This window comes from Chelonia mydas, chromosome 6 (genome assembly GCF_015237465.2).
Source record: "Chelonia mydas isolate rCheMyd1 chromosome 6, rCheMyd1.pri.v2, whole genome shotgun sequence".
Lineage (NCBI taxonomy): Eukaryota > Metazoa > Chordata > Testudines > Cheloniidae > Chelonia > Chelonia mydas.
The window spans coordinates 67,092,492-67,196,287 of NC_051246.2; the positions used below are offsets into that span (position 1 = coordinate 67,092,492).

The window sequence follows — 103,796 nt, forward strand, 5'->3', positions numbered from 1 at the left end:
GGATTCTCACATAACAGCGTGATTCCCAGAGCTAGGGCTTTAAGAAAAACACTATGCATCACAACACTTGGGATAAAATGGCGAGAACTGGCAACACTGTAATGGCCAGTGCAGGCTGGTATCTGTCGCTTTTGTGGGCCACATTTCCATGCTAAAGATGAAGGTGGCTACAGATACATTGTAAGTTCCTTTGGGCCATAAACAGGGTAGCCACCTGTACTTCAAGAAGATAAAATATGACAGCATGAAAAAGGAAAGACAAAGCTAGTTCTCAAGGGAGAGCTGTTGCTGCCTAGCCAGTTAGTCCCCATTCGGTATGTGTGGAAGTGATTGTTCATTCCTAATTGCAGTACTTTGCATTTGTCCTTAGTGAATTTCATCTTACTGATTTGAAGACCAATTCTGCAATTTATGAAGATGATTTTGAATTCTAATCCTGTCCTCCAAATGCTTGCAACCCCTCTCAGCATGAAGTTGTCAGCAAATTTTATAAGTGTATGCTCCATCATCCAGATCATTAATGAAAATATTGAATAATACTGGACCCAGGACAAACCCCTGTGGGTCCTCCCAGTTTGACAGCGAACCATCAACAAACTAGGGAAATAAAACCTACATGGAACTACGATACAGTGGCTGCATAACTGGTGTAAAAACCATTCCCAGAGAGTAGTTATCACTTATCAGTGGTTCACAGTCAAGCTGGAAGGCCATAATGAGTGGAATCCCCCAGGGATCAGTTCTGGGTCTGGTTCTGGTTCTATTCAACATCTTCATCACTTATTTAGATAATGACATAGAGAGTACACTTAAAAATTGTGGATGATACCATGCTGGGAGGGGTTGCAAGTGTTTTGGAGGATAGGATTAAAATTCAAAAGGATCTGGACAAACTGGAGAAATGGTCTGAAGTAAATAGGATGAAATTCAATAAGGACAAATGCAAAGTACTCCACTTAGGAAGGAACAATCAGTTACACACATAAAAAAATGGGAAATGACTGCCTAGGGAGAAGTACTGTGGAAACAGGTCTGGAGATCATCCTGGATCGCAAGCTAAATATGAGTCAACAATGTAACACTGTTGCAAAAAAACCCAAACATCATTCTGGGATGTATTAGCAGGAGTGATGTAAACAAGACGTGAGAAGTAATTCTTCCGCTCTACTCCGCACTGATTAGGCCTCAAACAGAGTATTGTGTCCGGTTCTGGGTGCCACATTTCAGGAAAAATGTGGACTAATTGGAGAAAGTCCAGAGAAGAGCAACAAAAATGATTCAAAGGTCTAGAAAACCTAGAGAGAAGATTGAAAAAATTGGGTTTGTTTAGTCTGGAGAAGAGAAGACTGAGAGGGGACATAACAACAGTTTTCAAGTACATAAAAGTTTGTTACAAGGAGGACAGAAAAAAATTGTTCTCCTAAACCTCTGAGGATAGGACAAGAAGCAATGGGCTTAAATTGCAGCAAGGGCGATTTAGGTTGGACATTAGGAAAAACTTCTTGTCAGGGTAGTTAAGCAGTGTATCAAATTGCCTAGGGAGGTTGTGGAATCTCCATAATTGGAGATATTTAAAAGGAGGTTAGACAAAGACCTGTCAGGGATGGTCTAGATAATACTTAGTCGTGCCATTAGTGCAGGGGACTGGACTAGATGACTTCTCGAGGTCCCTTCCAGTCCTTCAATTGTAAGACTGATAACTGCTCTTTGAGTACAGTCTTTCAACCAGATGTGCACCTATATTATAGTAATTTAATCTAGATCATATTTCTATAGACAACCAGGCCATAGGCAGTCAGGCCTAATGGTTGAAATGAGAGTTCAACCTACAGGTTAGAGCTGGGTCCAGGGTGGTTAGAGTCCAGAAATGAGCTGAGGGTCAGTACCACAGGGACAGAAGCTGAATGTCAGACACGTAGGGTAAACCAGAGTCATAAGCCAGAGGTGGAGCGGAGGATCAAACCCAGAAGTCAGAAGCCTGTGCGGGTGGCAGGTGGAGCAGGAGAAGGTTCAAGAACAAGGCAGGAGGAAGACAGGAACCAGGCAGGACCAAGGACTGGAAGTAGGCTAGAGCAAGGGCTGAAAGCAAGAGCTGGGCAAGCACAGCTGTGGGTGTGGTTCACATTCAGCAGTCATTGATCTCCTGTGGATGCCAGACTGTAAGCAGGGCTGCTAAACAAACAGCCAATGAGGTGCTGAGGCTTCTCGGTCAATTCCAAGGCAGTGCAGTGGGGCTCTTTATAGAGATGTTATTCAAGAAGTAGGCCAGCAGCTGATCCTAGCTGGTCTGGCCCTGACAGCACCCCTCTCCTTTCGGGGTTGCTCTTCAGGAGCACTTGGGCTTGGTTTCTTGGGGTAGGCCCAGTGGAAGGCAAGCAGGAGGTTCTCTAGACATGAGCGTATTTCACATGTTCCCATGGCCGCTCCTCCAGGCCATAGCCATCCCAGTCAATCAGATATTGGAGTCTTCCCTGGACTCGGCAGGAGTCCAGAATCTGCTGGATCATGTATTCCTCTTGGTCCTGCATGGTTATTGGCAGGGAAGGAGTAGAGCAATGTGGGAAGGGATTTCAACAAAAGATTTTGAGAGAGATGTGGAACACAGGGTGGCTCTTAAGGGATTCTGGCAGCTGCAATCAAAATATTACTGAGTTATGTCGTTCTGTGATTGCAAATGGCCTTAGTACTTGTGGTCCAGCTTCACGGATGCACAAGCCAAACCTTATCATTTACCATGAAGTTAGGGGTCATCTGATGATGAGTGTCAGCATGGCGTTTGTATGTTGTCTTAGCCTCTTCTAACTGGTGTTTGAGTCCTTGATGCACTTGCATAGGTGTTGGAACTAGGCGTGCAGCTGCACCCCCTGGCTTGAAGTGGTTTCCATTATATACAGAGTTTACAGTTTGAGTCAATGGCTCTCAGCACCCTCGCTGTAAAAATTGTTCCAGCAGCTCTGTGCACTTGGTGAATGTTGAGGAAGATTTTGAGGTGATACCAAGAGTGGAGCCCATAATTCATGAAGAAAAGCATCTGTTGATTCAGGGCATGTGTGTAGTTGTAGGCAAATTCGGTGTGGGGAATGTGTGCCAGCCAATCATCCTGGTAGTTTAGTAAGCAGCGTAGGTCCTGCTTCAGGAATTGATTGACTCACTCAACAGTTGAGGTACAAGGTTTGATGCCCAAAAGATGCAGAAATTCCCACAAAAAGCAAGAAATAAACAGGGACTCCCAGTTGTATACTATGCTTGTGGACAACCCATGAAGGTGAAAGATGTTGTCTTCGAATAGACTGGCTATTTCCTGGGCGGTGGGGAGGCCACGACATGGTATAAAATGTGCCATCTTCATCAGGAGATCAACTACCACTAGAATTCTGGTGTACTCTTGGAAGGGCATTAGCTCCATGATGAGCAAGCCCTGATTACCCAGAATAATAAAAAGACAGACATCTTTTTGTATTTTTTTAAATCTAAATAAATAACTAGATAAAAACTGGCACTCTTCATGGTGCTGTTATTTGCATGTTATTTAATTATTTTTGTTCCTGGTAGAATTATTATTGTTTTTTTCTATTATGGTAGTTCCTAGCAATCCCAGCCGGGAATCAGGCATCATTGTGCTAGGCACTGTTCATATATATAATAAAAAAGACAGTGTCTGCTCTAAACAGCTCAGTATATAAAAGATATAGGTTTGATAGCCCTGGAGACTGAAGTCCTCTACCCACAGAATAGGTACAGCATGAGCAGTGGCAGTGCAAGCCTCACCTTAGCTGTTTAGCAAATGTACCTAAACTCTGACTTGAAAGGACCACCCCTAGGAACAAAAGGGAACTTTGGCTTTGTGGCCCATGTAGATCCTTGGGCAGTCTACTGAGACTCACAGCAAGGAAGCCAATTAATGTCAGACAGGTGGTAGTTTTTTGTGTATACACCTGCCATTAAGCACTAGACAACTCTCAACTCATTTCAGAGGCTGCTGAAAAGCTATCAGATCATAACAACCTTTTGGACGCTACCACTAGGTGCTGTATTTGAACTGGCACCCAAATAGCGAGAAGCTCCATCTCCCATTACCAGTCCCCCACAAGCACAATTCTAAAGTATATGCACAGAGAGTACACTCCCTACACGAATGCAGAATTGCAAGGCTTGAATTACTTATGAAATATGAATGGGTTGCTACTAGGTTTACAATAAATGGTGCTAGGAGAATTCCTTGAAATTCTTCTTGCTTTAGAACAATATGAAACCACAGAACAAAGTACACACTGAAGTAACACCAAGTAACTCTGAAAAAATTCTGGGCAATGCAGGCTAAAGATTCAAAAGCACATAGTTGAAAAAAAGACAGATAGAAGGGCCTGACTTACAGACACAGTGTCTGCTTTCACACTGGCCTTTGTGAATTTGTCAGACGTAGCATTAAAACAAGATGATAGTTTTGCTGCTTGAATGTTCTTATTGTTTAACCATAATTTATTTTAAATGCAGAATATTTTCATGATATAGGACAATGGTGTGACATTACACTCTATATGTTTGTGGAAATATGCTTCTGGGTGTGACTATAATGTAACTAGAATATGCTTTATGCAAAAGGTCTCTTGTAAGGTATCATTACAAAGCTTATAATCCACTGAGTGTGTTCATCCTATTTGTATGAATGTATCATTCTTGTATCTGAAGCTAGAAATATGAAGTTAACTCTGAGGTCCTATTGTAATTATGCAAAGTGTGGTTTAGAATCTTGATGACACCCATTCACTAGGACAATTGGCTGTAAATGGCTCTGTTTACCTGCAAGCCTTCCTGTGTACCTGAAGTGGCTAATGAAGTCTCACAGGACATGTCATATGATACTGGAATACATTTTAAACCTGGTGCTTTTCCATTTAGAAGGAGGGGTGGGAACCCAGAGAGAGACAAAGGATTCCTGCCTTGGGCCAAAGCTATAAAAGGGGGTGGAGCAGAACAAGGGGGGCTGCCAGTCATGAGAAATCCTCGAGTTACCACCTGAGCTGGAACTAACAAGAACTGTACCAGGGGAAAGGATTGGGCCCAGACTAAAAAGGAGTCTAGTCTGTGAAAGAAGCTTATTGGAACATCTCTGAGGGTGAGATTTACCTGTATTCAGTTTCTAAATGTATTAGGCTTAGACTTGCATGTTTTGTTTTATTTTACTTTACTTGATGACTTACTTTGTTCTGTCTGTTATTACTTGGAACCACTTAAATCCTACTTTTTATTCTTAATAAGATCACTTTTATTTATTATTGAACCCAGAGTAAGTGATTAATACCTGCGGGAGGAAACAGCTGTGCATATCTCTCTATCTGTGTTATAGAGGATGGACAATTTAGGAGTTTACCCTGTATAAGATTTATACAGAGTAAAACAGATTTATTTGGGGTTTGGATCCCATTGGGAGCTGGGCGTCTCGGTGCTGGAGACAGGATTACCTGCTGAGTGGTTTTCAGTTAAAGCCTGCAACTTTGGGAATGTAGTTCAGACCCTGGGTCTGTGTTGCAGCAGGCTTGCATGTCTGGCTCAACAAAACAGGGTTCTGGAGTCCCAAGCTGACAGGGAAAATGGGCTCAGCACGTCAGGTGACAGCCCGAACCCATCACACCAGCTCCCCAGCATCTAACATGCAGAATGCTAATGTCGATCTTCTCATACTTTTCGTCGCTGTCAATGGATTTGAACCAGTGAGCTCAGTGAAAAGCTCTGTGTTTACCATTGGAAATCCCCGAAAGTCATCTTCCCCCACAAAGACACTGGGGGCCTTAATGGGATAATGTCTGTAAAGCATGTTGAGATCCTTAGATGAAAGCTGCTACAGAAGTGCACATTGTATTTGTGCACTGTGTCTATACCAGGCCACAAATACCATATGTCTTTTGAGTTCTGAACCTCACATCTATTTAATTTGCCAAATATTCATCCCTTTTCCAAATAATTACTGTAGCCATTTAACCTGATGCTAGCTGTGGTGCATATTCCAATAATTATATTGATATAGACTCATACAATTTAAGGTCAGAAGGGACCATCATGATCATCTAGTCTGACCTGCTGCACATTGCAGGCCTCAGAACCTCACCCACCCATTCCTGTAATAGACCCCTTACCTCTGGCTGAGTTACCGAAGTCCCCAAATTATGATTCAAAGGCTTCAAATTACAGACAGTCTACCATTTACATACACTACGTATGCTGTATATATAAACATGGGTTGTGCAGGGGATTTTGTGCTCATAAACTGTGTCATGAAAATGGAGCTGGAGGGTTATTTTCTTTAAAAATCTTAAACTGTGAACAGGCTTATATCTTCCTTAGAGCATTACCTTCCATTACAGGTCTTATTAATTTCCCCTTTTCCTTACTGCATCTGCATGTATTTTTCCCTTTCTTAGGCTGTTGTCCCATGCATATAGTTTTCATAACTATAGCTAAAGATATGCATTGACTACAGAAAAAATGACCTGGCTTGTGTCATTCTTTTCTTACTAGATCAGAGAAGATCTAATTGATATGGTAATTACAGTGATGACTGCAGCTGATACCCTGTGCAGACTAAAGTTCCCAACATTGCTAACAATATTGGAGTACAAACTGCAAAAACTTGAGTGGGGAAAAGCCTTTGGGCATTCCAGGGCTCCTTGCTTGGCATTGTTAGAGTATCATCACACCCTCACAATGCTTTATTAGAGTCATCAGTTCAAGAATTCATGGGAAGAAGGACAAAATCTTGCCAACATCTAACAAGCTTCCTGAAAAAAGGCTTGCAATATAGTTCTATACCAGAAAGATAGAACAGAAGAATTATCATAAGAATGCCAAACAGGTACCTCCATAGCACGCGAGAGAGAACGTTGGCTTCTAAACAGAAAGTAATAGCTATTCCATCTGCCCCAAGGTCATACATTATAACCACACTTGTAGTTCAGTCCCAAAGGAGGAACAGCAGATAAACAAAAGCAGGGAGGACACTAGCTGTATGCTTCTTGAGAACATCCGTAATGCTATTGACAGGGCTGCAGCATTGGTAGAAGAAACACAAAAGCCCACCCAGTTATTAACAAAGAAAAACATACACAGGCTCCAGCTGGTGGCTCCATCTCAGTGACACAGAAGGAACTGTTCAGAGAACAAGAAATGACCATGTGATCAGAAAGCCATGGAGATTCAGAGATAGTAGTGACTGACAGATGCCCAATAAGAAGCAGAATAATCCTCTCCTCTGTTAGAGGGTGGGGAAGGGGGGTCATTGACTGTGATCTCTGCCCTACTTGGCTCCCTCTGTGGTTTATCAATTGGCTGGATTAGTTTGTGGGCTTTGGTTTTGATTGATATTATGTTTTATTTGCATTTGATTTTCAAAAAGAAAAAAGATCACCAGTAGCCACTGGTCTCAGTGGAGCCAGATTCCTGTCCTATGGCAGGAAGCAGTAACCTTTTGTAACTGTGACCCCATATCAGGTGACTGGGACCAGGGAAATAAAAAGCAGTCTTTTACCAGTGCTTATGTGTGTAACCCTTCTGCCGATCAGAGTTGGCAGCAACAAGGGCCGGGTTCAGTATCTAGGGGTTCCATTCCAATAACACAATGCAAAACTGGCTCGAGCCCCCACCCAGTGACCTGGGACAAATATATACCACCCCCGTAGGGTGCCTCTAAGAGGCAATACTTCCCCTCTCGCAAGCACAGAGTCTGAGTGTAGCAAAAGCCTTTTAATAACAGAGAGAAACAATGTGGCATTATGTTGGGGAAACCCACCAACAGGATTCATAACACAACCCATGAGCCAAAACCCACCCCGAGCAAATTGAGCCGTGTCCTTTCCCTTTGGTTTACAGCAACCCAAAAGTCACCCAAAGTCCCAAAAGTCCAACAACCCAAAAGTCTCTGTCCCTGGTCAGTGCAGCCCCAGAGTTCGAAAGTTTATCTGCAGAGTTTTACCTCCCAACCTGGGTGGAAATGGGGTGGTGGTGGGGGTTAAGGGGCACCTTACGTGGTCTGAAGCTGACTGCCCAACCTCTCCGTGGCGCTCCGCTCTGCCCCACGAATTGTTCTGCTCTGCCAGCCGCTCCGCCAGCCGTCCCGTGAGCCACTCCAGCCGTCCCGTGAGCCACTCCAGCCGTCCTGTAAACTGCTCTGCTCTGCTCCGCCAGCCGCTCCGCTCTGCCAGCCATCCCACGAACCACTCCGCAATATATCTTCAGGCCCCCCCACTACTTAACATAACGCTCAGTGATTTCAGCTCTTAGTAATTTTAGCTCTTTAGCAATTTCAGCTTGTAGTAGGGGAGCCTCAGGGCTGGTACACCATGGGCCCAAAGTGAATTCAGCTCAGCAGCCTGTAACTAGACTGCTAATGGAACCAAAATTAGCTCTGATATTTCACAGTGGGGAGAGGAGGAAGTGCAATTAGCATGTAAGGCCCTCACCAGGGGGGGCCCATACCACCAGGTATTAATCCTAATCCCAATCCCACACCCCTGGGTAGGTGTGCCTATGCAAATGAGATCAGCCCCCGAAGTTCTTTTCCATAACCCACCACGACTCGCCACCAGAGCTCATCCTGACTCTGCTTATAGGTGTATTGCACACTTATTGCAGTTGCCACCCTAAAAAAAATAGAGATGATAAAAGTATCTACAGACTCACTAAAAATCGAGCCATTTACAGGATAGGGTCAAGTAGGTCCCCATTTTAATTTCTGAGCAAAGCTTTAGAAAACCTAACAGGATCAAATTGTGAAGTCCTGGGGTTTTATGCTGTTCTTACTCAGGCAAAACTCTCACTGATTGGAATGAGTGTTTTGACTGAATAAGAACTTCACAATTTTGAGAAATAGAAACAGATTTTTTCATTTTTTAAATTTCAGTGAAAATAGCATTTTTGTTTGGTTTCAAGCCTTCCTCAACAGCACGGAACTGATAACCTAATTCAACTGGCATGCACAAAACCCAGCAAGCTGGGCTGGATGCAGAAAGTGAAAATGAAAAGCCTAGTTTCATTGTTCAAGATGAATGAAAGTGCAAAATTAAACAAACAGCAGCAGTGGTGGAAAGCAAATGAACGATTTATGTTTCTTTCCATTTGAATAATCAAAGGTATTATTAATGGCTAAGGTAAGAGATTTTCTTTTAATACATAATTTTCATCTCAGCTGTGCCCCTTTGTTCTTCAGCACCTTCTACATATTTAAAACAGATTTCTTAACCTTCTATGGAATGTTACTATGTCCATTTCATCGCTTTCTCAGGCCCCTAATTACCCAGGCAGCCAACTGATTGGAGGGCTTCCTCTCCACTGTCCTTTCATGTTATTCTTTACCAGTGCTTGTTGCCTGGTAATCCTAAATCCCCTTCTTTCCCTCCCGCTAATTTTACATGATTTTTTCCCCTACTAAAAGCCAACATTCATATTCTCAGTGATGTCTTTCTTGTCCGTCTGTGACTCCCTAGCACCACCTCTTGAAGGTTGTCAAGTGACCAAAATGTTGATCAGAGCCTGTTTTTTGGTCACTCAGCAAGATTAGAATCACTTGTAATGACCTTTTCTGTTTAAATGAACAACCATTTGCACAGCTGGATAAGCAGAGACTTCACCCTCCTACCCCTTTCATTATGAGCCCCGGGCAAGGCCAATCATTCTCTCCCTTGTGCCAACACGGAAGGCACCTGTATGAAGCTCTCTGTGGGGTCAGGAATCCATGGCTTGGGAGGGGTTGGTGAGGGCAGAGTGCTCAGCATCCCTACGTCACAGAGGGAATCTGGCGGCAAGTCACCCTTCCCACCACTGTGTTCCCTGTGAGTCCCCTTCATTCCCATGCTCCCCAATCCTCTGAAATTGTCCAGCACCCTCATACTCCTCCTGATCTCCCAGTCCTCCACCTCCTATGCTCCCCAATGTAGCATTCACCCTTATGCTTCTTCAGCCCCAACTGCTTCCTTACATTTGCAAACCTATCACATCCCCCAGCCTTGCCTGTTCCCCACAGCCCTGCATGTCCCACTCTGATTCCTCCTGCTCCCCACACCCTTCTCCTGTCCCATTTTACTCTCCTGCCACCACATATTCCCTTTCCTGCTCCAACACACACACACACACACCCTCGAAGTGAAGTCCCTTTCATTAAAACAGCAACTGTTCACATCCACATTGGTACTAACATCCACATTGGTACTTCAGAACAAATACAATGTATGTATTCAGTTCTCCAGCAGTGTAATGTTAAAGAGGCTGGTTATGCTTGTAAAGTATAATATTATCTTGACAGTAAAATAGAACGCTAAAGAGTCCACTTGCATGGAAGTTGGATTGGCTCATAAACCACTACCAAATCTGAGGACGGAGTTAAGGTTGTTTGGATCCTGATCATTCGGATGTTTTCTGTTTAATAGTCTATGTGCTTGGTAGTAAGGCTGGTGTCAGAAATGTTCCTATAACATTAGTTAGTGATTGCCAAATGTTTAGGGTGGAGATCTCAGGAGTGTCAAAGGTGACTCTAAAACACCTTAATGCCCTCCTCAGACCTTGGGCCAGCCAGAGATGAACAAACAACGAGCACAAGTTAGAGCAGCATGTCCTAACCTACACCAATGGCTCCCGAGAGACCAGTCCAGTGGTTGGAAGTTGGCAAAAAGCATCATGCTCCAGCCTTCACTCTTCATCCAGAACATCCCCACCCCATAATGGCCCTGCACGGTCTGCAAGGAAGGGGTGTGATCAGGAGGAGCCAGTATAAAGCCCATCACACCAGCTTCACACCATTTTGGGATTCATTTGGGGCTGGTGAGGGTCCCTATATGCTGCTCCGCAGGGCAAAGTCATCTTAGAAGGGGTTGGGGTTCTCATCCTAATGTTCAGGTTTTTAAAATGTGTTTTAGTACTATTGATGCTATATCAGTTATTGAATTCCATCAACAATCTCAGTTGTAACTTAATTCTTTTTTTGTTATTTAATAGATATTGATAATGTTTCCAGAATAGAGTTGGTGAGAAAGTTAACTTGTACAGATTAAAATTATTTGACATATTATTTGGCATAACCTTTTTCCACTGATACCAACAGAGAATGAAGTTTACTCCAATAATGTTGATGGAGAATGTACTTTATGCTACTGAATCAAATACCTTAACCTGTTATGATGACCTCCTGATTCCAATGCGAGACCGAGTGGCAGCTCCAGCTCTCCACCTCTAGCCACCCAGGAGCCTCCTCTTCAGGGCCTGTAGAAAAGGAATGAATTAGTAGTTGAAGATTAGTTAAGCCCTAGAGCATGGGGCTGGGGAATTTGCTGATCCTGTGTAACAGTCATATGTGCTATATTAACACCACATATACTGTCAAGGAAACCAGCAACATCAAAACTTTATTTGCCAGGTGATTAAAATTTGTGATGCAACACATATGACTACTGAATCATACTGGGGGAATAAATGTAAGTGAATAGAAGGAAATAGAGGGCAGAATTTTCAGAGGCTTGCGCAGGAAAACTAGCAATTTAGGCAGCTATAGGGAATTTTTTGCCTCCTTTGTCCACACAAGGCATTTTCTAGAAAGAGGATTTGGTTGGCCACAAAGGGCCTTGTGCACATGGGTGGGAAGGTTGTGGCCTTATCCTCCTTTTCACCCAGAAGCTGCTGCACAGGGCTGGAGTTCCATGAATAGAGAAGAGGCTAGGCCAGGAGCTGCACATAATTTCCTCATAAAACCCACAGAAAATCCTCACAAAGTTTAATAATACAGACTCTTATATGGACCTGCTCCATGCTGTAGAACTCCTCTGTGCAGGGAGGCGAGCATCAGTGGAGCCAGAGGGTTGGGACTGGAGCCAACGTAGAGGCCCAAGGACTCTGTTCAGATAGCTCTGGCCTGCAGCTCCTGGGGGATCCTCACTTTTGGGGGTATGTGCTTCCTCTTTTTTTCTAAAAGAGGAACAAACTACCCCTGACAGATAATTGTCTAGGAAATCTCACAAGAGGAACCTTGTGGAATTTCCAGTCTCCTACGTGGGTTTTTGCCAGATAGGATAGCCTGGGCTTTTGTGAATACCACATCACTCTACCAAGTGTCATGTGATCAAGGCAGACACTTCCCCCTCTCCTGTCTGCTATGTAAGGATGCAATATTACTCTTGCGGTGTGAGGCTATGGCTACACTACAGCTAAAGTCGACTTCAGTTATGTCGCTCAGGGGTGTGAATTAGCCAGCCCCTGAGTGACATATGCCAACTTAAGTGCTGGTGTGTATAGCGCTATGTCGGGGCACAGCTTTTCCCGCTGACATAGCTACTGCTGCTTGCAGGGGCTGGAGTAAATAAGTTAATGGGAGAGCTCTCTCCCATTGGCTTAGAGCAGCTACACTAGAGAGTTTACAGCAGAGGAGCTGCACCAGTGCAGCTATGCCGCTGTAAGCTCTGCAGTGTAGCCATAGCCTCAGCCTATAAATCCTGGAGAGACTGCAGATGTAAACCTACCCTCACCGTATGCAATGCTGGTAACAGTCCAGCTCAAGAGGTAAAGAAGCCGCCACTGGGATGCAGACGAGTGCTTTCCAATACATTTCACACACCAGCAAAGCTCCATTTGGTGGCATTCTTTCCGCTAGCCCAGATGGGGCCGGTTGCTTAGCATTTTACAGCAGGAGCTTAGGAGCAGGGAAAAAAGTTTAATTAATTAGGCTTCCAACACAGAGAAGTGTGATATCTTCCAAGTAAATAACTAACCTGCGCTTACGCAAAGAGCCTCATCTTTATCATTAAAAGCTACATAGAAGCTCTCTGCTTTGCACAGCACATTGAAGTCAGTTGGTATGCAGCTACTTTATAGTGTATGCTATGATAGCTGCACATCCGGCAGAAATCAGTCCCATTACTCTATAGATGCAATGGGACATGTAGCAAGGAACACTTAGTGTCTTATTCAATCGAACAAACAAAATGTTTCTTATGTGCATCTGGACTTTCTCTTCTGTTTTAAATATTTTCATTCATTAAGGGGAAAAATAACAAGTTCCACACTATCTACTGGAGTTAGATGCACTGCTAAGCTTTGGGGTGGCGGGGGCAAGGGGTTGGTTCAGGCCCAGCTCTGTTGTATGCACATCAAACCTTGTAGGGTACGACTACACTGCAGCTGGAAGGTGTAATTCCCAGATCGGGAAGTCATATACACACTAGCTGTGCTCACGCTAATGTTCAAAATATCGGTGTGGCCATGATGGCACAGGTGCCAGCTCAGCCTAGCTGCGTGAGTATAACTCCATCTGAGATCCTAGGTACATAGTCAGGTGGCTAGTCTGAAACTGCTGCTTGTGCCTCCATGGTCCCACTGTCATTTTAGCACACTAGCTCAAGCAGAGCAAGTGCGGGTATGTCTACCCAAGTTGGGAATGATATCTTTCAGCTGCAGTATAGATATAGTCTTAAGAATCAGTTGCAACAAGAGATCTGTCTTTTGTTTGTACAGTACCTAGCACAATTCGGCCCTATTTGGGACTTTTAGGTGCTATCATAATCCAAATAATAAATAATGCTAATAGAAGAATTCAGAAAGGAATATAGACAAGCTACACATTCTACAATGCTATTCCCAAATAAACTCCACCCATACATAATAAAGACACATTAATAACCTTGATGCCATACTGTAGAGGTGCAAAGTGTTGTGGGTATAAGCACAAGGTACAAAGTGACAAGCAGGGCGATCAGCACAGTGCAATTTGATCCTGCATGAATGAGAGCACTGCTGAAGGACTGTCAGGTTATTCCTGCCCAAAAATGGAATAAGGCCTAATACAGAAATACATAGCTAAGTGTGTGTCATTTGCATGCTATGTATGGCATGACCTAATTGATAAGCAGAATATTCCCTTACATACTAGACCCACAGTTTGTAATGAGAAAGACAGTGTCAGAAACTGAGAAGTGGATGGTCAGGCCCAGTGCTTGGAGCAGCAGCAGTGAGGCCTAGTGGTCAGGCCAGGGACTGGAGCCAGGGGTCAGAGCAGGACCCAAGAACAGGGTAGAAACAGGGCTGGGGCAGGAAGTCTGTCAGAACCACCAAATGGCAGGGGATACTTCCAGCGAGGTAGCAACATGAGCAGACAGGAGTTGCTGCTCTCTTTGGGAGCTTATATCCCTGGCCTTGAGGTGACCTGGTTAGACTTGCTGAGCCCTGGTTGATAACCTGGGGGCTGCTTGTCACTCAGGCTCATGGGTGACTCATCAGGCTCAGTGATGACTCATTACAGAGAACTTCAAGGAACCTCACAAGGTTATACAATCTAATTTACCATTCCCAAAAATACACTGCTGGCACTTGTTTCATCTCCATAGCGGCAGCCAAGGTATTCACTCATGCTTCAAAACTTCAAAAACAGACTCCAAGGAGAGACTGCTGAATTGGAATTAATTTGCAAACTGGATACAATTAATTTAGGCTTGAATAAAGACTGGGAGTGGATGGGTCATTACACAAAGTAAAACTATTTCCCCTTGTTTATTTCCCCTCCTACTGTTCTTGTAAAGTGCTAGAAATGGCCCACCTTGATTATCACTACAAAAGGTTTCTCTCTCTTCCCCCCCCGCCCCACCTGCTCTCCTGCTGGTAATAGCTCACCTTTCCTGATCACTCTCAGAATCATAGAATATCAGGGTTGGAAGGGACCTGAGGAGGTCATCTAGTCCATCCCCCTGCTCAAAGCAGGACCAATCCCCAACTAAATCATCCCAGCTAGGGCTTTGTCAAGCCTGACCTTAAAAACTTCTAAGGAAGGAGATTCCACCACCTCCCTAGGTAACGCATTCCAGTGTTTCACCACCCTCCTAGTGTAAAAGTTTTTCCTAATATCCAACCTAAACCTCCCCCACTGCAACTTCAGACCATTACTCCTCATTCTGTCATCTGCTACCACTGAGAACAGTCTAGATCCATCCTCTTTGGAACCCCCTTTCAGGTAGTTGAAAGCTGCTATCAAATCCCCACTCATTCTTCTCTTCTGCAGTCTAAACAATCCCAGTTCCCTCAGCCTCTCCTCAAACGTCATGTGTTCCAGCCCCCTAATCATTTTTGTTACCCTCTGCTGGACGTTTTCCAATTTTTCCACATCCTTCTTGTAGTGTGGGGCCCAAAACTGGACACAGTACTCCAGATGAGGCCTCACCAATGTCGAGTAGAGGGGAACGATCACGTCCCTTGATCTGCTGGCAATGCCCCTACTTATACATCCCAAAATGCCATTGGCCTTCTTGGCAACAACAGCACACTGTTGACTCATATCCAGCTTCTCATCTACTGTAACCCCTAGGTCCTTTTCTGCAGAACTGCTGCCGAGCCATTCGGTCCCTAGTCTGTAGTGGCGCATGGGATTCTTCCGTCCTAAGTGCAGGACTCTGCACTTGTCCTTGTTGAACCTCATCAGATTTCTTTTGCCCCAATCCTCTAATTTGTCTAGGTCCCTCTGTATCCTATCCCTACCCTCCAGCGTATCTACCTCTCCTCCCAGTTTAGTGTCATCTGCAAACTTGCTGAGGGTGCAATCCACACCATCCTCCAGATCATTTATGAAGATATTGAACAAAACCGGCCCCAGGACCGACCCTTGGGGCACTCCACTTGACATCGGCTGCCAACTAGACATGGAGCCATTGATCACTACCCGTTGAGCCCAACAATCTAGCCAACTTTCTGTCCACCTAATAGTCCATTCATCCAGCCCATACTTCTTTAACTTGCTGGCAAGAATACTGTGGGATACCGTGTCAAAAGCTTTGCTAAAGTCAAGGAACAACACGTCCACTGCTTTCCCCTCATCCACAGAGCCAGTTACCTCGTCATAGAAGGCAATTAGGTTAGTTAGGCATGACTTGCCCTTGGTGAATCCATGCTGACTGTTCCTGATCATTTTCCTCTCCTCTAAGTGCTTCAGACTTGATTCCTTGAGGACCTGCTCCATGATTTTTCCAGGGATTGAGGTGAGCAGTCTGTATGGTAACACCCATTGTTTCATGTTCTCTGTGTATATAAAATCTCCCCACTATATTTTCAACTGTATGCATCCGATGAAGTGAGCTGTAGCTCACGAAAGCTTATGCTGTAATAAATTTGTTAGTCTCTAAGATGCCACAAGTCCTCCTTTTCTTTTTACGGATACAGACTAACACGGCTGCTACTCTGAAACCTGTCACTCATGCTGAATGGCCTTTCCTAATCCAAGGAATAGAAAGATATAGATTTAAGGAAAACTTTACTGCTAAATGGGTTTGATTTCTCTATGTCAATCCATTTATAGGAGCTGTGGTCAGCTAGGCACCCTCTCAGACTTTTCACCTCAGTCACGGGCCAAGGCTGGAATGCCTGCTTTCACCTTTCCCTCCCAAGCTAGCTACAGCTGCAGCAAATTGCTCAATATGGGCATCATGAAAGGTAGGAGAGGAACATTATGAACATGTGGCTTACTAGCCTTTGTGACTAACCCTACCACATCTCTACCAGCTCTGATGAAAAGAAATGACCATTTCAAATCATGTTTCAGGGTAGCATAAGTTACATTGAGGGTACGCCTGCACTGCAGCTGGGAGGGCGCTTCCTCTTGTCGCAGGTAGACAGTCACATGCTAAAGCAGTGTCACTGGGGGGTAGTGTTAGCCGATGGCCAAGGATGTTTGGTGAGGTGCCAGCTATGCCCGTTTTATACCATCCGTGACTTTAACTGCTAGGACGCACTGTCCCTTCGCGGCGGGCAGCCCGGGCTAGGCTGACGGATGCCCCAAGGTCCTAAACACCCGTGACTTTAACTGCTAGAGCTCAGAGCTCCTTCGCAGTGGGCAGTCAACACTGACTGACAGGTGCCCCAATGGCAGCACTAAGAGCCCCTCCACACCCGTGACTTTAACTACTAGAGCTCAGAGCTCCTTCGCAGCGGGCAGTCAGGATTGACTGACAGGCGCCCCAAGAGTTTGCCCCGTGGAGGCGGCACAACTCAACGCTAGGCTCTTAGTACTCTCACCTAATGGCCAGGCTTTATAGCCAAAACGGCTGAGGTTCTTTAATTGTGTTGGCTGCTTTACAGTAAACCAGAGAAACAAGTCAGGCTTATGCACAAATGGTTACCAAAATTTATTAAACTAGATTCTAATCATGTGGTTACAAAATTGCTAGTGCCTACTTATTTAAATGTAGAGATGTTACACACACAAACAAGTTACAAAACTGAAGCCACAATCCCAAAGAAAGAAAACAAAGTATAGAGCTCTATTTCAAAATATGTGTACACTAAAGATAGGAGATCAGGTGTGGGTGCTTCTTACCCTCCTTGCATCTCTCGATTCCAGCGGTGCCAAGCCAGGATCGGTCACTCAATTCCGCGGAAAGACGAATAAGGGACAAGGCTTAGGGACCCTCTTAGCTGCAGAAGCCTTGGGAGGCTGTCACTTATCTGACCAGCAGATAGATAGTGAAAAGCACTCAAAAATCATGGTGCTGTAGGTCCCATACTTATACCTCTGTACTCCTTTATTCTCTTTCTCCTTTCTTATGCCAAATTGGGGCTGGTCTGTCTGGGCGACGCCAGCTCTCACAAGAGTAGTTTACACTTGCAAGGGAGAGAAACAATAAGTTTCGACTACTGGACATTCCTTTTATTAGGGTAAATATTTTCCCACCTAGGATGTTGGGGTGTGTGTATCACGCTATTTAGTAGGGGCTAAGAGCCATGTCTGTCACAGCTTCTCTGTCTGCTGTGAGCCTAGTCGTTGTATATGTTCCCAGAAGCACATTGTAGCAGCACACCTGTGCTTCTCACAGCTTCAAAGGCTGTGCTGGAATTTATGTTAAGTGCCCTGTTGTTTTGGCTCCCCAGCAATGCTGGTCTGAGGGGGGGGGGCTGGCTGTCTGGCTACAGGTAGCAAGCCGCCCAACCTCATACCCCCAGGGGGTTCGGGCAGGTTTGTACTTAGGCAGCTAGCCCAAGCTGCTGACCTTGCTACCCCCAGCTACACAGCTATTTTTAACAAGCTAGCATGAGCAGAACTAGTGCACATTTGTTTGCTTGTGCTAGGAAGCACGCTTCCCGCTGCAGTGTATGTACCCTCGATCTGAAGTTATGGCTTGTGGTTTTGTTTGCTCTGGGTCTCTCTCCTTCCAAATGGCCCTTACATCAGAACAAATAACCTGGTGTAATGGTCTCCTCAGATTTACCTACGGATTTCAAATTGAATACTGTCCCAATTTGGACAACTATAAAGGTGGCCATGGAAAGATGGACTCATTTACCTTTCTCCCTTTTTGGCTATGTACCATTTGATAAAATGAATATCCTCCCCACCCCCATCTTTTATACCCATTTAGTCTAAAATCTAATTTTTTCAGTCCATCTGTTGGAAAAAAACATGAATTTATTAGTTTCCCTGAGGCCTTGCTTTTCACCTAAAAGGTTTCAGACACCCAGGTCAAAGGAAGGCATTAAGTTTCCAAATTGTAAATATTTTTGTTCAGCCCAGTTGGGTTTCATACCTGATTGAGTAGAGGAGACTGCATGTGGCATGTGATGTCATTGATACTAACTGCTGGCTCGCTCTCCCTTAATATTCTTCTGTATAACAACTTCCGCGGTCCACTACCCGGTGCCTGTTTGGAGCCATCTTCCTTCTTAGGTAACCCTGAGTTCTCAGGCAGGTGACTAGATAGTTTATAAACATTGGATTTATAGGGAGCTAAGGCTATGTCCAGATTTCATCTCTCAAAACAGGAGTAAACCCATTCACAGAGCTACAAAGAGGTCATGGGCTACCCAGTCATAATGCCAACAGTATACATAAGTCAGCTGCTATATGAAATGGTTCTTGTGGTGTGAAAGGGCACTGCTCTCTTTCAGCCTGAAGAAGAACATATATTACACAGCTTTCTTAGGGGAAGAGGGTATTTCTATTATAATCAATTAGTGGTGTGTTTCCATCAACTCCTGTGCCCTGATGGAGCTCTGCTGGTTTGTTTCAACACAGTTTTACCCACAATTTAAATGTCCCCTCCTTTGTGTGGTAAATGCTTAGAAGAAGGGATATCAACCCATTCAGGTCTGATCATTCCCCTCCCCTTCCTTCCCCATTACATTTTTAATACGTAATATGAATTTGCCATATGCCCTTATGTTTTACAATGAAATTAAACCTGTCCCGACTCCCCACCCTTCTGTAATAGCAGTGGCTAAATGTCAAGCCTACCCCTGTTCCACTAGATGGTTCTAGTTGATGTGTACCAGGGACCTGGGTCTGTTGGTGGGGGTGGTATTTATAATAAGGTTGCAATACATGCCAGTGTTGGTAAGAGATTGAACTTTAATCCTGGGCTCCAGTCACTTGACCTGTGTCTGAATTACAAAGGTTAATACCCCAGTCATATAACAGGGTCAGTATCCATTAACAGTAGTGGCTACTGTTACAGAATTGATCATGTTGTGGGGTCACTGGCAACAGGGTTTTGAGTAATCAACTAGTGGGGTTTGTTTGGTTTTTTCACAGTGCCTTCAGCTGTCATCAGCATATGTGCGCAATGTGTATCACCCTGTTTCTAAGAATGATTTCACTAAAGAGAGTGTAGTTTATGCAGCACCTTAAGCATTTCATAAATTAGGATACATATGAACTCCTGTCGAAAAAAACACGAAGGGCAAAGAAAAAAGTATGATCAATAAAGCAAACAAAACATTAAACAGATTAGCAAGCAAACAATAAGAAGGCAGTCCCCACATATCCCACAACTCCCAGCAGGTTGGCCTAATTCCCTGTGTCCCAGAGCATAACCCAAGTGTTCTTGCTAATAAGTGCAAGCATAGCTAACAGTTCTTACAAATCTACATATTTCAGCACTAGAGTTTTCAGAGTAACATAACCAGATGTGTGGTCGATGCAAGAGCAATAATCTTAAATGAACAATAGCAGAATGTCAAAGCACAATGTGAGATGCTTAAAAACCTGAAAATATTCTGTAACAGAAAACGAGATTGAAATTTGCATATATGTGCATAATTAAGGTGCAAGCCATCACAAGCAGGTGCCTTCCCATTTTACAGTTATGCTATAACAAAACCCAAATATGGGGAGGTACCTGCAATTGTGGCGATCCTAGAGTTTGATAGATTTCACACACACACACACACACACAGAGAAAGAGAGAGAGAAATGAATGTAAACGTCCAAATTTTAAAATGCATTGTGGAGGTATGCTTGTATTACTCCAATGCTTCACTTAGTTAACCTACAAAGTGTTAGAGAGAGGCATAAGTATTTAATAAATATTTCTGTTCTGTATTCAGAAAGAAGCAGGATGATGTAGTCATATCTTACAGTGATAATGAGATACTTTCTATTCCATCAGTAACTAGGGAAGATGTTAAACAGCAACTATTAATGTTAAACAAACATATTTACTCAGTAGGACTGGATAACTTGCATCCAAGAGTATTACAATAATTGGCTGAAGACCTCTCTGAACCAGTAATGTTGATTTGTAAGAAATCTTATTACACTGGGAGAGTTCCAGAAGACTGGGAAATACCTAATGTTGTGCCAATATGTAAAAAAGGTAAACAGGGTGACCTGGGAAACTATAGTCCAGTTAGCCTGGCGTTGATCCCAGGTAAATCATGGGATGCAATCAGTAAAGAATTAAAAGTTGGTAGCATACTCAATGCCAATCAACATGGGTTTATGGAATGAAGGTCTTGTCAAACAAACTTCATATCATTTTCTGATGAGGTTACAAGTTTGGTTGAGAAAGGTAACTGTGCTGACATAATATACTTAGACTTATGTAAGGAATTTGACTTTGTCCTTCATGACATTCTGATAAAAAATAGAACTATACAAATTCAATGCAGCCTATAGAAAATGGATTAAAAACTGGTTAACTGACTAATAACAAAAAATAACTGTAAATGGGGAATAATCCTTCAATGGTGTTGTTTCTAGTAGGGTTTCACAAAGATCTGTCATTGGTCCAATGCTACTTTGTATCTTTATCAATGAACTGGAAGAAAATATAAAGTCATTGCTGGTAACATTTGTAGATGACACAAGAATTGATTGAGTGGTAAATAAGGATGAGGAAACAGGTCAATTATAGAGAGCAATCTGAAGTGCTGGATCATTTGAAAAACAGGCATTTTAATACAGCTAAATGCAAGGTCCTACAGTTAGGAACAAAGGATGTACGTCACACTTACAAGATGGGGGACTGGATCTTGGAAAGCAGTGACTCTGAAAAGGACTTTAGGGTCACAGCAGATAACCCAGTTCAACATGGGCTTCCAGTGCAATGCTGTAGCCAAGGGTATGTCTACACCACAGTTGGGAGTGCACTTCCTAGCACAGGCAGACAGACATGCATTAATTTCCTTGAGCGAGCACACTAAAAATAGCAGCATGGCCAGGGCAGCATAGACAGTGGCTCAGGTAGCCATCTGCGTACCTACCCAGGAGGTCGGGTGGTTTTGTTTTCAGGTGGCTAACCTGAGCCGCTGCCTGTGCCCCTGCAGCCACTCTGCTATTTTTTGTGTGCTAGCTCAAGCAGAGTTAGCGTGCGTCTGTCTGCCCATGCCAGGGAGCATGTTCCCAGCTGCTGTGCAGCAACACCCTACAAGGGTGAACGTAATCCTTGGACGTATCAGTAGGGGTAGGGAGGTGTATTTCCTCTATATATAGCATTAGCGACACATTACTGGAATACTCTGCCCACGGATGGATGCCCACTGATGCAATGTCCCCATTGCAAAAAGGGTGTTGACAAATTAGAGGCAGTTCAGGAAAGAGCTAAAAAATTGATTTGAGGTCTGGAAAACATGCCTTATGGTGAGAGACTAAAGAAGCTCAGTCTATTTAATTTATCCAAGACTATGTTAAAGAGGTGACCTGCTTGTGATCTACAAGTACCTACAAGAAGAGGAGATTTCTGATAGTATGTGGCTATTTTAGTCTAACAGAAGGAGGTAGAATCAGATCCAATGATAGGAAGCTGAAGCTAGATATATTCAGACCAGAAATCAGACACAATTTTAACAGTGAGGATAATTAAGCACTGGAACAAGTTACCTAGGGATGTAGTGGATTTTCCAACACTTGAAGTCTATAAATCAAGCCTGGATGACTTTCTAAAAGATAAGCGATAGCTCAAAAAGAAATTATAGGCTTGATGCAGAAATTAGTGGGTGAGGTTCTATGTTATATAGGAGGTCAGACTAGATGATCAGGATGGTCCCTTCTGGCTTTAAAATCTATGAATAGGAAATATAGAATGTCAAGCAGTTCTCAACAGCATTGTACTTGTGTTCAAAGCCAAAATAGTAATAATAGATTATGGTTGTACAAGGGAAAGGGAGGAATCCAAAAGATCCATTCCATTTTTGTTTTATTTTTACAAAAGCTTTTCTCTCTGACCTCAGGGAATCTGAATAGTGAGGTCTAGGCCCAAAAAATTCTGATAGCATCTTTCAAACTTGAAGGGGATTAAATGACAAGTCTGAAAAATGTGGCTATTTAATAAAAGGGGGGAGGGGGAGAATATTTGTTTAGATTTCTCTGTGTGATCGTCCAGAGAATCTAGATTTGGTTAATCTAAATTATGAGAAAAGTGAAGGGAACAGATGACTTGGATGCACGTTACTGACAGGGCTATTTCCTAGATCACTCTCTGATTTCAAATGAATTCCCCACACATAAAATGCCTGAGCCTGGCATGGGAAAAACCAGCAGATTGCTTCAATTTCCCTGCAGACATGTAGGAAAGCCCAAAGATCTGTTATCTACAAAAAAACCCAATTTACAGCAGATTTACAGGTGGTTCTGTTGCATTATTTTAGATGGAATATAGGCTAACGGTGTTAACATTACTCAATTACTGTCCATCATTAAACAGTGTTAAACTAAGTTTGGGGTTTGGTGCATAGAGACCTTAGCCTGCTTAGTACCATGGCAAACACACTATTAAAGATCCTTTTAACCTTCTATTAAAGATAAAGAAAATAACTTTTACATACTTTTAAGACTTGCGCTCACAATTACAGAAAATTTGTAGGCCCAATTATTACACCATACTCCCTCTCTTTTATGAATTATTACAACAGTTCCCACAAAGTAAGGCCAGTGAGCTTGCACACATCAGAGATTTGCATACACATTCACCCATCAAGCATTTTGCATGCAGAGCTTTTAAAAATGGGTGCCTTGTTAGCTTCAGGGGGAGCAGTATCTTGCCCTTAGTCATCTGTCTAAATGGTTTTTCATCCTGTAGGTGTGATTAGGTGCAGATATGGTAGAACCAGAGGACTGTTATTACAATTCATTTCTCTTTTTATTTTTCTAGAACAAAGCCACATAAAAAGATTAACTTTCCATCGTTTCACCATGATACTCATTCATGCATGATAGACTTTCCCATAAAAGCAGACTAGGACCTGCCCAGTCCCCATAGTCCTTTGTCCCAATTTAGGAAACAAATGCTCTCCTCAAACGCCTCTTCTTCACTGTGACCTCCTCAGCATATCTGATTATTCACGATGATGTAACATCTATATTAATTATTTGAATGGACCCAAGGCCTCTGAGTACAGTCTTGGTTGAGAGATCCTCCTTTTCCCTAGGTCTCATCCTTTCCCAATCTAGGAAATTATGATTGCATGCATTGAAAGTGGTGAGAGGGAGTACAGATCTGTCAGGGGAAGGCCACAAATTAAAGCTGAGACTGCTGTTCCTATCACAGGGATAGTTAGAAGATGGTGTGTCACTTTTCTTGCTATAGGATTCGTTTGGCCTTTCCAGAGAAAGCCCCTCTGGATAACAAAAATTGTAGGCGTATTCCCAGTTGAGAGTAAGAGATTCCTGCACCTTTTGCTTGCATATGCTTGAACTTCCCTGCTGCTGAAATTCTCCTCCATGTCTTCATCTCCTCTTGCCTTGACACTGGAGCTCCATGGCCTTTTCTTATACCTCCTCCAGACACCAACATGTGCAGAAGATTTCAGTCCACCATCCCCTCACACCTTCAAAGAAGCATGGTTACTTTGCCCCCCATTTCAAACAACTTCACTGATTCCCCATTCATTTTATGATGCAATTCAAAATTACCATCTTGGTTTTAAAATTCTCCATGGACTTGCTCCAGCCCACCTCCAGCACCTTGTTCCTTTTGCCTCACTTCATACTTACTCCTCTTCATCTTTGTTTCTTCATACCATCTCACCATTGTTGGTGTGAGAGGCTTCTCTGTGTCTCGTGCCATCTGGAATATGGTTCCTCTAGTTCTCACCATGACTGACTCTCTACATCTTTTCAAACCTCCGCAGAAAATGTCTCTCTCTTGTCCTTGGCTACTATTTAGTATTTAAAGGAAAAATGGAATGGAACAGAAAATCATTTACAATCTCCTGATTCAATGTAAAACATAACTAGACCAAAACCATTTATTTTAAATGCTCTGTATATTAATAGTTTTAAATATGAAATAATGAAGTAGGAAGCAGCTAAATTGCTGGTTTAATTGCATGTATCAAGACAGGAAGATCAGAGTTGCAGTAAATGACATAGAAACCTGTAGCATTAAATGCATGTAATAGTAGGTTTCCAAAACTCTTTTGAGATATGTTCTGTATTTTTTTTGTTTTTCCTACTTCAGTCTCCTAGGGCTCAAGCGGCCACATCACTGCAGCTTCCCAGCATTCTGGGTTTTCAGATATTTGCAAATACCGCATTATAAACTTCCTTGCTTACCTGGTATATTCAGGGCCAGCCACACTGGCTGCTGCTCGGGCACCCCGGGCAGCTGGCCCAGGGGACCGCCCGAGCAGTGGCCACTGCAGCTGGCCCCGGGAATGGCCTGAGAAGTGGTCCTGGGGGCAGCGGGAGCAGACACAGCTTGGCAGACCATGGGTGCTGCTGGCCTCGGGCTCCCCCGAGAGCAACAGCCCCCCAAGGGCACCCCAGAACAGTTGCCCCCCCAGGTGTCCCCCAGAGCAGCAGCCCCCCAGCTAAGATTTACTCAGAGGTATATTTAGTACAAGTCATGGACAGGTCATGGGCTGTGATTTTTTGTTTATTGCCCATGACCTGTCCATACTTCTATCAAAAATACCCATGACTAAACCGTTGCCTTACTTATTACCAATGATAACTAATGGAAATCCCCATTAAGTACCAGTGGTAGAAACCCGCACTTTAGGAACTGAAGTTCTTGTGTTCTATCCCCGATGCTGCACATGTGTGGTCTAGCTGATGACTATAATGTCTGTATATATGCAGCACTTACACTGGTTACTTTGATCAGAGACTTTGCAAGCAGAATGAAGATTTTGATGGATCATCCACTTATCTGGACTGCACTGTCTTTGGGCGTGTTATTTCCATGCCACTACGTAAGAACGGACATACTGGGTCAGACCAAAGGTCCATCCAGCCCAGTATCCTGTCTTCCAACAGTGGCCAATGCCAGGTGCTGCAGAGGGAATGAACAGAACAGGTAATCATCAAGTGGTCCATCCCCTGTTGCCCATTCCCAGCTTCTGGCAGAAAAACGAGCACTTCAGTGTCCTCCCAAAATGACGAGTGATGCATAGAAGAGGTCAGTAGAGCATCAGTGAGTATCTAATGGCACAGGAGAGTTAGAGAGCATTGGAGAAGGGTCAGAAGTGAATGCAATTTGCAAGAGGGACTTTGGGGAGCATAACATTCACTGAAGGATGGCACAGGGGAATATTGAAACAGGCCAGCAGAAAGTCATGAATGTTATAGGAGCATCAAGGAAGGCTGGGGAGCTCTGGCTGGCTGAGGAAATCATGGAAAAAAATCCTGAGGCAGCAGCAGGGAGAAATAGAGAGGCCTCAGATAAGGCTCAAATGCCAGAACTGTAATCAAAGGCTTCCAGTTGACAGGAAATCTTCCTTTCCTGAGCTGTGAAGTTCTAGGACCCAGGGCTCAGAAATTAATTCCTTCCTTCCCAGGACTCAGAAATTCTCTTGGCAGTTCTAACGATGGATTCTCCAGCACTTCCAGCTTTATGCTGCACTCAGAGAACTAAAGCTATGATAGCTGTTATTCACATTTTCCTCAGGGCATTGCTGTAATATAGGCCATGCTTAACAGTGTACAGAGAAAGAAATACATTTTAAAAACAAAATTGTAGTGCAGTGTGTTATTTGGATCATTGAACAAAACTAATTTTCCATAATACAATCTACAGAATGGCTTGGTTAGATATCAGTAATAATCCACAGTTTGCACTCCACTTACGTACAGCATCCCACTATCAACATTAGGACCTTCAAATGTAGGTAGGCTTTTACAAACCAAGGGCAAGTGCATTAGAATTTCTTTTCTCTCTGCAGAATGCAGCAATGTTGTTTCTTTACCTAAGGTTCACTCAGCCTCCTGGCATACATAACATTATATTCTTATCAGGCTGGGTTGGCCAACATACATCACTGCAGTGCCCTGGTAGGGGAGGCCTGAGCTGAAAAGCTGCTCAAATTGGGAACAGAACCAATTTTGCAACAAAAGAACAAAGCTGAGAGTGTTGTTTGTGCATTCCAGGGCTTTTGCTATAAGGATAATGCTCAGATGGCAAGCTTGCAATCACACCACCTTGAGCAGGGAGCTCACCAGACCTCATAAGGTTGGGTCTGGTCAAACCTTGGATTGGAGGGCCTCAGGAAACCAAGTGTGGTGCAGGAAGAGGTGTGTTGGCAATACAGTAGGCAGTGTTCTTCCTTCTGAGCTGGTACTGTTTCCAGGGCTCACTGTCCCTATTATTTTTTCTCTTATCAACAAAAAATTTGCATTTAGAATTCTCCTAATACCTATGCATGATCATAAAGATCTTAAATTTATACCACACCTTTCATCAAATGGATTTCAAAGCTTTGGATTTACATTTTCATCAAATGGATTTACAAACTTTACTGTTTGTTCAAGCTACCTATAGGAATTACTTCACTCTACATGGAGCCATCTCTAGGGTGTAATATGGCATCTGTTTAGCGGTGTACTGTATTTTAGGATGATAAGTGAGGATAAATACCATATCCGACTGGAAATGCAAGGGGACTATACCTAAATTCAAATATGACCAGGACACTGGAGCTTACACCTCTAATATTGCAAAACGATGGCATGGGTTCCTTAATGGTCAGAACTGTTAACAAAGTGAGGCCATGTTACACTACCACTTATGTTGGCAACACTTATGTCGCTCAGGGGTGTGAAAAAACACCCCCCCCGAGGGACACAAGTTTCACCAGCATACGTGGCAATATGCACAGTTCTAAGTCAGTAGCAGAACTTCTCCTGCTGACATAGCTACCACCACTCATTAGGGGTGGTTTAATTATGTTGATGGGAGAGCTGCCTCCCATTGGCGTAGAGTGGCTACACAAGAGACCTTATAGTGGTACAGCTACAGTGGTACAGGTCTGTCGCTGTAAGGTCTCTAGTGTAGACATAGTCTCAGTCTGATCTCTCTTCCAAGAGATGGCACCTCTAGCTGCACAGCCTCCCTCTCATCCTGCTGAAGCGTTGGTTTAGTACTGGCTTTAAGGAAAGAGTGCCATATCCTGAATCACCAGCAATACTTCCTGAAATAGCTTGTCTTTTCCCAGGAGGTCTCTCATCCAATCCCTAACCCATTTGCAGTAGCTTGTGAGATCTACAAAATCACAATAGAGGCCTGCCTCTTGACATCAGCCCACCAAGATATGGCTGTTGCATTAGTAACCCTCTGTTAGTCCTGTATTGTGGTATCAGCCAAGCATGCTAAAGTTAGTGCTAAACTAGTGATTTTACAGAGACCTGCCCCTTGACATCAGCCTAGCAAGACAGATGTCATGAGCTAAAAAACTCACATAACTCTTGGCCATCATATGAGGCCAGCAAGCTAGAGGTGATGAACCAGTAACTTCACAGAGGCTTTTGCCTTGCCTCAGAGATCTTCATTGGCAGGTATGATTTTCTCTGTAAAAATCAGTGCTCCTAGTCTGCAGCTGCAGATCAACTGTGTGTTCACATCTGAATAGCTGTGCCTTTCACTACCTGACTGTGGCCCAAATCAAGTAGTTAGAAGCACAAGCTCTCAAATTTGTTCCCACATTTCATTTTTCATTTCATAAACAGAGATAGGGCTGAGCAACAAAACTTTCCCCGAGTTCACAGCTGTTTGGATTACTTGGGCCCACCCACACCAATAACCAAGATTACAGCTGAATAAAAAGATCTGAGGTCAGTACTACTGAGAAAAAAATAGATTTGGTACTTGTTCCTGGGGATAATGGTACTTACCTACCTATTCCACAGTGGAGTTATGAGGATTAATTGGTTATAATGCTGTGAAGATGTAAATCACAAGGTAAGTGCCACGGGGTACTACTAGTGTATACAAATTGATTTCACATACCTCACTGGCATTAGTTTTGTACTGACTGTCAACAATGCAAGACCTGTGGTTACTGATAAAGATTGATCAATCTTGGGATCATTTTAATTTTGTCCACTAATTCAGGTTCCCGACCATTTACACAGAGATGATGGTGATAACAACAACATAGGGTCTGAAAGAAACAAAAGTGCCGATTTTGCAAGTCTTGAATGTGTCTGGTAGGAAGGGTGATTTTCTTAACTTACTCTTTTCACACACTGCAGAGCAATTATCACAGTCCCCTCTTCATGCTCAGTCTGGATAAAGTGCAAGATCCTACCCAGAATACAGAGTTGGTTAGACAGATAGTCCATCTGCAGGCTGCAGGGACAGTGTCAACAACAGGTCTTAAAGAAGAGATTACAAGCAATTGTCAAACTTCATCTGTCAGCACTCCATTCCTCCTCCGGTTTGACTGACTCTTTCTGCTGAAGCAAGCACTGATTTTAATTAAAAGTGCCAAAGAGAAAAACTGTAAGCTTAATCAACTTTCTCTGTGTCAGCCTGTTGTTGCTCCATTAGTCTTCACAGCTAAGTACAGTGTTTAGCACTTTGCCATCATTTTTGAGAAAGAAAGAAAGAAATTGACCAAATATTGTAAAACCAGTATTTGGGAGCATTCATTTGAATTCTGAACAGCTGTTTTGTTTGTCCATGCATCTCTTATTACTCTTGATCGACAAACATTTCTGTGAATAAGATTTTGGTCACACAAATGTTTGTGGAATGGTTGTCATACAAATACATGACCTAATAACCAACCATAAACACAAACAATGAATGTTCAAAGTGAACAATTTGCAAGCACATCATAGGCTGAAGTTTGTTTGCTCATTGGTCCGCAGTCAAATAAATCTTGCATGTTATCAGAAACCACCCGTTGAAAAAAATTATCTTGAAAAATAAAATGATTTTGTATTAAACGTGGTAATGCTTTCCTGCTTCTGATTTCACCTTTGTTCCCTCTCCTTCCCTAATTACAACCACACACAAGTAAGGTGCAGACCAGGGATTTCAGAGAGGCTTCTCTGCTTTTAGTTCCTCAAGCCTGTCTCGTGCCTTGATCACAAATTCCACCTCTTCCTTTTCCTTTTTGTGGGGAGAGGGGAAGGTAATGTGAGGTGCAGATCTAGATGAAAGATTCGGAAATAAGTAATGGATGATTTACTAGACTGGTGACAGATTGTAGCTGCAGCAGCAGCTGAGTATGCTGGAATTCAGATGCAACTTGGGGATCTTCTATCCTTATGCGTAAGCTGGGCAGGGATGCCATTCTCCCAGTTCAGAGGGCTTGGCATCACTTCAATTACAATCACTCTTGGCCCACTTGGAGAGAGGCACGACTTCTGGTTTGCTGCTATGATTATTCATAAAGTGCGTAGTCATACGCTTCCACACGCACCAAAAACTCCCCTCGAAATCAATGAATTTTGAGTATCAGGGGGTAGCCGTGTTAGTCTGTATCCACAAAAACAACAAGGAGTCCAGTGGCACCTTAAAGACTAACAGATTTATTTGGGCATAAGCTTTTGTGGGTAAAACCCACTTCTTCAGATGCATGGAGTGAAAATTAAAAATGCAGGCATTATTATACTGACACATGAAGAGAAGGGAGTTATCTCACAAGTGGAGAATCAGTGTTGACAAGGCCAATACAATCAGGGTGGATGTAGTTCACTCCCAATAACTAATGAGGAGGTGTCAATTCCGGGAGAGGCAAATTTGCTTTTGTAGTGAGCCAGCCACACCCAGTCCCTGTTCAAGCCCAAATTAATGGTGTTAAATTTGCAAATGAATTTTAGTTCTGCAGTTTCTCTTTGAAGTCTGTTTCTGAAGTTTTTTTGTTCAAGTATGGCTACTTCTAAATCTGTTATAGAATGTCCAGGAAGATTGAGGTGTTCTCCTACTGGCTTTTGTATCTTACCATTCCTGATGTCCGATTTGTGTCCATTTATTCTTTTACATACAGACTGTCCAGTTTGGCCAATGTACATGGCAGAGCGGCATTGCTGGCACATGATGGCATATATCATATTAGCAGATGTGCAGGTAAATGAGTCCCTGATGGTGTGGCTGATGTGTTTGGGTCCTCTGATGGTGTCCCTGGAGTAGATATGGGGACAGAGTAGGCAACGAGGTTTGTTACAGGGATTGGTTCCTGGGTTAGTGTTTCTGTGGTGTGATGTGTAGTTGCTGGTGAGTATTTGCTTCAGGTTTAGGGGGCTATCTGTAAGCGAGGACTGGCCTGCCTCCCAAGGTCTGTGAAAGTGAGGGATCGTTTTCCAGGATAGGTGTAGATCATTGATGATGTGCTGGAGAGGTTTTAGCTGGGGGCTGTATGTGATGGCCAGTGGTGTTCTGTTATTTAACTTGTTGGGCCTGTCCTGTAGTAGGTGACTTCTGGATACCCATCTCACTCTGTCAATCTGTTTCCTCACTTCTCCAGGGAGTACTGTAGTTTTAAGAATGCTTGATAAAGATCTTGTATGTGTTTGTCTGTGTCTCACGGATTGGAGCAAATTCGATTGTATCTTAGGGCTTGACTGTAGACAATGGATCGTGTGATGTGTCCTGGATGTAAGCTGGAGGCATGTAAGTAAGTATAGCGGTCAGTAGCTTTCCGGTATAGGGTGGTGTTTATGTGACCATCACTTATTTGCACTGTAGTGTCCAGGAAGTGGATCTCTTGTGTGAACTGGTCCAGGCTGAGGTTGATGGTGGGGTGGAAACTGTTGAAATCCAGGTGGAATTCTTCAAGGGCCTCCTTCCCATGGGTCCATATGATGAAGATGTCATCAATGTAGCGCAAGTAGAGGAGGAGCGCTGGGGTCGAGAGCTGAGGAAGCGTTGTTCTAAGTCAGCCATAAAGATGTTGGCATATTGCGGGGCCATGCGGGTACCCATAGCAGTACCGATGACTTGAAGGTATAAGTTGTCCCCAAATCTGAAATGGTTGTGGGTGAGGACAAAGTTTTACCCACAAAAGCTTATGCCCAAATAAATCTGTTAGTCTTTACGGTGCCACCGGACTCCTTGTTGTTTTAATGAATTCTGAGTGCACCACAAATGCAGGATTGAGAACACAGGATATATGCTGCATTCATAAAAATTTCCATTTTAAAAAATGTACATACACTCAAAAAAATCCACCTCCAGCTGGAAATCACAGCACCAAACCCATTCAAAGGCCCATATCCGCAACCCTCCTCAGAAGCCCTTTCAAATACTTTTGAAGCATGTTCTGAAATTTAACATCTATGCTATTTCTGACTATATTAATAATCATACAGTCTAGAGAGAGAGAGAGATACAATCATAGACAGAAGGATGACTGAAGATACATCACTAATATTTCTTCAATATCTTTCAAATTATTTCAAGAGTTTTACCCAGCAGCATACTTCCCAACTGCCAACAGTTCAAAACATTATGACTCTTTGTTAAAAAGAAGTTAAGTTGTTCAGGTAAATTGTGAGAGTAGAACATTAAGATACAATAAAAGGAGATCCCAAAATAACATTACCGTGCATGTGATCCAGAGCTCCACATACATAGCTTAGTAAGTGTGCAATGCAAATGTACACTTTTTGTCATGTGCTAAGGAAAATTCAATCTGAAGGAGGAAAGACAGGCACACCCGGGGCAACCAGACAAGCAGGAAGGCACACCTAGGCTGATACAGAGACAGATAGAAAAATTACTCACAAATGAAGAGACAGACTCAACAGCCAACATTAGACTGCACCAGGGCACTGTGGTGGCATTAAAGATAGGAATTAATGTTAATTGATGTGAATGGTACTTTGTTTCTTAGCTCAGAGTATCAGCCCAATATCTTGGTGATGCTTTTGACTTCTGTCAGGTTTTGAAATAAACTGGATAAAATCACAGTTGTGGCTAGTCTTATAAACTTGTGAGAAATCTAATTTTGATCCCTGGAATTTCTGCTGGACCCTCATACAGCTGAAACACCTACAGATCTGGATACCAAGTCAGCACCCATAAATAAATCTTTTCTGATTTGAGAAGGTGACAGGCTCTCACATTTTTCAATAGAAGCCATATACACTCTCTTTAACATTAATGTTCTGCCATAGTGTTTCTACAGCCAACATTTCCCAAGACCCTTTGTCTTCAGTTTTTATTTTATTTCCAGTTTCCTGGGAACTTATCAGTGTTTATTGCAAAAATTTGAAAACAGGTGAAAATCTATGCAAAAAATTAACTTCGCAGTTTTCTGGGTAAATATCAGGGTTAATACTGGGGGGTGGGAGGACAGAAAAAAGCAACAAATAGAGAAATGTAAGAGTATTGAAATTAAAAACAGTTTACTGCTGTGGTTTATCTAACGAACTGTACCTTAATGGTAAGTACACATATGCAGGTGGATGCATGTGTGTGTATCATTCCACTACATTGCTTTACTTTAACAAACTGCCTCTTATTAACATTTAAACTAATTAATATAATGTATTGGATTTTCTTAACATAATCAGTATTTTCAAGTATTGACTTGTCCAAAATTCAGGTGCAAATCAGTGAAAAACAAAATATAGATTTTTTAAAACTAAGGAATTTTTCAGTAAAAATCCATAAAAACTGAAAACAAAGAGCCTTATCCATTTCACATGTTTTATCTTCCCTAAATATTTTACTAAAAATCAACAGAATATTTAGCTCATTTCTAGAGGGAGAGAGTCAAGAGCCAAATTGTCCTTTGCTAAATTGTCCTATACATATCTAATAGCAGATTTAGTGTCTCTAGCCCAGAGGCATATTAGGAAGCTTTCACATTGGGGCATACGGTATTGCACTCCATATCCAGCTTAAGGTGCCCATAGAATGGAAAATCATTCAGACACTTCTCTTGCCATATATAGTGACTCCATATTGTACTGATCAGCAATTAATGATATTAGGAGAATTTGGACCAATCTGGTAGAACTCAAAAATGTAAATCTCTATTGCATGCTGAGGCAATACTCTAAGATAACCCATATTTTCTTGTAGGGGTCATGGCTGTGGAAGAGACATCCTTCAGATCTTTTACAGATCTTAGTATATCAATAATTTGCAGAAGCCCTGGTTTTGGCAATATCTGTGGCCATGCTACTAGCTTCTTTTGGACCAGCCTTGACAGCAGCCACCTCTCTATTAACATTTCTTAAGGAAACGGGGTCCTTTATGAGACAAACCTCAGACATCTATACCTTTCTTCAGTCCTCCATGAGGCTAAGTTAGAATCATTTAGGGCCATTCATTAGGCACAGGTTTCAAAGTAAAAATATCCTCTAATATCCTCTGGTCAGTGGTATTGAATCTGCCTTAAAAGATCCTCATTAGTACAGCTGGTCAAAAATCCTGAAACCAAATCAATTAAAAAAATGGACACTTGGAAGTGGTTTCCTTTTTATGGGTTTCAGATTTTCCATTTTTCATGAAATTTTCCACGATATTTTCCACTAAAATTTTTATCAAAATGGTTTTCACAATCACCATTGAAATTATTTACTGGTTTTCAATAAATGATTATTTAAATTTAAGATATCAATTTAAATGCTGTGGGTTTTTTTGCAAAAGTTGGAAAAATGTCAAAATAAAAGTTGACAGTTTTTCATGAAAAGTTTTGTTTTCAAACAAAGGTAATTTTTGACAATAACATTTTTTGTGCCAGAAATTTCTACCAGTTCTACTCATTAGAAATTTGCCACTGACTCATCTTATTTAGAAATTACATTAACACCCAAAGGCCCCAATAGAAATTGAGACACCATTGTGCTAGATGCTGTACAACCACATAGAAAGACAATGTCTCTGCCTCTGCACAAGGTTGGGATTAAAAATATTGATTCTTGTCAAAGATGTCAGACCCTGTTTTCTTTGGTATGTGATCTGGGGATGCATCTGTTTACTAATGGGTTCTGGGAGGACACACATGCTAATTACTTTTCAAGTGACTATTCCATTTTCAACTATTTCTCTTTTATCAGGAGAAACACCTAAATCATTCAGATTCACAGGATTAGCAAAGAGCTGATGCCTAAAGGCTACTTTAATGTCAAGAAACATGGTATCACAATTCTGGAAAGCATTAATAGCTCTATGGACAGAGCAGTAGTATGTCCAAGCTAGTGCCTCTGGGGAGAGTGGCTTATAAAAGACCCAACAAACTGGGGGGCTTAGAGGATGTATGGTCATTATTTTGGTTGTGATACAGAATAACTGTTGAGCATAATTGATCTATCCTCCTGGGATACAAACATTGATAATGTTATGAATGCTGACATGCTAGTGTCTTGAACTGATATATTTTAAATGTTTCTAGGGTCTTCCCTTCCACTTTATCCTCCTTTCCTGGCTTTACTGGCAAATTGGTTGAAACTATAGTAGAGAACAAAATTGTCAGACACATAGATGAGCATAATTTGTTGAGGAAGAGTCAACATGTTTCTTGTAAAGGGAAATCATGCCTCACCAATCTACTAGAATTCTTTGAGGGGGTCAACAAGCATTTGGACAAGGGGGATCCAGTGGATATAGTGTACTTAGATTTTCAGAAAGCCTTTGACAAGGTCCCTCACCAAAGGCTCTTAAGCAAAGTAAGCTGTCATTGGATAAGAGGGAGGGTCCTGTCATGGATTGGTAACTGATTAAAAGATAGGAAACAAAGGGAAGAAATAAATGGTCAATTTTCATAATAGAGAGGGGTAAATAATGGTGTCCCCCTGGGTCTGTACTGGGAACAGTCCTATTCAACATATTCATAAATGATCTGGAAAAAGCAGTAAACAGTGAGGTGGCAAAATCTGCAGATGATTCAGAACTTCTCAAGATAGTTAAGTCCCAGGTGGACTGTGAAGAGCTGCAAAAGGCTCTCTCAAAACTGGGTGACTGGGCAACAAAACGGGAGATGAAATTCAATGTTGATAAATCAAAGTAATGCACACTGGAAAACATAACCCCAAATATACATATAAAATGATGGGGTCTAAATTAGCTGTTACCACTCAAGAAAGAGAGCTTGGAGTCATTGTGGATGGTTCTCTGAAAACATCCACTCAGTGTGCAGCAGCAGTCAAAAAAGCAAACAGAATGTTGGGAATCATTAAGAAAGGGATAGATAATAAGACAGAAAATACCATATTGCCCCTATATAAATCCATATCTTGAATACAGTGTGCAGATGTGGTTGCCCCATCTCAAAAAAGATATATTGGAATTGGAAAAGGTTCAGAAAAGGGCAACAAAAATGATTAGGGGTATGGAATGGCTTCCATATTAGAGATTAATAAGACTGGGACTTTCCAGCTTGGAAAAGAGATGACTAAGGAGTGATATGATTGAGGTTTATAAAATCATGACTGGTGTGGAGAAAGTAAAGAAGGAAGTGTTATTTACTCCTTCTCATAACACAAGAACTAGGGGTCACCCAATGAAATTAATAGGCAGCAGGTTTAAAACAAACAAAAGGAAGTATTTTTTCACACGACGCACAGTCAGTCTGTGGAACTCTTTGCCAGAGGATGTTGTGAAGACTATAACAGGGTTCAAAAAAGAACTACCAGTAGATAAGTTCATGGAGGATAGGTCCATCAATGGCTATTAGCCAGGATGGGCAGGGATGGTGTCTCTAGCTCTGTTTGCCAGAAGCTGGGAATGGGTGAGAGAGGATGGGTCTCTTGATAATTGCCTGTTCTATTCATTCCCTCTGGTGCACCTGGCACTGGCCACTGTTGAAAGACAGGATACTGGTCTAGATGGACCTTTGGTCTGACCCAGTATGGCCACTCTTATGTTCTTTTCCATCTAGCTTTTCCTATACTAGTAAATCCTGCTGTGTTTGACAAAGTGTGTCATACATAGCCTTTCTTCCCTCGAGCATTGTTGGAAATGGCTGTCTTGCTGGTGCGGACTGTGTCCGAGGTGTTCAACGCCTATTGCAAAGTGTGGTTGACATGCTAGGACTATCTTCTCCTTTCCCCAGGCAAAGTAAATATTCTAAATTCAGTGGCATACACTGGATTGTGTTAAATCAAACTACAATCAAATGTATCTAAAAGGAGATTGCTCGAGTAATTTGAATTGACATTGGACAGTATTGCCACTGGATGGCTAAATGTGACCCAATAGGAATTTTCCATCCTTAATTTGTGTTTTTCACACACACATTTCACCTCTAACTTCTTTGATTAAGACACACACTGTCCATCTCCAGTTTCCAAATTACATAAAAAACAGGCCCTCCACCTCTGATTTCTAAAAATCATAGAGTATTTTTCAAATCAATTATGGAATGCCTAATCTGAGACAACAGAAAGTGCTCAACACCTGCCTCTGCAAGTCAGGCCTCTTGAAGATGTTTCAAGGGGAGTACTGTGATTTTTGGATGCTTAGGGTTAGCAATACATTCACACACACACCCAGTCTCATTTCTACCTGATACATCATGCAAATATCATATCTGACTGAGCAAAAGAAGGTCTAACACTCAGCGCAATGGCATTTCTCTATTTATCTAATGCAATAATTTTGACATGCCACATGCAATCAATTCCAAAATGTCCTGAAATGGTCTAAGCATAATGGGAGACAGTGGACTTGGTGATGGGGCAAAGCAGACTGAGACTTGGAGTGGGGGGAGCGGGTGTGTGCAGGGCAAAGCAAGAAATCACAGGAGAATGGGGGGGGGGGAAGCAGGAACGCAGTGAGGGGGAGTGGAGATGGGGAGGGAAAAACGGGGTCTCTGGGGACGGCGAGGAGAAAGTGTAAATGGGGAGGGGAAATAGGAAGGGCGCGGAGGGGGCACACAAGCAGCTTTGGAGGGGAGAGAAATGGCGGAATACCAGGAGGACCTAGTGGGTGCCGTGCACTTGGCCTGGAGAAGCTACCAAGGTTCCTTCCCTTGTCTCCTCATTGGTCATTTTGGTCAGGGGCTACAGAGGTTATCCTAGCTTCTTAACCCTTTACAGGTGAAAGGGTTTTTCCTCTGGCCAGGAGGGATTTTAAAGGTGTTTACTCTTCCCTTTGTATTTATGACAGACCCTCCAGTAAAAGTAGCGATCCCCCCCCCCGGCTCTCCTCTCACTGGCACCCAGGGCCAGGGAATTGGAGCTTGCGGCTGCAGAAAGCAACAAGGTGGCTTTCTGTCTGATTTTTTTAAAAATGGGGAGCGGCGCTGTAGCCTCCCGCAGGCTGCTCCGGACCCCCATCCCCATCCCCATCCTTCTTGGCCGGGCTCCTGCCTGGCTCGGCGGTGCGGGCTCCTTCCGGGTTAGCCGGGGCTCGCTCTCCCCGTGCGCGGGGGAGGCGGCAGCAGCAGCCGGGCCGCAGGACGCGGGCGGGGGAGCAGCGCCCGGCAGCGGGAGGATGGGAGCGGGAGGCGGCGCGGCGCAGCGCGGCGCTGGGGCGTTCGGCTGCTCGGAGGCTTGAAGCCCATTTCCCGCCCGGCGGCGGCGGAGCGCGGGGGCGGCGGGGATGGAGCGGCGGAGCCCCGCTGCAGAGCGCTGCGCCGCGGGAGCCCAGGCTGGTGCGGAGCCCGGCGAGCTGCTCCAGCGAGCCCTGGAGTTCAAGAGCCAAGGGGCGCAGTGCTACAAGGACAAGAAATTCCGCGAGGCCATCGGCAAGTACCACCGGGCGCTGCTGGAGCTGAAGGGGCTGCCGCCGCCGGAGCCCGGCTCCTCCGCCGGCTGCGCCGCCAGCCCGGGCGCCGCGCTCACCGCGGAGCAGAGCCAGAGCGCGGAGAGCATCGAGATTGATTGTTACACCAGCCTGGCAGGTCAGCGGGGGCGGGGCGCGCTGCCAGGGGCTTGGGTTCCCCCTCTGCTCTGTGTCCGGGGGCTGGCCCCGGGGATCCTCGCACCCTGGCCCCCAGCCCAGAAATAACTTTGTGCGGGGGGCGGCTGATCGTGCCCCTGCTGCGGCTTCAGCCTGACTTTCCAGCGCCGCTTGCAAAGCAAGGGCGCAATGACAAGATTTCTATCTTCTCCCCCTCCCACCCCCCAGGTCTTTCATGCCCCTCACAGCAGGAGCACTACAACAGAGCAGCAGTATTCACTCAGGGGGTCAGGGAGCTCTAAGGCCCTCCTTCCTGGGCAGGTTTTGCCCATTTTTGCTGAAAAATTCTCGGGGTTTACAAATGCTGTTGTTCGGGTTTTACCCATTGTACCCGAATTTTGGATCCCTCCAGTAAGTGAAAATACTGATTCTGTTAAGAAAATCCAAGACTTTACATCAGGAAGAGTGTTTCTGTTAATAAATGAGTCTAAATGTATATTGGAGGCTGTTTAAAGTAAGGCAGTGTTGTAGAAGATGCCCACACATGCCTGTGCCTGTATATTGTGTAGGTGCTGTTAATGTACTTTGCATGCACTATTTTACATTAAATACTCTTACTTTTCTTTAGTTGGTGCTTTTTTTTCTGCCCTCCCATCTCCCATATTAACCCCTATATTTACCCAGAAAAGAGTACAGTTAATTTTTTTGTAGTGATTTTCACCCATTTTAAAATTTTTGTAATAAACACTGAAGTGTCCAGGAAATACTAAACAGAATAAAAACCAAAAACAAAGGGTCTTGGGTATTTCTTAGGGGGAACTATGGGTCTGCTTTATAGTCTTGTCCCTTCTCCCTCCCTTCCTCACCATTTCTTATTATTAACCAGGAATCACACAGCCCCTATATATTATACCCTCAGTGATTCCTTTTGTGTGTATGAAATATTATTTTCATATGTTTGAGAGAAGTATTTCTACTGCTCTATTTGGGAGTGGTGCAGCATTCTGCTAGTCCTTCCTTGCCAAATATAGAGAACACATATCAAAATCATCTCTTTTTAGGGTTCATCTGCATTCTTACTACTACTAAACACATGTGCACACAAGCACTTTAATGTTTGTACAGCTGTTTAAAAATAGAGAGGTAACAGAATTATGTTTGTATCGAGTGCTCAGATACATAAAAAGTAAAATTCATGAATTCTCTAAGATTATACAGCATTCTCTTCTTCAGCCTGAGATTGCCTTCAATCCTTTTAGATAGCTTGCCTGTAATTTACAATATTAGAGGGGGGGAGGGTTGTCCTACAACCTCTGGTGTAAGAAAGGAAACATCTGGAAATCATTTTGATAACCACGAATGATACTAGATATATACAAAAATCTACATTTTCTTTTAACTTTTATAGCTAATAGAGTTCTAGCTAGTTGCTAGATACTAGTTGCCACACTAGGCAGTAGATGCTTGATCATCAATGCATTTGACTTGGCTTCCTCCCATCTGCTTTGAATGAATACTCTTATGGAGGGGTTACACTGCTTTATAGTTTGATCCTGCAGTCCTTACTCAGACAGAACTTGTGTTGACTTCACCAGGAGCTTTGCCTGGGTAAGGACTGCAAGATCGGAAGCTATTTTAATATCAAAAATTGTATTTTTTTTATACTTACTAGGAACTTCCAAAGCCAAAAAATCTTGTTTGTGTATACATGGGAGAAAATAAATAAAAAACAATTTTAGATTCTCCCCTCTTTCCCCCTAAATTCCACTCTTTTCCAAAATGATGTTTCCTCCTTACTTTGGCAAAAATTTGGCCACAGCCAGTACATTAGCATGTCAGCTATTACCTTCACTTTGCACTTGACTTGTCGAGGCACAGCTGGTTAGCTTTGCTTCTTGTTGTGTTGTGCAGTGCTGAAAAAAATGGGGAATAAAGTAGATCAATTTTCTACTCTCACTTACACCCCTGCACATACACTGAAATCAATGGGGTTGTTTGAATGTAACTGACGGCAGAATTTAGGCCCATTTTAGAACACATTTTCTAATTGGATATATTATGGTTTCTTCAATTATTATTTAAATGGCATATGGGGAGAGAAAAGGTGTCACTATAATACTGTAATTACCTAAGTGTAATTTTGTCTCTAAAAAAGAAAAGGAAAAAATCTGTGTTCATGCATGTTTGTTCAAATCAAACATCCTACTCTATGTTTGTAAGGCTTGTTTAGATTGACAGTGTTATATAAAGAACCCATAATACCATTAATAGCTTAATACAGTTTAATGTGTTCCTAGTCTTAAAACATTTCTAACAAGAAATATCTTCTCTCTCAGTCCTGAGATATAAATTAGGCATGTATCTAGAAGGTAAATAGGTTTGGAGGGGATGGATGTTGTTAGCTTTTTGTTAATATTTCTGCTGAGTATACAAATTGCTCTTGGTGGAAATGTTTACAATCCCTTTTCTGCTGACATAATAATAGTCCCACTTCATTTATTTATTGTTTCTGGTTTGGGTTGGGTTTTTTTTTTTTTTTGTTTTTAAACCATTGCTGATTGTATTAAATCTCATAAACAGTGGCAAATAGACAATGGAAGAACGTGTGCTTACGGTTTAACCTAGATTTAAACAAATTTTACTTAGCTTTAAATTGTTTAAACACGTGAGAAGAGCATAATTAACCCTAGAATCATCTGCATTGTTTTCCTTGTGAAGACACCGAAGCAGGACAAATTCTACTCTTACACTTGGGACAATTTTTATACTCGTGTTTTCAGTGGGATTGCACATATGTAACAGAGAGTAGAATTTGGCTCCAAAGTGTATGATTTCATGTTTGCCCAATGTAATGTCTTAAAATGTAAACATTGGAAAAAATATGCAACATATTAAAGTGGAGAGTCTCCTCTCAGAAAACTGCAGTGTCGCAGCTACAAGTCGAGTTCTAGAAGTCAAATTCTAGCAGGATTCTCTTTGAACTGGTGTCCGAAAGGAAAAGGAGTGAGGTAAAGGGGAACTGGTCCGGAACTGCCATAATGATTAGGATGTGTTACTAAAATAATCTCTGTTGAGAACAGCAAGAGGTGTAGCAGTAGGACTTAATCATGTAAACTGAGGTTCAACAGAAGCCACTGAATTATTTACCCAGAGGGCTTTAGCAAGGAGACATCAACATAGCACATACCATTAGGGCAGAAATCAGTATATTTGTGGGGGAAGCAAGGAGGTGGTACAGGATATTCTGCTTCTGAGCACTAGAATTATATTTTTTTAAAAAAACTTAGAATAAATAAATATCTGCATAGTGTTTGGGCTTTGCTAGCAGTATGCACTTAAGAGGAGTATGCACCAATTCTGAGTGAGACAGTTTTGTTGGTATAATCCAGGATTATCATCTGAGTGTCCTTATTATCAGGTTTTTTTAGTGCTTCCAATCTCTCCACTAAGCTTAGCATTTTGCAAGTCCTTCTTTGCTTTTGCAATGTCATTTTTTATGTGCCCACTACATTCTCCCATTTCAGGGATGCATTGCATTGTATATCGTACTTTTTGGGAGACTGTACCAGTCCGGGAAGCACATAGGCTAGGGCAAGTATTCACCGTAATACAGTATTGCCAACTCTTTCAGTTTTATTGTGAGTCTTATGGTATTTGGAGGTTTTCTTAAGTCCAAGCACCTGGAGTCATGCAATCCAATTTTTTTTTAAAAGTCTCTAAGTCTCATTGTTTCGGGGGCTGGGGGGAGAGAAGCTGGAAAACATTCATCTTAAAGGCTCAAAAACCAGATGACAAATATAAAAATAATAAATTTGGAGTTTTAAAAACCAAAGATTTTTAGGGCAATCTCATGATTTGGGGCGGGGGAAACCTCATGATTTTTGAATGTGTGGAGTTGGCAATACTGCTAATATCTCTTGCACTAAGCTACTAGCAATACTATGGTCTTTAAGATACAACAGTATGATGGCCTTAAAAGGACTCATCACATTCGTGAAGTCTAGTGTTGCAAAGTTTTATAGAGGCCTGCCAAAAACCCTCCTTTTACCCTGAATATTGCTGATCAATTTCACCAAAAACAAGAGCGGCAGCATAGTTTAAGTTCCTTGAAATTGCTAGGGTAAAAAAAAAAAAAAAATCTAACAACAACATAAAGCCCTGTAGAATAAACATATGATTACAAGGCAAACATAGCTTTAAGAAAACATTTCATTATAACTCATTGAATGTCTGCGACCTTGAGCAAGTCACTTGACCTCTTTTTTGCCTCAATCAGCCCAAATGAAAATAGAGTAAAGAACAGAAACCTCAGGGAAATCCTGATGCTGCACTAGAGGTGAGCTTTCCTGAGTAAAAGGTTATTTTATAAAATAAAATAAATGTACGAGGAATGCATGCAGCAAATTTGAACTCACCAAACGTCATTAATACATTACTAACTGTCCCTTCCATTTATACTACACCTTTCATCTAGAAGGCTCTTAAGTACTTTATGAACCACATACAAACAGGGATCACACACACACCATAAATTGAACCACCTCTGAGATAGAATGCAATAGCCATTCTGTGCCAGCAACACTGTATAACAGTTTTCAATTGTGGAAAGGGCTATTTCTGCTCGGAATGGGTGAACAGGTCTTAGTCCTTGTTATAACCATACAGCTAAGGGTAGCCTAGAATTCCTCCTTATCTGTAAGGGGTTAAGAAGCTCAAATAACCTGGTTGGCACCTGACCAAAAGGACCAATGGGGAAAGAAGATACTTTCAAATCTTGGGGGAGGGAAGGCTTTGTTTTGAGTGGGTTCTCTTGGGAAGCAGAGAAACAGCAGGTCAGAAAACTCCTTCTCCTATAAACCAATCCTGAACCAGTCTCTAATATTACAAAAATAGTAAGTAAAGCCAGGCAAGGCGTGTTAGATTATCTTTTGTTTTAGCTTGTGAATTTTCCCTTTGCAAGAGAGAGGTTTATTCCTGTTTTTTGTAACTTTGAACTAAGCCTAGAGGGAGTTCCTCTGTGTTTGTGAATCTTTTGTTACCCTGTAAGTTTATTTTCCATCCTGATTTTACAGAAGTGATTCTTTTACCTTTTTTTCTTTTTTTTTTTAAATGAAATCCTTCTTTTAAGAACCTGATTTATGTCTCTATTGTCCTAAGACCCAAGGGTTTGGGTCGGTGATCACTTTGTAACCAATTGGTTAGGATATTATTCTCAAGCCTCCCCAGGACAGGGCATGTAAGGGCTTGGGGGGATATTTTGGGGGAATAGGAACTCCAAGTGGTCCTTTCCCTGATTCTTGATTAAATCACTTGGTGGTGGCAGCGTACCCTCCAAGGGCAAAGAATTTGTGCTTTGGGGAAGTTTTAACCTAAGCTGGTAGAAATAAGCTTAGGGGATCTTTCATGTGGGTCCCCACATCTGTACCCTAGAGTTCAGAGTGGGGAGGGAACCCTGACAGTCCTTCTGAACACAGCAAAATGCTAAGAGTAGCATAATTTTAGTGTTTGTTAGGAGTGAGTGTGAAACAGTGACAGGGAAACTGACAAGTGTTTGCTTAAGGTAGCAGACACCCTAGACCAGGAGTTCTCACAAGAAGTTTTTTGGTGGCCTTGCCAGTGGCCGCTCTGACAATTTTTCTGAAAATATTTAATTAACTTTAGGAAAAAAACAAACAAGTGTGCACATACACATGTCCAAATCATTGTAATTTATTTATGTAGGTTTTTTTGCAGACTCAATAATAAAAATGTACAGTTTTCTCTATTCTTTACTGGACCTAAACAGAATAGAAACAAAATAAGGTGCTTTGCACATTCTTGTATTTTTTGTTGTTTCTTTTGCTTTTTTGGCAGATTTTTTTTTTTTTAGACTTGCTAGTTAGTAAGGCAGCTGCTGTGAAAACTATTATTTGTATGTATCACTTTTCACAGCAGACTTACTAGCTAACTCGGAGGCAGTGAAAAGTGATATTCACAAACATACAAATATCACTTTTCACAGCAGACTTACACTGCCCTGGCAAGCCAGAATTAAGCTGTAGATGGAGAGGTGGGTAGGGAGGCAGTGGGGGCCAGGGGTGATGTGGGGGATGAGCCTGGGGCAGAAGCCCAACCTGAAGCCCTGTGGCCAGAGTCTCGCGCCCGTCACCCCAGGGCTGAAGCCAGAAGCCTGAGCCCCGCCACCCCTGGGAAGGTGGGGAACTCACACCAGCTGCCTGCTCCTCTGGCATTTGTGGCTCAAGAGGAGGGCTGGGCCCAACCCCTGCTGGCAGCCCTGGGGAAGGAGCCACTGCTTCCCGCCCCCTCCCCCCATCACTGTCCAGGAGTCTGTGGCCGCAAGAAAAGCCTCCGGTGGCCTCATGCGGCTGAGGTGGCCACATTTGAGAAACACTGCGATCCAGCCATGGCAGGGAGAAGAGAACTTCTCCAGTTGAGATGAGTGATAGCCATGTAGATTAGGCATGGTACTGGGAGTCGGGAGATCTGGAGTTTATGTCTGGCTCTGATACTAGCTGGCTGTTTCATCTTTAACAAGTCACTTCACTTCCTTGAACCTCAGTTTCCCATCTGTAAAATGAAGATAGTACTACTTGCCATCTCTGAGATATTGGGAGGCTTAATTAATTACATGAATGAAATTATAAGGGTTTATATCTTAATTAAAATGTTGGTAAAGCACTTTAGGATCCTCAACTGGAAGGCACTATATAACTGCAAAGTATTACAGAATGTAATGATCCAAGATACAATTTAGCCAGTAGCATCCCTACTCTTGCAAAAAGTGCCATGTAGTCTTTTATAACTGTGAATGCGTCCGATCCTCCCTTTTCATCCCATCCAAAAGATGCCACCTCTGGCAGTATAGCAACCCCCTAGCACTACGCGGGGGTATTGGCTCGTTGACGACCTAGCACTGGATTCCGCCACCTGTATTCATCATGAGTAGTGCGTTGCTCTGGAAGGAGTCCCACTGAAATAAATAGAACTAATCACAGAGGAAGTTACTATTCAGCACGAATAGGGGTGGCAGAATTTGGCTGTTGGATTGCAATGAGCTAGTAGCTCAAACACCACTATCACTTCCTGGGTTTTCCTTGGAAGGAGTCCCTTCTGAATGGTGAGCAGACCCAACCCTGTTTTGATTATAACTGTGGTCTGTAGATCACCAATGTCCTAGCTGATGATCAAAGTAGACTTGGCTAGTTGTCTGATGTTAACTCTTTTGGTTCACGTGATAAGAGAATCTGAGAACCTCTGATTTATAGGGCATGATATGATCACAGCCCAAGGTAGTGCAGGTGCAGACAGGCAGGGATTGGATGCTGCTTGTGTGAGTGTTGGACGTATTTAGATGATGGTCTCAAACACTGTAATATCAATCTCAGGAGAGGCAATATGAACTACTACTGTAAAATACTTCTGCCATTTTGTTTGGGGGGCTGGTGGGGGAGACCCCTGTTCAGGCAGATGGAGTTACATATGCATGAAAAGGATGGGATGAAAGTTCCTCCAAATCTGGGTAGAGGTAAGCTGCTCTGTGGCCCCTTGCTAACTTTCTAATAGAGTACCTGTCACTGATAGCGTAGGAAGGGAGAAGGCACCTGTGCATAGTAGAGCGTGTGTATTCCTTTTCAAATGGATTCAAAAAATCCATTTGAAAATTGAGATTCTTTTACAAGCAGAAGTGACACCCCCATCCCCAGTTGTCTTTATATTTGAGAGAAGCCTATTAATGCTGATGTGTCACCTATTCACTGTACAGCAGCCCGACTGCCTGCAATGTGCTGCATTTTCTCTGCATGCACAGGACATCCTGTCCGATTCCTCTCTGGAGGAGTTAACCCAGCTAGCTGGTGACTGCGGAATGAGCAGGCAGATTAAGTGGTAAGGCAGCAGCATGACGCTTTCAAAATAAAGTCAAGCAGGGGATGGCAAGAATCAGAAGGTCCAACCAAAACCACGGGGCAGTGATCAACTTTTCTGCTCAAGATGTATTGATTGCTCACCTGCTTTGAGATGTGCATTGATATATTTAATGAAAGGGATTCACAATAGCTTTTCCTGTCAATGTCACCATCTCCTCCTCTGAAATTCTGTTCAGGAATTTCCTCCAGCAATTGTTCCCTAGTGAGTCACAACAAATACTCTTACACTTCCTCGTATCCTAATAAATAGCCTATGTAGGGTGGGTCCAGGGGTTGGAATCACACCAGACTGGACTGTGTTAAGATTCTACACCCAAGTCCAATAAGCCCTGCACTTAAAATGCAGCCCTAATGAGGGAGAACAATAGGAGGAGAGGAAGAGCAAAGGATGCGTGAGATGAGGTATAATTAAAAGGGAGAAGTCAAATTTTGCCACCCTACCAGTTTCTTCTTCTATGTGCAACTGAATAATAATGTGGAAAGGAGGTAGCAGCAGCAATAACCAACGATAAAAAAAGTTACAATGGTTTTAAACCACACACTGTGTTCTTGTTTGTTTTTAAATGTGGACGTTAAGGTTTTGATAGTGCTGAAAGATCCTTCTGTAAAGTAGCTGAGCTGTCCCTGGAATGACACTGAGCACTTCCCGTCTTCAGAGCACTTAACATTCATGAGCTAATTATTCCTCATAAGCTCTATGTGAGGCAGGAAGTATTATCCCCAGATGTAGAGATGAGAAACTGAGGCACAGGGAGTTTCAGTGACTTACCCAAGAATACCCAGCAAGGCAGCACTGAAGTGCAGTTAGAACTCAGGAAATCCTGACTCCTAGCCTTGTGCTTAGATCACATCTCTCCGAGTGCCAAACTTCTCCTGACTGTCCTGACACAATGTGCACCAAATATAGTAAAGCCTCCCTCTACGAATAGTCTCTTTGTTCACACATGAGTTGATCTACCCTAAAACATGCCAGCTGGTGCTAATAATACATTGAACAGAGCTATCATACTCTAAACCAGTGGTCCCCAAACTTTTTAGGTTATACCCTTCCTCACCTGTAATGTAATCTGTCCACGTCCCCCTGGGGGTGGGGCTGGGAGCTGGGCCAGGAGCCAAAGCCAGGGCCTCGGCTGGAGGTGGGGGTGGGGCTAGGGCAGGAGCCAGAGTGGAGCTGGGAGCAGAGCGGGGCTGGGTGGTGCTCCCTTCCTGCCCCCTGTGGGGGCTGGTCCGAGTCTCCCTGAACGTTCCTCTGCACTCCCCATAGTTTGGGAACCACTATTCTAAACAGTGGCATAGAGTTTAGAAAAGAAGAAATCTAATAAAGAGAGGAACTTGATAATGAAGCAAGCCTATTACATGAAGACCATCTATACCAAAAGTTTACTTGGCTAGTCGTTTTCTTTGTTCTCTTTGGTGATATTTCATAACTTCGCAGGTGAAGAACAATCACAGAGATGGAAAACAGCTACCTATGCATTTGTGTTTAGTTTCAACTCACTTAAGTGACTATTCCAGAGTCTCACAGGGGTTTTCAAACCTTTCCATAGTGTGAGAGTTATTCCTAGCTGCTCTACAACTTGTCTCCTTCTGTTCATTCTTGCTTCTCAGCCTGTCCCTCAAGCATCTCATCCTGGATGTTTCACAGTAAACTTAAGCTTAGTATGGCTAAAGCTGACCTCCTGATCTTTCCTTCAAAATCCTCTCCATTCTCTCCACAGCACTCTCCATAACTTTTAAAACACCATCACCCTGAGGCTGATTAAAATCTTGGTATAAAATCTTCAGCTTCTCCACCCTCATGCATCTGGGCCACATCCATAGCTTCCCACTTCTTCCATAGCATTTCTAAAGGTCTGGTCTTTACCCCGTTCATGCATCACACCTGGCTTGACCCCGATTCTGCTAGTCATCTCTTGACTGCAACTTGTTAACTGATCCAAGCACACAGGCTACCCACGGCCCAGCCCTGACACCTGCTCTTTGAATTCCTCCACTGGCTCTCTTTCACAAGTTCAAGCTTTTTTCTCACCTTGAAGGCCCTTCACAGCTCTCTTCCCTTTTGCTTATCTTTTATCATACTGTCCCCTATTCCTCCACTCTGCCAACAATGGTAGCCACATTCGCCCCTTTGTCAGATTCTCACAGCAATGTCACTGTCTCTTGCTCCTCCACAGTGCCCTTCCTCACACAATGCTCCCTCAAACTGATCCATAATACAAACCACCTTCTCTCTCATCACATTTCTCCTCAAGACCCACCTCTGCTGTGACTGCTGACAGGAAATCAGTCAATTTACATGTATTTCCTCTGTTTATAATTTTTAAAAAGCAAATATCTATACAAATTGTACATCTGACATCGCTCACCTCTTGTATGTCATTTGTCTTCATAGATTGTGAATTCTTGAGGTTAGGGACTCACGTTTTAGTATGTAATTGTACAGCATGCAGCACAATGGGGTCCTGAAGACTATTGTGGCATCTAGGATTAAATAATAATCGTGATTAACTCAGTTTGTGCAGACCAACTTCTCATCCCAAAGCGATTCACTACTGCTAGATGGAGATCTGTTACATATCAACCTCTGTGGACCACTAGGGATCTAGTTGTTGACCTGGTGCTGGCTCCTCCTCATTGTTTCCACCTGTTTGCATAGGGATCCAGGCTCCTCTTTACAGTGAAGATCGAGGATGCCCATTAGGAAGTTCTCACCCAGCTTTTCCTTTTTTCCATGTTAAAGTGCAGTCAAAATCCTGTCTTTGTGACTGCTCAGTCTGTTGCCATGGAGGTCATTGTGACATCACAGATTCAGCATTCTGCGACTTACTTCCCTGCAGGCACAGATGAAGAAGCAGGAACCTTTTGTGTAAAACAAAACAGCTTTGAAAATCAGCAAACGTGTTTATGTTTCCCTTTTCCAGGCATATTAGGGTTGGATGTGTTACAACTCTGTCCTGCTAAGGCTCATGCTTTATTAACCACTGCTCACAAATCCCGTCCCCCTTTCCTGTGCCATCCGATTGCATAATACCAGCATGCATTTGCCCACATCCAGTTGGTAGCAGGCTTTCATTTGGAAAGTTCTGCATCACTGACAAAAGCAACCCCTCTTGCCTCTGAACTGCAGGCTGCAGAACTCCACTATTCATGTCCATTGATCTAGTTCCCTAAGTGCTATTGAGAGAAGCGGTTGGGTCAGCAATCAAAGAACCATCCTTCACTATTCTATTCTATATAGGTTTTTATAAGCACTTATCTCTTTAGTATCTGAGCACCTTCCAGTAGTGCATTAAGCATCATGACTGTCACATGTTGTTTGTTCTTACCTCCTCTCCCCAGAGGGAGAAACCTGTGCAGTGATGTCTTGCAGTAGGGTGTGTCTTTATATTTTAAATATACCTGTTGCTATGTGTTTATATTAAAGAAGGCAGTGCCAAAGTAATGCGCCTTGCACTTACAGCGGAAAGTGATGAGGTTTGTGGTGGTCCTTTGTTCCTGGTGGAATTCATTCCATAGACTCAGATCACCCCTGGAGAAAGCTCTGTCTCCTGCATAGATGAGCTTTACTCTTACTGTTGAGAGTTCCATTGTACCAGAGGAACAGAATTGTCAATCGCAGGCTTTATGGAGCATCACACAATCTTTTGGATAGCCTTGGCCAGTCCATGGAGCACTCTGAAGATAAGGAGCAAGACCTTGAACTTGATTTGAAATTCTATGGGAAGCCAGTGTAGGGAGCAGAGGACAAGTTTGATATGTTTGCAGTAGCCTGTGTTGCTCAGGTGTGCGGCAGTGTTCTGAACTAGTTGGAGTTTCCTAAGTGCTGAAGGTTTCATGCCTAGGTGTATCTCATTGCCGTAGTCTGGCCGAAAGGTGACGAAGGCATGAATAATTGAAGCCAGGTCCCCATCCACCAGGATGGGATGGAGTCTTCTAATCAAGCAGAGCTGGTAGAAAGCATTACTCGCAGATACTGCTATGCGAGAGCTTAGCATCAGCGAGAAATCAGAGTGCTGCTAGACTATGGACTGAGTTGACCAATTGTGGGTGTGTATCTTCAACCAATGAAAACTGCATGTGGTTGCAAGCTCTTCAAAATACCTTCCTGTATCCACCAGCATCGCTGCTGTCTTGCTAAGATTCAGCTTCAGCTAGCTGTTCATCTATGAGCAGATATCATCCATGCACTGGGCCAACTTGGTGATAGTGGTGTGGTCCTGTGCGGTGAAGGATAGGTAGAGATAGGATATGTCATCTGCATATTGTTGGCACTTGAGTCTATGTCATCTGACCATTTCACCTAGTGCTTACATGTCGATGTGAAAAGGACTGGAGAGAGGAGTGATCGTTGCAGGACTCCGCAAGTGAGTGGTCTAGTGGTGGAGATGCCTTTTCCCATCACTGCTTCTTGGGTGTGTCCCACCAGGAAGGACTCAAAACTTTTTTCATGCATTACCCTGGATCTCTGCCACTTCTCTTGGGTGAGACAGCAGAATCTGATAGTCAACAGCATTGAATGCTGCAGAGAGGTCCTGGAGGATGAGAATGAAGGTGTGTCCTCTCTCTGTCCACTGACAGGAGATCATTCATCAGTGTCACTAAGGTGGTTTCAGTTCCATGTCCTGGCCTGAATCCAGACTAAGCTGGATTTAGACTGTTAGCTTCAGTTAGAGGGGCTTGTGGCCTTTTGCTAGCTTCTCTGTGAGCTTGCTCAGGCATGGGAGGTTTGATACTGGGCGCTGTGTGGCTAGGACTGAAGTATCCATGGCGGGTTCATCAGTGTTGGTCAGACTGTTGCGTGTTTAAAGGAGGAAGGGAAGATTCCTTCACTCAGTGAGGCATGGCTCTTTCCGTCAGGAGTGGCACCAGTTGGTCATGACTCATTCACAAGCTAGGAAGTAGTCCGCATGTTTCCCTCAGAGTTTAACTCTTGAGGCTTTGGAGTGCATTGCATCTCTGAGGGATTGACTGAACCATCAGCTCTCAGTCCTGCTTTACTATTCCACTTTGGCCACCTGTGTGTGACCTAAGCCAACAGATAACTCCCTGCTTGCATGAAATCAAGTTAAGTGTCTTTCTTGCCATGTTCCCCTTGCTCCCTAAAGCAAGGGCTTTGATCCTACACTATGTAACCTAATCAGGTATGGAGGGAGTTCTCCACCTATTTGCTGCAGTCCTGAGACTGTGTAGCCTGTTGGGGCTGTGACTTCATACCTGCCCACTGGTTCACTCAAGGTCTTTGCCAGTCTGAAATACTCAGCTGTTGGGTCCAGGCAGCAGGCTACTCACCGGCCTCCCAGCAAAGATGGGCAGGAGGGGCAGAGAATAGGTGCAGCCTTGCCTTGGATCCATCCCTCATATTCACTGACCCAGAGTTGCTGAGCTGGAGTGGTATAGGCCTCCTGCTCTGAGAAGCAAGTGAGAAGCAGGAAACACTTCAGTCACATGGAGGTTTATCCCAGAGTCACAATGCTTCCTGGGGCTACTCCTACACTGGTCCCCCCCTTGTTCTGGGCTGTACCCAAAGTCACAATCTAGCCCACAATTTTCAATCCTCTGAGATGAAGTGTGCCCAATGCAGTGATTTCTGCCGTAGTCCACAAACAGCCTGAAGCAACAGCCCTGTGAGGTGAACTGCTCCATGCATCTCAATGGGGTATTAAGACCTATGGCTCTAGGCGCCCTGCAATACCATGTGACTACAGGAGAAGAGTGCACTGGGCCCTGCCTATCCACCCAAGCAGTACATCCTGGGGAGGCTTCCCTTGCTGCTACACTGGTCTCTCTAGGGGGAAAACCATTCCAGCTACTTATGATGGGGGCACCGCATTTCTTCTCCTGCAGGGAGGAAGGGGGTCCATGCTACTGCCCCTGACTCTGAGGGGAGACAGCTCCCCCTCCATCACTACAGGGCTGGGTCTGCAGGAGTGAAGCCATGGAGGGCCTGTGTCATGGTGTGCCCAGGGTCTTGCATTGCCTTGACCTGGCCCTAACCCTGAAAAGACACTCTGGCCACACTCTTTTGGAACTTCAAAAAAAAAATTTTTTTTTTAAATCAAAACCTGCTCCGTGTCCCAGGTTATGCTTCTTGTGTCAAAGGGTGTACCAGAGAGTTACACTTCAACTCCTACTTCAGACACAGATTTTTTTTTTTTTTTTAAAACACAACTGTAATTCAAATCCCTGGCAACTATCCTCTTAAATTATTTGCAGCGATTAAGGGCTCAAGCCTTGGGAATTTGTACATGCTCCAAGAAAACAAGAGCAGCATAATATCCAAAGCCATGCAGGAATCACAGAGAAGAAATATCAGAATTCTTTTATGTATACATTACCACATTCCCATACCTAACTGCTCTGGCATAACTGGAAGCAAGGAGAGAGCCATCCCAGTTCCTGTGGTTAATAAATTTTGCATTATGTTAAAGTGTTTCCTTTTACTACTATACTTACATTTCGTTTTTAGAAAAAAAAAAAAAGGATTAATCTGTGGAACTCATTGCCACAAGGTATCTTTAAGGGAAATAACCTAAGAGGATTTAGAAAAGGATTAGACACTTACGACTAATAACTTTCACAGCTACATTAGACAGGATCAGAATTGTACAACGGACATTAAACTTTCATGTTTCAGGGCCAAACTCTAACTTGCTTGGGATTATGTTGGCTGCACGAAAACTCAGGCTGAGGGCAGGTGTCCATGGCCAGGTGATTCCATAATGGTTAATTATTGAGTTTCTTGTACCTTCCTTTGAATGCCATAACTGGTCACTGTCAGAGACAGGATATTATACTGGATGAACTGGTGGTCTGATCCAATACAGCAGTTCGTATGTTCCTAGCTTCTGCAGATAAACTTGCTGCTTGAGATAAAAACTTTACCAATATAACTGCATCAATACTAGGGGCTTCAGCTGGTACAGATATGTTGGTCAAGAATCACACCTCTTCACATCCCTGACTACCATAGCTGTGGTGACAGAAGTCTGCAGTGCAGACTTGGCCTTAATGTGGGAAGTCGGCGAACTAAAATGATCATTGGTACAGTTTGAATGGCTCAGCGTTTGAATAAGAGCACCACTTCTCCCTGTTTGTTTCCTGCTTAACACCGAGTTACATTTTAAACAGGGTGGAGTGTAGTTCAAGTCCTGGACCCTGGGTGAGAGCAAATGAATAAGTCAGCCAGAGTGACAGGCTTTACATTTTCTGTCCTTCATATACACTGTCCCTAAAGTTGAAGGTTCTGGAGTCAGGAGAGGATAGGATCTAATGCTCTTTAGGACAGGTCAGCAATCTATTGCTGTGCTGGCATCCATCGAGGTATGTCAATAATGTAGAAGTAACTCTGTATCTGGTAGCAAAGGACAGGAGAGAAATTACAGCTGAACTGGAGGAGGGACTGGTTGCAATTACAAAGGTACATTCCAGAAAAGTAACAGATTGTCAGGTGAAAGTGTTACTGCACTCCTGATCAGGACAAGGATGCTGAACACACAGTGCTCAAACCTGAGGCTAGATGGCATTCCAGTTCCAATCAATAGTAAATGCCATGATGAGGCATGGATGAGAGGAGGTCTTGAAGATAACTGGCTCCCAATCTCTGCAGAACCTTCTAGATAATCATGAACACCTTCAGCTGTACCAGGAGGTGAACGAAAGCCAGGGCAGGCCATGGAGCCTAGGTGTTGTGTGCCCACGTTAGCCTACTTGGGTTATTAGGCAGGATAATGCACTAGCTTTTAGCATCTGAGTGATCATCAAGGGCAGCTCCAAATTGAACCCACTGGCAGAAATCCATTGTGGAGGCAATAATGGCATGGATTACTATGTCAATGACTTCATCTGAGGAGAAGGGTCATAGTCTTCAAGCCAGCTTTAGATTCTTTTCACAATACTGCTGTCACTCCCTCCAGGTGCTTCTTCCTACCAGCATCCCCTCTATCTGGTCTTGAGTGTGTTTAAGCTGGCCATCTTTCATTCAGGCCCTCACTTTGGCCATATAGCTATTCCAGCAATGCAGCACCTTTCATTAGAAAGGATCCCCAATAACTTCACACACAATATATACTTGTAGAAGCTATTTGCCCAATAGATAGGTGTCCAGGACCTTGCTACCAAGGATCTGTTTTGCTGGCCCAAATAAACTAGAAATTCGGAGAACTTTGGCCTCTGCAGCAAGCCTTTTGTTGCACTCTAAGCACTAGCCCTATGGTCATACTCTCTGCCTAAAACTCCTTCCTGCTCTCCAGAGTCATGGTACATCTGATGAATTTGCTGATCCCTCTTCAGACTTTATGTGCTGTTGCCCTACAGAAATGACAAGAGACTGGAGCCCCATGCTTGGCTGTGGTAGAACTAGTGGGGAAAAGAAGCATTTGAATGGCACTGACAGGAGGATAAAGCAACAGGGAAGGAGGACGTGACATGGAACTGGGCCTCTGGGGAGAGAAAGATTCAGTGTGGGTGGAAAAAGCTCGACAGAGATAAACAATAACAAAGCGACTCTGGAACAGATTCAGAAGGCAAAACACAGGCAGCTGGGCTAGATGAGTATTGACTTTAAAAGATAAAGCTAGGTCAGGGATTACAGGGATAATTGTAAGTGGAGTTAGAAAGAAGGAAACCTCCAGAGCATTTAACCTGTCAGAACAACAATAGCGACCGTGACCAAAAGAGAGAGAGAAAAAAGAGAGACTCCTGTCTCTCAGACTGGCTGCAGGGGAGAAAAATGTTTATGGAAGAAACATGACCTACTAGTTATTGCAGGGAACCAGGCTCTGCTCTTGGTTCTGCTATTGACTCACTGTGTTACTGGATGCAAATCACTTAGAACACAGAGCTCCTGAATCCCCTTTCCATTCAAAGTGGCCTGAATTAGAGGCTCTAGTTTGGGGCCTCTCTCTACCATCACCTTTTTATTTTTATTTTGTTGGAACGAGGATTTATTTTTGCACATTTAGCGAGGGATTTTGCCACAAAGTCTGTCTCATCTGCCTGTCATCATTTGACCATTCCTTTGGCTGTGCCCTAGTGGAAATTCTGTTAGGCTACTTTGGTTGGCCTCTGTTGGTTTCATTTGGAGGGCCAGTAACTATAGGAAGCTGTAGCCCAGTATACTCATTGCTGTGCTCCAAAGCCTACGAAGCCAACTGGAAGCCATGAGAACCAGTTGAAAACTTAGATTGTAATTCCACTAGGGTTATCTTTGCAATACAAATTTTAATCTCGTTCTAAAGGAAAACTGCAACTTCATATAACTGTGATGCTAGTCACTGCGGCTAATGAAAAAGAAGCATAAATCACCACAAAAACAAATTACTGTCTAAAAAGATAACTTTTAAAAAAGAATAATTGGCATTCAAACAGGCCGCTGCCCTCTTGAAAGTCTGAGATACAGAAGATCCAGTGCAGCATTTGAATGCGTGGGAAAGGCAAGAAACTTTCATAGCTGTTGTAAGTTAAGTGTTTACACATTCAAATGATGAGCTCCATTTCCTGTATCTCAAACTATATCCTGAAGCAGGACTTCCTGTTACCCACCACTTTACAGCTAATTCCTAGCAGGGAGAAATATGCACCATTAATAATTGTGGTGATAGGGAGAGGGTGACGTTTCTGAAAATGTGAACCTTACCAATAAGGATTGCTCACCTGTGCCAGCCAGACTCTTACAGACAGCAGCACAAAGACCCTTTGCATCACATGGCAGGAATATCCAGGACTCAGGAGCAGCAGAGAAACAGCCCATCCTAGAAGGCTAGGCAAGAGAGTCTGTCCGGGAAGGTTGAGCTGAGAGGAACAGTCAGAATCTGTCTGGGAGTAGAGAACTAGGCTGAAAGGAAATGCATGGAGGCTTGGAAGAAGCAGCTACCTGGGACCCCCAAAGTGTTGGTATATCCACACCTCATTTAGCATTAATCAGCCCCTGCAGAGATGGTGCCAGTATGTCATACAATCTGGATTCTAATTTCCTACACAGTCTCCTACATGTAATAACAAGCATGCATATTTACACAGCCTTGGTAGGTGTAGAGGAGGAGTAAATGAGAGCTGCTACTTACTAGAAAGTTGTACTGTCACTTTAATTTTCCCTGCTCATCCCATTAAGGCAGTCAAGGAACTAGTTGTCAGCTAATCAGATTATTGCTAGATGTTATCAAGATGGCTATAATTAGCCAGAAAATCCCCTTTGTTTGCAGGCTTGGGATATGGAGGGGGAAGGGGAATATTTCATGGGAGAGAGTTGGTCTGGAAACTCTTCAGATCCTAATGATTCACTCATATCTAGAGGTTACAGCATGTGGCATTTCTCTAACAAAGAATACCTCTAATCTTCACTCTTTGAGGGTATGTTGGGAACTCTGGCTAACATCTTTGAAAGGCACAGCCCACTTAATGTGTAGGGGAAGAGAAGGATCTGATACAGCCTCTGTTCTGCCCCCACATTATAAAGGTTTCTCAAGTTCCTTTTCATCCCTTGTGGCTCTTTTTTTCCCTACCAGTTTGGATTTTTGTCAAAGAATTCAGCAGAGGTTAAAAAGTGAGGTTTACACGTAAACGGGACCCTCTGCATACTACAGATGGGCCTGGAACAAAACCCTGATTCCAAATACCCTGAACTTGAGGTTAGTTTGGATTCTCAACTGGCCTGCATGTGTGTGTCTCTGTCTTTTTTCCCTCTCTCTCTATAGATATATAGATATAAAAACAGACACAAACCGTACATTAAAAGAACACTATTGAGCTTACAAAATTAGACACTCGCAAGTTAGGAGATACCAAAATTAAAGTTTCTGTGCAAGCTTAACTCAACCCCCTTGTGCATATGCATTGTGATATACACTTTCATTACATGGTCACATACTAGTTCTTCCACAGGAACTCCACCTACATCCCCACTAGCTCTAAAGCCTCATCTCCCTTCCTGGGCTCCTCATCCAATCTCAGTGGCCCTCTCCAGGCTCTGTGGCCTAGTTTCTTTGCCCAGCCAGTCCCAGTTTTCTACCTGCAGCCCAGCTCCTCCTCAGATTCGTTTCCCCTCCCCGTCACATCCTTCACATCATCCCCCTGGTTCTCAGTCCCAGTCCATCCCTGTCTCCCCCAGCACCTCATCCAGTCTTGGTCCACCCCCATGAATACCTACGGGCTCCCAGTCCCCCACAACCTATTTCTCTTCCCAGCTCCTAGTCCTAGACTCCTTGCTCACCCAGCCACAGGCTATTCATCCACCATAACTTCCAGTCCCAGTTTTTCCTCTGCTCCCTGCCAGTCTCTTTTCCAGTTTCTGCTCCCCATCTCCCTCACCCCAAGTTCCTTGTCCCAATTTACTCCCCACCACACCACCAAGAGCCAGTTCTTGTCCCATCTCCATTTGACTCAGGCAACTTCCTACTCCATAAATCCTGGGTCAGGAGGATGTCACTGAGAGCACAGGAGACAGTCTCCCTGTTCTCAGTTCTGGTGCCTGGACCCTGACCCAGACCTGGACCCAGCATGAGCAATAGTCCAGAGGAGTAATTGCAGGGAAAGTCATGCTTAACCTCAGGCTGGAGCATGTCCAGCATGGACAGAATTTTCAAGGACTGTAGCAACTAAAATATAAGACGTTTGTACTCAGTGTGTATGAAGCATGCATTTTCAAAGGTTTAGAATTGGTCCAAATTTTGGATTTTCACAGGGATGGCAAAGGCACATCCTTGAAACAACCCCTTCCCCCTCGACAAATATCAGATCCCTACCCCAAAGCATGGGGGTACTAGTGGTTTTCCAAAAAAAAAAAAAAAAAAAAAAAAATCAAAATGTTTTAATGAGGGCAAAACCGTTATTTTCCCTGGGCTTGTTCTCTGAAATAGATGAACCATTATGGCTGGGGGGGAAAAAAAAATCAGCCTGAGGCGAACACCCAGTATGGAAAAATTCATCTGAAACTGTTAAAGTTTGGCAAAGTTATAAACAACTGAAAACAACAATCTTATAATGGGAAGTGCCTGGCAACATTAATAATAGGTGGTGTGTTACCAGCCCTGCCTATAATAATGGACTGTCCTGAAACCACAGACCCAAACACCCCTGAAATGTGTGAAGTATAAATGTGTAACTCAAGACATTGTCTCTGGCAAAGCATTTTTTAATCCTATTGGGAGAGCAGCGAGTGGAATCTCTGATCATAACGAACTCAATGCACGACACCTGAGGAACATGCCAGGTGCACTGGTCCAGAGGGATAGGGATATACGAATCTGGTTTCCATAGTAATTTGGATAGATCTTAGGCCTGGTCTGCAGTGCGATTTTAGACATTGGTATAAATTGTGTCTTTACTAGAGGTTTTCTCTGGTGCAGCTACACCAGTGGCAAAAATCCCAGCATAGTCAAGACCTTAAACATCTTTACCAAAACCCAAATACCCTTATTTTAGATTTCATTACAAACCCCTAACTCAGCCCAGATTTACCCCAAAATTCACAAAATTTTGGGTTAAGCAGGGTTGTTTTAGTAAACTGGCTGGTTCCCCAAGGCTGCTGGGGAGATTTCTATTGAAAAACGTGAAACAGGGCAGTTTCAGATGCGCTTTGCTTTGAATTTTTGGGGTTCCTCAAAATGAGACTCCAGGGCCTTAACTACTCTAGCCATGTTTCCTTTAAACTTCCCACCATTGCCAACAGGGGCCAACAATGGTGCAAGCTGTAGATTTGGGGTGTTTAATCCTACGCTGTGCAGAATTAGACAATTGAACCAAAGTGGCCACGTTCCACACATCTCTACTTAGACAGTAACATTCAGTTGCAATGTTAGGTGGGCAGGGACCTCCCTCAGAGCTTTTGCTAGTGAGAATACCTTGCCCTCCTGTAGTACATTTCACAGCATGATCTCAAAGCACTTTATAGACCACAGGTGCCAACTTTTCATTGTGCCGGGGGTGTTCAATCCCTGGCTCTGCCCCAGTCCCTGCCCCACGCCACCCCTTCCCTCAGTGCCACACCCCTGCCCCGTTCCATCCCCTCCCCTGAGAACACTGCATCCTCGCTCCTCCCCCCAGCCTCCTGCATGCCACGAAACAGCGTTGGGAGGGAGAGGGAGGCGCTGATCGGCGGGTGGGAGGCACTGTGGGGAGGTGGTGGCACTGATAGGGGGGGCTGCCAGTGGGTGCTCAGCAGCCCCCATTTTTTCCCTGTGGGTGCTTCAGCCCCAGAGCACCCACAGAGTCGGTGCCTATAGACAATAACGTAGTGGCTTTCGGCACCCCCACTATAACAGTAGCTCCAGCATCTCTGCTGTGAGGAGTGTAATTTTATAGATGAGTAAAACAGAAGCAAAGAGGTTATGTTTCCCAAGTTCACATAGTCACTAGCAGAGCTGAGAATAGAACTCAGCCAGAATAGGCTAACCGTTAGACAACACTGCCACTGGAAAAGATTCCCTACAAGAATGGCACATTTTCCAAGCATTTAAGACGTATTGTAAAGGTTGTTGTGTAGGGCAGCACCAGTTTGATATCAAAGGAGAGGAAGGAAGGTCTGTATAAACCACAGTCTCATTTGGTCTCCTCCAGAACAGCCTGTACCTGAAAGGCCTCATTGGAGACCTATTCCACAGAGAGCCAGGGTGATGAAATGTTTGATACCGTAAACAAACACTGCCAGCCATAGACAGACAAGTCTATTTAGGAATAACTTTTTAAAAACAATTCTTTCCTGACAGACTTAGGAAGAAAGTTTTAAAAAGATGTATTATTAACAGCTTCAAGATTGACATTATAAAGTAATCATATCCACAGTCATCTCTAATCTCTTATACTATGGAGAAAGGAGATAGTTCTCAATGAAGCAAAGTGAGTATAAGAATACATGCTGCTAAATATTTGTAAGGGACACTCCCTTGAGAAATATAGTTAGAAAAGTGACCGTCAGAATGGCCCCTTCTCACTCACCATAGCTATTTCCTGCACTTCCCAGTCAAATCTGCTCACGTTGCTGAGACAAACGAGTGTCCATTATGTTAGCCCCACAGAACCAACTCCACTATGTCTCGTGCAGTCCAGCACTAAATTCACACAACCATTTTTATAAGAAGCTTTAAAAAATAAAGAAAAAAAAGGCACCTTCATTTCAAGCTCCATTAGAAACACAGCAAGAAAATCAATGTTGGACAAATAGGAAAGGACAAAACTGGATCCGGAAATGCCTTTGAGCTTTGAGAAATAAATTTACTACTCAAATAGTCAGTGAGTAGGTGCTTTGAAATACACTATGTTCTTCTCTACTGACAGCAACTGTCTGTGAGGAACACATGATTAGGAGTTTCTGCTTAGAGCCATGAGGCTCTACCAGAATATGGTGTTTAAATCAAAACTAACATACACAGGTGATCAATGTTCCTGCCAGGGTTTTTTCTGCATATAGAATCAATGACAGCCAGAGCAGACATTTAAAACCTATGAATGCAGTCTCCGAAGGAAAGGGGGAGACCCAGAGCTCCCTTTCTCACTCCCCCAAGGACAGAAGCAGTAGCAGTGGCTGGGGAAGTGGTAGCCTTTGGACTCCTCCCCCCAAGATTGGCAGACAACAGCGGAATGGTTCAGGAAGGGTGAGCCCTGGAGTTCCCTCATAGAGTCATGCTGATGGACGGTTTTTGATCAATAAGGTTTCAGTGAAATTGAAAACTCTCAATTGTTCACAGGAAAAATGTTGGTTTTGACTTAGTTTTCCAAATTTTTGGTGGGGAAGATTCACAACAAAATGTTTGATTAAAAATCAACTTTTTAAAATGTTGTCATTTTTTCATTAAGAGATTTATGGGGATTTTTTTTGTCCTGAGGAACTTTTAAACTGTTCAGTTTTTCATCCTGTTTTGGGAGGAACCCAAAGTTGAAATACTGGAATTTCCGATGGGATGGAAATTCTGTTTGCTGAACAGTGCTCGTTCCTTTCCTTTACCCACACTACAGGTGACACCAGGGACAACATAGGAAAGTGGAGCTCTGGAGCCCCTTTCATCCTACTGTGCTGGCTGGGGAAAAGAAGAGCGCTGAAGCTTCTTCCACTAGAGGGAGTGAGCTCAACACAGCCAGGGAGGGGAGAGAGAAAAGGAGGACTTGTGGCACCTTAGAGACTAACCAATTTATTTGAGCATAAGCTTTCGTGAGCTACAGCTCACTTCATCGGATGCATACAAGCTCTAGAGCCCCATCTCGAGTTGAACAGGAGGTGGGGCCGTCTCTTCCAGCTGAGCAGCCAGTCTTCATTGTCCATGCCTGGTGCCTGCCAACAGGGCACACAGCAATGCAAGCCTCCAGTTTAGGGCAAGTGGTGTTGATGGCTAGAGTCAGAGACTGTTCCTGGTTCTATTCCCAGCTGTCTACTGATTCACCCTGATCCTGGCATGTCCTGTATCATCTCTGTGCCTCATTTTGCCCATTGGTTAAGATGGGTATAAAACATTCCCATGCCTGGTAGGAGTTTATATTTATTAATATGAAGCTTAATTGGCTAACAGGCCCAATCATACAATCCTTATTTATTCAGTAAGCAATCAGTGGGACTTTTGGCACGAGGAAAGGCTGCAGGATCAGCTCCACTGTTTGGGCTTTCAGATCTTCAGTTGAAAGGTGCCACCACAGGGATCAGTTCAAAGATTTCCGTGCCATTAGCTTTACTGCCTGACTTCTAATCCACTGGATAAGAGGCAGTTAAAGGTCACTGTCAAACATCATATTTATAAAATAGAGTTCTTTCTTGTATGTTTGATAACCTTGGATTATTGAAACTGTAAAACAATTGAATCTAGTTTATTTTTTTTACTTTTATGAGGCGGGGTAATCATTTTTTGTCCTTTTTGTGCTTGGAGACTGTGTTCCTTTCTGTTTATAGTCAGCTTCACTTCTTGTTTCTCAGCCACTGGCACAAAGTTATTGGACTTGGGGTTCCAACTCTGTAGGGGGAGGGGTTTAAATCCCTGCTCCCCTTGCAAAAAACAACCTATCCTCACTGAAATTCCAAAAATAAAACTTTTGTATTCAGTTTGAGAAGCTGGATTTGGTGTTTAAACTATTTGACTGCATACCTTTTGGAGCCATACCCCTAGCTCAACCTTTATCTTCCTCCCACTGACTGTGGGGAGGTGAAGGAATAAAAGTCTAACAGCCCCTGTTCATTTCTCTCTCCCTGTTCTCATGTCCTGCAGCATGTCTGCTCCAGGCTGAGCTGGTGAATTATGAGCGAGTCAAGGAGTATTGCCTCAAAGTGCTTAAGAAGGAAGGAGAGAACTTCAAGGCTCTCTATCGATCAGGCGTAGCGTTCTACCACCTCGGTGACTTCAACAAGGCACTGGACTACTTGAAAGAAGCAAGGTCTCGACAGCCAACAGGTACTGGTAGCCACAGGATTTTCACACTGACAGCCTTTACTCTTCCTTTCATGGAACCAAATCCATCTCTGGTTTAAGTGCATTAATTTCACCAGGAATGAATATGGCCTACTGTGTCTAGTTCTATTTCCTTTCAAGAATTCATTGGTAGCACAGCAGCTTTGCAGGGACATTGTCTGAAGGTATTAGCTTTTCAGCAGAACCTGGAAGATGGTGGTATTGCAGGGATGCTACCATTGTAAAGGAGATTTCCAACCTCTTTTTACTGAAGAAGAAGAAGAAGAAGGGAACTGTGTGGAGATGTGTGTATCTCCACACTGCCTTCCCTGCCTCAGTCCCAGGGATTCCTGTATCTCTGAAAATGACCATCAGGAGGACACACCTGCATCTTCTCCAAAGGAAAATTAGGAGACCATTTGGAGTTGCTTACATCCACACCTTCCATCATCTCAGTGGAGGCAGGTCTCTCTCTATGCCCCACTAGACAGGCACCTTCCTCTCCCCCAATCACCAGTCCATGTTCTTTAACTTTTACCATGGAATCAATTAGGTCCCTGTTCCAGAACCCACCACCTATTTGCCCAGTAACAACAACCTTTCATTTTCTGCCAGCACAATGGTTGCATATTTAAACCGGCCTGTAAGATTTCTTGGCCCTTGTAGTAACGGACTCCAAATCAGAGGGCAGTAGTGTAACTATTGTGTTGTTTACATTTTCCAAACAAAAGTAACGGGCTCTTGAGCACATGCCCAGGACTGTTGGCTTTAGTAACACAGGGCAGCTTTGTCCTTCGGGCTCTATTATTCATGACTTACTGGTGCCAGCTTTGACTGCCCTTTGACATATATATTTGAAGAGTTTATGTCACGTCTCCACGTAGGCATAGAGATTAAACTTACTGAAGTGTATTTTTTTAAAAGCAGTTCTGTGAAAATAAGGGAAAAGTTATAAGGATCCAAGGAAAACGTAATGGAAATAGATGCCATACACAAACATAAGCCCAGAGTGATTTCTCCAGCACGAGGGTGGAAAGGGAGTTGGTCTGGGCCCTGAGTCCTGGCAGAATGCTGCAGCTAGTGCTCCCTGAGCAGAAGGTGGAACAGGGAGGCTGGCTAACACTGCTGCCAGTGCTTGATGTCCCAAAGGAGTTGGGTCCAGCTGGAGTCAGGACATGGAGGAAAAGGCAAGCATGAGTGTACACTTAAAAAATAAAATAATAATAATAATAATAATAATAGGTGTAGTGAGCGCTGGAATCTTTCATGAGGCATTCTGTTTCCATCTGCCACGTATGGACAGAATGCCTCAAGCCTTTGGTCAGTACAGCTGTGCACGCGCCCCTTGCTCAGTTAATGTGCTTAAAGGCACAGTTTACCCCATCTAATCTATAGTTTTCACCTCCTTTCAGTTCCAGCCAGAGCCAGGAAATGCAAAGACTCATCCAAAAAAAAAAAAAAAAAAAAGAGAGAGGGGGTGGGGGTCAAATAAAAAGCTATCCTGCTCTTTTTAAGGTTCAAAGTAGTTTCAAATTTCAGTCAAAGTTTCCAGTCTGTCCTTATATTATCTGAATCGGTTTCCCCCTAGTTTTACTGCATGCTTTTCTGCTGTTTATTCCCTGCAATATTACATGGTCTGGTCGCGCTCATCTCTTTATAAGATAAATACCTAAGTATTCAACAGCAATGGCCTCAAGCACCACAGCAGGCTACAATGATACTTAGGGGGTGGCCCAAACTGCCTTTAATTCAGGGGAAGGACAGCTCTGGACCTGCACTCTGCAGCCTGGATCCCTCTCTAGTATTATTTACAATTACTATGACATTTCAGGTCATTATTCTGTTTTATTTATGGCTGTTTATTGAAAGTTGGGGGATATAGTAGGGGAAAGGGAAGTAATTCAGAGTGTATGTAGAAAGGAAGGAGGATAGGGTTGTTAGAGCACAGTAATGGGAGTCAGATGACTTCAGTGCTAATCCTGGCTCTGCCACAGTCTCACTGTATGATCTTGGATGAGTCACTTAACGTCTCTTGTCCGAGTTTCCCCCTCTGTGAAATGGAGATAAGCACTCTTCCCTGCCTCTGAAGGGTCAGTTCATTAGTGGTTGTAAAGCACTTTGAGTATTAGTATGATCTTGTTTTGTGCAATATATCTCTCTAATAAGGGGTGATTTAGAGATCAATCACTGGAAAACTACTCTGTCTGACAGAAGGAATTTTTAAATGGCAAGCAGGAATTCACTCACACAGGGCTTCCCTGTTCTAAAGGCTTGTCAGTACAGCAAATCCCTTAAGGCTATTTATTCCCCATCAAAGGTTAGCAGAGCTGGGATTGGCCTTTTCTCTACCCTCCCCCCTCAATCACAAACAGAGCTGAAAGGAATAAAATAGAATTGTGTAACTCCCCTCATTAGAGGAGACAATTTGGAAAGGGGAGTCAATTTTTACATAATTAAAGTAATCTGCAGCTTTCCATAAACTCTGTGATCAGAAGCTGATGAAAGCACATAGCAGAGTTGAAAGTGGTTTGAACTTTGAAGCAACCAAATATCGGTTTTACTTACGAGCCTCTTTGTTTTCAGAGAAGCCTTGGCCTCACCATATATGTTGTTCCACCTTTTCCTATCCATCGCTCTTTCGAGTCACAGCATATAGAAATTGGGAGTAAAGAAGGAACTTGAGTTGACCTCCTGGTCACATAGAATGCCAACAATTAGGCTACATGGACGCAGCCCCTTCTATTTATTTCATAGCAGGGAAATACAAAGACTGGGAATAAAACCCAGTTTTCCAACAGAGTAGAGTAGCACTCTAGCCACAGAGTCTGCCTTCTGTGTACTTCTATCTGTGTGATCTAGGAAGACTGGGAATCAAAACAGGTCACAGTCATGATACCACAGAGCATTAACCACTAGGCTCTATCTAGTCACTAATCCAAAACCACAAGGAAAGCAATAGACTTTCCGTTAGAGGGTATCTTTATATACTAGCATGAGCACAGTCCTGAGAATCAAGAAGTCTGGGTTCTATATCCAGCTCTGCTAATAACTTGCTGTAAGACTTTGGCCAAGGCACTTGAGTTCTCTGCGTCTAAGGTTTTACCACCTGTAAAGTGATCATTCCCTCCCTCACAGAGGCTTAATTCATTAGTGTTTATACAATGCATTGAAATGTTCCAAAACGAGGAGGTAAAATGTGCAGAGAATTATTAGTTAGTAACAAAGGAAAGGCAGAGAAAGAGAGAGGGTTCTGTTTGCTCTGTAACCAACTGCTGTGTATATTTTTCTCTGACAAAAGTGTGAGCTTGAGAGACGATGTCATGACTTGCCTGGGAGAGTTCCAGGTAACCTTCAGTAAGAATGTCTCCTGCCACATACCTTGCTACATCCTGTTCTGCCCCTGGCTCCTGAGGTATAGGAGAAAGCATGTGAGAAATTTTCCATGTGGGTGAATTTGTGCCATGAGTCACTGGCTCCCTTACCCATCAAGCTGGAGGGAGATGTGGCCTCTCATTGCCCAATCATGCACTGAACTCTGCCTCTTCTCCTCAGTCAGGCATCTAGCTGGTCCCTACGAGCCTGGGCAGGTGTGATTTCCTAGCATGCTTATTCAATTATCACTTATCACCTTCACTGGGCAGACATTCAAGGTGCAAGATGTGTGCAATAGGGAGGCTCATACAGGTTGTAAACCATCAGCTCCTGGAGTAGCATAGGATATGGATATTTGAATGAGGGTGCAGGGGACAAAGAGGGTGTTTGAGTTGGTATTGTCCTCCCCGTTCTATTTGGGGTCACATACGTTGCACATTCACTGCTTTTGTTTTTTAGAAAGATGGGTCAAATCTGCAACATTCAGATCCAGATCCTCATCTGAATTTCCCAGTGTCTGGGGCTTTTAGGTTCCAGGGTTTTAGTTCAGGACCTAAAGAGAGTGTGAAATATTCTGAATTAGCAGCCCAGGACATGGAAGTGCTTTATCCACAGAACAGATATAATGCAGACAGCTTCCTCATGCTGCCCTCTGAATGTACCTTAGACCTGACCTGCATAGGGTGAGGAAATAGTTTAGTCACCATGACCACTTGATCAAAGCTGCCAGACCTTGCAGCTGAAGATGACTCTTGAAAGGGGGAACGCATCCCACCTGGGAGAGCTTGAGAACCTCCCAGTGGTGCTCAGGTGCTGCCTCATACTCAATAGGAGCTCCTTGGGGTATCTGGATGTGTCTTGCTTATCTCAACAGGCCTGGCTGGGGCATATCACCATTTTCCCCTCCCCATTTTTACAGGAAACCTGCCATCCACAATTTCCTCAGTACACACAACAAACCCACCCACCAGCGTTGGACATGTTACCTGTTCCTCTTTTCTCCCTTTGCAGGTTCCACCCCTAGCTGGTGTAGTAGAGCAGGTCTGGGCAGGTCATGAGGAGCTGTGGGGAGAGGAGGTTGCACACTGAATCTTCGGTCTGGCACACAGTAGCCTAATTGACTGATTTCACAGGGCCTTGAATTTACTTAAACTGGCCTTGGTTGGCCTTATAAGGGAGATTGGCAGCAAGGAGCCATTTCTGAATGACAATATCAAAGAAAATTGTCTCTTTTTGCATTTTTTATTTCTCAGCCAACTTTGTCCTTGGTTGCTGTGTAGGTGAAAACATTCTCCCTCTCCTTCCACTAAGCCAGAGGAACATTTAGGGGGCATAGCTGGGACCCAGGCCAGCCTCCACGGGGGGCAAGGAGGAAGCGCTACTCAGCTCCGCTCCTGGCCCCAGCGCCTGCTGTTGGTCCTGGCTGCTGGCCCCGCACATGGGGCCCTGGCTGCTGACCCTGTCCCCAGAGCTGCGCGCTGGTCGCCCTGGCTGCCAGCTCCACGCCTGCCGGCCTCAGTTCCTGGCCGATGCTCCTCTCCTGGCCCCGTCCCTGCCCCTAGCTGTTGCCCCAGCCTCAGCCCACTTACCCCTGCTCCTGGCTCTGGGAGGTGCAGACAGGGATAACGGGGGGCAGGGGCACAAGGTAAAAAGTTTGAGGACCACTGTACTAAGCAAAGGCTATCTGGCTACAGGGCTGTAGGGCATCACTGAGGCAAGTACTTCAAGGGGATTCAAGGAAGGATTAGATACATATGAACCGGAATAGTGTGTGCATTGAAACCATCTAGAGATAAGTAATCGCACAGGATAGCAGTCCTCATGCTTCCGAGCAAGCAGATCCTCTCACAGCTGGGGTCAGGGATTAGAAACCACACACATTATACATGCTGTAGCAGTGCACAATTATCCAGGAAATAGGCTTTCAATTTCTCACCTATACCGCACTGTAGACTCACACAGCACTCTGCAAATGGAGAACAGGACACATTCCTTGCCCCCAAGAACTTACTGTCCAAAATAGACATGGCAGCAGAAAGAACAATAGTGCAAGTGTGGGGACTATTTCAGGGGAGAAGCTAGGAAGGATTCCCAGAAGTGGGTTTGAAGGAGAAGAGAGAGGTAACTTGGTCAGCCAAAAGAGGGATACTTTCTAGGCATAGTGGCAGCCTGGCAGAAAGTGGGCAACCAGGAGCTGGAGATAAATTGAACATGGGAGTTGAAAGAAGTAAGAGAAGAGATGTAGGTGGGGCAAGAATGTATAGAGCTGTGTAAATGAAGATGAGGAACCTGAATATGATGGATTGAGAGACAGGAAGCCCATAGAAAGAACTCTATCAGAAAGCAATAGGAGATGACTTTAGGGTATTGGATAGAATGGACTGGGAGAAGGCAGGTGGGAGAGGAGAAGGTTACAATAGTCAGGGCAAGAGCTCACCAAGGTCTGGACAAAGATTTTAAGAGCGGGGATAGTGAGCAAAGAGCATATTTCTGTTCCATACAGGTGACAGGGTACTGGACCAGAGGGCCTTTCTTGGGGGCGCAGTTCCTATGGCCTGGTAACTTCAGGTGCAGTATTTATAAAAAGGAGTCATGACGAACAGCAACAGGAGCGTGTGTAGCTTTTTGTAAGTTTCTCACTGGAAGTTGTAATCACAGTGGGTGCATGTGTCCTCTTTCCCTGCAGATACCAATGTCATACGCTATATCCAGCTGACGGAGATGAAGCTTAGCAGATGTTCCCAGAGGGAGAAAGAAGCCTTGTAAAAAGGAACCTGCTTCAGTGACCAGGGGGACATTTCCTTCCCAGATGCTCATTGGGTAGATCTTTCCATTTGCTTCACCCTGTCCCCATCTCTCCATCCTCCCTCCGGCGCTCTTAATTTAATCCCAGTTTTAGAAGAGACTCGGACTCTGGGTTTGGCTGCTTGGCAGCACAGTGATCGTAACCCAGTCCCCTCAGTGGAAGAGCACAGTGGCTGCAGCCTGCCTGATTCCGGGACAGTGGCAAAAGGTTGGAGGAAGTGATGAGAGGCACATCTTTAGCCTTGGGCTGACTGCTTGCTGCAATGCTGCACTGAAGAAAACATCTCTGAGGCTATGATTTACCAACCAACAAACTGGAGACAAGCATTTCCTACTGGTAGCTATCACTGGAATTCTACAGAGCCAGAAAACTAAGAGAGCTGTTGGCCACTTCAGGAGGGGAAGCAGATTCCCCTTTCACCAGTTCCCCTGTGCCTTCCTCTCCAGCTCTGTATTTTAAGGCCCTATAGGAGTTCACGCACTCCAGAACCAATGCCAATTAAAGCCAGTCTAAACATCCTTTTAATAAAAGCACAGAGCACCCTGTGATACTCCTAAACAGCAGCCCCAGTGCTGGGGGAGTGGGTTCTGGGAGTGCTGTGGAACTCGGAAAGGTGTGAGGTGCACTGCACAGTGTGGGGCTTAAACTGTGGAATAATTATCTGCCAATAAAAATTGTGAATGGTCACCAATTCCACACATTACTTTTAGAAGGGATTCCTGGGTTCCTAATCTCCAGAGAGGCAGCATAGTCTAGAGAAATAAGCATGGGGCTGGGAGCCAGGAACACCTACATTCTTATCTTGGCTCTGCCAAGGCCTTGCTGGGTGGCCTTGGGCAAGTCACTTTTCCTCTCTGTGCCTCTGTTTCCCCATCTGTACAATGGGGACAGTAGCTCTTCCCTACCTCGCAGGGGTGTTAGGGTTTATTAGTTAATGTTGTAAGTAACATTACAGTAATATACAGTGCTAAGTATTATTAGTACACTGGATTGAGGTTGCAGTCTGTCTGGCTTGTGTTGGTGCTTCCTGTGTTCTTTCCTTTTAGAGAAATTAATGCTTGTGAAAGGTACAGGATTGACCACCCTGGATTGAAGACTTGTATCTTCACAGAACAGGTACCATCAGTCCAAACTTCCCCAAATTCCCCCTTAGATCACATCTGGGGGGTCAGCAGGATGTTCAGTCTCCATGGCCCATCAGCTTTTGGTCTTTTTGCTGAAACTGCCAACGAGGGGGTCCTTTAGTGATGTGAACACACATCCACTGGGAAACAGCCCTTCTCTCCTCCCTACAAGTGATTCCAGATGGTGCACTAAGCACCCCTCATGCAGTCATGGCTTTCACTCAGCCAGCTGCATGTGAACTGGCTGTTGTCTCCCAGCTGTCAGTATGGAAGTGAGCAGTGTACAGCACAACTGATATGTTTGATGTGGAAAGTGGGCTCCAGTATCCCCAATCCAGTCAATGGATACATTGTATTTTCTGGGCAAAGTAGAGGGTCAGCGTAGATAAATATCCAGAACAGCTGAAACATATCGCTCAGAAAAACGCCCAACATAACAGCACAATGGTGCCACCTTAAAGTCAGCATCCAGGATGACCGCCCTGCTTGCCCACCCCTAGGACTGGCCCTGCCTCCACTCGCCAGGACCAGGATGTAAGCAGGTAAAGAGACTGGAGCCACTGCCACCAACATCATAAGTCCAGGGTGAGGGTAGACTAAGGAGAGAAGATCTTTAGATGACCACGCACTGAACCTCAGTGAATATAGGGTAATATAAAGAGAGAGCTAGAAGGCTGTCTGGCTAATGTGCTAGAAGGGTGTACAGTACTTTAGAAGACAAGGTCCCTGCCCCCAGGAGCTTATACTAAATCTTCCACAGGTCTGGGGCTACTGGGGAGCAAAGGGGACAACTGCACCCCCAAACAATCTTCAGGGGGCCCCAAATCGTTAGAAAGACCAAAATTTGTACCATATCTACAGTCCTCATCCTTTAAATAAACTATTAGTTAGCAAAATACTGAGACAGTAGCCACATTTTACTTTTTTTAAACTCAAAATCTAAGCTTTCCAAAGGGTCTAACTAGCCCCTGGATGGTTGTCTGTTTTTTAAATAGGATTCCAAAATACTCACTTGTCACTCCAATAATGGGACTCTACAACCAGCTCTGACCCTCCATGCCCTCAGTGAAACCTTTATGATACACCAGTTCACTATGCAAATGTAATATGACTGGGACAGAGATGGCAATCAGTTATTTATCCACCTATTCCACACAGTGTCCCTGCTCGACTACAGCTCACGCCCCAGAGCTTCAGAGGGTGCAGCAATCAGCAACCAGGAACAATCCTGCAGTGTGTGCAAGAGTGGATGAACATCCCCTCACTGTCACCTGCTAGGTGCTGCAGGGAAGCACGGAAAGCGTGTCTGTGTGGAGTGGGGCAGTGGACTTGCCAGTTTTAATTAATAAGACACCTACTTTTGGTCCCTTCTGACACACTCAAGCCCTGAACTTGAACTACTGGGGTGGGGTGCGTGCATTCACCCCTCCACACCCTCACAGCCCCAACTCTCTTGAGGTGGGGCTATTTGCAGGCAGTATATGAATACTGTAACTCAGTCACGTTACCTCGTGGGAGGCAAAGGCCAGGCAGAGGGAGGTGGAAGACAGACCGTGGGCCAAGCTATTTGGGGGAAGGAGTAGGACCAGAGAATGAGGTCTAAGCTGGTGATGGGGAACAAATGAAGACGTAAGCCTGTGGACTTGGACAGAACAAGAGCTAAGCTGGAAAGAGACCAGAGGGTCTAGCCAGATTATTTGCAGCAAAATAAGACCCAGTTTAATTGGCAGGATACACAGCAGGGGAAAAGGACAATGAGATTAGAGGTGACTTTCCAGCTGTGGGGGCAGGAGAGACTTCCTCCCTTTGTCACAGAAACATTTTTAAATATGTGAGAGAAAATATGAACACAATCAGGCTGCAGAATTTTTCCGAACACATGAGGACCATTACAATTGAGGAGAGGGGCACAGGAGTGGAACAATCCTTCACTTACATCAAAAATAAGAGGTTGCTGCTTTTCAGAAGAGACATAAAGTTGAGGTCCTGGCCACTTGTGCTCATAGAAGATCTTGATGACTCTTTCATTAGTCTGAGGGCATTAACCCCCAAGTCTTGACCAAATTCCAGGTACAGCATTTATATGCTAACCCCTTGGAATTTCCCCACCTGTTCCAGTTGTATACAATGCGCTTCACATCCTCTCTTAAACTGTAATATAGTGTCACTGTACAGTATTAGACAGCTGAGCCATTCCACCCCAGAGGTGGCTGCATTTTGGTGGTGGGTAAAGTGACATACCAAGAGGCTATGTATTGTTCCTCATTTAAGATTTCAGTTCAGTCTGTTGGTTGTTCCCTTTTCTTTGGGCTCAAAGCAATCTTTCATGGAAGTTGCTGATCACATGGCCCTTCTGCCTCTTCCCTCACCTGCCTCTATACACACACACACACTTACTGAATTCCTGTGTGTAACTTCATACTTAGTGCTGTGATTTGAAGGATTGGGAGGGCTATTTCCACTAACAAGAGGTGTTGTGGGAGGGTGGCCCCATGTGGGATTCCTTGGGTGGTGCTCCCTGTCATCAAGAGCCCGTCCATTGCTCCAGAGTTCATTAGCAAAGCTATTAATATCATCACAGGCTTAATGTTACTCTATGAGGCTCATGTTTGTGTCACTGCAACCAACGTTAGATCCTAAAGAAATGCCTGTTTGGATTCTCTTAGGGTTCCTAGGTTTCTAAATGCTCTGGGTTATGTAAGGTCTGGCACATTAGGTTCTGCAGGCTTGTCCTTACCTGGGTGATGGTGGTGAAAAGAGAGGTCACCTTCCTGTCTGCACGAATCCCTGCAAATCTGCAACTTAAGCCAGGTGAATTCATAGCGGCTTGATGAGAATATAGTACCCAGTCATCAAGCACAGTGGGGCCACTCAGGACCCTGTAGAGAAAGTGGGGAAAGACCTCAGAACCAAAACGCTTCCAGAACCAGAGGCTCATGTCACCTGAGCTAAAAGAGCCTCTTCTTCAGCTGTTGCAGTAATGGGCCCACCCAGCTGCGTATTTCAGATTCAGGCCAACTGTAGGCAGTGGTACATACAAACATCCTTTCATTACAGTGATGGTTGCGGGGAGAGGATTCCTTTGGTGTGGAAGCAAGATACAACTGTGCACCAACAAGGAAATTAGTTGGTTAGCCTAGTTTGTCTTATCCTCACTCTTGGTTGCCTGCATTCCCTGGCTTAGGGAAAAATTGTGCCCTGCATTGCACAGGTGAGCTGGGGGGGGAAGGGTATGGCAAACTGCTTCCCTTCCTCACCCCACCAGCGCCTTGCACAACTGCATGGGAGCAGAGACTGATACACTGAACACTCCCAAGCATTGATTGCTAGACTGGGGACCCAGCTAACAGGCTTGCTGGTCTTCCACAGACTGGAGCAAAGAAGCAGGGCCTCCAGATTCCCTCCGTCCATACAGCAATGAGTAGCAGGCAGTAGGGCTATGGAGCAGTGCTCACTGCAGAGTGCCTTGCCTCAGGACCCCTCTGCCACACTAGCAGGATGTTTACTGGAGCTAAAGCCAGGCTACTACAGCTCTGCTACCCTTGTCCCTTGAGCATGCCTTTGGTGAGTTGGGGCAGGATCTTGCCCCTACCTAGCAAAGGGCTCTAAGGAAGAGAGCTCCAGTCCACGCTCAGAGGCCAGTGAGAGGCTGCATGTTTTCCATGCAGCAAAGTGGCTCTGCTGAATGCAGGTTAGAAGGGAACAAAGAAAAGTACCAGGTGGCTGCCTGTTCGATGTGCTGTAGCCTAGGGAGTGAGGGTGCATTACAGGAAGGGAAGACTTCATAGGAACTATTCCCAGCCTTCCTTGTTCCCTGGGCATCAGCCAAGCTTTACAGATGGTGGCAACTCTGCAATAACCAGAGTTATCCAATAAGCCTGCTGCTTCCCCCCTGCCACTACTGATTCTCACTAGTTTCCTGAGTCTGCCAGGGAAGGGCTGAATCTCGGCCAGCTACCCAGCCCTTCTGACAACCACTATATGTGGGGAAATGGAGCGTACCATTGGAGCGGCACAGGGTATTTTGGGAGGCAGAGTGTGATACTTGAATTGGAACTTGTCCAGGATATTGGGCTTAGCAACCATCTTCATGTGAAAAGTACCAGTGGATCTTCAATGACCACAAGTGGCCAGGACCTTGGTTTTATATCTCATTTGAAACACAGTGCCCCCGGCAGCTCAGTGCCCCCCTAGCACCATGCTTGTGCACTGGTGCAGGACTGACTCAGAGGGAAGAGTGAATCACCAGTGTCACTCCCTGTATTCTCCTTGGGAACTGCGTGAGGCCAAATATATGTTGCCTTGTGTTTTGTCAGCTCCACGATTCACAATCACGCCTCATGACAAGTTGGCCGTTACTCATGTTAGACCCAAATTTACCTCAGGCCATGCAGACTGGTATTTATTACTGTGAAATTTCAACATCAGAAATGCAAAATCTGGACACAGATCATAGAAAACTTCATACACATCTGAAGGATTCTGTCAAGATAAAACTCCTATAGTTAATAAACCTGATCTAGGTTATGATTACCATAAACTGGAATTAAAACGGAAACCACTTTAACTGGCTGTTCTGTTTCATCATTTATGGCAGTGTTCCCCACCTTGTGTGTGTGCGTGCGCCAAACAATTCCATGAGGATGCAGGGGTGAGAAGAAGGGGAGTGGGAGGCCCATCCTCTACAGCCGCAGGTAGAGCAGCAGGTGACTGTTTGACTGCCTCCTGTCGTCTCCCCCTGCTCCTGCAGGGGTCCCCAATGCAGCTGACCCTCAGGAAGCATCCTGCTGACCCCGGCATCTTTCTGCCCCTGCAACACAGAGCCCCCATACTCCCACTCAGCTGTGAAACCACAGGCACACTGGTCTCACAAGCTGCAGCTGGATGCACCACCTGGAGCAGCTGTATGGCGAGTGGGGAGGAAGAGCTTCCAGCCGGGAGGGAGAAAAACAAGAAAGACCAAGCACGAATCCAATAAAACTGACCATGGGGAGAAGAGGAAAAGAAAACAGACAGAAAAGGCCAGGAAAGAGAGAGAGAGAGAAAGAGAATGTGCAAAACAAGGGAAGTGACAACTATAGGTATTGGGGGGTGAGGCAGGAGGATCGGCTGCAGAGTGGGATCAACCATCTGTCAATTCCTTGTCAGGGGAGGCTCAAACAAAAAAAAAAGGGGGTTGGTAATTAATTGATTTACGCTGTTTGTTTATTTTTTGCCTTTCACTCAGCTTGGACAGTGAAACTAGCCTGGTCAGTTCGCTTTGTATTTATGGCCAATTTCAGTTTTCATGCATTAGTCAGTGCTCTAGTGCCTGAGTTTTTGAAATAACAGGACTAGGTTTACATCCAGTAACCCAACAGTTTGCACTGAAATTAACTGAGAGAAACTATATGAACCCATTTCTGTTCATACTGAGTTTTGTTTAAAAAAAATAACCCCACCACGCATCTTTGGAGGTGGGGACTAAACTACTCGATCATGTCCCTTCATAGAAAAAAGCTCACCCCCTCTTCCAAATGACCTGAGCTGTCTGATATTAAACATACACATTTGTTTGCCTGTCCCACTTTAAAAAGGCCAATATTACATATTTGAATCTTGGGGATTTGCAAGCCATGATGAAATCTCAATAGCTTGATCATAAGCAGCTTCGATTTCACTGTCTGTCTCACTCACACACACATTCTTGACATGAACAGACCTCAGAAGAGTAGAAAAGGCCTCCTCTCTCTCCACCTGGCATGACAACATTTTAGATACAAAAGGCAGCAAGAAGAAAAATCCCACACTCTAACTGGAAGGATACTGAATGTATTAAAAACCTCAACAGGACCGTGCTTTTGCTATTTGTAATTACTGTTGATGGAGAAGGAAGAGCACCTGCAAACGTGAAATGATTTCGTCTACTTCAGCTGAACTGACAGGCAGGTAGAAATTCCTTGCTAGGGACCTTCATTTTGTGTGTGTGTTTGCACATACAGCAGGCTGGAAACTTAGCCTCACTGGCTTGCCAGAGGCAAATGGAAAATCAGTTTTGCTGAGAAAAGGAGGGGCGCTGCCTCTGAAGGGCTGGGGAGCCTGTTTAGCACTTAACCAATGTAGTGTCAGACCCTGCAAGGTGAGGAGCACCCTCAATTCCCATTGATTTGAATGAAATTAAGGGCACTTCATGCTGGATTTTCACTGCTTCAACAGGGTTTCTATCTAGAACAAGAGGTACAGGTCCCACTGCAGAAGAGGAAGAGTAGAACTATAATGTGGGTTTGAATGGCTGCTGAAACTACATCAGGTCACTTACGCTGCTTCATGCACAGAGGGCTGAAGGGGAGCAGTGCCCAAGACAGGACTGGGCTTGTCAATAAGAACAAGAGTGAAGGTGATACACTGAAAATTAGGGCTGGGCAAATGGCTAGTTACTGATGTACTGGGTCTCCCAAGGTTTAATTTTTGTATGGCAATCAAGCTGCACTGGGCACAAATGTGTTATTTAAAATGGGGCTCTCTGTTTGGGGTTGTTTTTTGTTTTTTGGTTTAGTGTTAAAATGTTTTCAGACTGCATGTTGAAATTTCCATCTGCTCATCAATGAAACAAGGAGAAAACCAAAGGGGAACATGAGTATCTAAGAACCTGAAAACCAGCATCTCTGCCTGGCTCAGGTGAAGGAGAGACAATGGGCGTGGGGCTTGCTGAACATGTGTGAGAGACATAGCGGAGGAGGTGCCTCTACGGGCTGGAGAGGAGTCTTAAGGAGCCAATCCTTGGAGCGGGGGTGGGGAGAGAGAGAGAGTGATGTTTGCTGCCCTGAAAGTTGGGGAGAGGCTAATGGGAGTGTCATGAGAGCCCTTGTGGGAAGAGGGAGAGGTGGTCTGGGAGGTACTGAGCAAAGAAGATATGGTAGGAGGGTAAGAAAGATGGAGGAGCCACCACCTGATCTGTCTCTGGGCCCCAGCTTCTAGCTTTTTCTGGATGACTCAGCCGTCTAGGGCATTTGTGCTACAGCTAAGGGTCAAAACGTAGGAGGGAGCAGTCAGACAGACAGCTGCCTCCTTAGGGGAATGGGGGAGATCAGCTGGAGGAGGTAATAGGCTGCTAGGTTTCTGCCCCAGGAAGAATTATTACAGCAAGTAAATATGGGTAGAGGAACAGTTTGGTCCCAGCCATCTCCTCCAGGAAGGAAGGGTTGTGCAGGTAGGTATGTAACAAAGCTGAAGTAAATTTGGACAATAAGACATTTCTGGTCTGCCATTGGTGATTGACTGTTTAGGGTGGGGGTGACCTGTAACATTTTTGGAGCGGACTTTCCCCTTCCTAGTCTGGATAAGCAGCTAAGCTTGGTTTGCTTTATCTGAACCAAACCTTTGAGTATAGTCTTTTTCTGTGCTTATACATCCCTTTGCCTATTTTGCTGCTTTTTATTTCTGTCAACACACACACCAATTAGCATACTGGACTATTTTTAACCGAACAGCCAGCTGCAGGAGATCACCAATAGGGATATAGAGCTTTTCCCTGTACTGTGGGTCATCAATTTGAATCCAGAGCAGGCGGTGGGAAGTGACAGGGGAGCTTTTAGCATCTGTTTTTCTGGTGGCTGTTTGAGGGTCTACAGGAAATGAGCTGCTGGGTCTCAGTCCGGTTCCCAGGAGTGAGAAGGGAGTTTAGTCTCCTTGATCAATTCAAATTGCCACCACAGGGAACAATTAGTGCCAATTGTGGGGATGGTTTTGGCGATGGGGATGCTTATCCTCAAGGAAGTGACCCAATGCAGTTTGAGCAGCTGTTCAAACCCACATTATAGTTCTACTCTTCCTCTTCTGCAGTGGGACCCGTACCTTTGGTTCTAGATAGAAACCCTGTTGATATTTCCATGTGAGGTGCTGGGGAGAGCTATGAGACACCACTCTTATACATGCAGTTTAATTGCTGGTAGATTTTTGGTGTTCTCTAGCTTACCCAAAAAGAAACATATGGACAAACAGGGCTGGCTCTCGGATTTTTGCCGCCCCAAGCAAAAAAATGTTTGGCCATCCCCGCTCCACCCCAACTCCGCTCCTTCCCAATCCCTTCCCCAAATATCCGGCCCCACCTCCTCCGCCGGGCGTGCCGCATTTACCCCCCCCCCCCATTGCTTCCTGTGGCTTCCCCCCTGCAATTCCCTGCCCTAGCTCACCTCCGCTCCACTTCTCCCCCCTCCCTCTCAGGCGAGGGAGAGGCAGTGCATTCAGGGGAGCAGGCGGAGTGGAGGTGGGGGGGGAGCGCAGGAAGTAACGGGGGGAGGGTAGAGGAACCGCTCCCCGCCCCAGCTCCCCTCCGCTCCACCACCACCGCCGCCTCCCCTGAGTGCGCCGCTGCTTGGCTTCTCCCCCCTCCCTCCCATCCAGGCTTGCCACGCCAAACAGCTGTTTGGCGCGCAGCAAGCCTGGGAGGGAGGGGGGAGACGCAGAGCGGCGGCGGCGTGCTCAGGGGAGCAGGTGGAGGCGGAGCGGAGGTGAGCTGGGGCACATTTCTAGGGGCGGCATGGCCGGCGCCGGAATGACGCCGCTCCTAGAAATGTGCCGCCCCAAGCACCTGCTTGTTTTGCTGGTGCCTAGAGCTGGCCCTGTGGACAAAGCTCTCCTCGGACTTTGCAAAGCAAAGCCAGCTGTGGGCTTTGCAGTGGGGAAGTAGCTGCTGAGCGCACACGTTTTCTCATCTTTCAAGCAACGTTGGCTGGACTGCAACTGATTTGTCAGCCAGTCTTATCCCTCGCTGGGTTCTGACAACCTGAGCCAGGCAGCTGGCTGGATAAATTGTTGCAAGCAGCTCAGGAAACCCTCATGGAAGTAAAGATTTAGCATTGCTTCACGCAGCCCCATAGCACTGGGTTACAGTGAAGCTTGCTGCAGATTATGAAAACCTTAGTATTACATCACAAAGTACTTTACCTCCTGCCCAGAGCTGCTCCCTGTGGATATTCATAGGAATTTAAGCATTTCCATGCCAGATTAGTCCAATAATCCATCTAGTCGAGTCCTCTCTGCACCTTGTTGTCATGAGCCAGGGAGTTCACAGAGGCCTATGCCTTGAAATCAGCCCAGCAAGCTACAGCTGCTGAGCCCTTTCCCAGGATCCTGCCCCATGTCATCAGCTAAGCAATGATGCTGAGCCGGTGCCGTGGCAAAGGCCAGCGCCTTGGCATCAGCGGAGCAAGCAGGGAATGGGGACTCACAAAGACTTGTACGCTGATTTCAGCTGAACGTGTCGGCGTTGCCACCTCTCCCCCTGGCATCGCATTGTGATATTCGGTGCTTCGCTAAAGCCTCGGCTGCTGGAATCCAGTTGTCACCCCCCAAGAAGTCAGCGTCTAGCCCTCATGGAATGTGAAGGAAGACTTTAAAATGTGACCCCTGAACGCGCCAACATCAGGAGGCCAATGACCAGAAGGAAAAACGTTCTTTTTACCATCTTCTGATTTTTGGAATGGGGGGAGTTTGCTCATGATGTTTGAATGTTGGGGCTGGCAGCGCTGCATGTTGACGCATCTGAGCTAGTGATCTCACAGGTCTGTGCCTTGCATCCACCCTGAAAACCGGAGTACCGAGCCAGTCACCTGCTGTGCCCTGGCTTCAGCCCAACAAGCTAGAGGCTCTGAGCAAGAGACTGCACCGAAGCCTGTGCTCAGACCCCATCACACCAACGTAAAGGTGCTGAGGCAACAACATCACAAAGGCCACCCTTGAAATCGTCCTAGCAAGCTGGAAGTGCTCAGCAAGTGATCTCACAGTGGACTGTCCTCTGACAGACCAACAAACTTCAGTCACTGAGTCAATAAGCTCATAAGGCTGGTCTCTTGACATCAGATCAGCAAGCTGAGCTAGTGAGCTCACAAAGCCTGTATTTATGCATCATCCCATGGCATTACTACTTTTTACCCTTGCTAGCCCTGCAGGGTCACCATAGCTTTGGGAGAGCTCTATCTATTTTATTTTGACTTGGCATCAATATCATTGTTTCAGGGACAAGAGAATGGGATTTCCCAGGTGTAAATGAGGGTAGAACATGGACTGCAGATTGCAAACAATAATGCAGCTTGACTCAGCCCTGAAGTTGAGTTTGTGATGCTGTCAGTTAGAAAAGTCATCTTTTTCACTTGGAGTGTGAGCACATCTGAATAAGAATCAGTTAGAAAATAAGCAAGGAGTCCCACAATGCCATTTTTTGTAGAGTCACATTGCAAAGCAGAATCTTGGTTTGCCTGCTCAAGAAAGGGAGCTTTCTCTAACTAGGATTCAGGCGGTCCTAGGCAAAACGTGTCTCAGTTTTGGTTATCAGGGACACAGCTACCCTTTCTGGTTTCACCAGTGACTCACTGCGTGACTTCAGCATGTCATTGAATTCTCTGAGTTTCCTCATGTGTATGTGGGCATAACAATAGTAGCATAATTCACAGGTGCATTGAAGAATTTAGTAACAAATGTTTGCAGAGTACTTTTGAAGGATTATATGAACATAAGGTACTAGTACTGTCAAAGTCAAGAACGCAATCTGCTGCTGAATAATTCATTTGATGTGAGAAACAACCAACAAGTTGTTGAAGAAAATTGCTGTACAATGAAACATAATTGCAAAGTGGCTACAGAGAGTGGGATACAGATGGAGCTTTCAGATTGGCTGCTACTGATGTCATAGCCAGAACAATAATGCTAAGTGAATGCGTCTGTTTTCATACTTTGTATTCAATATAATTATAATGCTGTGCCCTTCGCTAGCCTTTCATCTGAGAATCTTCGTGCACTTTACAGATGTTAATTACACTTCATAACACACCTGCAAAATTGGTATTGTAATTCCCATTTTACAGATAAGTAAACTGATGAATAGAGAAATTAGGTGATTGGCCCAAGGCCACATAGGTGAGTCAGTGGCTGGGAACAGAACTCCAGATTCTGGCTTCTAGTCTCTTGGTCTAACAAGAGAACACACCTTCCTCCCTTCCATGGCAGCAGTTAGATCACCTTAAGCCACTATGAACTTCTAGAAGATGACTGCACATTGTAATAATTTGCCCTCTGCCTCAGGTCTTACAACACACATGGCAGGTTATAGTCATCCAAAAGCTGCTATACCCTGCTGCTTCAGCATGCAGTGAATTTAGTACTTTGAATGAGAGCTGATTGAAAGCCATAACATCTGAAGTCCTCTATTTATGCACCGAAGTAGTACCGCTTGAGCAGCAGCAACATCCGCTTCCTCTTCTCAGTTCCACTGGTATGACTCAGTCCTGACGAGAGGGGCCATCTCTCAGGACGAGAGAGGATTTCAGACTCCATGGTCTATTTAGTCCTTAACCTCTCTGATGAGCCTGCCAAGAGAGGAACTAATTAGTGCTGACTGTGGTGTGATGTTGCTTAGGTAGTAAGCTCTTTGAAGCACAGCTGAAATGCTAAGGACTGTTTAATGGCTTTGGTCATGGTATTGATCTCCCATCCTTTTAAAAAGGGACTGGAAGCTTAATCTGATCTGTAAGAGAGTGTCTCTTATTATTTACTTTGCCAAAGAAGATGATTAGATATCAAGAGGAACAGAAGGTACTATAGAAGCATGTGTTTGCACTGCAGGATAAATGCACATCCACTCAGGTAGCCATAAATATGTTTAAAAGAGAACAATTCCCAAGAACTCTCCAGGAGGTTTTGGTTTAAAGAAATAGGACAACAGCAATAAATAAAGGGGAACCCAGTGATGCAGTGAACTGGCTTTTAACCTCTAGAGACCCTAGTTCAGATTAACAACAATATTTTCACCTAAATTCCACCTGCAGAATCTTTATTACATGTTACAGCATACGAGGCAGATTGAACAAATTTTCACAGCCTCGGTTGGATCTGTAGGGCTAGGAGAAAAATGAATTTTGACTTGTAAGATGAGCAAACATGAGCTGGAAAAGTCACTGAGAAAAAATAAATGAGAAACTCCATGATGGCATTTTGACAGTCACTTTTCACACCACAGAAACTGTTGGTCAGTGCTGCTTAATCTGCAATGCCCTCTTAGAAATATTCAGGTTTCTTTTTCTTGCCACTTTGAGCTATAATTTTCTCACCCATATTTCAAATGGATCATGTGAAAGTAGAATGAATTATATTGAAATTATAATTCATTAAAGAAATGCTGCTTGAAGAGTTTGTTGAAATATAGTTGTCAGGAAGAAAAACATTAAGGAGTGTTTCAGAGTAACAGCCGTGTTAGTCTGTATTCGTAAAAAGAAAAGGAGTACTTGTGGCACCTTAGAGACTAACCAGTTTATTAAGGAGTGTGAGACAATGGGTCCTCAACTAATTAACTTAGAGCTCCTACTTAGCTAGGAGATTGGTACATATTAGTATGCAAATAAGATATGTATGTATATTTGTCAGTTTCTGCTTCCTTTTGTCTCCTATGTTAAATTGGCTTTGGCTTCTGTATAAATAAGTTAGCTTGAGCTTTTGCAGGGGGCTCGCATATATCTGGGTGCATTGGCAAAGCGCTTTGCTAATAAACAGAGTGGTCTGACAAATTCTGTGAGCCTTGAATCTGACTTTGACAATCACAAGGCATGCAAGTTGTTTGTGCATCAGCACTTTTGAAGCAATGTTAGCACAACTCAGGGATTGGACAGTTTGTTAGCCAAGGTATGCTGGCTCTGCAATAGGAGTGAACAAAACATTGCAGGCTGACCAGTGACTTTTCTGGGTGATTTTTTTTTTTTTAACGTTTCAGCATCTCTTACAAATCAGCAATACCTTCAGGGCTACATATACATACACACAGAATTGATGTAATGAATAATCTGTGTGTATTCAGCTTGCAGGAAATACCTAAAATGGCCACTGTAATTCTATTCAAACTGCATTCTAAGACTGCCCCATTATTTCTGCCCCAAAGTCCCACCATAGTACAAAAGGAAAGTTCCAGAAGCCACTGACTTGCATATGTCCCAGTCACTGGGTGCCTCCTTCCCATTGCTCCTTCCAATAACTGTTTGTTAAAAAAAATCTTTTCTTTTGAAGTCAGTCTTTCTTGAATTAATATTTATCCATGTCAGACAATACTGCCATCCTCTCTGTCAACCCTGATCTGGAGCTGCAGTTGGTCAGAGGTTTGCAACTGCCCTGCTAGTTTTGCAGAGATAATTATGGTACATTGTCTTGGGTCTGGAGGTTTCTGGTCAGCCCCTCCTCAAATGTCCTGTTCTGAAATGAGGAAGAATCTAAGAAGGGGTTAATCCCTCCATTTTCTATCTTTAAATACTCTTCCCTAACATGCCAGATGGGCAGCAGGGTGAAGCTCACTCTAGCCATTATGTGGGAAATTTTCATTTTGGATTTCAAATTATATGCATCAGGGATTGGTGTGACAGAGCTCAGGGACACAAGGTGGGTGAGGTCATAGCTTCTATTGGACCCACTCCTGCCGGTGAGAGAGACAGGCTTTTGAGCTTACCCAGCCCTGAAGAAGAGATCTGGGTAAGTTTGAAAGCTCATCTCTCTCACCAACAGAGGTGGGTCCAATAAAAGCTATGACTTCACCCACCTTGTCTCTCTCTAAGAGCCTGGGACCAACCCAGCTACAACAACATTGCAGCCAGAGCTCAGGAAATTAGACAGCCCCTTAGACTGTTTAGAAAGCTACAGCGCAGTTGTAAGAGAAGCCTGAGAGCAGCTGTTGTGGCTGTAGCTTGTGGATTTACAGAGTGATCCCAGACTGACTCCAAGACCCCAAGTCTGGCACTTGGGGAGGGGGGAATATCCCAACTTGTAAAACAAGCAGATTTCACCCAGAAATCATTGAAAGACAATAAACATAGCAGCCTGCAATGCCATGTTTACAGTTCCTATTAAGTAGGGGACAGCAGTGGAAGGATGTTATTTATTACTGATACACTGCAGTGTAAGTATTGTAGTTTCGTGTTAGAGGCTGGGTACTGAGAAATGACTCTGGGTATTCAGAAAGAGAGGAAAGTAAGGGATTCACCTACAATCCTGGGTGTATTCAGGAGGCTTCTACCTTTGCTGTTCTGATGCAGATGCTGAAGGCAATTGGCAAACTGAGGCAGGCAGCTACTTTGAATGTATTTGCTGGTTGCAACAGTCCCCAGTGAAGAGCAGCTTGATCTAATAAGAGAACTTTCCTCTGACATGCAACCACTGATTTAATAAAATAAGTGAGGGGCTGCCGAGAAATTGGCTTGTCATCAGTTGCAATAAAAAGAATCTATAGTTGATTGTAACTTGGCCACTCCTGCTGTGACTGCTGCCCACAGGCCCAAGAGCAGAGAACAAAACAGCTCCTTTCCCACGCTGCTGTTGGTTTGCCCACAGACATTTTGATTATCTGATATTTTTTCCTTCACGGTCAGAATCCTTCTCTTCCTCTGAGGCAAAACCTTCCAGGGCTTTGTCTGGAATTCCCCTTGCAGAGTTGAAAGTGTTTCTTTAAAAGGACTCCATCAGCTTTATACAATGTTTGTGAGCCCTCATAGTAGTTAGTGTCGTCTATGTTGCTAACACTTTTGACTATGAAAACTGAAAGCAATGTAGAAGTCTAGTTTTAAGTATTTATGTTATTTTCCTAACTGGGGAGAGTGGGGCTGGTTATTTGTTCTCAGCTCTATAGCAAGCGCTCCCAGATAAGGAGTAAACCCATCACTTTTTGTTCTGATCTTGGTGACTAATGAGAATAATGGATCCCTGTTCTCTTTCTAGCATCCCTTTCTTCATCTGCAGACAGGTACGTCTCCCCCTCAGACATCTTTTCTCCATACCAACCCTTCCCAGCTCTCTTGGCCGTACTCCTTGGTTTCAAACCCTTTATCATTTTGTCCCTCTCTGCTGTACTCTTCAGTTTGTCCGTGTCTCGGAGTGAAGCCCAGAATGACTGTGGTATTGAAACTAGGACCTAACCCCTGTCAAGCAGGGTGGAATAGCATTTCCTTTGCTTACTGTGGACAGTCCTGTCGATGCCAGGTCACACAGTAAATCCCCCTTTTTTTTGCATTAGTATTGCTCTGTTAATTCATATTCATCACTCACTTTAGCCCTAGATCCTTCACTGCAGTTCAGCTACCCAACCAGTATTCCCCCAGTCTTTAACATGCCTTTGTTTATTCGTTCCAGTATGAATCAATCCAGCTTTATTAAGCATGGCATCTTTCACAGCAACTGAATCCCCAAATGGCTAATAGCAGACCATGAACATTATCTGGGATAAATGACTGCAAAGAGTAAATACACTGCAGAGTGAATGCATTCAGTCACTTAATATTTGTCTTTACTAAATCTCATGTCATTGATTCCAGCTTCCGGAGCTCATACTGCATATCCTTCTCCTCCTCCACACTATCGCTGATTCCCTCCCACCTTTCTCTCATCTGCAGCTCTGATTAACACAGTCTCCCCTGCATCCTCTTGATCTGCTCATGAAAATATGAAATAGGCTGCACTTGTGACAGACACTCAGAGGCCCCACTAGGCAGCTCTATACATAACAGTGCATCCATCTCATTAGTTCCACCTAATTATTATTTGTCCTGCAGTAGTGCCTAGTGACAACATGCGACGTGCTACACAAACACAGAACCAAAGGAACTTCCCTTCCCAAAAGATCTTACATTCTATGTCCAGATTTCGCTAGCTTTCCTACACGAGTATCATGTGGAGAAGGGCCAAATTGTCCTCTTTTTTCCAGGGGTGGAGGGAGGGGATGAAAAACCTGTGGTTGCCCTGCTGGGGAGCACAAAAGGGAGGAAGAATGTTTCTATAGCATTCTTCTACAGAAGTCCCTCCTTGAGCAGTGGTTCCATGCATGGGGGAGATATACATCCTCTCCCTACCACCCCTGGAATAAACACTGCTACAGTGTCAGTATTAACTTTTCCGCAGAGAGCTCCTTGGTACTGTTGAACCTTCTTCTGAAGGCAGGGCGGGGGGAGGGAAGAAAGTAAGGGGAGTAGTTGGCAGGGGAATGTGTTGCATGAGGATACAGTTGGATCTGTACTGCCAGGAAACCAGGGTGGACTGCAGGGGGCAAGGGGCTAAAGGGGAATGTGAAGGACCCAGCTTTCCTCCCCTCTCCTTGCAAAGAGCAGAGGGAGAGATCCCTTCCTCATCCTTCTCCCTAGCTTCTGGAAAGCAGAGCTCCAACACATCCTGTCCCCCAAACCATGAAGCAGGCATCTGTGAGTTCAACCCCACTTCTTCAGTGAGAAGGAGAAACACCTTGCTGCCCTCTGGTGGAAGAAGAGAGAGAAAACTCTGTAAGGGGAAGCTCATCTGCCTAGCAGACATAGATACTTATTTGAAGACTGCAAATCTTGATGAAGGGAAATGCTTTTGCCCTTCTGTGCCCACGCAATCCTCCACCACCTCCATTTTATCCTTCCCCATGAACTTAACAATGAGCAGATCAAGGGCTGCTCTGGATACACTGAACTGCTTTTTTAGGAAATATTAAAAGAAAAACAAAAAGGCCCTTGGCAGCTTTCACAAGTCATTCTTCTTCCTAATGAACCATTAAAGGGCTGGCTCTTTTGGTGCATTGCTTACTCTGTAACTCGCCATGGGATTCCACATTTTCCTGGTAGTGCTGCTCTTACGGGAACCTTGTGTTTTTCTCCATTGATCTCTAGCCAGGAACAGCTACTTTGTTTTAATGTCATTATCTGTGCTAACAATTGCGTTTAACTCTCCAAGAGTTAGCTGATGTATACATGGATCAGGTCTGAGCCTGGACATGTGGCCAGAGGAGGGGATTAGGAAGTAGGAGTCTTACTAGCTTCTAGTCCCAGCTCTGGTCATCAGTTTGTACCTTGCAAAAGTAATTTCTGTACCTCAGTTTGTTTGTAAAAGGAGTCTGATAATAAGAGTGAGCAGTCCTGCAGGGTTGTTAAGAGAACTAATTGGTGTTTGTAAAGTGCCATAGAACCCTTGGAGGTACAAGGGGCAACAGGACGCAAGGGCAAAGCGAGCCTGTATTTCACAGGGCTGCCCTTTCCCCTGCCCCCTCACAATTTGTTGATGCAAGACGATCAGATTGTTTCACTGAAATACGTTTTTACCAGCTGGTGACCAAACACTCGTTATATCCAAACGTTCTCACTTTTTGATGGAAAAGCTGTTTTGACCCCACATTTTGAGGTTTGGATAAATTTTCGATTGTCAGATTTTTTTTCCCCTGGAAACACGTTTTTGTCCCTAATGTTTCTCTCTCTCTCTCTCTCCACCCTTTCTTTTGATGGCCACTTTCAGGGCCTGATCCTCTAAAAAGCAAGTTGCAATAAGCAGCCAGTAAACATTTATGAGCAAGAGAGGGAGCACAGAGGAACCAGATCTTCCTCTAACACCCCCCCCCCTCTATTTTTACCCTGAGCAGTTACAAACACTCCTGCCACTTTCTACCACTCAGTGTGGTCACCATAGGGCTTAGCTTTATTTGCACTCATACGAAGCCTCCATTCACACTTGCACTGTTTGCACCATGCAAGAACATGCAGGATCCAAAGTTCAGTCTTCATTTTAATAAATACACAATGAGGAAAACTGACTTCCCTGAAGGAAGATGGATCATCTGAGCACCCCACACTCTCACCTGGCTCCCTGTTTGTTTCCAAATTCAAATCAAGGTCCTTGCCTCTGTGACTTTCAGCCCAGACTGCCCAGAGGCCGACTCACCATCCATGACCCGCCAAGATATCCTCCATGAGTGAAGTTGTGGAAACTAGAAGTCTCCAGCTGAAATTTTTGAGCGACGAAGACCGAGCATCCGGGGTAAACACCAGGGATGGTGAAGAGCTATTTAAGCTAACAGGCAATGCTGGCACAGGAACAAATGGGTATGAACTAGCCGTGAGTAAAGTTCCCAGGGTGGGATTAGAAAAAGGTTTGTTACCATCAGAGAGTTGAGGTGCTAGAACAGCCTCCTGGGAAGAACAGTGGGGACTAGAAACCCAACTGGTTTTATAGCGGCTCTTGATAAGCTTATGAACAGGATTATATGACATGTACTGTGATAGCAGGGGACTGGACTCAATGACCCAGGAGGTCCCTTCCAGTGCTACATTCTTATGTTCATTCTCAATGCTGAATCTTAAAGCATGGTACTCACTGCCAGATAGACTGACCCTTAGTCTGAGCCGTTTCATAGCCTAGCGCAAAGCCCATCCCTCCACCAAAGCCTACTAGCAATAGCAGAAACAGAAAGGAGAAATAATTAGGAGGACAAGGTATCCCAAAGGCAAATTTAAGCAGCTGAACCCGAAAATGACAAGAGCTGAGTCCAATTCAATGACTATTATTTGCTGATCTTCATTTAATATTGTGACAGGTTTCAAAGTGGTAGCCGTGTTAGTCTGTATCAGCAAACATAATGAGGAGTCGTTGTGGCACCTTAGAGACTAACAAATTTATTTGGGCATAAACTTTTGTGGGCTATAACCCATTTCATCAGATGCATGGAGTGAAAAATACAGTAGGCAGGTATAAATATACAGCACATGAAAAGATGGGAGTTGCCTTACCAAGTTGGGGTGTCAGTGCTAACAAGGCCAATTCAATCAGGGTGGATGTGGCCCATTCCCAACAGTTGACAAGAAGGTGTGAGTATCAACAGAGGGAAAATTACTTTTTGTAGTGACCCAGCCACTCCCAGTCTCATTGTGTGCTTCAGTGCTATTCTTGTAAATACATAACTTGGCAGATGCTATAAAATCTGACTAACTAATCTATGAGAAAATGTAGAAAAGGACACAGAGTAGGAGAGAGCAGGGCAAAGAGAAACTGAGTGGCAGTAGGTGGGATATGTGGAAGTGAGTAAGAAATTGACAGGAACACAAGCAATCAGGCATGAACAAGGAAATAGAGTGGGAGCAGGTGGCTCGAGAGGACAAAAGCAGAAATGGATGGAATATGGGTATACAGAGCATGTGGGACAGCAGGGGGAGGAGACTGGCTAACTCATGGAATTGGTAGTGCAACATGAAGCATTTCCTGATCACCAGATTAGCCCTGGTGGAAAGTCTTTACCATCTGACGACTGTTGGCCTCTGTGAAATGACTTTTATCATCTCCATCTAGTTCCTAATGTGCAGGTGTCCACCTCCTAAAACCACCATGGCAACGAGCAGTCTCAGCCCAGAGGCCAAGGGCTGAATGAGCCATGGAGACTGAACTCCCTTCTGGGTCAGGATTGAAGCACAGAGGGGAAAGCTTCCACTGCCTTTACTTGTGCTATAGCTGTTTTGTGAGCACTCCATTCATTGTGAGAGGAAAGATCAGTCAGGGGATCTGTACTGTATTCCTGTAACAGGTCTAGTCAGTAAGCCACCCATCAGTTGATGCAGGGTCCGAAATAGGTTTAAGCTCCCAAAACCTGTTTGTCACTAGCAAATTAATCTGCGGCTGCTACCTGGCTTTCTGTACAAAGCTGATAGGACATTTTCCTTGAGATGGGAGGGGATGGCTTAGGGAAGTTGATTTGGGTGAAAGAACGTGGAAGTTCAGCACCCAGAGAATAGCTATTAGCCAGGATGGCAGGGATGGTGTCCCTAGCCTCTGTTTGCCAGAAGCTGGGAATGGGCGACAGGGGATGGATCACTTGATGATCACCTGTTCTGTTCATTCCTTCTGAAGCACCTGGTATTGGCCACTGTTGGAAGCCAGGATACTGGGCTAGATAGATCATAGGTCTGACCCAATATGGCCGTTCTTATTTTCTAAACCCCACTAGCAAGCTGACAAGTTGCGGCTTGTCTCAGGACAGATGCAGGCAGTGGCACACTGCCTAATGCCCATTCTACAATTCAAGCCCCACGTCCTCAGCAAAATCAAATTTTCACACAGGTTGCATGCTTGATGTGAAGGCAGAAAGTCACTGAATTCCATTAGAAAGAAAGTGCACACCCATTTCCTGTGCACCTGGTAACTCCAGGTCCCTGTAGAGTGATAAAGTCCACAGAGCACAGTTGATTTGCCCCCCAATTGAATTCTGAATAACGTAATTTCTTTCTCCCCTGCTCCACAGGATCCAGAATCCCTGCATATTCTCCCTTCAATCCACACAAACACTTATCTTTCAGCTACCTGAGACAACTGTGGGTACCTTCAGGGAATCCTAATTAAATGCTCAGCATGTCCCTTTATCAGCCAGGGATATTGTCATCCCCCTTATCAGACGGCACACAGCTGTGGAAGTGTTGACCCTTTGCAGAATTCAGTCCTCACTCAGGGTAACCTGCCCTCCAAGGTATGTTACAGAGGGGCAAAAAAAATCACAAAACCAGCTGATCTTTTGTTTTCAGGTTGTTGCCTGGTCTGTCAGCGCAGAAACGGAGACACCTTTTTGCCCACTCTCTCAGACAAAGGGCATGGGGGTGGGGTGAAAGGTGGAGAGTGCTTTTTGACTTCATGATTTATATCATGCTAACAAATATAACTCCCACCTCCCCTTGATCTGCATGGAATCAGCACCATGTGCTGACACCGTTAAGAGATTCTCACTGAGCATTGCTAAGAACCATGCTGGAAAACCTGGTTTTCTATTAAAAAAGGCTGCATACATTTTTTAAAAGACCCTCAAAAATAAAAAAGGCTAATCCAAAACCAAACAAAGTCCTATATGGCATCTCTAGCTATGGACTGCAGAGCATGCAGTCCTATCAGCTGGGGGCCACGGGGAAGGACGGTGTTACACTCATTTCTTTTGTGCCATCAGATTTTTTGCAGTGAATTTATCGCTGACTAAAAGCCCTGGGGCAGGACACCCAATATCCCCAGAACAGGTACAACGTGGGCAGCAGCAGAGCAAGCACCTGCAATGCTGCCCTGCCAATATGTCTCAATTCTGCCTGGGGCTCATACAACTGCACTGAGGTGACTAGCCGTGAGAAGAGCGTTCATTCTTCAGTCTTGACTCCCCTCCCTGCCCCCCTTTTAAACTCCCAGCAAATGGAGCCAGTTCACAGATTCATCAATTCCAAGGCCAGAAGGGACCATCTGGGTCTGACCTCTTGTGCAACACAGGCCATCCACACGGGACTTCCCCCAAAACAATTCCTTTTGAACCGAAGTTATCATAATTCTTTGCTCTTATAAAACATCTTTCATCCCAGGATTTTAAAATGCTTTATAAATAATGCATTACCCAGCACAGTACTCCTGGGTGGGTAACAGTAATATCCCTGTTTTACAGATTGGACTACTGAGGGACAAAAGGGTAACTGATTTACCCAGAGTCACAGGAAAATCTGGGACAGAATTGGGAGTAGAACCCAGGAATCCCCCAATTCTAACACCTAGATACAATCCCCTCCAATGGTGTGACAGGTCTAAAAGGTACTGTCAAATGAGACAGGCCAGAGCACAAAAGCCTACTAGGAACCATACTGAAACCAACTCCCCCTAATTCTTAGCCACTCAGCAGCTGCCACATGCTCATGGTGACCACTGCCCTAGAGCAGAATCAGGCAGGTGAAATCTATGAAAGGCTTCCTGTCCTCATTACCAACTGCCTATTTAACAGCATCTGCTGTTTCCATTTGCATTCATCTCAATAGCTTAGTGACACCACTTCCTGATGAACCACTCCCTGACAGAGAAACTTCAGCGCTATGGTGTGGAGGCAAGATGAGCAGGTGAAAAGGAAACAGCCCTTGCAGCAAATTTTGTCCTTCTAGACTGTTCAAAACAGCACATAGAACATCAGGGTACTGACACACAACAAATTTGTGCTCTCCACCCAGGCCAGGTATTACAGTGGAATCATTCTACAACTTCCTATGGCACAGAGCTGCTAGTGATCAGTGATCCTTTTGCACTGATAGGTATGGGTCCTGCAGCTGGAGACCAGGAGCAGCTCCTCCTTGGTCATCAGAAGCAGCTGTAATGAGAGACTACCGTCTGGCGTCAGATACTGAATACCATGCTCAGTAAAAGAACTGTTCCTGGCTGCTGTGGCATTACTTTGGTCACAAACCTTTATTCCCAAAAGGAAATTATCGTGGCAACACAGACATTCTGGGAGATCTGGTGCCAAATCTTGTCCACTGGTCATGGACTTTAAATTGACCCATCCCAGCACTACTGAGAAGACAAAAGAGCTGCGTCCCATACAAGTTTCACATATGCCATTACCTCCTGTGGTCAAATCAAGGCATTTCACCTGCACTTACAATTAAAATACACCTTATAGTGCACATCAGCCTAACTCAGTGGTTCCCAAACGTTTGAAGTCAGCCCCTGCCTTACTCTTAATGTAATCTGCCCATGGCCCCCCTCCTCCCAGGCACTGGGGTTGAGAGCAGGGCCATGGTTGGGGGTGCAGGTGAGACCTGGGGACCGTGGCCGGGGGCGAGGCCACACTAGAGGCCAAGGCCAGCGCTGGAGCGGAGATGAGGACAGAGAAGGGCTGGGTGGAGCTTCCTCCATACTCCCTGTTGTGACTGGCCCAGGTCCCACTGTGCCCCCAAATATTCCTCTGCACTCCTCTGTGGGGGGTTGCGCCTCACAGTTTGGGGACCCCTGGCCTAACTCCAGCCTGACACCAGGACACAGATGAGTGCCTTCTACACTCATACTGCTGAGCATCAAGCAAGTGGTGCATTCACTGAGCTGTGTAAAAAAGAAGGTAGACACACATCTGTAACATGCTGATGAATGGGATCCTTAAGGGTAGGTGTGGGAGAGTGACAGACAAAGAGACAGAGAAATCAGCAAAGAAGAATTGTCAGGTCTCTGATCAATCTGGAGAGTGATAGCTAATCTCTTCTGAACACTTGCATGGACCTAGGTTCAGACCTCAGAGTAATTTCAGTTCATTGTTTTCCAGATCAGAATACAGGTCAGGGTCCAGAGCCCCAGACACACATTGCACGTGTTCATGCTACAGCAGCAAATTGCTTTTACTGTAAGTTGCTAATAATCACCAGGAGATCATTACATTATACACAATACAAGCCTACCCATGCACCAAGGCTGGCTGTAAGTGTACACAAAGGAAATAGCTTCTTGTGCCCTGCTCATTTGGAGCACCACATCTCTTGCAAGTTCTGCACCCTATGTGCTCATCTTAGAAGGGCCGGAAGCATAGCCTGATTAAGGTACAGGATTGGGAAAGCGGAGATGTAGCCTCTGCTCCTGGCTCTGCTGCAGACTCACTGTGTGATCATAGACAAGTCAGTTAACGTCCCTCTCCATCTATTTCCCCATCTGTAAAATGGGGATCAAACTTCTCCACATCATGATGTTCCGAGACCTATTCATGTTCACCGATTTATGGAAGCAGCTCAGGTTCTACGGTGGTGTGTGCCACACAAATTCCAATAAATGAACTAGACACTACTACAAGGGCCAAAGGGTGAGGCAACTTGAGGCCCTGCTGAAGGGTGGGGTCTGTACGTAGTGAGGTTGTCCCGACATACCAACTGTGAAGACCTGTGAAAGGATTCTTCTCACTCCCAATAGGATGAGTGTGACAAGCTGTTTAAAGGTACAACAGGGGAATAGTTTTATTCTGGTTAGAAGCGTACAAAGAAAAAGTTCCAATACTGAGCTCCATGTGAACAAAGTGGGAATCTAGGAGCTCACAGCACAGCCTGAAACCCTCCCCATAATCTGCAAAAGGCTAATTACCTTTTAGCTCCCCCTAGTGGTATGTTGCATAACAGAATTACCTGCCCAAGGAATAAATCTTTGACGATGCCCATGCAGTTATGGCATTGATATCATAGGGCAAATTTGAGACTTCACTGCATATTTAGAGGAAATAACCTTTCCAAGGGAATATGGCATGATTGCCATCTCCTAGTAGTCAAGGCAGAGCTTGCATCTGACTGCTCAGGGTGCCCATTTATTAACAGTGTGTTTAGTCTTGTACAAGACACAATCCTTGCCTGAAAGCGCTTACCCTCTAAACACCAGACAGATAAGACATGCTGCGAGACCCAGGATCATCATATGGTGTTTAAAAATCATTTTATTGATTAGATTCTTCTTCACTTTAAAATTGGCTGTTGCAGAAATGTCCCGAGACATTTCCTTCTTAAACTACTTAGACAAAGAGTGAATGCAGTTGGACTTATTCACAGTCCACTGAAATTTAGACCCACATGATGGTCTAAGATGTTTGATTTGTAAGACCCTTATGGAAAAGTCACATAGAAAATTATAGCCTTAGAGGTATTTTGAAGTAGCCTTTAGAATTTAATAGATAATTATATCCCTGTTATAGAATTCCTTAGGATGCTGCAAAAAACTTATGGAAAGCATATATTTCTCTATAAAACGTAATAGTTGTTTCTTTTTTGAGGAATGTCAGACTGCTTCAAGTCCTTCCTTACAGCAAACATCTTCCAATAGCCTATCAACCTTAGTATTTCCGTGCAAAAGGTCAGAACAGAAGAAAAACCCTCTAAGTACTATTTTGTTTTATCCCATCCTTCATCTGTCCATTGTTTATTTAGATACTAACCTCTTTAGGGCAAGGAATGTCTTCTTACTTTTACTGTAAAAGGGCCAAGAGCACACGTGACACAATAATCAATAATAAAAGGTGCAGTGGGTTAGTATACTAGCCTTTCACCTGTGTGGATCCGAGTTTAGAATATTTGTATTTTACCTAGGAGTCAGAGTGGGGGATCCTTCAAGGTTAGTAATACTAGAGATTTATGCAGGTTACAGAACCATCATACAGTTCAGTTTTGATATGTAGTCTGCTCAGTAGAAACCCAGGATTGAAACAACATGACAGTGTCAAGATCGACAGCACTGACAGAATCATGGGGGAGCCAGGACTAGAATACCAGGGACGCTAGTGGTCAGGATCAAAGGCTATGCATTTGTAGAGGGCAGGGGAGCTGGCTCCAGACTAGAATAGTAGAGATTGGTGCAGATCAGGATTCAGGTGTTCTGCCAGAGAACAGTGATAAAATTAGACTAGCTGAGGATACTGCAAACTGAGGAACAATGCCATAGGTGTGCAGGGGTTTAGGACTGAAACAGTCTGTTTTGGGGGATGACTGCAATTCAGGACAGAAGCGCACTGGCGGAGCTGTGTAGGGAACTGAGCGATGGAACAGTCCGATAGTGTTGCAGACAAAGTAGAATCTTGAAGAGGGGAAAAAGAAGGCATATACATTTAGAGAGTAGTTTGCTCAATGAAACAGTCTTTTCTCATTCTAAAGTCAGTATCAAAAACACTTCAGAGGTGAGAGGAAGTGACAGCTACACTGTAAGAGAGGAGAGTTCAGAGACCATCGCTAAATACACTACACGGAGATTATCGGTTTTGCTATGCAATGGTAACAATAGCGCACCCAAATCTCCTTCTAATCCTGAGTCTTCAGTTTTCCAAAACAACGGTAGAAAGGAAAGCATATAGTGTTGATGGGTTTGGGGGAAGCACTATTAAGAAGCTTCAGAAATTGATTCCCTATGTTGCTAGGACAGAGCAGGACAGCCCCTGTCACAGTCACCACAGGTAAGATTCCCACCTCCGTCAAGACAGGAGAAAGAGTTAATGTGGTAGCACCATCATACATTGCAAACAACACACTGAATGTCTGACTCCCGCAGTCCATGCTGACAGATTTTATCATCTCCCAAGATACAGTCAATACAGAAACAAATTGTTGCTTCTTTAACTGCCAAGTGAGAGAAGCACCAGACTGTCCTTCAAGTCAACTTACTAAATTAACATTTTAGACACTTAAGCAACATACAAAAAAGTGAAAATGTCATATGATCTGCATGACATTCCCTCCCACTAATAGAGGAAATTTAAAAGAAAGAAGGCTAATGGAGATGGAACATCTTCTTACATATCTGTTGAGAAGCAGACATGTAATTAGGATAAACATCCTATATAGCAAGGTTACGATTCACATTTCAAACTATTCCCAGCGGTTTATTTAGTTACTTAAAAATGAAAATAACTTCAATAAGTACAAGATGTACAAGATTATTGGACTAAGTACTGTATCATGAAGCCATTTGAAAAGATGGGCCTCCCTCTGATTTCATGTATTTACTACTACAATTGCTCAGTGAGATCAGTGGTATACTGTACCTACCTGGAATTTGGAGGTGGGAGTTGTAAGGAAAGACAGACCTTGAGGTTTGATGCTGGCAGCCCATTAACCCATTTTAAATCTCCACACAAGCAACATTGTGCTAAGGATACCAAGGTATCCTAATGTATTTCAAAAAGTCATTTCCTGTCCTAAAAGTACAATACTTAGACCTACCAATAGAAGGCATTTCTGACAGGAGGAGCTAAATTTATCCATGACAGAACTCAAAGTTACAGCTGGAATGAATTAAGTCAAAAGTACATATGTTACAAGTTTGAAGACAAGGATTTATTGTTTTTCATAAAAGATGTGTGATACCCAGGTAGGGGGTAACATGCTCTGATCAAAGATAAAAAGATCTGATGAGATAAGTTTGTAGAATAACAGAAACAAAGAACAATGAACATGTCATTAAACACATCTGGTAAATCAAAATGTGTGTGTCTGCACACAGCTGTTTTAATAATAAATTACATTACTAGGACACCTTTCATCCTTAAGGAGCCAAAGTGGTCTATAAACTATATATATATATATATATATATATATATAGGAATCACTTCACCCGTCACTAAAATACAGCTGCTTGGAGTGGGATGTGACAAACAGCACACAAACACTGAAAAACAGTTTAGGACAGAAAATGAAGAATCCCATATCTAATAAAAACCGCAGGGGGAATCAGAATGCAATTTCCTGCACTGGAATTTTGCTGGGTGACTGGGGTTAAACCCTCTACTGATGTGAAAAGCGCTATGAGATTTCAGCTCAATGTCTCAGCCAAGGGAGGATATCTCCTCTGCATTGTTTCTTAACTGGTGGAGAGCAGCACTACAAACTGAATCACTACTTAGAGAGGTTTCTAAAAGTCTCCCATCCAAGTACTGACCCAGCCCAGTCCATTTTACTTTGTGAGAACTGACAGAATTACTGGACACAATCTATATCAACAGCTAACCATCCCATGGTGAGTGCTTCAGTTAGTTGGTATTCCCATTGTGCTACCTTGGCACCCCCATATTCACCACTGTCACATAATTGATGTATTTTGGACAAGTATTCTGAAAGTCTTGATCTGCGAGACATTAATATCTCGTTGGATTGTATGTGCTATCGTTGTACGTGAAGTTATGACGTTTGGCTGTGTATGTGTTACTGAAACATGTTGTGAGGTTGAAAGCACCCACAAGCAGCCTTTCAGGTACAACAGTAAAAAGGCCAAACAATGTTAATGGCTTATTGAGGAAATGCACACAAACACAAGGATTACCCCAGGAATTGTGTACAAGAGAAACCTCTCAGAGATAGCACTATACAGTGGGAACTGTTTGACCCAGGTCACAACAGCAAAAGAGCTTTCCAGCAAGTGGGAAGAAGATATACAAGGGGGACAATGACATCATGATGGTACCTCACTCTCCTCACAACTACACACCTGAAAGTACTAGAGGAAAAAGACTGAACTGGGGATGGGGGTGGGAGGGGAAGAATACTGGTCCCAGGCCAAAGGGATTTTTAGCCTGTGTATGGAAACCTGGTGGACTGCTTGTATCATCAGCCAGCGTGAGAAATTGTTAATGCATATCCAATTTTTCTAATATCTTAGGCTTAGTTTGCAGTTTTGTTTATTTACTAGGTCATCTCCTTTGATCTGTTTGCTATCACTTAAGAGTGATCTTTCTGTTGTTAATAAATCTATTTTAGATTTTATCTAAAACACTGTGTATTGTTTGAAGTGCAAAGGGGATAAATCTCAGTTCATGAATAAGAGTTGGTGCATGTCCACTTTCCTTTGTAGAAGTGGTGGACTGAGTAATACATTCATACTGGTTGGGTTTTGACCAGGGCAGGACGGTACAGCTCTGGGGTCTTAGGCTGGGGAGCTGGGGGTATTTTAGCTGTAGCCTCTCTATTGTGGGTTCATGAGTGGCTGGCCAGAGCATTCATGAATACAGCTGGGTATGGTCCCTGCCTGTGGATGTTGGTGTGAGTGCTAGCTTGGAGGGCTTTGCAGCTTGTCACAACGTCCTGGTGCAAGAAGGAACCCAGATTGCTAAGAAAGAGGGTTCAGCTGTACCTCAGTTCCAGGTGGCACTCATCACCTAATAATGTCTTCATAATCCTTAGTACTCTTTGAGGACATTGGCTTCAGTGGGGATGCGGAGTAGCTTGCAGGAGAAGCCCTGCAGGCTGATAGTCAGCAGCAGATGCTAAGACTGAAAGCTCATCTGCACCTGCAGGATCCAAAGACAGAAAGAGTAGTGTGCCGAGATCCTGCTCATGTCAAGAAAGGACAGCATCTCATTAGGCCTCTGTTTCCTGGGCCAGGTCCAGCTCAGGTCTGTTCCCCTGTTTTCCATTTCTCACAAGCCCCTCATATATTCTCCCAGCATGTATGCCAACGCAGCTTTCAAGCAAAGCCTGTTCAGAGAGCCCTGAGCATCTCTGAAAAAACACAGCTCAGCAGCCACCAATGCGTTTTCAGCCACTATTTCCTTTTTTAAATTGCGTTTTGTTGCCATAATGAATTACAGAAATAGACAAAATAGCTAAACAGGAGAGATTTACACCAGGAGCTCTGCTGAGAACAGCTAAAAAATTGTACGCCAGATCCTGATATCACTGAACTTGTTATTTACTGAAATGGTAGCAAGATGGGACCCTTCAGAAATCTGTGTGTGTGCGTAAGTATGTACACACACAATTTTATTTTACCAATTAACATAGCAACAAGTTCAGTCTTAGTAAAAATTAGACATTGTAAACCAACAAAAACATTTACTCATGTCTGTATGTGATTTGCTAGCAACTTTAGAAGTATGACAGCAATAATTATGGCATTAAAGAGGAAGGTAGCCTTTCATCGTGAGTAACTCCAAATTTCAAATGACATTTAAATGTTGACTCAAAGGACAGTATTGAACAGTCACAGAAATTAAGAAATGTTCACATAAATAATAAATGAGAACAAGAGCAAAGTAAGTAAGAATCAAATGAAACTAGCACAGCAGAAGATTGTTGAGAAAGCCCTTCACAAATCATAATAATCATCAGTTTTTGCCGCCTAGCAAAAAAAAACCATGGTAGGACAACCAGACCCCTAAACAATTATATTCACCTTGTTTATCACTCAGGAGTGGTAGCAGGTGCCCAAAATAACTGATGGGGCTGCTCCCCACATTGCCTCCTTTCCCTCTTTCTGACACCGCCTTCCCCATCACCCTCTCTCAGCAGGCTGACCAAATGGCAGGAGGAAAGAATTTATCCCTTTGTGGCACTTGGCTGTTCTCTCCCCCTCTGGCCTTTACTCTCCCCCTCACCCACCAGGCTATCCCTACTCTCTGCACATCCTCATTCTCTCACTAGAATTTCAACCCCCAACTCCCAGTCATTCCATTCTATCCTACTCTCACCTGCACTTGCTTCCACACTCACCAGTGTTCATCCCACATTCAGCCTTGCCAACCCAAACCTTCCTCCTCCCTGTTCAGAACCTCTTGGTTCCCTCCAACCCAACCTCCCCAGCAGGCAACCCTTCCCCAGCTCAGAATCCCCCTTTCCTCAGCTCTGCAGCCTATCCCCGTTCCATCCTATTTGCCCAGCCTGGTTCAGAAATCCTCCCACTCTCATTCCTACCCCCTCCAGGCACATATTCAGAAACATTCCTCCTCCCCTTCCCAACAGCTGAGAAGTTCCCTTACCTGTTGGTTGGTTGCACCTTGAAAAATAGCGATAGGGCAACGGGGAGGGGGACGGGGGGGGGACGGATACATGGATGCAGGGAGTCCCATACCTTGTCTCTGGGCGGCTAATATAAGTTACAAGCACATGAATGGCTATGCTTTGTTCTGTGCCTGCTCCTTTTGTTCTATAAGGGCGCCTGGTGGGGCTGGGGTCCCCTGGGTGGCAGGTAGATGTGTTTCAGCAACTATAACCACCACGGGATGTAGAAGCTCGAGACCCATCAGGAACAACCCAGTGGTAGCAAGTGGTACTGCACAATGGAGAACACTAGACTATACACATAGTGGCCCTAATTTTCCATTTTCTTGCACCTTTGTGTAGTTAGGTACACCTGTGCAAAGCTGGTGTAAAATGCTGACAACTCAGGATGGTAGTATTTTATTCCCATGTAGCACGAGCATGAATGTTACCAACACCACATAGGATTGATTGCCATTTGACCTGTCCATTCCATATTTGGGTTCATAATATCTGATAACACAATAGTTAATTGATGCCAAAGTTATTAAACTTGCTATGTCATCATAAGATATGGAAAATTGGCCACATTCTTGACTTCAGTGGGAGTACTCACATCAGTAGAGAAAGCAGGTTAGGCCCCACATCTCTGCCTTAAACTGTCTCACAAACAGTTCTCTGTCAGCAGTAATCCTTCATCGAAAGTATGGAGGGATTCCAGTGAAACGTATGTAATAATTTGGTACCTGGCTCATCTAGTGCTCATGTGTGGGACTCTAACTTCATTGGGAGCGCCACACATGGAGGGCTTGCAGAATCAGGTCCTTAAAACTGAAACCCGTTTTAATCTTGCTTCTTTGGTAGCTTGCTATTCCTTAGGCCCCGATCCTGCAAATACTATGGGCATGTCTACACTACAGCTCCTTCAATGGAACAGCTACAGCGCTGCAGTTGTGCTGCTGTGGGTGCCTTAAGGTAGATGCTTCCTACATCATCCGAAGGGGTTTTTCCACCAATGTAGTTAGTCCATCTCTCCAAGAGACAGTAACTAGGTCAATGGAAGTAGTCTTCCTTCCTTCAACCTAGTCGTGTCTACTCCAACACTCAGGGAGCAAAATTTTTCACAGTCCTCAGCAACATAACTGGGTCAATCTAATCTTTAAATGTAGACCAGACCTTGCACGTGTCCCCACCTTTACACACACGGAGTAATCCCACTGAAGTCAGTGGAAATACAGTGTAACAAATGAAACAAGGTTTTGCTGTATTAGGGCCTTGATTTGTTCTGTGTCTACATTCTTATAAGGGCATTTAGCATCACATACCTGAGCGGTTCCTATGAGTTCCCACAGGGTTTGTGCCTATTTTGTTTTAAAACTGGACAGAAACTATTAGTTAGCTCAGTATATGTATGAAGGAAAAAGTGATTCTTTTTTTTCTGGTTTACCAGTAACATAGCACAGTGACTGTATAGAAGAGGTGGATCCGTTATATGTCATACTTTCAAAATTATACATTAGAATAATATTTTCCAAGACATTTAAAGTAACATTTTAAAGCTGATTTGAAAGATCTTGAGCAACCCTTCATGGTACACATCACCAGTGACTCGTGTCTGCACACATTCAGACTTTCCAAATGACAAAACCCAATTCCACCTCCATTTTCTGGTATCTCCAAGAAAGGGAAGTTACAGGAATTCTTTGGATTAATTTTACACCTTGGACCCTGTGGAGAGAGAGATTAAGTGGTTAAGCAAACAACAATGTAGTTTACCTTTTTGTCCTGTTTGTGTCGTGAGTCCACAGAAATGCTGCATCTTCTGCTCTTGCCACTTTACCTTCCTGCCTACTTCCTCCCTATCTGTCTCTTCATTCTGTGGCTTCCCCACGAGGGGCACTTCAGCGGATTCTAAGTTTCTACTTCCTGCTCTACTGCCTTTAAAAGGATGAAGTGGAAGGCAGCGAGAGGAAGATCCTTCCAGACTGAAGACAGCAGCAAGGAACAATCCACTCACTCAGGCCTCTCAGAGATGAAGTCTTTGATTAGTTTGATCATGCAGGCTGTGCTAAAGGGAAGCCCCCAGCTTCTTAAATCGCACCACTCCTGGTGTTAGGAGGAGAAGCTGTGAGTGTCTGGCTGGGGGAGCAGGGCTGCCAGTCACAAAAGAGGCTGCAGCTCTTGAGGAGAGGGGGATGCCTACAGGAGGTGGTAATTGCCACGTGAACCTCTGTGAAGGGTATACTCACTGCAGGTGGTGCCTCCTTGTGGCTGCTCTGGGGATCAGCTCTCCCCAGTATGGCACCCCTTTCCATCAGTTACTCATCCTGTCACTGCTCTCTTTCTCTCTTCACAACTTGGGGTGCTCCCTCTTCAGGACTCAGACCTCCAGCCAGGTCACTATATAGTCCTCCCCTTCCAGGGTAACAAAGTCCCTCCAGACAAGCTGTCCAATTGGCGTCTCCAACGATCTTGTCCCGCTTCTCAGTGGCTGGTAGGGGAACCCAGGCCCACCATCTACAGAGGGTATCAGCCCAAGAACCCTATAAAGTGCAGCCAAGGTCTGCTCAGTCCTACTCCTTGCAGCTGTTTTCCTGGGCTTCTTCCTATTCTCTCTCTTTCCCCACAATTCCTCTGGGGTGGACCCTTCTTCCAGGGCTAGGATCCCAGGGCTTATTCTCCCTCTTCAGTTGTCTCCTCTCCTCCCCACTGCCAGAGACTGCAGACTCACCCTGCAGCCTCCTTCTGCTCTCAACTTCCTGGCTTTATACTAACCAGCCTGCTCCTGCCTAGCTGGGCTTCCTGTTCGGTTAAGTCTAGCTCTCCCTCCAGATGCAGCCAGATACCATAATTGGCCTCTCAGGCCCACAACCCTTCAGAGCCTGTTTGTGGTGCATACCCTATCACCATTCCTAAAACCCTTGATCGTAGGACTCTGCTCCCATAAATTGCTGTATAATTTCCAGTTTGATGCATAATTCAGTATTGCTCTGCTGCCTAAATCAGGAGGCCTTTTTGCATAACTTGTGTCTTGCATGTCACATGGTACATAGCTTTATTTCTCTCCAACCATCTGCATTATACTGGTATCATATCGACATTCAGCTCTGTTATATTCGGGGCCATTGCACAGCGGGATCATATTCCACAGCAACAATACCCCAAAACTGCAGCAGCAATTCATAAATTCCAAAGTGACATGAATTTATTCTGTTACTATGAGATTCTCTTTGTTCCCACCTCCCAAGCCCCACCCAAAACATGTACTTGCTGGAGCTCATACTTGGAAATACTCACAGATTTAAAATTAATCTGTGATTATTTTTTGAAGGTGGGTTTTTTGTTATGCTTTTCAGACAGCTCAGCTCCGCTCCCCTAGTCTCTGCATCCATAGTGCTGTCCAGGCAGCCTAGCTCAGAATTTCCTTCCTCTTATTTGCGGTAGGCAAAGAGAGAGCCTGTAACTGGCATTAATGGTGCCACTCCTCAGATGAATATGCCTCAGCTTCTGTGTTGTTCTCTAGGCTGCCTAGTTTATACTTCTGACTCCCTCAATCCCCACTCCCTGGCGGCAAGCTGGACTGCCGCTCTGGTTCCCTGACCCTGATCCCTGCTGCCCAGCTCTATCGAACACTGCTGGAAGCATGCTCTGTTATCCTATCCAAATAACTGCACACTGTGAGAAAAGCTAGAGACTGAGCATGACTGAGGCAGCTACAGTCAGGTCCCAGGAGGTCAGGGAGCCAGAAAACAAAATGCTGCATCAAAATGGTGAATTCTATGATGATAGAAATGCTAAATTCTGTGGCATTCTGGAAAAATGCCACAGAATTTAGCATGCTCACTAACTCACAGCCACTGTCTCACAAGATCCACAGCTGTGCAAATTGAGATGAATGTGATATTCGTAGCAGTTAGAGCTATGAGCACAGGTTAGCTGCTGTCTCAGATGCAACACTATCAATTTATACTTTGTTTGCATATTCAAGGTTATTTTGGCAACCATAAGGGGTAGAAACTTGGTTTTAAAATGAGAGCTGAGATTCTGGAGCATAATTTTTGTGGCAAGGGGTGAATTCCACAGCAAATACATGGGGCTCTGGGTATACTTAATAGTGGTAGTTTAGTCTTTTTCTCTCTTGTATTTATGTTAGAGTGCCATCTTTGATCCCACACCTTTCACTGCACT

At 44.3% G+C, this 103,796-nt stretch overlaps 1 protein-coding gene and 1 long non-coding RNA gene across 2 annotated transcripts; one reads left to right on the forward strand and one right to left on the reverse strand.

Annotated features, from left to right (window-relative positions):
* Window positions 1–37,739: 37,739 nt before the first annotated feature.
* TTC9 (tetratricopeptide repeat domain 9) lies at window positions 37,740–70,428 on the forward strand. Its single transcript, XM_037900310.2, has 3 exons — window positions 37,740–38,241; window positions 62,347–62,529; window positions 68,585–70,428. The coding sequence occupies exons 1-3, from the start codon at window positions 37,941–37,943 to the stop codon at window positions 68,662–68,664; spliced, it is 564 nt and encodes a 187-aa protein (XP_037756238.1). The 5' UTR covers window positions 37,740–37,940; the 3' UTR covers window positions 68,665–70,428.
* On the reverse strand, window positions 40,086–102,369 carry LOC122466120. The gene is made up of 3 exons (XR_006291398.1): window positions 101,385–102,369; window positions 48,532–48,646; window positions 40,086–40,153 (listed from the first exon to the last, which is right to left on the reverse strand). It is a non-coding gene; the product is annotated as an uncharacterized LOC122466120 (long non-coding RNA).
* Between the last annotated feature and the right edge of the window lie 1,427 nt (window positions 102,370–103,796).

Excerpts from the sequence above, each read along its gene's own strand:
- TTC9 (XM_037900310.2), top strand. The coding sequence starts at position 37,941 with ATGGAGCGGCGGAGCCCCGCTGCAGAGCGCTGCGCCGCGGGAGCCCAG. Across the intron at positions 38,242-62,346 it reads TTGTTACACCAGCCTGGCAG|CATGTCTGCTCCAGGCTGAG; the intron begins GTCAGCGGGGGC and ends CATGTCCTGCAG. Across the intron at positions 62,530-68,584 it reads AAGGTCTCGACAGCCAACAG|ATACCAATGTCATACGCTAT; the intron begins GTACTGGTAGCC and ends CTTTCCCTGCAG.